A 144,179-nucleotide genomic window follows, 5' to 3' on the forward strand; every position below is an offset into this window, starting at 1 on the left:
CCACAAGTTTAACATCTGCTTTACAAATGGAGAATGCATACCATATGATACTATAGCTTCTTTAAATCTCCTCAAATCTAACATTTCCACTGGAGTCCAGTTGGCTCATACACACCCTTGAGCATTTGGCAGTTCCTGTAAGGTTGCCTGGCAGATTAATGTTTGCTGTCTGGTAACCTGAGGCTGTTTCTCTGTAACCATATAATTCAATGCTGAGATAGATTCACCTTTAGATTCTTCTGTCTGGGTCTGAATTTCTCCATAATTCATTTTAACAGGTTTTTCTAAAGCTTTTATGTTGGCACTCAAATTGACCAACCTTTTTAATCCTAAAATAAAAAATGATCAAACAAATAATATTCATAATTGATGCTAAGTATATCCCATCAATATTAATTATCCTCTCATTTAATTGTTCCATTTTGAGACTGCCTATGTGTTATCAAACAGAGACCAGATTTCTCCCATTGTAAAAATGTTTCTCATTTTTTAATGTGGGGAAAAAATTCCCCCTTTAATTCCTCCCTTTAAGATATCTTAACTGACTCACCAAGTCCACTGAATGTGTAGAAGAGTAGAAGTCTGAGGGAATTTTAATGTAGCTACCTAGTGTGGTAGCAGTCCAAGATGGCAATCAAGAGAGAGCCCACCACCCACCAGGAGAGGAAAAGCCAAAGAGACTCTGGCCCACATGGGGTGGAGATCCAGCTGCATGCAGCTCTGACCTGAGCTGTGGGCCTGTAAGGTCACAAGCAGATTTTTTTAGTGAATTCTTGCCACAAACATCAGGCACTAATTGTAAAACAAAGTGCTAAATGGTCTTATTAATAAAAAAAACCTGGAGCCAGATATTGGGGTAAAAACCTGAGAGATCAGAAAAACAGAAAGAAGCCAGCCACTTTCTTACCACTTGGAGATCCTCCTCTAAATAGACCCACTTCCTGTATACCCATACCTATATGCCTTTCTGTTCTGCATCTCATTTCCTCTCTCCACCCAGCTACATTACTTCTTCTTCCTGCCCAGCACTGTCACTTCCTGTCTGTCTGTACAGACCTACAGACCTTTATAGTTAACTAGTATTGGAATTTAAGGCATGTGCCACTACGCCTGGCTCTGTTCCCAGTGTGGCCTTGAGCTCACAGAGATCCAGACAGATCCCTGCCTCCCGAGTGATAGGATTAAAAGTATGTGTTACCATTGCCTGATATCTATGTTTAATATAGTAGCTGTTTTTTCCTCTGATCCTCATTTAAACTTTACTAGGGTGTACAATATTTTGGAGGACACAATACATCACCACACATCTGAAACTTTTACCTTTTTTTGTCAACTTAAAAAAAATATATCTATATAAACTTTAGTGAGCTAGGACTTGGATCCATCTGCCACAGGTCAAAAGGACTTCAGATCCCTTGTTTAGTAACCACTCTTTCCAGTCAACTGCTTTTCTTCCACTTACAGCCTATCCCTGAGGATGGGCTTTTCCTGCCCTTCTGTTGGGTGATCAAGTATATGCCCAAGATAAAGATCATACTAAGCTCCCTAACTTTACTTTTTGTTCTCGGTCCCTAGTCTGTATCTGTCTCAGGAGATTTCCATTTAGCTGACAGAAACTGTGCTGGATAGTTTTGTCAACTTGACATAAGCTAAAGTCATCTTCAGAGAAGGATACCTCTGAGGCTTTAAGAAAATGCCTCCATAAGATTGAGCTGTGCACATTTTTTTTAATTAGTACTTGATGGGGGAGGGTCCATTCCATTGTCTATAGTGTCATCCCTGGGCTGTGGTCTGTAAGAAAAGCAGACTGAACAAGCCATAAGGAGCAAGCCAGTAAACAGCACCCCTCCATAGCCTCTGCATCAGCTCCTGCCTCCAAGTTCCTGCCCTGTTTGAGTTCCTGTCCTGACTTCCTTCTGTAATGGACTACAATGTGGAAATGTCATAAATGTCACCATATGAACTAGTCTGGATATTATCAAAAGATGAAAATACATTTGCCTGTGTGTGAATTGGAGACCCTTGCACATTGTTGGCAGAGCACACATTGATACAATCATCATGAGACACAGTGTGGAGATTTCTCAAAATGTGAAACATCTGCCCTGTGATCCAGTCATCCCAACGTTCTGGACATAACAAAGGAAAGGAGGTCAGGATGCCAAAGAGACCTCTGTACTGCCCCATGTATCTGAGACCTATTCCTGACAACCAGGCTATGGAGTTAACCAGCATGCATCAAGGGGTGAACTGATACAGCACAGTACAGGACCCCTCACAAAACCAAAACCAGACCTGCCAGATGACCCATGCTGGCTGTGTCTCCACAGGAAGAGAAATGAGCTGCATTTTTAGTTTCTTCCAATGGTGATTTGGTTGCAGGGGGCCAGGAGTTTCGTCATTTTGGAAGCCTCTCAGTCCCTAGTTCACATGACAGCACAGAGCATCCCTTGCTCCTTGAAGGAAACTCTACCCCCTCAACATGATATGAATGGCAGGGCAGAAATACAAATTGAGAAGGGAACCAGGTTACAGGCTACACAAAGGCAATGCCTTGTGATTAGGAGTCAGGGCCATTGTGAGAATTTCCACACCCAAATATAAGGATCTTTTTGATGATGCTGAGATAGGACAACTGCAGAGAAAGTTGGGAGTATTTCAAAATGAATCAAAACCTAATCCTTTAACAATGTGTCTACCCTCTCTCCACATGTCTGTTGAAGAAGAATGTAGTTAGGTCTTATAATTCAGGAGGTACAAACCTGTCACCCCAGTACCCAGGATTCTGAGCAGGAGTATCAGGAGTTGTAGGTCAACCTAGGTTACACAGCAAGACCCTGACTAAGAAAAAGAAAGGAGAGAGAGATACTGAGACTTGTGGTCAACTTGAGTCAATATGAAGGACATTATGCCAAGAAAAATTACCCTTAAAAGAGAGAAATACTTCATATGTGGAGCCAAAAACAAAATTCTCCATTAGTGATAATAGCAGGATGGAGAGATGTTTCTAGGTTGTAGACTAGGCAGTATGTAGGAGGAAGAGGGCAGAGATCTAATGCACAGAATGAAGACCAAAGTACATCATGGAGAATTAGTGCTGCTCTCACCACAGAGAGAAATGGTACATTCAGAAGACAGACATGCTGACCAATTCCACCATCAAAATATCCATATAGATATAAATCAGGACATCAGAGCATGTGCTTCAAATGTACAAAGGAATTTATTGTAGCAAGAAAAGTCTCTTTATTCAGAGATATTTGTGCCATATATCTTTTTGTCCAGTGCCTGTCTTTCTTGGTAACACTTCTGCAGAGCAATCTTATGCCCAGCTCTCTGTGCATATCCTTGACGGCTGATCTTCACCTGGATACACAATGCATAAAGTCATCAGTCACTCAGCTCTCACTATCTAGGACCTTTCCTTAGAGACTGTCTTCATGGTTCAGTTCTCTAGGTATTGGTTGATGTCACTCTCTAAAAGGGGCCCCACTATAAAAAGCCCTCAAATTACTGTCATTATTCTCTAGGTCTGTCCCTTGCAGCAGGCAGTATTTCTGATGGAGAAGTGGTGTCCCTACCTAGGTCATCAAGGGAACAGCTGACTCCATGCAGCAGATGGAGGGGATTGAGCAGCACCTCACTCTCACATGGCTTCTGCCAGGACAGAGAGGCATTGCCCTCAGTGAGGTAAGTCTCTGAGCTGCCTCAGACACTGTTTCCCCTAAACCAGGGGTTAGTACAGGAGCCTGGGTGCTACCTGGATCAGCAGACATTTCCCCTTGTTCCTCTTTAGTCCATCTGCTTGTGAGTCTCTGACCCAACTTCTCTGTCAATCAGAAGAAGCCTCTTCCATCAAGGAGACCTGAAAACACGGCATTTTGGTAAGATCACAAAATGTTTAGTTGAACATCACCCTGTAATCAAACACAACTTCCCCATGGCCTGAGCAGAGGAGCGTCACCTGTGTGTCCCCCTTCCATCCAGTGTGTTAGGGCTTGAGTGGCATCTCCTGCTCTAAGCACCATCCAGGTGAAAATGTCCCTTGCTGGGTGTAGTCCCAGGAGTCTCCTTGGTAGCCCCAGCATAGGGACACACAGGCAGCAAAGATCTTTCCCAGCCTGCTGCCTGGGGACAGGAAGCTTCAGCAACAGCAATGTCCCTACAGGATGTCAGAAAGAAAACAGCTGGGATCTTTGTGTGAGATACTGTTGAAAATAGGGGTGTAGTAGAGTGTGGTCTTGGGGTGTACTAGAGTGTGGGCCTAAGGAGGGGTGTGAATCTGACCCCTTAAATCTCTTTAGGTGTCTCTGAGTTATCTTAGGAGGTAGGAATATGGCAGGAGACCATGAGCCACCCAGAGGAACACCCTCACTGTCAGGCCAGGGGTTGCCATTGTTTTTCCATCAACAGGTTCTATTCACGATCATGCTTGGAACCAGCTCCATCTCTGAATCCAACTGTCAAACACTCCAGACTTCACCTTGCTTCCACTCAAAGCACAGCTGGTGGGCCTTACCTTGCATACAACTGGATGCCCTGGGGCAAATTGTGCACCATGGCATGTGCTGGCTTCACATGGCTCCTGCGAAGCAGTAGAGCAGGGTGGTAAGTGATTGCATTGGGGGTGGAGATAGGAACAAGCTGAGTTAGAGGAAATTGAGGCATTTCCAGGAGGGAAATCACATGGAATATGAAATTACCTTGCTTGGAATGGGAGTCCTCTCCCGTTCAAGCAAACTTCACTAGTGTCAACTGTGCATGAGGTACATTGGAAGAAGTGTGTGTGTGTGTGTGTGTGTGTGTGTGTGTGTGTGTGTGTGTGTGTCTGTCTGTCTGTCTGTCTGTCTGTCTGTCTGTCCCTGTCTGTCCAGATGCAGAGTACAGAAGAATACATCCATATGACTCAGGTTGCAAAGCAACAAGCATGTTCACCCATAATAGTGTTGGGGTGAGTTGTGACAGTGTCTGGATCTGGTGGGGACAGGAAGCAAGCTGTCTAGGAGTTCAGGATGGTGCTGAGAGCTGCACCATAACTAATGGACTCACCTGTTCCCACACACTCTACCTTCCCAAATGAGCACAAGATGGACACTCCCTGCAAAATCATCCCTCTGTTTCTGGCTCCAACCTGGTCAGCAATCTTCATCTTTAACACATACAAACTGGTCAGGACCCCTGTGGTCCTCCATTGCTTCCAGTGCCGCTGTCTCTTCTAATGGCTCACAGGTACACCTGGAGATAGGTAGCTGGACTGACGATCTTACTGTTCACCGAAGGTCCTCTGAGGCCTGTTTTCCTAATGACCACAGCACTCCGTGGATCCTTGTTTAAAGGACTTCTGGTCCCACAGAGTGCTTCACTTTACTGGCACAATTGTGGCACCACCAGCCATCATGAACCTACCTGCAAGGGAGAGTCAGGAGGATCATGAGTCTGTGAGAACTGCCTCCCAGAATCCCTTCTCAGTCCTCAGGTTCCAGGTGATCTGAGAAGGGTGTGGCATGCCCCCTCCTCCCCAGTCTTCATCTACAGACACAGGAACCCTTTGTCCCTAGTTTCAGCCTGTGATATGAACACAGCTTCCCATGGCACACAGCCATCTGAACTTCCTACCTGGCTCTCTCCTGCACCATGTGCATCTTCAGCACGCTGCTCTCCACTCTGTGGTTTCAGCTTCCAGGGAGCACAGTGCCTCCAACAGCACTTGAAACAGACACAAGAGAGGGGCCTCTTAGGAGAATATGCAGGTCTTCTGCTTGGCTGTACCGGCCCTGTGCAGTGCTGGCCCCTCAGTCTGATTCCTCCTGAGCGCCTGTCCCATTGCTCTCTTCACCCACTCTTCTCCTCATCCATGCCCAGCCTCGGGCCACTATCCTCTGCTGCCTATCTACATCTAGGTCAAGTTTCTCAGGAAGGATACTGTGGGATTTGCTTTCTGGTGTGATAATATAGTATCACCTATTCCTATAATCTGTTTATTTAAAAGCATATCATTTAGTCCAGGAAACAGCATAGTGAGTAAAGGTACTTGACCCCAAGCCTGGGGACCTTAATTCATTCCCTAGGACCCACATGGTATAAAGACAGAACTGACTCCTGCATGTTAACTTCCACACACATATAGTAAATAAATATTTTTTCTTTAAAGAAAAGAACATCTTTTTCTTTTTCTTTTTTTAAGAGGCCTAGATACGTAAGTGCATTGGAGCCTCTCCACCTACCTGTTACCTTGGCTGCCTCTGTGGTCCTTTAAGCTCATAGGCAGGATTTTGTTGCAGCCTAGGTGCTCCCTCTTTTCCATTGGTAGGCAGCAACACAAACTTCTCAGGCCTTTTATAATTCTGCTCTGTAGGCTCTTCCAAACCCGCTTTCTAAAGGGAGCTCTGGGTGCAGTCTGGCTCCGGCCACTGAGGTGTCCCTTGGGTGTTTCTGGGGAGGATGGGCTGAGGTCTTTTTCTCGTACAATGGGACCCTCATCCTGGGCCTCCTTGCTGGAGAATGGGGGTGATCTATCTTGTGAGGTCATTTTGTTCTTTGAACCAGCTGTAGCCACACTGTGGGGCTGTCCCGTGAGGTCCTCCTGAGGTGCAGTTTGTGAGAGAGATGAACTGGTCTTTTCACCTCTCTGACTAGCTGTAGCTACGCTGTGGGGCTGTCCTCTGAGGTCCTCCTGAGGTGAGGTTTGTGGGAGAGATGAGGCGATATTTTCACCTGGTATGTTGATGTCTTTGCACTGAACTGCCTCCATTGGGGTGTGATGAGATAAAGCCTCCTGTGAGGATGCCTTGCTCTTTGATTTGTTAGGGCCAGCTTTGGACACATTCAGGGATAACTTGTTGGAGTAAGTTTCCAGTGCTGAAGACACTCTGGTACATATTTCATTGGAGGTGTTAATAGTGCTCCCTGTATCCCCCCAAGTGCTATTCATGAAGTTAGCCTCGTGTACACAATGGGGGCAGATTCTTTCAACTGGGGCTATTTTCTTGTTAGGGCAGTTCACGGTGGGAGGCATACTGTACCTCGTTCTCCCCTTTTTGTCGTTCTCAGGACTCTCAGGTAGAGTGGGCAAAATGGAAGAAGTGGGAAGGATAGGGGCACTAGATCCCCTCTTTATAGCCACTTTAGGTATTGTGGGAAGGCCTGTAACATTCAAGGTTCCGGAAGACTGCTTGGGCTGAAGATCTTTTATAATGTCGTCTTCCCAGGGTGACTGCTGCCTAAGAATCAAGTAGGTGGCCATCACCTGATCATACTTCTTCTCCTGTAAAGCTTCCATTATCTCTCCTTGCTTATAACCCATGACGCCCATGATGACCATCACAGTGGGGTCTGGGTAGCTGTCCTCATCGTTCTCTCTAAAGGGACTGGGAGAACCTTCATTGCCATGCTTTAGCCATTGAAAGCCCACAACGTCACCTATTTTTGGTCTTTGTCCAGGATTTACAGTTAACAACTTAGCAATAACATCCCAAAGTTCTGGCGACAACTTGAATTCAAGAGAGTACTTCCCTGACAAGATTTTGTCCTTTAGTATTCCAAAGGTAGTTCCCTTGAAAGGGAGGCACCCTGTTGACATAAAGTAGAGTACAACCCCCAAACTCCAGATGTCGATTGCTCGGCCATCGTAGCCTCCACCTTCAAAGAGTTCTGGGGCGCAATAAGGAAGGGTCCCACAGAAATATGCTAGCTTCTGCCCCATGGTAAGCTTGGTGCCCAGCCCAAAATCACTGAGTTTTATATTGCCTTTGCCATCCACTAAAATATTTTCAGGCTTTAGATCCCTGTGAGCAATCCCTTTCCTGTGACAATACTGGAGGGCACACACCATCTGTTTAAATACCTTACGGGATTCCTCTTCCTGTAGGTAGCCAAACTCCACAATCCTGCCCATCAGCTCTCCCCCTGTGGCATGTTCCATAACCATGTAAATGTTTTTTGTGGTGTCAATTATGTGTAAAAGTTTAATGATATTGGGATGGTCTAGAGATTTCATTATTTCAATTTCTGATTTGATGAAGCTATTCTTTGTGCCTTTTGGAAGAACTTTTACTGCTACCCTTGTCTGGGTGAGTAGATGGCTAGCCAATTTTACTTCTCCGAATGCTCCTCGGCCAAGGGTCTTTAGGATTTTATAGTGCTGTGTTAAAGCCTCTTCATCAAAGGAGTTGTACTGTAGGACTTTGCCTTGAGCCATTTCCCACTTCCTCATCTTTGTTGATATAAATGCTTGTACCAACACCAACTAGTGATGCAAGATAAAAATTAATCAAAAGTGGGTCTAGGAGAAACATTTATAGCTATAAATTCTTGCAGTTAAAAATATGACGGATGTCCAAAATAACCTAATGATGCATGTCAAGGTCATAGGAAAACAAGAACAAGCCAAAACCCAAAGAAATAGAAGAAATGCTCAAGTCCAAAGCAGAAATTGGTGAAATGGAAACTAAAATAATATGAAGACCAATGTAACAAAGACTTGATTATTTTAAGAATAAATATAACTGATAAAATCTTAACCAAAATAACGAATAGGAAAATTTAAGATACAAATTAATAATATTAGAGATAAAATAAGAAACTAATAGAAAAATTTAAGATACAAGTTAATACTATGGGAGACAAAATAACATGGTGTTACCAGAGATACAACTGAAATCCAGACATCTAGACAATCACTAGGGAATGTTTTTTTTTTTTTTTGGTTTTTCGAGACAGGGTTTCTCTGTGTAGCTTTGCGCCTTTCCTGGAACTCACTTGGTAGCCCAGGCTGGCCTCGAACTCACAAAGATCCGCCTGCCTCTGCCTCCCGAGTGCTGGGATTAAAGGCGTGCGCCACCAACGCCCGGCGGGAATGTTTTTTAAATGTTCCAGCGAATTGGAAAAATCTAGAATAAACGTCTACACTCACATTAGCTACCAAAACTCAACTAAGAAGATATAAAACACCTAAATTGAAAGACTGTCAGAGTCAGAGGCAGTGAATGACAATACAAACTGTTTTCTGGACAAAGCAGGGCAGTTGCTTATCTGAGTTTACAGCATTGTGACCTGCTTAAGCAGCTCACTCCAGACAAAAATCTCTCCATGAAGAGGGTAGGTAGGACAAGAAGTCACATTCCTGATGAGCTATTGACAAATGATAGATTCCAGGAGAGGAAGAACACATTTTAAGGGTGTGGCCTCTGGTAGGTGGGACCAGCCTACCAGACTTCCAACTCTCTAGTGGAAGGCCATATATCCAAGAGTATAAGGACAACAGAAACTGTACTTGATGGTGAAAAACAAAACAAAAAGACACAAATATGGGTGGTAGGAAAGGGAGTATAGAAGATCTAGGAGGAATTGGAGGAAGAGATAAACATGACCAAAATATATTGTATGAAATTCTCAAAGAACTAATTTAAAACAGAAAGAAAAGCAACAAAATTGAAATAGTAATTTAAAATAATCTCTTAACAAACAAAAAAGTCCAGGGACAGACAAACTCATTGGTGATTTCTATCAGACCTTTAAAGAAGAATTCACACCTGTGGTGATGTTTTGTTTGTGATCTAACAAATAAAGCTTGCCTGAAGATCAGAGTGTGGAGCTAAGCCACTAGTTACCCACAGAGGCCAGGTGTTGAAGGCTCACACATTTAATCCCAGTACTCGGGAGGCAGAGGCAGATGGATTTCTTTGAGTTCAAGGCCATTCTGAGCTATATGAGATTGATCCCTTTTAAAAGAAAGACAGAGCCAAGGGGTGATGACTCACACCTTTAATCCCACTACTAGAAAGGTGGAGACAGGAAGGGAAATGGCTGGGCAGAGAGAGGTGGGAGGAGACAGGAGCTCACTGCATTCAGTCTGAGGATTCCTGGAGACAGGATATTGCACACTTTCAGTCTGAGGATGGCTAGAGTTAAGAAGTCTCTCTAGTGGCTGGCTTTTTTTGTCTTAATGATCTTCAGGAAAGCTTTGTTAGACAAAATATCACCAAGATACCAATGCTTCTCAGATGATTGTATGAAATGAAAAGGGAAGGATGCTTCCAGATTCATCCTAGGAGCCTGTATTACTCAAGTACTAAAACCAGGTGGATACAGTAACAAGAGAAAGGTATAATTAATGTCCTTGGTGAACCACAGATGCAACAGTCCTTAGAGTACTTAATATTTTACACAAACTTCAACAGCCCTTAAAAGGACCATACTTCATGATGAAGATGGGTTCACCCAGTCATGTAAGGGCTGCAACATATGCCAACTGATTAGCAATGTGCAGAAACAGAAGGGCAAGAATCATATACTTAGCCGAAAAGAGTGAAATTGTCATTTTTCAGGGGAAAAATGCATGGACCTGGAAACCATAGTGTTAACAAGTGTATAACAAGCCCGTCCCACAATGACATTTGTTTTCAAGTCTTGGATCTCAAGTTGAGGAGGGGACCGGATAGTAAAAGGGAATATTAGAGATGTGAAGGAGAAAGAGGAGGTAAGTATATAGAGTAGGTGAATATTATCAAAGTACATTATGTGCAGATACAGAAATGTTACAGTGAATATTTTTTACTTTTTATGCTTGTTTTTACTAACAAAATCTTTAAAAATTAAAAAGAGAAAGAAAATGAGTAGTTAGAAAAAGAAAAATGGAAGATTGTTAACAAAGAAAATTTAAAATATGTAAAAATTAACTTCTAAAACCAGAAACATAAATTACAAAAAATAAAATGAAAAACTAAAACCAATACCCCCAAAGCACAACCAGCAAAGTGAGAGAAAAACTCACTCTGTCAAGTACAACAAGTCACCAGTATCCGAGTCCAAAACTTCACCAATATCCAGGTCCAAAACTTTCATCCACGTCCAAGTCCCACAGATCACCACCCAACAGCTCTCTGTACTAGAAGGACAAAACCCAGCCCTAGGCAGTGTGTTATATGCACAGGTGTCAGTCATTCCTCACAGTGGCTCCTTGTGAGGTCAGAGCAAGACATGGACCAATGAGGGATGGGCACACTCCTGTCAAAGGACTGTGTTAGCTACTCTGCAGTCACTGCTACCAAGTGCCCCACAGAAAGTAACATAAGGAAGGGTTCCTTTCTGCTCACACTTTGTGAGAACAGGGAAAGCATGGTGGCAGGAATAGTTGGTGTTAGCACGTGGCTGCTTACACTGTACTTGTGGTCACCCCACCTCCAACACCAGGCTAACAAACTACTTCCTGGAGCTAGACCCCCTCCCTAAAGCTAGGCCCCAACTTCCCAAGACAATCACCTGCTGGAGAGCACAAGTTCAAACACAAAAATGTCTACATGGGACATTTCACAAGAAAAACCTAGGCAGAACTGGCTCCACTTTAACAGTAGTAACAGCAGAAATGGTAACAATGAAAACATGGCCCCCTAAAGCTCTGTGTTTTATTGGGTGTAGACTCTGATATCTATCAGTAAGAAAGTGAACCCAGCGGATGTTCCAGTGACCTTTGCAAGTAAGATCAAACATGCTGTGATAACAGCTGGCTGTTACAGACCTCAACATATTTACATTCATAGTAGATAAGTTAAGATTCAGATATTTGGGGTACATGAGGTGTATTTTGGGGTATATGAGGGCTGCTCTCTTGTTCTGACCTGGCAGTTTGTATGTTCTCACATGGTCCTGGGAAGGACTGTACTCTCTTTCAGGCCCTGTTCTATAGGCAACACATCCTTCATGATGGTGAACCTCCTGGGTTGATGCCTCCAAAGGCCCCAGTATCAATATTATCATTGCTTTAGGAATGAAGATCCAACATGGATTTGGAGGGACACATGTTCCAACATGATACCCCACAAACTAGAGCTGGTCACCACTAGACGTGATGTGCCTGAGGTGAGTCATTGCAGTTCTCCTGACAGACATCAAGCAGGATCTCAAAGACAAGGTAGAAATTCCTCATGTAAGGTCTGAGGACCTGCCTGTTATTAAAGTTGTCATGTTGAGATGAAAGAGCCTGAAGAGCAGGGTTAAATATTGGTCTGGCCAGATTGATATGAAAGTTTTAATAAATAATAGGCACTTTAGGCAGACACATAGCAGGTGAATTCTGAGAAAGTCCCTTGCATTACAGTGAATGGGGTCCATTTTTCCCGCCATTAAGAAATATTATCTGGCCTTGTCTCTTGGGCCATTTGTGTGGCCTCTTATTTGAATAGATAAGAGGACAGATCACTATGTTTTATAAAACCATTCACTTCCTTTTCTGAAACTGACCATTCAGGGTGAGGCACCAGGGGCTGTTGAGTTAGATTCTAACTGCCTGTTAAGGTATCACAAACAGTATCAGATCCTTCCATTTATGTCAATGTGGGTAAAATGCTGAGCAAAGGAAGCCACAAAAGGGGGAAAATATTGCATAGAGGGACCTAAAGCAAGGCTGCCCACTCTCTCCATACCTATTCAATACAGCACTTCAAGTTCTAGCTAGAGCAATAAGACAACAAAAGGAGATCGAGGGGATACAATTTGGAAAGAAGAAATCAAACTCTCGTTTTTGCAGATGATATGATAGTCTACATAAATGACCCCAAATATTCCACCAGGGAACTCCTACAGCTGATAAACACCTTCAGTAATGTGGCAGGATATAAGATTAACTAAAAAAATCAATAGCCCTCCTATATACAAATGATAAATGGGCTGAGAAAGAAATCAGTGAAACATCACCCTTTACAATAGCCACAAATAGCATAAAATATCTTGGGGTAACTCTAAGCAAACAAGTGAAAGACCTGTATGAAAAGAACTTTAAATCTTTGAAAAAAGAAATTGAAGAAGATATCAAAAAAAAATGGACAGATTTCCCATGTTCATGGATATGTGGGATCAACATAGTAAAAATGGCAATCTTACCAAAAGCAATCTACAGATTTAGTGCAATCCCCATCAAAATCCCAATGCAATTCTTCACAGACCTTGAAAGAACAATACTCAACTTCATATGGAAAAACAAAAATCCCAGGATAGCCAAAACAATCTTATACAATAAAGGAACTTTCGGAGGCATCACCATTCCTGACTTCAAGCTCTACTATAGATTTATAATAATAAAAACAGCTTGGTATTGGCATAAAAAAGACACATTGATCAATGGAATCCAATTGAAGACATTGACATTAACCCACACACCTACAAACACCTGATTTTTGACAAAGAAGCCAAAGTTATACAATAGAAAAAAGAAAGCATCTTCAACAAATGGTGCTGGCATAACTGGATATCTACTTGTAGAAGAATGCAAATAGATCCATATCTATCACCATGCACAAAACTCAAGTCCAAATGGATCAAAGACCTCAACATAAATCCAGTTACACTTGAATCTCATGGAAGAGAAAGTGGGAAGTAGCCTTGAATGCATTGGCACAGGAGACTACTTTCTAAATATAACATCAGTATAGCACAGACGCTGAGAGCAACAATTAATAAATGGGACCTCTTGGAACTGACAAGCTTCTGTAAGGTGAAGGACACTGTCAACAAGATAAAAAGGCAGCCTACAGAATGGGAAAAGATCTTTACCAACCCCATGTCAAATAGAGGGCTGATTTCTAAAATATATAAAGAACTCAAGAAACTAGACAGCAAAATATCAAATAATCCAATTAAAAAATGAGCTACAGAGCTGAAGAGAATTCTCAGCAGAAGAATCTCAAATGGCTAAAAGACATTTAAGGAAATGTTCAACATCCTTATCCATCAGGGAAATGCAATTTAAAACGACTCTGAGATACCATCTTATGCCTGTCAGAATGGCTAAGATAAAAAATACAGAGGACAGCTTATGTTGGAGAAGATGTGGATAAAGGGGAACACTCCTCCACTGCTGGTGGGAATGCAATCTTGTACAGCCACTCTGGAAATCAGTATGGCGGTATCTCAGAAAACTCGGAATCCACCTACCTCAAGACCCAAAAATAACACTCCTGGGCACATACACAAAAGTTGCTCAACTATGCCACAAGGACATTTGCTCAACTATGTTCATTGCAGCATTATTTGTAATAGCCAGAACCCGGAAGCAACCTGGATATCCTTTCACAGGAGAATGGATAGAGAAAATGTGGTACACTTATTCAATGGAGTATTATGCAGTGGAAAAAAGCAATGTCATCATGAAATTTGTAGGCAAATAGATAGAACTAGAAAAAATCATCCTGAGTGAGGTAACCCAGACCTAGAAAGATAAACACAGTATGTACTCACTCATAAGTGAATGTTAGAAGCAAAGGAAATGATAACGGGGCTACAATCCACAAATGCAGAGAAGCTAGGTAAAGAGGAGGATAATAAGAGGGACATATGTGAATCACCCCAGGAAGGGGTAAGTGTTAAGATCTGCTGGGCAAACTGAGAGGAAGGAAATAGAGGGGAGGGGATTAGAGGGGATGGGAGGTGGGAACATGGGGGAGAGACAGGGAGGGAGAGCAATGAAAGAGATATCTAGACAGAGTGTACCATTAAGGGGATGGGGAGAAATCTGCAGCTGGGGAAAAGTCTAGGGACTCACAAGATCGTCCCCAGCTAAGACTCATAGCAGTGTTGGAGAGGGTTCTTGAACTAGCCTTCCCCTACACTCAGATTAGTGTCTACCCTAATTGTCATCATAGAACCTATATCCAATTCTTGCGGGCCGCAGAAATATATCATAAGAACTCAGCTGGTTATGGCAAAGTCACTACCTGGAGGGATTAGGGAATTCCTCCAGAGGAAGCCAAATCTCAAGGAGTTTTTGGTGTTACTTGGCTTGTTATATATCAGCTGTATTCTGTTATGAAAATCATGTGTGCCTTCATAGTTTTCCCAATTGACTTTCCCCTAAGAAGGACTAACAGTGTAGACTGATCACTCTCTGGACATACACATTCCAGGTATTTGGAGAACAGCCTCAGGAAAGGCTTTCTCTGGAACCAGTTATCTCCCTTAGCCACTTTCAAGGACTACAGGAAACACCACCCAGGTGGACGCCCAACTGCCAAAGACTAACAATGATAACAGCCCACCTGAAAGTCTCCTGACTTAAATTCCACAAGGAGACACCACCCAGGGGGGCGCCCAACTTCCAAGGACTAACAAGTGATAGCAGCCCACGTACAAGTCTCCTGACTTACAGTAAATTCACTAGAGGACGCCGCCTAGGCCAGGTGGACACTAAGTAATAGTTTTACACAATTTAGCTTAGGCCCTCCTTTCTTACAGCCCTACTAACTTTATAGACCTCTAACTACTTACCTAACCACTTCTAGGAATATTTAGATAAACTTCTGTGCTAACAGCTATGCTCAGCCAGAACTCCCAGTTCAAACCTCCCTGTATCACCAGAGGCATCTAGCTGTACACAGGTTGCCTAGAGACTGAGCACACTTTCCCCCACCCTGCAGAAAAACGGCAGACAGCTTGGACAGATAGGAGCCACAGGAAAAAAGAAGACAGTTTTATTTTCTCCCATTGACCTAGCAACTTATAGATTTTTAACATCGTTTACCAAACACATTTAAGGTTATAGTTGTGCACGTAAGATCCCTCTTCTTAGGTGTTAACCATATTTAGCCTTTAGTTAATTCATTAGTCACTTCCCCTTTGGGTCACAAATGGTAATTAACAACTAGTGCCCTTCTTTGTAATTCTTATCAACCCTCCATTTGATCCTGATAGTGGACAATCACTGCCTGAGGAAGTTCAGGCTGAGTGTCCTGGGTGGAGGGGAGGATTGTGCTTTTGGGGAGATATATAACTGTAAAGCAGAGGACAGGCCGGGGAAGAGAGAAGAGAATGGAAGAACGAGATGGGTAAGAACTTGAGAGGAACAAGCTGAGATGGGGAAGAACTAGATTGAAGAGCTAAAAGAGAGGACTAGAGTAACGAGATGGAAGATGAGGAAGAGCCAGATGGGGAAGAACAAGATGAGGAAGAGCCAGATGAGAGAGAAGGAGACAGGAGAGGAGCTGATAGGGGAAAGAACTAGATAGATGAGAACCTAGAAGGGACAGAACTAGATGAAGGAATTAAGATAGAACATAGAGGGGACAGTAGATAAATATAGAGAGAAATCAGGCAAGAAAGGAGCTAGACATGAGAACAGAACTGAAGCTGTGTATAAAGGATGTTATGCCAGAGGAATTAAAGCGAATGGATCAAAGAACTCTGAGTGCGTAGACTGATTTACCGACCCTAAAGATTCTCTGCTGGTTGATAGAGCCTTCCGCGGACCCTGGGAGGGGACTATCGAGGGGCTGGACCCCCATAGTCCTCGTTATCCAATGACTGATGGAAACAGATACAGAGACCCACAGCCAATTACTTGGCCAAGATCCTGGAGTTCAGTTGAAGAGAAAGAGGAAAGATCATAAGATCAGAATCATGATGGGAAAAAAACCACAGAAATAGCTGAACCAAGCTAATGGGAGCTCATGGACTCTGGACTGAGAGCTTGGGAGCCTGCATGGGAGTGAACTAGGCCCTTTGAATGTGGGTGAAAGTTGCATGGCTTGATGTGGATTTGTTTGTTTGTCCCCGGCAATGAGATCAAGACTTACCCCAGGTATACAAGCTGGCTTTTTAGACCTCATTTCCTATGGTACACTGCTTTACTCAGCCTTGATGAAGGAGGGAGGGGCTAGGTCTAGCCCCAACATGGTGTAACAGCCTGTGTTGACTACCCAAGGGAGGCCTTACTCTCTATGAGGAGGGGATGGGGGTGGGATGGAGGTAGGTTGGGGGAGGGGGGGAATAGGAAGGAAGGGAATGAGTTGGTATGTAAAAGGAAAGGAAATCTTTTTTTAAATAAAAAAATTATAAAAATAAAAAATAAAAATAAAAATAAAAGAATCTCCAAACAACCAAGGCTGTTGCCAAGACTACAGGTTGCTCTCCACAAATTTATGGCAAGACCACATTGCTGAAGATACCACCTACACAACTCACTGACCATGGAGGAGTCAACATACATAGAACCTCAACCCCTATGTGAAGGAGTCTTGGGTAGAGAAAGATACTCTCCACGGTACTAAGGAGAAATGAAACAACTAACACAACCACAAAACCTTTGACTTACTAATGTCCTACCTGCAAGATATGCTAGGGTGATTGTGGGGCAAAGCTTGTCAAGTAACCAACCAATATCTGATTTGACTTAAGGCCTCCTCCACTAGATGGAAACTGTATCCAACACTGCTTAGATGGCCGAGAACCAAAGACAAGATTGCCCAAGAACCTAGGGTAAAACCAAATACTACTTCTCTAAATAATAAAAACGTAGCTATAAATTGATTCCTAATGACATTCTGCTATACTTATATATCAGTGCCTTGCTCAGTCATCATTAGGGAAGCTTCCTTCTGTAGCTGATGAGAACAAATACAGAGACCCACACCCAAGCATTATGTAGAGAAAGGAGATCTTGAAACCCTCATCCCTAAAAGGGAAGCCTTCATCAGATCCTTCTCATCAGATTTCAGGGAACTCCTCTGAAGAAGAGGCAGAAAGAGTATAAAATTCATTGGGTGCAGAGGGCATCCTAAAAACAAAATAATTAAAGTAAATATGAACTCATGGAGATCGAGACAGCATCCACAGTCCCAAATAGATCTGTATCAGATGGGGTTCTAGAGTTGAAAGGAGAAATGGACACAAGTCCCCATTCCTAACTCAGAGGGTATCTCCAAATGATAAACTCTTTCAAATGAAAATTTAGTTTTCTCCAAGGGAGTTTCACTGGAGAAACAAAGTACTCTTAAGGGTAGGCTGCATCCCCAGAAATAGATGGCCAACAGAAAACAAACTCAATGGCATCTTTGGAAGTTCCTTGTGTCATTATGTCATGTCATGGATTTTCTTTGTTCTTTTTTGTAATTATCTTATTATTTTTTTAATTTTAATGAATTTATGTATTTTTCTTCTCTCTTTTTATGCCACAGGTCTTTTGTGTATATATTATGGCTTCCTGCTTATTGTTTTTATGAGGTTCCTGAATATGCCATACATAATGGGTCTCTGATTCTTATGCATTCCCTTAAGCACTTTTCTTTCTGTTTGTTTTATCCTACCCTCATGTGTTACATTTTATCTTATTTTATTTTGTTATTTAAAAAGAAATCAAATTCCACACAGGACTGAGGATATATAGTTCAGTAGTAGAGTATTTACCGACTGTGTGGCCCTGGGTTTAATCCCTAGTAGCACACCCATAATTATACTTTAAGTTAATTAATTAACCAATTAATTAAAATAAAACTCCATGGAAACTTAAAAAATAAATTTGTTTCATTGATTGTATTGCAATATTAGGAACAAACTAAAGAGGGTATAAAAGTTTCCAAAGATTATAGTAGCAGTGTTTGAGAAGGAGAGCACCAGCAGAGTCCTTTGTATTGGTCATAATGATGCTCAGGAGGATAATCCTTCTGCAGAGTGTCCACTGCATCATGGCAGCAAGTCAAGCCTGGCTCAAAAGAAATTTCTTAAACCTCTTCAAATTAGAGAAACTTTTCCACTAAATTGTACTTTAGATAACTTTTCAGTAAATTCTTGGAAAATTTACACTCATACAAAGTGAATAAATTTAATCTAATTCTACAAGAACACAATGTTTCTATTTTAAGTTGCTATAAATAAAGAGATCCTTGTTAGGTAGTGAAGTAATATGATTTATTAAGAAAATTAATTTTCGAAACATGTGATCAATATTTAAATTATATCTCAAGGTTCCTCATATATAAGACCACTTCCCATTTTCATGAAGTGCTCATTTTGTTGTTATTGTTTCTGTTGGGGCTGTCTTTCTCTTCCCTGTCCTTCTTACTTCTTCAATCAGAGATCATTAATACTATTGCTTTCCTAGACATCTCTGCCTTGCTTTTAACAGCTCTTTAGAAAATGCTAACTCAAAAAATGTATTTTTGTTAATTTTATTTTTTTCTTTTTCTGATGTAGATCAAAGTTAGGACTTTGTACATACAAGACAAATGCTGTGCTACTGATATATGACCCAGCCTTGTATTTTATTTCTTAAGCAGAAATGCCTTGAATTGTCTTACTTTGAAGAAAGGGACAGTAATCAACAATTTAGTATTTTACAGTAACTCACACTGAACATTAATTGCATCTCTCATGCATCTCAAAGTCTATCATTAATACATTTATTTTCTTTCTTCTAAGGGATGAAGAGAAAGTGAAGATAAAAGACATGAATGTTTCACCTCAGAAAATAACACGTGAGTCCCAAGAATTAATAATACACTTAATAATTAAAAATAATATTGTGAGAAATCAGGGCTAGCCTCTACTGAGCTGAATTTAAGGTCATAGCCTACTACTTTTATATCTGCAAGGACACTGAGACAGTCTATGTGTGCAGCCATTAGAGCTATGTTTCAAAGAGACAGGAATCATGTCTAAAAATATTTCTGTTTCAAAGTATAGTTATCTTATTTCATTTACTTCAAATATATAACCAAAATAGATATGACAAATATGGAGTGGGGATAATTGCATTCCAGCATCTGAATTATCCAAGGCTTAGTATCTTCTTATTTCATTATTGTTGTTGGCATCTTCAGAAATTTCTCTGTAAATCCCCATTATCTGTCTGATACTTGTAGAACTTTTCCATTCTATAGAGGGGAAGTGTGTAATTCATAAGCCTCATGTACTTATAGGCAGCCAAATGCAAGGGCTACAGTGTTCAGTCCCATTGGTCTGGTTAGCTGGACTCAGGGTTTCCAATGCTGATTGGATTAGAGTGTCCAAGAGGATTGGAGGTGTGGGCAGCTTTGAAGATGAGGAAAGCAGGAAGAAAAAACCAACTCAAGCCCTAACTGTCCCACCTCTGACTTTTGTCTTTTATTTTGGATGAGTGGCAGTATCATAACAATAAGTAAAGAGCAGAATCAAGGGGACTTGGTGAAGGCTCACATGTAACTGTGTTAATCTGTGTATTTTTCCATGGAAGAGCTGTGAAACAGTAAAGCGGACCCAATGGAGTTTAACAGTTATGTGAAATCATTATTTTTCTGGAGAGTACTAAACTATAGTCAGTTTTTATTAGAATAATTGGTGACAGGAAATTGCAAATAATTTGCAGACATTTTGACACTATTTAATGTGTGTTTTTAAAGCTGACTACTTGGTTGAAAATTAAATGGGATATTGTTTTCATATTATGCAATAGTTTATTACGGTCTGTGTGTCCTCTTTTTCTTTTCTTTTATTTATTTATTTATTTATTTATTTATTTATTTATTTATTTATTTATTTATTTATTTTTGAGACAGAGTTTCTCTGTGGAACTCACTTTGTAGACCAGGCTTGCCTCAAACTCACAGAGATCCACCTTCCTCTGCCTGCAGAGTGCTGGGATTAAGGCATGCACCATCACCACAGGGCTCCTCCTCTTTTTATGGAAGAAAATTCTATGCTTTTTTTGTATTGAGGAAAACTTAGCTCCTAGTTCATGTAAATATACTCATGTTCAGCTGACCAGTGAGCTAGTCTATCCCTGTGACCCAGCTTCCATCTTTCATTAGATGTTTTACTTCAGCACATGTAGAAATTTTTGCATGATCCTTCACTCTGATATATAATTCACTGGTATCTAAATCCTTTTCTACAAAGTAGTGACCTGCATTTGTTATTTCACAGCAATAAAATACAATTATTACATCATTCTCCTTCAAATTCGCTAAAGGGGAACAATGATTTTACAATGGTGAGAACAGGGCAAACACATGACATATCAAATTTGCTTTCTTCTCAGGTCTTTGATGATAGTATCACCATGGAGACACAATCTGAATGATGCTTACATGGCTGACTTCTACCCCAGCCAAGCAATGCTTAGAGAAACTGACTCATAAATATTACAGATTTGCACAGACAAAATTTCATTTTAACTTTGATCTGATTTTATCTCCTCAATTAATTTAAGGATTACATTATACATTCTTCAGAACATGAAAAGTGAATATGATCTGACCTGATAATAATTGTTGTTAAGCTATTGCCAACACAGAGAGAAATTAGAATAAATTAATAGTTTTTTGTTTGCTGTCCACTTGCTCTGAAATTCTTTAACAAAAGTCTTATACTTATCATCTAATCAGGTCACAATGTCACAGGAATTTCAAATTACACCTTAGCTTCATTTATATGATAGTAAAAATGCTAAGCTTGTTAAAATTTAAAACCAATGTCCTGAATTTAACACCAAAGCAACACTGTATATCTTTTTTTTTTTTTTTTTTTTTTTTTTTTTTTTTTTTTTTAGAATAGCATGCCTCTTGTTGGGACCAGTTCTGTCTTTCTTATGTTAGTGTCTAGAATTCTTTTCAAAAAGCCTCCCCTATTTCTACATAATTTTCTGAATTTGATATTACTAACGGTATGTGTACCTCCAAAAGTAATTTAAATATATGAGCACTGGTGAGCAGAGTGTTGTGGTGTAAAAACATCATGTTTTCTTCAAAGTATTGAATTCATTTTGAGTAAAGTTAAAAAAATTGTCAGTAGAAAATTTCAAATAAACACAAAATAAACAAACAACACAAGGGAAAGCTATAAAAAAGAGACTACTAATTTTTATTTAGTATTTGGTTTTATTACTTTATTAAGAATCTCCTGAAATAAATAGGTCGATCCCATGACCCAGTGAGCCAATAACATAAATGAAATTTGTCCAACCTGTAAGAGAAGTCAATGTCTGTCTTCTTGTGCTTTCTTCCTTAAAGAGAATTTATATAAGTAAATTTCACAGACCTTAAATTCTGTTCTGTAAATATTAAAATATGGGTGCTCTCCTATCAACATACAGTGATATTTCACAGAAATAATGTATTACTTTCTAGACAATTGCCTATGGACAGAACTTACAGTTTTTACACAGTACAAGTCAGTATTAAGAGCTTTAAACTTTCATGTAAATTAACGCTAGTATATGAAGTTTCTGATGCCTTTTTGATGGAGGAATGTTTGTGATTGGACTGTGGTCTTGCACAATTTAGTGCTTTATTTACATAACTACTAAATAGTATCTATTCATTATTCTTCAACAATTTATTGCCCAGTCTTCTATTTCTGCATATTTGGTCATTTTTAATTTTGACTCCTGGGACTAAAGATACAAAAAACCCTGCTCTACATGCTTTGAGTGAGGAGTGCTTTGGGTGAGGAGTGCTTTGTTATGGCAACTTTTCTCCCATTTGCTGTTACTGTTTCTTTTTTTTTATTATGCCTCACTCTTTCTCCACTTTCTTTGGCTTTAACGTCATATTTGATTCTATTTTCCATCATCTTTTAGAATATATATCATATTTTAAAATAGTTATCTGTTGCACTTTTTCTGTTGTTTGAATATTGTCAGCTATATAAATGAACACCAAAAAATGAAAATATGTCATTTTACTTACTATATCAAAACATTCTTTTCTTAAAAAATACAAATCCATTTTGACATATTTAATTTTATTTCTTTCAAAATAACTTATTTTACTATTTCTTGCAAGGCACTCACTGAGAAAAATTCTTCAGTTTCGTTTATCTGGCTGTCTTATGGTTTCTATTGCTGCAATGAAACACCATGACCAAATGCAAATTATAAAGGAAAGGGTTTCTTTGGCTTACACTTCCATAGTGTAGTCCACAATTGAAGAAAGCCAGGGCAGGAACTCAAACAGGGCAGGGACCTAGAGGCAGGATGGGATATAGACTCTGTGGAGGGGTGCTGCTTACTGGCTTGCTCATTATTGCTATACTCAACCGGCTTTCTTATAGAACCTAGCACCAACAGCCTAGGGATGGCACCTCCCAAGATGGACTGGGCCCTCTCCCAACAATCACTAATTAAGAAAGTATCCTCTATTATTAGGAGACCTCATGAGGCTTGTCTTCATAAAGTTATGAAGTTTTTATTTCACTGGGTTTCTATATCATTACCTCAGAGTAAAGGGTTGGGAAAAGGTTTCCCAATCAAACGGACTTAAGAATTAAGCTGGTATAGCTATCCTAATATCCAGCGAAATAGATTTCAAACTAAAATTAATCAAGAGATGGAGAAAGACATTCCATATTCATCAAAGGAAAAGTCCATCAAGATGAATTCTCAGTTCTGAGTATCTGTGCCCCAAATACAAGGACACCCACAATTATAAAAGAAACATTACTAAAGCTTAAATCAGGTGTTAAACCCCACACATTAATAGTGGGAGACTTCAACATCCCACTCTCACCAATGGACAGGTCATCCAGACACAACCTACACAGAGAAATAAGGGAACTAACAGATGTTGTGACTCAAATGGATTTAACAGACATCTATAGAACATTTCGCCCAAACACAAAAGAATATATCTCTTGAGAACTTCATGGGATATTCTCTAAAACTGACCACATACTCGGTCACAAAACAAATCTCAGCAGATTAAAAAAAAGTTGGAATAACCACAGGTATCCTATCAGACCACCATGGGTAAAAGTTAGAGTTCAACAACACACAAACTTCAGAAAGACTACAAACTCATGGAAACAAAACATCTCTCAATTGAATCACCACTGGGTCAAGGAAGAAATAAAAAAAAAAGAAATTAAAGACTTCTTAGAATTCAATGGAAGTTAATCCACATCATACCCAAACTTATGGGATACTATGAAAGCAGCGCTAAGAGGAAAGTTCATAGCACCAAGTGCCTACATAGAGAATTTGGAAAATCTTCACACTAGCAACTTAACTGCACACTTGAAACACTAGAACAAAAAGAAGCAAACTCACCCAGGAGGAGTAGATGGCAGGAAATAATCAAACTCAGGGATGAAATTAATAAAATAGGAACAATACCAAAAAATCAAACAAAGAGTTGGTTCTTTGAGAAAATCAACAAGATAGACAAACCCTTATTAAAAGTAACTAAAAGGCAGAGAGAGAACATCCAAATTAACAAAGTCAGAAATGAAAAGGAGGACATAATAACAGGCACCAAGGAAATCCAGAGAATCATTAGGTCATACTTCAAAAACCTGTACTCCACAAAATTGGAAAATCTAAAAGAAATGGACAATTTTTTGATAGGTACGACATACCAAAATTAAATCAAGACAAAATAGACAATTTAAGTAGACCTATAACCCCTAAGGATATAGAAGCAGTCATTTAAAATCTCCCAACCAAAAAATCCCAGGACCAGATGTTTTCAGTGTAGAATTCCACCAGACTTTCAAAGAAGAACTAATTCCAATACTTCTAAAATTGTTCCACACAATAGAAACATTGCCAAATTCTTTTTATGAGTTTATAATTGCCCTGATACCCAAGCCATACAAAGACTCAACAAATAAAGAGAATTATAGGCCAATTTCCCTTATGAACATTGGTGCAAAAATGCTCAATAAGACACTGACAAACAGAATCCAAGAACACACAGAAAAGTTGACCCCGCAATGATCAGGCAGGCTTCATCCCAGAGATGCAGGGATGGTTCAACATACAAAATCTGTCAATATAATCCACCATATAAACAAACTGAAGGAAAAAAAAACACCACATGATCATCTCATTAGATGATGAAAAAGCCTTTGACAAAATCTAACACCCCTTCATGATAAAGGTTTCAGAGAGATCAGTGATACAAGAAACATACCTAAACACAACAGAAGCAATATACAGCAACTTGACTTCCAATATCAAATTAAATAGAGGAAAACTCAAAGCAATTATACTAAAATTAAGAAAAGGCTGTCCATTCTCTTCATATCTATTCAGTATAGTATTTGAAGTTCTAGCTAGGGCAGTAGGACAAAAGTAGAACAAGGGATATGAATTGGAAAGGAAGAAATCAGACTTTTGCTATTTCCAGATGATATGATAGTATACAAAAGTGACCCCCAGAAATCCTACCAGGGAGCTTCTACAGCTGTTACACACCTTCAGTGATGTGATTGGATACAATATTAACTAAAAAAAAAAAAAAGCAAAACAGTACAGTATCCCTCCTATATACAAATGATAAACAGGCTGAGAAAGAAATCAGGGAAACAACACCCTGTTCAATAGACACAAACAATAAAAAATATCTTTGGGAACTCTAACCACACTAGTGGAATACATGTATGACAATAACTTAAGTCTTTGAAGAAAGAAATTGGAGAAGATATCAGAAGATGGAAAGATCTCTCATGCTCATGGATCTGTAGGTTTAACATAGTAAAAATGGCAATCTACAGATTCAATGCAATCCCCATCAAAATTCCAACACAATTCTTCACAGACTGGAGAAAAATAATACTCAACTTCATATGAAAAAACAAAACACAGCATAGGTAAAACAATCCTGCACAATAAAGAAACTTCCAGAAGTATCGCCATCCCTGATTTCAAGTTCTACTATAGAGCTATAGTAATAAAAACAGTATGGTATTGGCATAAAAACAGACAGGTGGATCAATGTAATTGAATCAAAGACTGTGACATAAATCCACACACCTATAACGGATTTTTTTGACAAAGAAACCAAAATTATATAATGGATAAAAGAAAGCATCTTCAACAAATGATGCTGGCATAACTGGATATCTACATGTAGAAGAATGTAAATAGATCCATATCTATCATCATGTACAAAACTCAAGTTCAAGTGGATCAAAGACTTCAACATCAATCCAGTTACACTGAACCTGACAGAAGAGAAAGTGGGAAGTAGCCTTGGATACACTGGCACAGGAGACAGCTTCCTGAATAGGAGACAAGTAGCACAGACACTGAGATCAACAATTAATACACGGGGCCCTATTAAACTGAAGAGCTTCTGTAAGGCAAAGGATACTGTCAAGAGAACAAACAGCAGTCTACATAATGGAAAAAGATCTTAGCAACCAGACATTTCACAGAGGGCTGATCTCCAAAATATATAAAGAACTCATGAAACTAAATGTCAAAATACCTAATAATCCAATTTAAAAATAGGGTTCTCATCTAAACAGAGAATTCTCAACAAAAGAATCTCAAATGACCAAGATACACTTACAATATCCTTAACCATCAGGGACATGCAAATTAAAATGACTCTGAGATACTATCTTATACCAGTCAGAATGGATAAGATCAAAAGCACTAATGATAGCTTATGTTGGAGAGGGTCTGGAATAAGGGGAACACTCCTCCACTGCTGGTGGGTGTGCAAACTTGTACAGCCAGTCACTTTTGAAATCAATATGGGGATTTCTCAGAAAATTGGGAATCAATCTACCTCAAGACCCAGCTATACCAATCTTGGACATATACCCAAAAGATACTCAGTCATACCACAAGGACACTCACTCAGCTATGTTCATAACAGTGTTAATCACAGTAGTCAGAACCTGGAAGTAACCTAGATGCCCCTCAACTAAAGAATGGATAAAGAAAATATGGTACATTTATACAATGGAGTACTACTCAGATATAAAAAGGAATGATATCATGAAATCTGCAAGCAAATGAATGGAACTAGGAAAAAATCATCCTTAGTGAGGTAACCCAGACCCAGAAAGACAAACTTGGTATATATTCACTCATAAGTGGATATTGGTTATAAAATAAAGAATGATGATAAGCTCTCCACAGCCCCCAGAGAGTTTATGTAAGGAGAAATTCATGTAAGGGGAAATAGAAGAGATCTCCTAGGTAATCTGGAAGCATAGGTGTGGAAAATGAGGGGATGGGAACATGATGGATTGTGCTGGATGGGTTGAGGGCAGGATGGAGGTGAGATGTAATGAAAGAGATGTCTTGATGGGGGGGCGGTGTGCATTTTTGGCTTAGGGAGAAACCTGGTGCTAGAGAAACTCCCATAAATCTACAAGGATGACCCCAGCTAAGACTCCTAGCAATAGTGAAGAGGGTGCCTAAACTGGCCATCTCCTATAATCAGATTGGTGACTACCCTAATTGTCATCAGAGAGCATTCATCCAGTTACTGATGGAAACAAATGCGGAGATCCACAGCCAAGCACTGAGCCAAGATTGTATGAGCCAGGGCAGTCAAAGTCATCATAAGAGAACCTACAGAAACAACTAATCTGGGTTCGTAGGAGCACACTGACTTTGGACAGAAAGCTAGGGAGCTGGCATGGGACCAACCTAGGACCTCTACATATGTGTGACAGTTTTGTAGCCTGGTCTATTTGTGGGACTCTAACAGTGGGATCAGGGTCTGTCCCTAATGCTTGAGATGGCTTTTTGGAACCTGTTCCCCATGCTGGGTTGCCTAGCAAAGCCTTAATACAAAAGGAGGAGCTTAGTCCTACCTCACCTTGATGTGCCATGCTTTGTTGACACCCATGGGAGACCTGCCCCTTTCTGAACAGAAACAGAGGAGGAGTGAATTGGGGCTGCAGAGGGGACATGGGGGTGAGGGATAGCAGAAGATGAGGGAGGGGAAATTGTGGTAGGAATGTAAAATAAATGAAAAAAATAATTAATAAAAAAGCAGTTAAATGTTTTAAGTGGCATTTACTAGGCCTTTCTACTAAGCATGGATATTGTATTGTCCTAACTACAGATGACAGGGCCTTTTTTAATGACATCGAGGTCCATGAAAAGGTGGGTTTTGTGGTCTTCGACCCTGCAAAAGACCCACACCCCCAATTATAAGGGCCATCGCCCCCATGAGATCCACCACAATTGAGCCCCACAGACCCATTCCACAGATGTGGCTCTTGAATCAAGAAGTATGGGTGGAACAGTGGTCTATAATTGAACCCAAGCTGTCAATTCTAAAGGAATTAGTTGCAGAATAGCTAAAGATGGGATGCATAGAACCATCCACAAGTAAATATAATACCCCCATATTTGTTATCCTCAAGAGATTGGGATACTACTGCCTCCTGCAGGATCTTCATGTAGTTAATGGTCAAATGGAAAAAATGAGGTCCACACAGCCAGGCCTCCCCTACCCTAGCGCTATTCCTCCATCTTATTACATTTTAGTTTTAGATGTTAAGAACTGCTTTTTTCAAATTCCCCTGGTGCCACAGGATCGAGATGATCTTGCCTTTACTGTATGGGAGATCTAATATGCATAAACTAGCTAAGAGATATCAGTGGACTGTTTTGCCCCCAGGAATGGAGAATAGCCCCACTATTTGCCAGTTATGTTTCTCAAGCTTTGGTCAATGTCTCCAGGGTTGTTCTTTTGATCCATTATATGGATGATCTTCTCCTGCCACACCCAGATGCAACCTACCTGAAAAAGACTGCCAAGGGAGTATTAGAAGATCTCAAACCATTACATCTGATGGTAGCTCCAGATAAGGATCAAGTGGTACCCCACTTTGCCTTTTTAGGCTTTTCCCTTGCTAAGTAGGTTTGTGGAATATTGCTACAACAGACCTGATTTTGTTGCTTTCATGAGGCTTGTGAGAGGAGTTTGGAACTTCGGATTAGACAAGCCAATGTGTTTTCAAAAGCTTAATGAACTATTGTGGGAGCTTAGAAGACAAGAATATTGAGGGCAATGCAAATCATGAAAGTCTGGCTTATGAAATTTCAGGGGGAGTCCCTAAAAGACTGGGCTATTTGAGTGTGAATAAAACCTCCTGGAAAGAAGCTGGGTCTGCAGAGACTGATTGGTCGATTAGAATTTCAGTATTGTAGACAGTTTGGATTGTTACAGGTCCAAAAGGCTAGTTACCTTATTTTGGGCTAGATCTAGCTCTCCATAACAGCAATTCTTTGCTCACCTCTGTGTCAGAACTAGCATCTTATGACTTATTAAACAAAAAACTTTTTAGAATCTCTATCCTTAGCAGACCACTAGCTTCTACCAACCCAAAAGCTAAGAATGGAATATCATCAGATAACATCTGGGACCTTCAGAAATGTTTCTTGCATCTCACTGTACCCTCCTTTCAGATGTACCCACCAATGCATTTTAAATTTGCTTTGATTTGTGAATATCTTTTTTTATTAAAGAAATTTTTTATTCATTTTACATACCAATCACAGATCTACTCTTCCCTCCTGCCCCTCTAGCCTCCCCTCTCCCAACCCACCTCCCATTCCCTCCTACAAGAAAGTAAAGCCTCCCACAGGGAGTCAGCAGAGCCTGGTACATTCAATAGAGGCAGGTCCAAGCCCTTCCCCCTGCCTCAAGCCTATGCTAGGTGTTCCACCATAAGTAGTGGGCTCCAAAGAGCCAGCTCATGCACAAGGGATGGATCCTGATCCTATTGCTAGGGGCCCCTTAAGCAGATCAAGCTACAAAACTGTCTTGCTTATTTTGCAGAGGGCCTAGTTCAGTCTCATTCAGGCTCCACAGGTGTTGGTCTAAATTTCATGAGTTCCCACTAGTTTGGTTTGGTTGTCTCTGTACGTTTTCCCCATTATGATCTTGATGCCCCTTGCTCATAGAATCCTTCTTCTCTCTCTTTGACTGGACTCCTGGAGTTTGCCCTGGTGTTTGGCTGTGGATCTCTGCATCTGCTTCCATCAGTTACTAGATGAAGGCTCTATGATGACAGGGTATTCACCAATCTGATTACTAGGGTAAGCCAGTTCAGGCACCTTCTCCACTATTGCTAGCAGTCTAAGGTGGGATCATCCTTGTGAATTTCTGGGAACTTCCCTAGCACTCAGATGTCTCCCTCTGTCATGGTATCTCTTTCATTGCTCTCCCACTCTGTCTCTGTTCCAGCTTGACCATCCTGTTCTATTGTTATGTTCTCATGAAACTGCTTCCATGTTGGAACATGGAATTTGAGGTAACTTAAAATTTGAGCCACTCAAAATGTCTTCAGAATTAAATATCTCTTATTCCCTTTAATTTGAGAGCTATGGTTCTTGTGTTGACAAGTGAGATATTTTGTATTAAGGATCAGTGGCTTCTGATGAACTGCGGCTGAAGAATCAGTTTTGATAAACTAGAAACAAGTACTACTGAAGTGAAATGTTTGCTTTACTGGGATAATTGATGCTTCTTAGCTGGAGATATCAGCTGTGATGAAGATAAGATAAGCATCCTTGAGGTATAGCTTACTGGAGGTGTTTTCTCAGGGTTAGCACACAGAGGTGTGTTTTAGAGGAAGCCAAGGCTGTGTCTCAAGTTGGCAATTGACTAGGTAATGTGTTAGAATCCCTTACGTGGTACTAGTTTTAGTGCCACAGAAACTGCAGGATTAAAAGGGTCATGGAGAGCAGCTAAAGTTTAGCACTGTGAGAGACATGGAGCCATTGCCCGAGGTGCACATTCAGCTATAGTGGAAACTTCAGGAATAAAGGGGTCATTGAGAGAATCTGAGCCTCAGCACCACATGACTAGCACCACATGACTAGCCTAGAGTAGCTGAAGAGATGCCAGGAGAGGTTATCAGAGAAAGTACAGTTTCCGTCATGGTGGAGAACCTCCAATTCTGGAGATGCCAGCACAGTGGGATCACTGCCAAAGACAACAGGTGCTGCAGCATGGCTGGCCGGAGCCACACTCTGTATGTTTCAGATGGCTGAGTCAGAGAAGGGTGGCTGCTCAGACAGCTCTTGATGTCCAGAGGACCGTGAGCTCCAGATGCTGGTGCTGAGCTAATGCATTCAATTAATATTTCTGGATGTTGGTTTGGCTTTGTATTTGTCATTGTGTCCTTTTTTTTCCTCTTGGAAGAAGTATTTTGCTTGTTTTTAGTCTCACAGTTGTGAGATTGTAGACTCCTAAAGAGATATTGGATATTTTAAAGAGATTGAGCTTTTCAAACTGTGTGAAATTTTAAAGGACTGGGACCTTTAAAGTCATACTCTGTTTTATATTGTGATAGTAACATGATCTCTTAGAGATGAATGAGAAAGAAATGGTTTAGTAGTGATGTGTGTGCCAAGTTAACGTATGGTTGATTGTGCTGATTAGTTTGTCAACTTGACAAAAACTAGAGCCACCTAGAGGAGGAACCTCAGATGAGAAAATGCTGTTAGACCAGACTGTGTATAAGCCTGTGGCACATTCTCTTGATTAATGAGTGATAAGAAAGGGGTCAGCCCACCATGGGCAGTATCATTCTTTGGGTTGGTGGTCTTGGGTTTTATATATAAAAAATAGGCTCATTATTGGTGACTCAGAGTTAATTACTAATGCATTTAATCCTTGAAAATGAGGAACATTTCATCTAAACAATGAACTAATTCTTGGTTCCAGCTATAACACATTGAATTTTTTTTAAAGAAAAGTTTTGCCTAAAGTGGGTGAGTTGACATTATTCAATGTGGGCAAATCCAATCACCTCCCAGGACATAGATCCAATCTCTGGCTCCCAGTATAAGAGCCATGAAGAAAGTTGTCTATGATGCTATACATACAGAGTTTGGTAATAAAGCCAGTGTTTACAACTGGCCAAAAAGTCGGGGCTATGCCTAAGTTGTTGCTGGAGGGCTTCTCTCCAGGTTCCCCAAGCCCCGCAGTCCCACAATCCACTTATAAAATAATCACTCAGACGCTTATTTCACTTATAAACTGTATGGCCATGGCAGGCTTCTTGCCAACTGTTCTTTTATCTTAAATTAACCCATTTTTATAAATCTATACCTTGCCACGTGGCTGGTGGTTTACCAGAGTTTTTACATGTTGCTTGTCCTGGCGGTGGCTGCAGTGTCTCTCCCCCTTCTTTCTGTTTCCCCAATTCTCCTCTCTCTTTGTCCTGCCTATACTTCCTGTCTGGTCACTGGCCATCAGTATTTTATTTATATAGAATGATATCCACAGCACTTCCCCTTTTCTTCTTTTTTTTTAAAAGGAAGGTTTTAACTTTAACATGGTAAAATTACATATAACAAAACAATTATCGAGCAAGAATTATAGTTACAATATTAAAGATGTCCTATCTATCTTATATTTGTGAGTTTAAGGTTTTATATCTAACTTATCTTTTATCATAACTGAGGAAATTACAACTATCTAGTCTTCAACCACATCAAAGACCTCAGAAGGATATAATGGTACCCGAGAAATGGTAGATGGATGCAAGCAACTTTTGGGAATCTTGCAAGAGTAGACCAAGACAGCTGGCAGCCTGGACAGTCACCTAATGTTTCTCAGCATTGTTGGTGCATTCAAAGTGGCTACAGGCCTAGAGTATCTGACAGACCATTTTCAGAAGCAGGAATTCTGAAAGACCATCTTACCCTGTCTTGGCAGAGAACAGTGGTTGCTTTCCTTGTGATATTGCTCTATATAAATAAAACACTGATGGCCAGTGACCAGGCAGGAAGTAGGTTGCCAGGCAGGAAGTAGGTGGGACAAGGAGAGAGGAGAATTCTGGAAAGCGGAAGGCTGAGGGGGGAGACACTGCAGCCATCGCCAGAACAAGCAGCATGTAAAGACGCCGGTAAGCCACCAGCCATGTGGCAAGGTATAGATTTATAAAAATGGGTTAATTTAAGATAAAAGAACAGTTAGCAAGAAGCCTGCCACGGCCATACAGTTTATAAGTGAAATAAGCGTCTGAGTGATTATTTTATAAGTGGATTGTGGGACTGCGGGGCTTAATGGAACCTGGAGAGAAGCCCTCCAGCAACACTAAGTATTTACCTTTACAAGTTGGAGTAAAGGATAGGAAAGAAGGTTGCTGTTCCACTCTGACCCTCCCCTGCTCACATGTCGTTTTCCATAAAAGGTCATCCCAGAAGATGGATATCACAGGAAAATGACTATGAGCAGTAGAAGAATGGAAAAATAACCTCAGTACAAACTTGCCAAAACTCTTAATCTAAATACCTCCTTCCATTTTCACCTAGCATAAGCCTGATGTTGTCTAAATTAAACTCAATACAAAAATCACATTTTCATTAGGAAGAATTAAAACAATAATAAGTGAATCAATCAATTAATCAATGCATTGTTCTTTTATTCTGATCAAGAAAATAGAAAAACAAAGTAGGCCGTCCATGGACCCGCTCCAGTCTCTCTGTTCCCCCAGACCCAATCCCCGAGGCTCACCTCTAGTGCTGCAGCTGAATACCACCTGTAGCTTTTCTTCCCCCTACCCACATCTGTGGATCTCACAGACTGACCTCTCCTGCCCTTCCTTCCCTTACCTCTCCTTGCATCCCAGTCTCTAATACCAGTAGATATTCCTATGAACACACCAGCTGAGCAGGCCAGGAAAACAGGCGACACACACCCATCATATCATCTTAAAATTCAGAAATTAGCACCTAGAACTATAATCACCCCAAATCCAGATGTCTAGATGCCAGTGTGAGAATATAATAATAGCCAGGGCAGTATGTCACCCCTAGAACCCAGCTATCCTACCACAGCAGGTCCTGAACATTCCAACAGTTGATCACAAGAGAAAGGCCTTAAAACCAACTATATGAAGATGATAGAGGTTCTTAAAGAGGAAATGAATAAACAGTGTAAAGAAAGCCAGGAAAACATTAAATAAATAATTAGGAGGAAATGAATAAAACTGTTCAAGCCTGAAAACGGAAATAGAAGCAATAAAGAGAACAGAAAGTCCCAGAAAATAGAAAGACCAGACAAGAAAATCCCCCTACCACATAGTAATGAAAACACTAAACATACAGAACAAAGAAAGAATTAAAAGCTGAAAGAAGAAATGACCAATTAACATATAAAAGCAGACCTATTAGAATAACACCTGACTTCTCAACAAAGACTCTGAAAGCCAGAAGGGCCTGGACAGACTCTAAGAGACCACACACACCTGCCTAGACTATTATATATAGCAAAATTTTCAATCAATGTAGATGGAGAAAATAAGATATTCCATGATAAAGTCAAATTTAAACAATATCTATCTATAAATCCAGCTCTACAGAGGTGCTAGAAAGGAACATTTTTAAGAGGTTAACTACACCCATTAAAACACAGGAAATAATAATCTCATACCAGCAAATCCAAAAGAAGGGAAACACACACACACATACCACCACCACCACCACCACCACCACCACCACCACCACCACCAGAACAGGAATCAATAATTATTGGTCATTGGTAACTGATATCTCTCATTATCAGTGGTCTCAATTCCCTAGCAAAAAGACAGACTAATAGAATGGATTTGAAAACAGGATCCATCCTTCTGCTTCATCCAAAAACACATCTTAACACCAAGGATAGACATTACCTTAGGGTGAAAGGTTGGAAAAACATATTCCAAGTGAATGGATGTAAGAACCAAGCTGATGTAGCCGTTTTAATATTTAGCAAAATAGGGTTCAACCCAAAACTTACTAGAACATAGAGGGAAGGAGACTTTATACTCATTAAAAAAACCCCCACAAAGATGACATTGCAAGGCTTAACATCTATGCCCCAAACACAAGGACACCTATCAAAGAAACACTATTACAACATAAATCACATATTGACCTTCAATAGCTTATTCTTATCAATGGTCAGGTCATCCAGACAAAAATCTAAACAGAGAAATACTGGAGCTAACATATGTTATAAACCAAATGGACCTAACAGATACTTATAAAACATTCACTTAACACTAAAGAATATGCCTTATCAGCACCTCATGGAACTTTCTCCAAAATTGAACGCATACTTGGACACAAAACAAGTCTCAACAGATTCAATAAAATTAGAATACCTCCTTGCATCCTATCAGACTACCATGGATTAAAGCTGGATATCAACAACAAAACCAGAAACCTTACAAACCCATGTAAACTGAACAACTCACTACTGAATGAAAAATGGGTCAAGACAGAAAAAAGAAATTAAAGATTTTTTAGAATTCAAAGAAAATGGATATATAGCATACCCAAAATACAATCAAAATGATGTTAAAAGTTCATATTACTAAGTGCCTACATTAAAAAAAAAATGGGGGCTGGAGAGATGGCTTAGAGGTTAAGAGCACTGGCTGTTCTTCCAGAGGTCATGAGTTCAATTCCCAGCAACCACGTGGTGGCTTACAACCATCCATAATGAGATTTGGTGCCCTCTTCTGACCTGCAGGTGTATATGCAGATAGAACACTGTATACATAATAAATAAATAAATCTTAAAAAAAAAAATGGAACACTCTCATACTAAAAACATCACACCTGAAAGCTCTAGAACAAAAAGAAGTAAGCTCACCCAAGAGGAGTAGATGGCAAAAACAATCAATCTGAGGGCAGAAATTGATAAAATAGAAACAAAGAAAACAGTAAGAAGAATCAATGAAACAAAGAGTTGGTTCTTAGAGAAAATCCCACAAGATAGACAAGCCCTTATCCAAACCAACTAAAAAGACACAGAAAAAAATATTCAAATTAACAAAATAAGAAACCAAATGGAGAAATAACAGACTCCAAGGAAATCTAGAGTCATTAGATCATACTTCAAAAACCCATACTCCACAAAATTAGAAAGTCTAAAAGAAATGAACAAATTTCTTGATAGATACAACTTACCAAAGTTAAGTTAAGACTAGATAAACAATTTACATGGACTAATAACCTCTAAGGAAATAGAAACAGTCATTATAAGTCTCCCAATCAAAAAAAGCCCAGAGTCAGATGCTTTCAATGCAGAATTCTACCAGACTTTGAAAGAAGACCTAATACCAATACCCCTCAAATTATTCCACAAAATAGAAGCAGAAAAAAATCCATTGCTTTTATGAGGACATAGGTACCCTGATACCCAAACCACATAAAGATTCAGCAAAGAAAGCGAATTACAGACCAATTTCCTTTATGAGTATACATGCAAAAATTCTCAATAAAATTCTTGCAAACCAAATCCAAGAACAGATCGAAAAGATCAGTCACCATGACCAAGTAGGCTTTATCCCAGAGATACAGGGATGGTTTAACATCAATCAATGTAATCCACCATATAAACAAACTGAAAGAAAAAACAACACATGATCATCTTTTTAAATGCAGAAAAGGCTTTTTGCAAAATTCAACACCCCTTCATGATAAAAGTCCTGGAGAGACTAGAGATACAAAGGACATACCTAAACATAATAAAGGCAACATACAGCAAGCCTATAACTTATGTCAAATTAAATTAAATTAAATCCCATTAAATTTAGGACTAAGACAAGGCTGTCCAATCTCTCCACATCTATTCAACATAGTACTTGAAGTCTTAGCTAGAGCAAAAAGACAACTGAAGGAAATAAAGGTGATAAACACTGGAAAGGAAGAAGTCATAGTATCTTTACTTGCAGATGATATGATAGTATATATAACTGACTCCAAGAATTCCACTGGGATACTCCTATGGCCGATAAATACTTTCAGCAAAGTAGCTGAATACAAAGATTAATTCAAGAAAATCAGTAGCCCTTCTATATACAAATGACAAACAAACTGAGAAAGAAATCAGGAAAGTAACACCTTTCCCATTAGCCTCAAATATCTTAGGGTAACTCTAACCTAGCAAGCAAAGACTTGTATGATAAAAGCTACAGGTCTTTGAAGAAGCTGAAGAAGATGTCAGAAGACAGAAAGATTGCCCATGTTCATGGATTGATCGGATTAACATAGTAAAAATGGCCATCCTATCAAAAACAATCTACAGATTCAATGCAATCCTATCAAAATTCCAACACAGTTCTTTATAGACCTTGAAAAGTCAATTCTAAACTTCATATGGAAAAATGAAAGACCCAGGAGAGTTTATTGTATAATACTGCACAATAAAAGATAGTCTGGAGGTATCACCATCCCTGATTTCAAGCTATACTACAGAGCTGTAGTAATAAAAATCTTATGGTATTGGCATAGAAACTGACCTGTTGAGCAATGGAATTGAATTTAAGACCCAGACACAAATCCGCACACTTATGGACACTTGAATTTGATAAAGAAGCTAGAAATACATACTTAAAAAAAGAGTATCTTCAACAAATGGTGCCAATCAAATTGGATGGCTGTATGTAGCGAATGCAAATAGACCCATACTTATTATCTTGCACAAAACTCAAGTCCAAATAAATCAAAGACCTTTATATAATACCAGACACACTGAAACTGATAGAAGAGAAAGTGGAAAAAGGCCTTGAATGCATTGGCACAGGAAATGACTTTCGAAATAGAACACCAATAGCACAGGCCCTAAGATAGACAATTAATAAATGGGATCTCAAGAAACTGAAAAACTTCTGTAAATCAGAGGATGCCATCAATAAGACAAAGCAGCAGCCACAGAATGGGAAAAGTTTTTTTTTTTTAACCAACTCCACATTCAATAAAGAACTAATATCCAAAATATATGAAGAACTCAAGAAAGTAGTTATCAAAAAACAAATAATCTAATTAAAATGGGGTACATGTCTAAACAGAAAATTCTCAATGGAGAAATCTCAGATGGCAAAAAAAAACACTAAGTGTTTAACATCCTTAGCCATCAGGGAAATGCAAATCAAAACCTCTTTGAGGTTCCATCTTATTCCTGTTAGAATGGCTAAGATAAAAAACACAAGTGACAGCTTACGCTGACGAGGATGTGGAGCAAGGGAAACACTCCTCCTCCATTGCTGTTGGGAGTACAAACTTGTAATAGGCACTATGGAAATCAATATGGCAAGTCCTCAGAAAGTTGGGAGTCAATCTACCTAAAGATCCACCTATGCCGGTCTTGCGTGCATATACCCAAAGGATGCTCCATCCTACCACAAGGACACTTGCTCAATTATGTTCATAGCAGCTTTATTCATAATAGCTAGAAATTGGAAATAACCTAGATGTTCCTCAACTGAAAAGGGGTTAAACAAAATGTGGTACATTTACACTATGGAGTATTACTCAGTTGTTAAAAAACAATGACATCATGAAATTTGTGGGCAAATGAATGGAACTAGGAAAAAAAATCATCTTGAGTGAGGTAACTCAGACCCAGAAAGACAAATATGGTATGTATTTACTTATAAGTAGATATTAACTGTTAAGTAAATAATAACCAAGCTACAATTCCTGGACCCAGAGAGACTAAGTAAAGAGCAGGTGTTGAGCGGTGATGTATGGATCTCCCTGGGAAGGGGAAATAGAATAGTTTTTTTGGGTAGACTGGGATGGGGTGACAGGAAAGATCAGGTAGGGGACAGATTGGACAAAGTGAGAGAATGCAGAGAAAGATGCCTGGATTTGAGAGGTGTTTGGGGGTGTGTGTGGAAACCTAGTGCAGTGGAAACTTCCTGGAATCTATGAGGGTGATCTTAGTGAGGACTTTTAGTAATTGGGGAATATGGAATTTCAATTAGCCATCTCTTACAGTCAGGCATGGCTTCCAGTTGCATTCAGTTGAGTTGTAGGATGAGGGGGTCCCATGGAGACCCTCAAACAACCCAGGCTGATGTCAGGATAGAAGGCTGCACTCTGCAAACTGACAGTCAAGTCCCGTTGCTGAGGGATCCACACAGATCACTGAACATGGAGAGACAGAGCTTGTGCTTGAATGGAGCCTTCACCCCTGTGTTCTTTCTAGTCTCTTTGCCATGGGAAAATCCTTTGTAGGCTACCAAAAGAGAAATGTGGACACCAACACTGTCACCAAACTTTCGACCAACACTCTATGCTGCCTGCAAGATGTGCTAGGGCAATGATAGGGCAGAACCTGTGGGAGTGGCCGACCAATGACTGGTTTAATTTGAGTCTCATGCCATGAGAGGGAGCCCATGCTCTACACTGCCTAGATGGCCAGGTACTGGGGATTTGATTCCTCAGAGACCTAGTGTAGACCTAAACATAACTGGCAGTGGGGAGAGGGGAATCTATGAAATGATTCCTAATGACATTCTGCTCTACTTGTAGATCCATAGATCAGTGCCTTATTCAGTAGTTGTCAGAGAGACTTACTCTGGCAGCAGATGGGAGCAGATACAGGGACCCACACCCAGACATTAGGAGAAGAGAAAGTATAAGTTGGAGGTCTCCATTGCATCCCTCCTCTCAGAGCTTTCAGAATCCTGTGGAAGAGGGGGAAGAAAAATTTTAAGAGTCAGAGGGGATAGAAGGCACCTGGAGAATATTGCCCACTGAGTAAACTAAGAAGGGTGTATATGGCAGTTCACAGAACTCACAGAGATTACAATGGTAAGTGGGGGACTGCATGGGTCTGCATCAGATTTTCTGTATATGTGCTGTGGCTGTTAGCTTGATGTTTTTGTGGGACTCCTAACTGTGGGAATGAGGGGATCTCTGGCTCTTTTGCCTACTCTTGGGACTTTTTTCCTCCTGTTGTGTTGCCTTGTCCAGCTTTATTGAGAGGGCTTTTGCCTTGTCTTATTGTATTTTGTTTTGCCATCTTTGGTTGTTGTCTCTTGAAGGACTGCTCTTTTCTAATGGGAGACAGAGAGGGTGGGTCTGGGGGAGAGGGGAGGTTGGTGTGAGCTGGGAGGAGTAGAGAGGGAGGGGAAACTGGTCAGGATGTATTGTATGAGAGAAGAATCTATTTTCAATTAAAAATAAAAAATAAGATTTTTTGAACTATTTCATTAAAAATAATTTAATAGTGTTGGAATTATTTAGAAATTGGATATATAATTAAGGATAAGAAGCCATAGGAGTAAGAACACTGTTCCTCATATTAAAAGTCAGAGTTAATGTAGATAAAGAGAAGAACGTTGTTTACAACAAATGGATGTTCTAGATTTTCCTCTTGCTTTTTTTCTGACTTTCATTTGCTTGCTTTTTAGGCATAGCATACATTGGAAGAAGGATTTGTTTTGTGTTTCTTTTTATTTTTTTATGTGTAGCAGAGATGGTATCCCAGGAATAAACATAGGAGGAATACAGGACTGCTCCATTACTTAATGCTCTTTAAGGAAAATAATAATATAATCTTCATATTGAAATGGTGCAGATTGGTAAGTAGAATGGAGTAATCTAAGAAAAATCATAACCCTTGTATCAAACATTGACTTATTCTCTTAAGTGTCGTGATATTTTATAACTTAGGCGATCTGAATCCTGCCTACTAATATCAATAACTCCATACTCAGGAGGTTAGGATATTAAATGAAATAATGAATATAACATACTTTGATATGATATGAACTTAATAAATGGTAGCTCATGGAATGAAAACCCCAGTTTGGTTAGACAATAAATAAGAATCTTAACTTCATTTGAAAATTCTTAGAATTATATCCTCATGTGCTGAAAAGACTTTTAAAGGCAATAATGATTTTATTACCATTGAAAAGCTACTGCAGTGATAGATGTTGTAGTGTATGGTTTAATATTCCAAAGGGAGGGAAAAGAGGATTCTCCAGAGTTGGCCATTCCAACCAGACAGCTTGATGTTTCAATCCCCAGGAAAATTCCAGATGACTTATAGATTGGGAAAATTTTTATATAAAGTGTTAAAAGGAAGTTGTGATTGCTGAAACCAGTACTTAATAAAATGCAAGTCATGCTGAAAGCAACAAGATTTCCTCTTTTAAAAGAGAATTTTGTATGCAAAACTCATCAGAAAAATGCCAGAGATGTAAAGTAAATATTTCAAGAGAGTATGTGAAAATGGTTATATAAAATTTTGATATGCTAATATATATTTTGAATATCCAAATAAGTATCTTAAAATATTACTTTATAAATTATTTGATAGCATAATCTATATTCTGTAGAGTATTTAATGAAATCTTGAAGATCTTGCAGTAAGCAGAACATTGTGAAATAATACTCTAGTCCCAGCGATAGTGTCCATGAATAGACAGCCTTTGTCATACTGTACTTATTTATAAGTGCCTTTTTTTGTGTGTGGTTTTCTGAGACAGGGTTTCTCTGTGTAGCTCTGTCTGTTCTAAAACTCATGCTGTAGACCAGGCTGGCCTCAAACTCACAGAGGTTCACCTGTGCCTCCTGAATCCTGGGATTACTGCTCAGCACAAGTGCCATTTTATTTTTAAAGGAACACAGAGTCTTTCCAACCAAGGAGAATCAAGGAACATATTATATAAAAATATACTTATGGAATGAGTGATATTGTCCTAAGTATTGATTTCAAATTTTTTAATGACTGGTTTTTTTTAAGGTAAATGTTATATTAAGAAAAATGCTTGTTAAAATTAACATATTTAATTTATAAAGAGCACATACACATAAAGAAAAGCATCAGGATCCAATTGAAAAAGAGTGAAGGGAGTGACTAGAAACACCACAGAGTGGGAAGTACAAATAGCTAACAGAATGAACATTATTTATTCTCACTTACCATCAATGAAATGGAATGAAAATTAATATTCACAATTACCATGCAACAAATTAGCACAGTCCTAGACAAGCATGATATTTTCTGTGCATTAAAGAGGCCCTGAACAAGCAGTTTCCTGCATTGTCAGTGGGAGTGAACGAATAATTTGGGGATCAAATTAATGATTTGGATTAAGAATCCTGACAATGTTTAAAACTAGCAATTCAATTTCTAAGGAGTAGAAGTTCTCCATGAGTTTTAGGTGTGAAAGTATTTCACCTTATGTTTTGTGTGTGTGTGTGTGTGTGTGTGTGTGTGTGTGTGTGTGTGTGTGCGAGAGAGAGAGAGAGAGAGAGAGAGAGAGAGAGAGACAGAGAGAGACAGAGAGAGACAGAGACAGAGACAGAGAGAGACAGAGAGACAGAGACACAGAGAGATTGAATTTAGCATTTTTTTTCATTTCTTTTTTGAGATTATTTGAAGTTCGTTTAGTTTAGTTTAATGGAGTGCTATCTAGGAAGTCCAAGGTGATAGGTTTGGATTGACTATAAAGACTTTCAGGAGAGCACGGGTGCTATGACTTAACACCCTTAACATAGTCCCTCCCAGCTCTTCCCCATTTCGCTGCCATGCTTTGAGCGAAGTACTCAAGCCCTTAGAATCTCGGACATGTCATCAGTCCTGGGAGGAAGCTCCTGGAGGCATAGCAAAAAGTAATCCTTAAAGTAAGTTTTGAAAGAGTTACACAATTTCCGACTTTAAGAACTCAGTGGAATTATGTCTGCTGTTAGTAACACTTGGATCTAGGTGATACTGAAAGAGACGGAGAACACGTACAGAACACCTCACTAGTGGAAGGAATGAACATTGTTAATGCTAGTGTAAATGCATAAGCACATTTTAAATCATTTAAGGAAACAGAAGCCTATGTGTAACTTGTTTGGGAGAGCAAGTATGCCTCTGTACTTGTCTTTACTAGCTAACAACCACGTAGAGATCAAAGTGGGACTTAAGGTGAGCGCTAAATAACCGTGGGTGAAAATTTCAGCTTCAAGAGGCTCAGAAATTAGGAGTATGTGTGCTAATCCTTTTATGGGAATGTGGAAAGCTTCGTGCTACTTTAAATTTAGCTTAAAGCTCTCTTGCTCCTCCTTGGCTTAAAAAAAAAATTACAGATTTGATTCCTACAAATCGGCAGCTGAGCTTGAGAGTCAAAAGTTAAGACACAGGAAGCCAGTGAACTTCTGGACAACAAACACAGGGCCAGCTGTTGGTTGTCCTAGATTTTAGCACCTGCAGGTTTCTGAAAGTGCTGTGTGGTCTTGTTGCAATCCTGGTCAGTCTAGTGTTTTGCCTTAAAAACAAACAAACAGAATAAACCAGCTCTTTTTCCTATTTGGAACTTACTTGTGACAGCTGCTGAAAAAACAGGAAGTGATTGGAATGCTTTTACAGCTTCGCTGGACTGCGGGCTGCTTTACAGCCTCTCTCTCCCAAAAACAGCTGTGCAGGGGGTAAAGCACCCACGGAAAGTCTTCTACCTCACTGAGCTCTGCTCGCTAGTTTTGGGTGCATGTCAAATGCAAAGCAGGTTTAGGTGCTGGGGTTTATTTCTTATTCATGTATTTTTTTCCCCCTTATTCGGCGGGGTTTGAGGGACCGCTGCGTTATAGAAACTGGTGGGGGAGGGGAGGGAAAGAGGGAAAAGAAGGAACTAGGGAGAGAGGAAGTTAAACGTAGCTCCCCTCTCTGCCTTTATTAGGGAACCCAATATGGCATCTTGCATGAGGAGCTTGTTTTCTGACCACAGCAGATACGTTGAATCTTTCCGGAGGTTTCTAAATAATTCCACGGAACACCAGTGCATGCAGGAATTCATGGACAAGAAGCTGCCAGGCATAATAGCAAGGTAACAAAAAGGCGTTTCTGCCAATGGTCTAACCTGTGGGCAAAGACAGACAGGTGGAACCCAGCCCAAGGGGTAGGCAGAGGTGGAGGAAACCCTGGGATTAGAGTCAGAGCCGATCACAGCTGCCTGCCCGGCCTTGCCTAGACCGGCCGGCCTGGCTTATGCAGCTGTGTTTGCTTTAAATACCAAGACAGATTTGTGCCGCATAGCTGGCAGTGCAGGGTAAGTGTTAACCATTTGAAGGCTTTAAAGGCACAAGCCCAACCCTATTTGGGAAAAGACAAGATTTTTTTCTAGCCTCCTTTCAAATTTTATGTTTAAAAAAAAAAAATCCCAAATGGATTCTGGTATTCATTCCTTAGAATCAAATATAAGTAAATTGCAGAATACTCTTTACTCCAGGGCATAGAATTAGTGCTTCTCAATTCTAATAATATTGATTTAAATTCATTTCCTTTATCTGTTGTTATAATTATTCTCCCAAAAGCTGTCTTTTCCTTTCAATTTAATATTATCAATATGATCCTGAAAAAAAGGATCATTTTACCATTATCAGTGAAACTGGTTTCTGTCCTTCTCACAGACTCCCTTATTTATCATTTATTTTTGATTAATGTGTTCAATTTGCCCCAAAGCTGATAAGCATTATTGAGGTAACAGATTCTGCAGGCTAAAGATAATCAAGTCACCTATCTGGGGATAAATTGTTTCGACTCCTTCAGTTTCAAGAAGTAACTATGGAAAACTAGTAAGAAATGACTGACTGTGGACCTAATTTACAAACAACAAAGCAATCTGGTATTTTATCTTTTGCATTCTGAATTTCTCTGTGGAGTTAGTTTCCTGTGGTGGTTCCTCTGCCTACCCAGAGCAGACTTGTTGGACAAATGCAGAATCGTGTGCTTCTTCTTCTCCTCTTCCTTCTCTTGTCAAGCACTTTTCCAACTGAGTCATTTCCCCAGCCTTGTGTTTTCTGTCTTAACAAGGTTAATGAATTGACGTGGAATAGGACAAAGGGTATAAAAACGAAATCATGGGCTCTACCCCCCACCCTGTGCATACATGGGTTCCACTAAGTGTAAGTGGATTTAGGATTTACAATCAACAGCACAAGAAGTTGGGAGGGACACATGGTGGCAGGAGCAGATCTATTGGAGGGGAAGGTGAAGGAGATCACCCTCTGAGACCCTGGATTAAGCACAAAGCACACCTAAACACCTGTTTTCTCAGAGAGATCCTTTATTAAGCTGGGAAGAAAAGTTACAGTGGCTGCTTTCTGACTCAGGCAGAGAAACAGCAGCAAATGACCTTGCAGGTATAATTTTTAAGGGGAGAAAAAGGGGAGGTCTGTGTTAGAATGGACTAGGATGCGGTGGTATGTTTTGATTGGGCATGTTAATTAGGTGAACCAAAGAGGGCTTTTGATTGCTGGACTTTAATACTTCAATAGCTGGACCTTGGTAGTCAGCCTCAGGAGGAGGAAGTGGCCAAGCAAAGGAATAGACCTTGGTGGCTAGCTACAGGAATGTAATCTGGCAGTTTTTAGCAAGGCAGAGAGAACTGGGGAAGGAGGGCAGCAAGGCCTGGCAGAGCACCATGCTGGAGTGGGCTAGAGTCCCTTCAGAGGGAACACTGGGTGAACTTGACCAAAACCTATTACGTACATGTATGACTTTTCAAACTAAAAAATATGAAAATATTAAAGCTTTTATCTGAAATTATAATTTATTTCTTTGGACCTTTCTACTCATGGGCTCCTTCTTCAGTACTTTTTCAGTTTGGATGATACACATTCATCCCTTAGCTTAACCAGATCCTTGATTTTCCTCAGCCTCACAGCTTAGTCTGATGAAGGATGGTTTTAACACAATAGTGACCCTCCTGTCTGCTGAGTGTGTCCAGTCTAGACGAAATGTTGATGGTAGAATATGTGAAAGACTCGTGAAATTTTGGTTGTAACTAAATTCATGTTACAATAGTAATATATAAAGTTATGAATAAGGAAGCAATTTTGCTAGACATGGGGGCCCATGCTGTAATCCCAGCATTTAGGAGGCAAAGGCAAGATTCCCATGAGTTCCAGGCCAGGATGGGTTACAATGTGAGACTCTGTTCAAAAAAGAAAACAAAGAAAAAAGAAAAAGAAAGGAAGGAAGACAGAGAGAAGAAAAAAGAATGTGTTCCCCCATGAAATTAGATTTAGCTACAGGAGCTCTAAACATCTTTGCTTGAAGTAGTTTAAAAGTTGTAGCTACAAAATGCTTCCAAACCCCCTGTGTCTCTAAAGGGAAGAATTTGGGAGGTCGGGTATGGCACTTGCATAGTTAATGTAATATTTTTTTTAATAAAATGCATTTGTCATTTAAAAATCCAAATGATTTTAAAAAGCAGACAAAAACAGCCAACAGTGGTCCTTTGTCCCAAATACTTTGTGAATTCCATGCTCCAAAGGCAACTATTTTTAACCTAAATTTTTTGTCCATAACAAAATCTTTAGTTTCTCATAATTTCTTTCTGTAGTTTTGAATAACATGTTTTTTTCTATTTCTACATTCTTGAGATGCATTTTTTGTTTTCTGTTTGGCTTTGTTTACTCAATTTTGACAGTTTTAAAGTATTGAACTTACTATGATAACTCAGGAATCCATCATTGATCCTGATGTTTCTTCTTAGATTCTTCACTTTCAAATATCTGCTGAATTAAAGTTTCTTTAAAGAACCTTGATAAATTAAATGAAAACTTTTGTCAGTCTGTTTTGCGGCCTGTCTTTAGAACCCTCTCTTTGCTCTGTCATCCAGAGCAGCCATTGTGTACTCAGACTTTTTCCTGACCCTTAAATCTACATCTGAAAGAAGTCCTGAGAATTTCCTCCCCTTGCAATGGGGAGAATGCACTCTGATTTTTAAGTTGAAAGCACTGTCTTTATCCTTTTTAAAATTAATCCCTAGGATAGGCATACAATAAACACATGACACATATTTTCTATTGAAAGGAAAACTGGAAGAAGGAAGAGGAAAGAGACATATAGAGGTAGCATGGACCACCAAGTCCTTTCCCAGGCCCAGGTTTATATTGTCAGTGTAAAAGGTCCACAGAACTATGTGGCCTTGTGTTCTAGTCTCCAAAGAACATGTGAGATGTTCGGAGTGGTGGTTCTGTCTCCAAGTTCAAGAAAGGAACGGAGCCTGTGTTTTCAGGTACTCTAGTAGAGCAATAGAAATAAAGAGCCACAGATGTGACACTTTCATGTCGGCTTCTTGTCTATTCATTGATTAGTCTTTGCTTTCCAATGGACTTGATAGGAAGACCTGGCAGAGCACCTTTCATGTTTTTCTTAAATTCTGTAATTTTGTTTGTTTGCTTGCTTTTCAGGATTGGAAAAACCAAAGCAGAAATTAAGATTCTGAGCATAGGTGGAGGAGCAGGTATGACTAATACATGTAAAATTTATATTCTGTTATAGGCATCGTGGTATTTGATAGCCACATTGTTCATGTTCTAGAAAGCCACTTTCTTTTGCTTTCATCAAAGATCAACTTATAAATGCTAGCAGCATCATTCAACTCAAATTAATTGCCTTCAATAGATTTAGACATTAGCCTTCATTATAATTTGTAGGATGGATAAGAGATGAGATTTTCTTATTATTTTTGTAAGTAGAAAACCAGGATAACTTTGAAAATTATTTCTTATCCAAAATTATTTATATACTTATAGAAAAGGGAAGTTTCTGAAGTTTTTGAAGCTTGAGCCTTTTAAGGAGTAGTCTTTGCTTACTGTTACTGGTCCGTGTGAGGACTGAAAAATTTCACCAGAATGGAAATTGATGCACAGCTCTTCATTAAAAACATCTCGGGGGCTGGAGAGGTGGCTCAGAGGTTAAGAGCACTGACTGCTCTTCCAGAGGTCCTGAGTTCAATTCCCAGCATCCACATGGTGGCTCACAACCATCTGTAATGAGATCTGGTGCCCTCTTCTGGCCTGCAGTCATACATGCTGTATACATAATAAATAAATGAACCTTTGCCGGGCGGTGGTGGCGCACGCCTTTAATCCCAGCACTCGGGAGGCAGAGCCAGGCGGATCTCTGTGAGTTCGAGGCCAGCCTGGGCTACCAAGTGAGTTCCAGGAAAGGAGCAAAGCTATACAGAGAAACCCTGTCTCGAAAAACCAAAAAAAAAAAATAATAAATAAAAAAAAAAAATAAAATAAAATAAAAACATCTCAATATGGGCAAAAATATACTTAATATCTAGTTGGTTTACATTATTGTATCCTCATCTCTAAAATGAATTGGCCTCACTACTCCCTTCTGAATTAATTCTAAGAGTATTTTTTTAATCATTCAAAACACTTTCTTATCTAGTTTTATTAGCATCACTTGGTCTTCTTTTTCTTAAGAGTTTTTATTCTAGAAGAAAAATACTAACTCTGGAAAAGCAGATTGATGTATGTATCATTTGTAAATACCCCTAACGCACTGTGTAACTTTGATACATAAGCTGAGAGTTTTCTAATCAGTAAAATGGAAACACTGATTCTTAGCTACAGGATTGTAATAAGAAAGCGTTTATAAAGTGCTGAGCATAGGCTATTCATCCTGTAAGGCAAAGGCTGTGTCTCTCCGAAAAGCTAAAACAAGTTTCTTTTCAAGGGTTAGTATTTGTTTCATTTTAAGGTATTAGTTATCTTTGACATAATATGTTAATATAAAACATGCTGACATAGTTCTGATCACAGCCTACTAATTGGGAACTACACTGCCACTTGTTACTTAGTCCTTGAGCCTGTAAAATGCAAGTGTACAGTGCCATATGAATGAGATGGATTGTGGCCCATATGAACACAAAGGGAATCAAGAGCCCTTCAGTGAAAAGAACAGCTAGTTTATGGGGACATTATTTGTTCAGTTTTCATAAAATACAGTGTGTTATAATGTAATTAGGACTAATCCTAAAAATCCATTTGCTCTGTTATCTTTAACCACACAGGCAGAGAGCCCAGCAAAGACAAATCAAGAAGGTTACTGTTGTTAATCATGCTGTAGCCAATGTTTAAGCTATGATACTGTGTTGTTACTTACTGATACTAAAAGCACAAGGATTGAAATAGTGATGAATTACCCGAAGGATGTCCTGTTAATGCACTTAAAGAAGAGAATAATTTCCAGTGTGTTTGCATACGAGTTTCAGATAGCCTCCAAGCAGCAGGACTCTAACTTCATAGTGTCACGTGTGCTCAGAGAGTGTGAAAAGCCCTACGAGCAACAATAATTAAAAATAATCTCTATCATTATTTAGTTAATTGTCTTTTAATATAAAGTTATTTGAACTAATACAAATGTATTCACATACTTTCTTTTTTTGTTGTTATTTGTTTTGTTTTTGATTTTTTTTTCTTGAGACAGGGTTTCTCTCTATATCCCTGGCTGTCCTGGAATTCGTTCTGTAGACCGGGCTAGCCTGAAACTCAGATCTGTCTGCCTCTGCCTCCCAAGTGAGTGCTAGGGTTAAAGGCATGCACTACTATGCCCAGCTATGTATTCACATTTTATGAGCTATTTTATAAAGAATGTTCAGCCTGCACACTGATTCTTTACATCAACCTAGGTGCTAATAGGATTCATCAAAATAAAGGGAAGAATACTTTGAGTCCTTTTGTCAGAGGCTGAACATTGTATTGATACCAGGCTCCATCTTGGAGAGAATATGAGATCTCCTTAGGGTCATTCTTCCTAAGAAACTGATCAGAAACATGAGAACTTGAAGAAAAATTCAAATTTTATACTTAGCTTTCATTATCCAAATGAAATAAATAAGCAGTACATTTAATAGTTGCTTGGACAAAGGTATCCTTGTTATGAGTGAATGGTATTTCATATTTTATGTCGTTTGAATCTTCATAGTGCAGCTACTGATGCTGATCTGACAACCTAAAGACAAGCACCGTCTTTTACCATCTCCAGTTAAGAAGTTTATATCATCCTTGAACTTGATTGTACTTCTGAATCAGTCTCTGCACTAATCTCTTGCAAGTACAGCCATTGGGCTTGTTCTGTACTTTGTGCTCAGTTCCCAAGGTACGCTTCGCAGAATCTTACCACAGTCGTAGCTCACCGGACTCTGGTTTCACTGTCTACATGTTCTATTCTCAGACGCATAGGCAACTTCAGCTCATTTCCTGCATCCCTCTGGTGAAAATGTTCTTTCCATTCAAAGCAGTGATACCATTTCTCCTAGTACAATTGAGCAACACATACCCAAAGCAAACAAACTAAAAACTCATTAAGTGAAATTGCTACTGATCATGGGTGATTGTCGTCAGAGCTCAGTAACTGCCACCTGGGAGCATTCAGCTCTGCCCCCTTGCAAAAGGTCATCTTAGCTGGGCTTGTTAACAGTTTATACCTGCCCCCAAGTATCCAGCTGCTTCTTACAAACTGGCAACTGTACATGGCCTGGAGGAGGGATTTGAATGTGTATATATTTTACATATTCACATGTATAATCTATGTATTTGTATATATGCCAAGGGGAAGAATAGAGAAGGGACTCCATCTGGGTGGCTATGGGAAAGCTCTCATTCTGACTGGCTGAAGCTTTCCAGGTGGTGGCCAGTGGGGAGGGAATACCCATGTCCCTGTAGGTAATCCCTCACCTGTGCTCTGTAAGGAAGCTTACTATCTCCATGGAGAGGGGATAGACCTTAGATTCATCTCCCCCGGGAAGGTATTTTAGCAACGCTGCTTTATACCACCGCTCATGTTCTTTGGTTAGTTTTTATTTTCAGAAATATGAGCAGGAGAGTATGTATCGGGGACTATTGGGGTCCAGCCCCTAATAGTCTGCTTTCCAGGGTCCTCGGAAGAATCTATCAACCAGTTGAGACTCTATTCTTTAAGGTCGGCAAATCAATCTACGCACGCAGAGTTCTTTGGTCCGTTCGCTTTAATCCTTTTCTCGTCCCTTGCTTTACAGTTATATATCTCTCCAAAATCACAATTGTCCCCTCCATCCAGGACACTCAGCCTGAACTTCCTCAGGCAGTGATTGTCCGTTATCAGGATCAAATGGAGGGTTGATAAGAATTATAAAGAGGGGCACTAGTTGTTAATTACCATTTGCAACCCAAAGGGGAAGTGACTAATGAATTAACTAAAGGCTAAATACTGGTAATATCTAAGAAGAGGGATCTTATGTGCACAACTATAATCTTAAATGTGTTTGGTAAAAGATGTTAAAAATCTATAAGTTGCTAGGTCAATAGGAAAAAATAAAACTGTTTTCTTTTTTCCTGTGGCTCCTATCTGTCCAAGCTGTCTGCCGTTTTTCTGCAGGGTGGGGGAAAGTGTGCTCAGTCTCTAGGCAATCTGTGTACAGGTAGATGCCTTTGGTGATAGTTAAAGGGAGATCTGGAACTGGAGGTAAAATTTGGGAAAGGAGGAAGTTAAGCTAATAGGCACATCTGCCAGGCCTTCTCAAACAGGTAGCCTGGATGCTTAAGTCTGTTCTTAGAGAGTACAGAGGTATCTCTGATAAGGTACTTTCCTCCAACCGGTGATGGACCTGGCCGAATGCTACCAATAATGATAATTACAGGGAGGCTTGAACTGGGAGTTCTGGCTGAGCATAGTTGTTAGTGCAGAATGTTATCTAAATATTCCTAGAAGTGGTTAGGTAAGGAGTTAGAGGTCTATAAAATTAGTAAGGCTGTAAGAAAGGAGGGGTCTGAGCTAAATTATATAAAGCTGTTACTTAATGTCTACCTGACCTAGGCGGTGTCCCCTTGTGGAATTTACCTTAAGTCAGGAGACTCGCCTGGGGGTTATTATCACTGTTAGTCCTCGGAAATTGGGTGACCACCTGGGTGATGTCTCCTTTAGTCCTTGAAAGTGGCTAGGGGAGATATCTGATTCCAGAGAAAGCCTTTCCTGAGGCTGTTCTCCAAATGCCTGGAATGTGTATGTCTAGAGAGTGATCAGTCCACATTGTTAGCCCTTCTTAGGGAAAAATCAATTGGGAAAACTATGAAGGCACACACGATTTTCATAACAGAATACAGCTGATATATAACAAGCCAAGTAACACCAAAAACTCCTTGGGATTTGGCTTCCTCTGGAGGAATTCCCTGATCCCTCCAGGTAGTGACTTTGCCATAACCAGCTGAGTTCTTATGATATATTCCTGCGGCCTGCAGCAAGTATGCCTATGTACTCTTTTCGTTTTAGAAACTGCTGTTTATGACAATAGACCTTTTATACCTTATGAAAAAAATGTAAGATTTGAAAAAATCTTATGACACTTTTATTCATAATCCAAGCAATTATTAGGGTTCTGTACAGTTCAAAGGAAAGGAAATGGATGGAAAACTTTAGGTAGTCTTTAAGTAATTTCACATATCCCTAGCACTATTCTCTACAAATTGTCTGTTCTAGTGATGGAGAAATGTGTGAAACAAATATTTTATGATTAAGACAGAAAAGAAATCACAAAGAAGACAAATCATGGGCAAAACCCAGACCATGGAACCTTCACAGAGTCCAAACTGAGCAGTTGTTTATGTATATGTGCTGGAGTTTATATGCTTTAATCAAAAGTAATAAGCAGCAGGAATTTTTGTTGTTGTTTTTTCAGGGTTTCTGTAGTCATATCACATTGACTTCAGCAATTGCTTTGTTTTTTTTTTTTTTTTTTTTTTTTGGTTTTTTCGAGACAGGGTTTCTCTGTGTAGCTTTGCGCCTTTCCTGGAACTCACTTGGTAGCCCAGGCTGGCCTCAAACTCACAAAGATCCGCCTGCCTCTGCCTCCCGAGTGCTGGGATTAAAGGCGTGCGCCACCACCGCCCGGCGCTTTGTTTTTTTTTTTTGAGCAATAACATTATTTTTATTCTAAGTCTGATAGAATTTGCTTTTTGCTTCATTTTCAACATTGACGTTTCCTTAAATTAAAATTAAGCCTGGTAGGGCTTTACTATCATTTAATTTGTATGTTTTATGATGTTAGGTGGTACATGGAAAACAAAACATCTGTAGTCTTTTTGATAAGGGGAAATGCTACCAATTTAACACTTATGCCTGAAAAATGTTCCAGAAAGGAGTTAATGTTCTCCTTGCTATGGACTTTGCATATATGAGATTTATTTTTTCCAGTTATTATATTCAAGTATCATAAAGTATTACAAGAGTTAGACAGAACTAAATTCAATAATCTAACTCTATTTCGCTTTTTATTTTTATCCCCACTAACCTATTATAGTACATACAGGTGGTATGAACCCTCTCATAAGTTTTTGGTAATAATTTTACTGTTATCAGTTGAGAGCACTTGGGTTAGGTGAATTATTTTATGCAACACATAAAATAATAGATACCAGCAGTCCTATAGAGGATAAAAAATAGGAAAAAATTAATTCACTCTCACTTTGCAAATAAATAATGAGCATTATTAGATAGAATAAATCCCAGAGTCCAACAAATTGTACAAAATGGATGTAAAAATTATTAACTTGATTAAAAGAATGAATAGTTTAGATATGACCAAATATTTGAAAATATAGTCCTTGGGGCTGGAGAGATGGCTCAGTGGTTAAAAGCACTGGCTGCTCTTCCAAAGGACCTGGGTTCAATTCCCAGCACCCACATGGCAGATCATAACTGTCTGTAACTCCAGTTCTAGGGGATCTGACACCTTCACACAGACATGCATGCAGGCAAAACACCAATGCATGTGAAATAAATATAAATACATTTCTTAAAAAGTTGAAAAGGAGAAAATATGATCCCAGCAAGTTCTTAATTTCAACTTCCTTCCCAAATAAATCGTTAAGAGAACACAGAAGTTTATTGGTTCCAGCTGTTAGGTAAGCAAGTGGGCCAGTGTGTCTGTTAAGTTAGGATAGGATTAGAACAAATATAATTAGAGTGGGGGCTAAAAGGACTGATGTGTCTGCTGGACTTAGAAAGCAGTGTAATGGTGGGATTATGCCTGTGACCTGTTCTGACTAATGCAACAAAAGGGGATCAGCCCTGAGCAGAAAAACCACTTAGTTCACAGTGATGTTATCCTTTGGGCAATTGGTTTACAGAAACAGAAACTTCAAAGTTTGTTTGTGTGAATAAATGGGTAGATTTGCAATGTAATAATACTGGTATAGTTATCTTTAGACAGACCATGGCTGCTTTTCCTGAGTGACTGTTACCAGGGTCATCATGCCTGGTGTAATTATTTTTTTTCTGATAAGAGAGGCACAGGACCTAATTACTGGGCTGTCAGACAAGATTGTGACCTCTTAAACTGTCTGGTGGAGGCATGCTCTTTTTAGCTAAATTTTACTTTTGTCTAACTTAATTTTTTAAGCAAGTTTATTTATAAATCCTTTATGATGTCAATTTATTACTTCCATTTCTTCCTTTGCTAGGAGACGGCAAAAAACAAAGGTTAATGTTTAATTATCAGGATCAATAAATTGAGAGTGATGGAAAACAGAGAATTTGGGGATAAGAGAGCAAGAAAAATTAAGTCAAATGTACTTATTGCTGTCTTCAGATAGTTCTGATTGAAAAACCTGCAAAGTATTTGTTCTCAGAAATTGAAAGCCCTGAGATGGATCAGGGGTTGAAAGATCCAAGGAGTACCCTGTTCTTGCAAAGGACTGGCATTTGGTTCCATGTAACCATGTCAGGGGGCTTATAACATTGTGTAACTCCAGCTCCAAGGGATCCAGTGTGCTCTTCTGGCCTCTGTGGGCACTTGCATACACATGGTGCACACAGACACATATATAAATGTGTGTCCACATAGATAAAAGTAAACAAATATATCTTGAAAATGTTAAATTATTGAATATATAATAGCTTCAATTTATTCAATACCTATTACATATCATTAACTATGAAAACTTATCTCCATATATTGTAATATTTATAGTAATTCTTCAGCATAGACTGTATTAGACTATATTAGGAGATATGAAACATAAGGACAGAAGATGAGCAAATAGGCATATGAACTTGTTACTGCCAGGCAGCTTTCCAAATTGGTCAATATAAGTTGTCTTGGTTTTTTGTTTGTTTGTTTTTGTTTTAGATGAGGTGTCACTGTGTATTTCAGTCTGGACTTGAACTCATGTGCCAGCATCCTTAGTGTAGCCAGAAGGTTTCTCTGGTCCTGCCCGGCCCTGTGATTCCATCCAGCCCTGCTGTCTGCAGCCACATATAAAATAATCACTCAGAGGCTTAATATTGTTTACAAACTGTGTGGCCTATGGCAGGTTTCTTGCTATCTAGCTCTTTCATCTTAAATTAACCCATTTCTATTAATCTATGTTTTGCCATGTGGCTGTGGCATTACCGGTCTGCTAACGTGTTGCTTCTCCTTCCAATCTGCAGCGACAGCTGGTGCCTCTCTCTCCTCTCCTTTCTTCTCTCTGTATATCTGCTTGGATTTCCCACCTGCCTCTGTGCTATCTTGCCATAGCCCAATTCAGCTTAATTTATCAACCAATGAGAGCAATACATATTCACAGCATACAGAAAGACATCTCATAGCATCCTTAGTGCTCAGGTTACAAATATACACCATTACACCTGACTAGTAACCAAGACATTTTTAAATGTTTCCTCATTCTTTATATGCTATAGTAGTTATCTATACACTTTACTTTTAGGAGAGCTATTATAGGTTTGTTATTTTGTGAGAACATTACTTGACACTTTCTAGGTGTTACTATGTTTTATTTTCCTAGAATCTCTTGGGGGCTTCATTTAAAACTGAAGAAGCTCATGTTCAGATGCCTGCGATCTTAAAGGGTTTAAGATATTTATCAACTGGTAGAAGGTAGCAGAGTTGAGAGCTGAAACACAAACTCAGATCTAATTTTCATTACAGTCTTAATTGCCTTCAGTAATTCTATTTATTAAAGGGAATCTCAGCCATAAACATTATGCAGACACCTACCAGTTATTCCAAATAATGTTAAAATTCTAGGGTAATGATTTAAAAACCATCAGAGAGCTAACATTAAGCACATAGACTGTGCCAAGGGTTATCTCTTCCATAGTGCTCCCTGCACACCCCTCTGCATGTACTCTTGCTTCCTTATTAGTTATGGTTTAACCTTTGTACTTTCATCGTTTGCCCTGGAGAATTCCATAAGGTGTTGTAATAATTTATTGCACTTATGTGTTAGAAGTGCCCCATTGGCAATCCTTACATTTTTCAAAACCCTGTTGTGTATTTTATGTGATAGTGCACTGTAGGGGATGTAAATATTGCCCTCCCTTACCTCCCCTGAGTTCTTAGCTGTATGGACCCTCGTACGGAAAGACAGATTAGTAAGAGAAATACATGTCAGTATTTATTGATTCAGTGTCTGTCATGTAAGAGAAACTTCCCTGAGAAGTACCTCAAAGCAGCAGCTTGATACTCCTGTGTATAAAGAAATTTCTTTTTTTAAATGTTTTTTTTGTTTTTATTTTTTCAAGACAGGTTTTCTCTGTGTAGTTTTTGGTGCTGTCCTGGATTTCACCACTGCCTAGCCAGAACAATTGATTTGTAAAGAAATTTGAGAGAAACAAGGAAGAAAGTAGTTTTGAGCTTCCAAGGCTGGGAACAATAATGTTGTTGTATGGCAAGTATATAGGCAGAAACTAACTGCAAGCTTTGTGTGTAGATTCCTAGAACTGTTTCTAACAGAAAATAATTTATAAACTACCATTATGTCCCATAAATTTTGTTGTGTTGTGCTTTCACTTCATTTATTACCAGGAATTTTTTGTTTCCTTCTTGATTTTTACTTGACCCTTTCATCATTCAGTAGTATATTATTTAATCTCCATGAATTTTGTAATTTCTAGAAATTCTTTTGCTGTTGATTTCAAGCCTTACTGTACTGAGGTGAGACAGGAGACACAGAATTACTTCAGTTTCACTGTATTTGTTGAGACTTGTTTTGTGTTCTAGAATGTAGTCTATTTTAGTTCCAGAGCTGCTGCATGAAAATATTCTCTGACATTTGGATGGAATAGTCAGTCTACTGATATCTGTTAGATTGATTGGATGTAGATATCATTTAGTTCTGATGTTCCACTGTTTACTTTTTCTTCAGATGACCTGTCTATTGTAACAAGTTATCTGTGTCTTCAAGTCAGTAGTAGCTTCTTATGATATGGGATGAACCAGAGTTTGATGCATATATGATTAGGATTGTAATGTCTCCTTATTTTAATTGTTCCCTTGGTCAAAATAATTATTTTTTTTTTTATCTCTTCTGGTTAATTTTGTTTGAAGTCTATTTTTGTCAGCTACTAAAATAGTGATACCTGCTTGTTTCTTGGTTCCATTTCCTTGGAATACATTTTGTTCTATTCTTTCACTCTAAGGCGATGCCTTGAGTTATATGAATTTCTTGTAGACAATAAATAGCTGGATTTTTCTTAATCTGTCCAACTAATCTGTATTTTGTGATTGGGGGATTGAAGCCACTAATATTTAAAGTTATTATCGAAAGGTATGTATTAAATGTTATTTCATTGTACTTCTTTGCTTTTTGTATTAATCCCATTTTGTGTTTCAGTAATTATAGCTTCATTCATGTTTTCTATGGTTTCTTGGCTTTGCTTATTTGTCTCTGCAGCCTAAAGCATCGCTTACACTGTTCTGTTGGGCTGGTTTGGTGAACATGAATTCCTTTAGCCTGTTTTAACACAACATGGAAAGTTTTTCATTTTCCTTCAAATATCATAGCTTCGCTTGATAAAATTCTCTGGTTGGCATCTAAGGCCTTTTAGAACTTTAAGTACAATGCTCCAGGCTCATCTGGCTTTTAGAGTTTCCATTGAAGAGTCAGCTGTTATTCTGATGGGTTTTCCTTTACATGTGACTCCTGATTTTTCTCTGGCAGCTTTTGATATCATTTCTTTACATGTTTAGTGCTTTACTATAATACAATATTGGGAGACTTTTTTCTGTATGTGTGTCTACTTAGTGTTTTATGTGCTTCCTGCATCTCCAGGGCTCTGTCTTTCCTTAATTTAAGGAAGTTTTCCCCGTTTGTGGTGATGAAAATCTGGTCTATTCCACTGACCTGGCATTCTTTTCATTCTCTGCCTGTAGTGAATACACTTTCACTTTGTATGATGTCCTGAATATTCCTTTCCTGTATTTTAAAAAATTTATCATTTTCTTTTATTAACTGCTTCAATCTGTCTACCTTATCATCCAGTTCTGCTATTGTGTGTTCTACTTGGTCCGTTCCACAGTAAGGGCTCACCCTTAAGTTTTCTAATTGGATCTTTGAATTTTTCAATTCTGTCTTCATTTCAGCTTGAATTTTCTTCAATATTTCTGCCTTTTTATTGTATTCCACTTTCAAATCCTATATTGTCTTTGTAATTTCATCCAGCAAATTGTATTTTCTAGAACTTCAATTAAAGTTTATTTCTGTCCTCCTTATGTTCACCCACATGTTTGCTTGTGTCTTATTCTTGAATTCTTTAATGATGTTTATGATTGTTCTTTTAAATTTTGTGTTCAGAAATTCTTCTAGGTCATTCCTGTTGGGGAATATTTCTACACAACCATTGGTCTTTAAGGGGACTGTATTTTATTGATCTTTCCTGTTGTTTGTGTTTTTGTGTGGAACTGGGGCATGTGGATTTATTTCATTGGTTGCAGGTCTGATAGGAGATTTTGACCTGCTTGTTTTGGCTAGAGATACTTGGTTGATTTCGGTTCGGGTGGGAGGAGTGATCAGGTCAGTCCTTCAGCTGCTCAGTGTTGATTATTGATTGGAGATCCTGGGGGTGATTCCAGTTAACTAGCAATTAATGTTATACAGGAGTCTTAAGGTAAGATTGCTTGGTTGAAGTCTAGCAAAGTCCCCTAGGGTAGTTCCTATCTCACAGAAAGGGGCCAGGGCTCCCTGGAAAAGCATGGAAGAACATGGCTTCTGGCTGGACATGGGGCTTGCAGGGCAGCACTCAGGGTTTAAAGAGCAGCTGGACCTGGGTCAGAATCAACAGGATATCATTTTGATATGGATCCTGCCTGGGCCTGGCCAGGAGACCTTACAGAAATAGCTTCTACATTGGCCTTGAGAGGCAGAATAGAGGCGGCAGCAGTGCTATGAAATAAGGGTCCTGGGTTGGCCTCAGCAAGAGTACTCACAGATGCTGTTCCTGCATGAGCTTGAGCATTGGGGAGGGGGAAGAAACTGAGTCATACCAACAGAGCCCCCAGATTGGCTTCCACTTGAGCCTACAATGGTGGCATAGAGTGAGAGTCCTTTCCTTTAGATGTTATTGCTCTGTTCTTGGAACTGGATGGTTTCAGTCAGAACAGGGGCAGTGCTAGTTGAACTGAAAAGAGAAAGCAAAGATTTGTTTATTACGAAAACATTTGATAAGCCAGGGAAGGTGAATAAGGAAGTTGTAAAGCATAGTGACTAGAGGTAATGAACAGCTTAGGTGAAGGCTCCATGATAATGCTCATGATGAAACACTGGTTTTTGTGTGTTTGAGTGTTTTGTATGAATGTATGTGTACCACATGCATGGCTGGTGCCTTTGAGGCCAGAAGAGGGAAAAGGTAAATCTGAAACTGGAGTTACAGATGGTCATGAGCCATTGTGGATATTGACAACCAAATTCTGGTCCTCTGCAATGGCTGTAAAGGATCTTAATGGCTGCACCATCTCTCTAGCCCCACAAAACACTTCAGACTAAGCTACAGGACAAGGGAAGATTTGAACTTCTCTTTTCATTTTGCTGAAAAAGGAGCACATGAAGAGAAATTGCTGAGATATTTTTGTATTCTCTAAATACATCACTTAGCTTTCTACTTTAAATCTTTTTTTAAGTGTTCTTTTGAACTAGATTAGTTATCAGTTCTAAGTTGTGTTTTCCTCATATTTTAATAACTTTGGCTTAAATATGTCTTTCAACTGACAGATATTTAAAATTATACTTGACTACTACAAAACTTATTGATTGTCTCCTATGGTCCGTGACAACTTTGTAACTCAAAGCATAGTAATAGATATATGAATGAAGATTATGTGAATGAAATAATTAATAAATGAATTTTATTCCTACCCCCTCCTCATATCAAATTATTATTTCTAATTGAAATATAGTGTTTGTACATTGTAGATATTTAGGCAATACAACAGTTGAATGTTTATCTTTTTGCAAATCTTTTTAAATATAAGTCAGAAAGTAAATCAGTCCAAGTTGTTCTTAATTACTACATTCAGTATAACCTGCTCTATTTATTTACCTTCTAGGTGAAATTGACCTTCAGATTCTTTCCAAAGTCCAGGCTCAATACCCAGGAATCTGTATCAACAATGAAGTTGTTGAGCCAAGTGCTGAGCAAATTGTCAAGTACAAAGGTGTGTGCTAAATTCTATCTCCAGAGACTTATCTTCTCATTTTGTTTGTGAGTTTCTTTTGTGTGCCTCAAATAGTTAATAGCACACTGACAACTATGTATTTGGTAAGTTTATTTGGAGAAAAACCTAGTTAATTCTTGGCAGGCAGTAATGAACATCTGAAACTACTAACAGTGAATACTTGAATTCCTTTATTGACTTCATTCATTAATCTGTTTTATATAAATTTCTATTCATAAAATTCTTTTCTTTTTTTTTAAGATTTGTTTATATGTATACAACGTTCTGCCTGCATGTGTGCCTGCGTGCCAGAAGAGGGTACCAGCTCTCACTAAAGATGGTTATGAGCCACCATGTGGTTGCTGAGAATTGAACTCAGGACATCTAGAAGAGCAGCCAGTGCGCTTAACCTCTGAGCCATCTTTCCAGCCCCTATTCATAAAATTCTGCAGTTGATTTAATATTTATACTGAGAATATAACCTATATATTCTCAAATTTACTTCTTAGTTTTTTCCTTTCTCCTCCAATTTTGTCACGTACAAAAAAAAATGTCTAGACAAACCTGATTTCCTGAGCCACATAGTAAAGAAAAATATGTGCCTTTTATTTTTTAAGTCCGTGTATTAGGGTTGTGTAGTAGAACAGAACTGATAGGCCTATTCTATAGCTATTAAAATGGGGTGTAGAAGAGCGCCTTAGAGGCTGTGGTCTTGCTAGTTCAACAAGCAAAAGTCTGTGTTGGAATCCCAAAGAAATGCTTTATACTACTTATAAAGTTATAAAAGTAAAGAAATGCCTTGGCAGCAGGATAGATGTACTACTTGCCAGCGGGAGTGAAGGCAGGCAGGCAAAAAGTGAAAAGCTTCCTTTTTCACATCCATTTACATGGACTGCCACTAGAATGTATGGCCCAGACTTAAGGCATGTCTTCTGACCTCAAATGTTTTGGATTTAGGGCTAATTTTCAAAACCCTCCACAGTTTATTGGGTGTTAGTTGATTCCAGACATAGTCAAGTTGACAACCAAGATGAGCCATCACGGTCCTATAACATTTATTGCATTAACATCCTATATGAAAATGGGTTCCATATATAATTAAATTAAAATTGATTATAGGCCATCTTTTCTGGGTATTTTAGAGCTTGTAGCCAAGACATCCAACCTGGAGAACATAAAGTTTGCTTGGCACAAGGAGACATCATCTGAATATCAGAAACGAGTGCTGGAAGAAGAACCTCAAAAGTGGGACTTTATTCACATGATTCAGGTAAGAATAGCCCTATAACATGCTGCCAAAGAGGTGTTTTCCACAAGTTTGTATGAAGAATGTATATTATTTTAATGAAATCTTTTGGTTTCTAGTTTTATAAGTAAACACTTTCTGCCTTGAAAAGGTGTTGATTAATACAGAAACTCTCTTTGACATATAAAAGGACAGTTGTTTAGACCTGCAGAATGATTATATATTCTAGCAAGTTTCCAATGGCTCTATTGGTTTAGATGCCCAGTATATATATAAATGTTCCAGACTTTTTCTGAATCCTCTTGGTTTTTCTGTTAGTAGGCATCTTCGATGGTATGTATATAATGGAAGGAATGTGTTTTATAATATTAGATCAATAGTATGTTACTTATATTAGCCAGTCATTTAGGAGGACTTTATTTCCATGATTCAGCAGCAATGGACTAATAAGCAAAAATTATGGAGTACATGGCATGAGGTATCAATCCTAGGCATTACTGAACTTTCTGGATAGTAAAGAGTATATCAGTATTGGAAGCTGGTTAGTATGTGGCAATGGTTTTATTTTGTGTAGAGCACTTAATTAACAACAAAACTCTTTCTTCTTGTAGTCCATAATCACAGTTACTTCAAAGGAATACCATGATAAGAAGCCAAAGAAAAAGTTGAGTCTAAAATCAACATATTTAAGCAGCCTGAACCTCTACTTCCTTAGAAAACAAATATTTTATCTGTCAGGAGACATTTAGCATGTTCAGAATTGTATGCTTTTTCTCTCTAGATGTGTTTTCCATCCATCTGTTTCCTAGCGTTCCTCTCCTTATTCCTCCTATGACCTGCCTCTGACCAGTCACTCCTAATTGATCACTTTACTTCATACTTGTTAAGGAAAAAGGCCACTGAAAATTAATATTTTACCCTCTGTTTTAGCCAGTGTTTTATTGCTGTGAAAAGACCATGACCATTGCAACTCTTATAAAGGGAAGTGTTCAAATATATGAGTCTATGGGGACCATTCTTATTCAAACCAACACATTCCACTCCCTGGCCCTCATAGGCCAGTAGCCATATCATAATGCAGAATGTATCCACTTCAACTTCAATAATCCCCATAGTCTATAACAGTCCCAATAAAGTCCAAAGTTCAAAAACCTCTTCTGAGACTTGAAGAAATCTCTTAAATGTAACACCCTGTAAAATCAAAATATAAGAGCAGATCTTCTAACATACAATGGCATAGAATATACATTATGACCCCAAAAAGAAGTAAAGGGGCATAGTGAAGAAATAATGGACCAAAGCAAGATAAAAAACCAGCAGGGAAAACTCCAAACTCTGCCTCTTCATGTCTGATGTCAAAGTACTCTTCAGATCTCCAACTCCTCTCAGCTTTGTTGACTACAACATACTTCTCTCTCTCTTGGCCTGATTCCATACCCATTTATCAGCTCTACTCAGCAGGAATAGAATGCCTCTGGCATCTCGATTATCGAGGGGTCTTCAAGGCAATCCAGGATTCTTAACCATCACAGCTTCACGCAATGGCCTCTTTGAGCCTCCATGTCGAGACACCCCTGACACATGCCTGCCCTCAGTGGCTTCCCTTAGTCATTAAGAGAGATTCCATAACCTCTTTCTTGTATCCTTGACTCTAAAGCCAGAACCATATGGCCAAAGCTGCCAAGTTCTGCTGCTTACAGGGGCTGGAACATGGCTCCCTTGTGTAAATATAAATATAAATATAAATATAAATATAAATATAAATATAAATATAAATATAAATAAATATAGTTTGTGTACACACACACACACACACACACACACACACACACACACACGATTTCTGTTTTGAATGGTTCCCTTCACTGCCTAAACTTTTATCTAATTCCTTTTCACAAGTTGGAAGCCAAGGTGGGTGAGGTCATGCCCTGAGGTCATCACTCCCTTTATTTATTAGAATCAGGCTTTTCTTTAAACTTTTTAATCTCCTTGACCACTGGCCTTACCTTCCTTATATTTTGAGGTGCTTCTTTTCTCTTAAAACTCTACATTTTGTATTTTTCCTTGCTTAACTTGCTCCTTTTCATTATAGATCTGCCTAGTAGTGGCCATTTATAACCAAGCAACACAATCGATACCAGGTTGTCTTGAAATTGCCTCTGCCAATGCTGTTAATCCAAAACTCTTCAATTTAGCCTTGGACAGATTTTTTTGGACACGTGCAGGAAACAGTCACATTCTTCATCAAAATATCACAAGAATAGTCTCTTGGCCATTTATTATTATTATTCTCCTCTGAAGCCTCTTGAGCTGGCTGTCATAATATACATATTACTCTCAGTACCACTGTCTTCCATGCTTCTGCTAGTTTGGCCCATTAAGCCATGCCAAAGCATTCAACTTCATTCCTAACCCAAAGTCCCCAAATCCACATTCTTCCAACAAACAACATGACCAGGCCTGTCACAGCAATACCCCATTCCCTGGTACCTTAGTCAGTGTTCTATTGCTATGAACAGACACCATGACCATCACAACTATAAAGGGAAGCATTTAATTGGGACTAGCTTACAATTTCAGAGGTTTAGTCCATTATCATCATGGAGGGAAGCATGGTGGCATGCAAGCAGACATGGTGGTGGAGGAATAGCTTGACATTTCTACATCTGAATCCTCAGGAAGCAGAAAAAGAGAGACACTTGGACTGGCATGGGCTTTTGAAACCTCAAAGCCCACACCCCAGTGACATATTTCCATCAACAAGAGCACATCTACTGGAACAAATAGTGTCACTCCCTAAGCATTCAAACACATCAGTCTGTGGGGGCCATTCTTATCTAAACCACTATATCCTCTAAATTACAACCCCAGCACCTATGTACCTTGTACCTGTGTCCCCTTCTTAATGCTTATCAAAAACCATTTTCTCTTCTTCTGCCTTCTAACCTACTCTTTTCCTAGTATACAATGCTATGGCATGAGAGGTTTATATATTTCTCTTAGAACTTCTGCTAGAGTTTTCCTGCCTGGCCCACGGTCAGGACAAATCTCTCTCACCTGCCTGTCCCACAGCCACTCAGACCCAACCAAGTAAACACAGAGACTTATATTGCTTACAAACTGTATGGCTGTGGCAGGCTTCTTGCTAACTGTTCTTATATCTTAAATTAACCCATTTGTATTAATCTATAAGTTGCCATGTGGCTCGTGGCTTACCGGTATCTTAACATGTTGCTTCTCATCATGGCAGCTGGCAGCGTCTGTCTGACTCAGCCTTCCTGTTCCCAGAATTCTCTTCTTTCCTTGTCCCGCCTATACTTCCTGCCTGGCTACTGGCCAATCAGCATTTTATTTATACAGAGCAATATCCACAGCAGAATTCCATTATGGAAAATTGAATTCTTGTCCAAGAGAGATAAGTGTGAGATATAAAAAGTATCTGTTGGGTAGATTCTGTAGTGGCTAAAGGATACACATCATTAAGCTTTGTATTAGCTAAAACAGCCTGCACTTGACTAGGAATTGGCTTAGAATTATTAAAACTGGGTTGGAAAATTTCTGATACTCTGTGACAAAAGATATAACTTTATATTTCCACTGTCCTAGAGAATCTGTCCATTTAATAGCCTGCCACTTGTGTGTGTGTGTATGTGTGTGTGTGTGTGTGTGTGTGTATGTGTGTGTGTGTATGTGTGTGTGTGTGTGTGTGTGTGTATGTGTGTGTGTGTGTGTGTGTGATTAAAAAAAAAAGAAAGTGTATATGTGAGATTGTGGAGAATCTTGTCAAAAGGCTGGATTTTAAAGTAATATTCCGGGAAATGGAGTTTGCTTTTATTTTGCTAACACCATTTTCTCTTGTAAGTGCTAAAACTCACAAAATGAGACTGGGCCCAGTTCTTTTCCACTTACAGAACAAAATTTAAACATACAGATGTATATGGTCTATGTTATGTAAAGAGGAAAGTAACTTTAAAGGTATTTTGCTCTAGGCCTGAGGGTGAAGCTCAGTGGTAAAGCAGATGCCTAACAGATGCAAGGCCCTGGGTTCCACCCCCAGGACTGGGGGGAGAAAGGCAACAAAAGCTGTTTACCTGTGGGTGGGCAGATGGCATATTTGCCCTTCCCCAAGTGTCTTCTTCTTCCAACTCTCCAACATCTTTAACCTTTAAACATTTAAATGTTTTTCCTGATAATGTGAAAAACCAAAACTTCCACACATGTAAACATACAAACAATGTAGTCCAAAACAACATAGAGAAGCATCTCATTTCTTTTTTCCCTCCCACCTAGATGCTGTATTACGTAAAGGATATTCCAGCTACCCTGAGATTCTTCCATGGTCTCTTAGGTGCCAATGCTAAGATTCTCATTATTCTTGTGTCAGGTAAGTGACTTCAGTCAGCTGGGTTTTAAAACAGCAACTGTGAATATACATGGATTCATCTGTTTAGATAAAGTTATTATATTTTGTGTTTGTTATGAAGCTCATTTAAAATTAATTTTTAGACCAGTAGAAATGTCATTCACAACAGTGCTCAATTTAGAGAACCTAGTGGAACCAAAATCATTTTGCTTCCATCTATTCAGAAAAATGTCCTTACAGGGGTTAGAGAGAAGGCTCATGATTAAGAGGACTGGAATTTGGTTTCTAGCACCTACTTCAGGCAGCTCACAGTTATCTGTAACTCTAACTTAATGCTTGTGCATATGCACACTCACACACACACAATTGAAAATAAACTGTAATAGAGCCTTAATAAAAAGAAAGAAATTCTTTGCCTTGCATCTTCATTGGTTACTTTTCTTTGACTGTGATATAACACTGAATCTTTAAACCACCTTGGGGAGAAAAAGGATTATTTGGTTCACAGTTTACAGTCCATCATGGATCCATGGAAGTCAAAGCAAGAACTCAAAGCAGGAACCTGGAGGTGGGAATTGCAGCAGGATGATGGAGGAGTGTGCTGGCTGGCATGTTTCTAAGCCCACCTGCCTACCGATGGCTCCATCCACGCTGGGCCCTCCTACATTAATTCACAATTTAAAAAAAATATGTCATTCAGATATGCCCACAGGCTCATCTGATGGAGGAAATTCCTCAATTGGGAATCCTCCTTCCAAGGTGTGTCTAGACTTGTGTCAAGTTATTAAAAACCAAGCAGCACCATCTGTTTTACAGGACAGAAAGTTCAAAGGACAGTCTATTTAACATGAGAACAAACAATGACATTGATTGTGTTTACCTGTTTTATGTCACTTGAATGTCTTTCCCCTATCCTTGACTTTACTAGTAAGGAATAAAATTTTAAATATTTTGGATGCTATTAATTTGCATTTTTTGGTTTTTTTTTTCAAGACAGGGTTTCTCTGTGTAGTTTTGGTGCCTGTCCTGGATCTCGCTCTGTAGCCCAGGCTGGCCTCGAACTCACAGAAATCCGCCTGGCTCTGCCTCCCAAGTGCTGGGATTAAAAGTGTGTGCCACTACTGCTTGGCTAAATTTGCATTTCTGAAGCCAGTAGCAACACAGTTTAATATATATATATATATATATATATATTTTTTTTAAACATACCTATAAAATGATCTATTTGTTTTGCTTTTCAGAGAGGACGTTTAATTAGTTTGTTGTTTCCAGGGTCTTGACACATAGTTTAAAGTTAGAAAATGAAACATTGACATTAAGGTCATGCCTAAGACTTCACTGTGCAGTGTAGGTTGGATTCACAATTGCCAGTCTTAGGGGCCCCTGCAGCCATGCCATATCTCCGCAGTTGTTCCTCGATGGATTCCATGGATTGTCCACTTGTTGCCTGATGGCTTGTTTCTAAATACACCACAGTCAGTACCACCATCACCAGACAACAGCACCATGCACTGAAACTGTGTGCGGCAGAATTTTTCTTCACATACAAGGATTCATTTTCAAAATGGCAGATGAGTTTTTGCTTATAATTTTGGGCGTTACTTGATGTGAGGGTTTAGAGCCAGGAACTCTTGCATACAACTGACTCCCCAAAGCGGATATTCTGATGTACTATTTTTACCTCTAGTTAGTTGAAATTATTCATTTATGTGGGAAAGGTCTCGTTTTCCATTTTGAAGGGATTACGTAAAGTGAATCTTTTCTGCTAACCTGTGTCTAAATCAGGACACTTGGTATAAAGCACTTTGTATTATAACAGTAAACTTGGTTTTCAATGTTGTGGGAAACTACCTGTATGATCTGCATCAACAAAACAGAAACACTATTCTGAACAGAAATTTATCCTGAATTGACATACTTCATATTAATAACAGTTTACTAGTGGATCTGACATTTTGAGCAGTTACATATTTGAATTCTAGGTATTTGACAATAAGAATAAAGCATTATATGGTTTAAAATATGGTCTAATTATTCATGTGCATTTTAGAATTGACCAAGCACCTTGATAGACACAGTGGTTTCCTGGCTGCAGCATAAAGAATTACTGTAACCCATAGGTTGTTGGCATCAAAAAATCCAAAAACAAAACAGGCCCAGGAAAAGGTGTGAGGACACATGGGGTATGAATCCTAGTGTACTTCCTACATGTATGAACTTTGTTTCCAAGCCTTAGCTAACTTTAGGCTATTTGTCAACCTGGACCCATGCTACTTGTATTTATCCATACAAAGGATCCAGATGAGCACTGTATGCTTTTATATGGAACCAAAAAGACAGTAAAGACAATGAATGTTTTTTAAAAAGAATTTTGAGTAAGAAATTATTTAGTCAGAGTACTTCAGATGGTAGAAATAATTTCCACTTTTTTATAAGTAGCTCACAAGCTCTTACTACTAGCTGAAGAATAGGATATTGTTGTCTGAAAGAGGTAAGCATTTTTAATCAATATAGTTTTAGAAACGAGAATGAACACCTAAGAGTGTTTAGTTCATTAATCTTTGATTCAGATGTGGTCTTCCTATTATCATTATCACTGATTCTTGGAAGAGGGTTTTACCATGGAGAAGAAATGTCACATTAATTTCTTTTTAAAGGAACCACTGAATAAAACAAGAAAAAAATCTTTCAGAAATTTGCTTATATTTGTCAGAAATAGTAAATAGATTAATTAAATATACATTAAAATATTTTTGAAAAATTACCTTTTCTAATAGTTTGCTTTCCAGTTAAAGAAGATATTCAATCTGAGGAGAGAAATAGTCCTGCCAAATATGTTGGTTATTTTTCACCAGTTCAGTTAGTCAACTAGGCTGTTTCTGGTCCCCCAGCCATACTCTCTCACACCTAATAATTAAAAAAACACAGAGTAAATGGCTTTAGCTTTATCCCAAGTATCTTGAGTAACCCCCTCCCCCATCGCTGCCCTGGGGCTTCCCTGCTGCTTGTGGTGATATATTATGTACCTCAATAAAGCTTGTGTAGGGATCAGAGAAGCAGAACAGCCAGCCACTAGCTTACCTCTACGAAATCCTCAGCCTCAAGAGAGTGAGTTCCTGTTTTCTCACACCTTATGTACCTTTCTGTGTCCTGCCATATTACTTCCTGGGATTAAAGGTGTGTGTCACCACTGCTTTGGTCTGTTTCTCTCATGTATCTCGGTGAGGCCTTGAACTCACAGAGATCTAGATGGATCTCTGCCTCCCGAGTGATAGATTAAAGGTGTGTGCCACCACTGCCTGACGTCTATGTCTAATTTAGTGGCTGGCTCTGTCCTCTGGTCCCCAGGTAAGCTTTATTGGGCTATACAGTATATCACCACATTCCCCCTCCCTTTTTTTTTGTCTAAAATAATAAACCCAGACAAGCGTTATTGTTGGGTATACGATATATCACCACAGCTGCTTCACATCAGAGGCTGTCATGAACTCAGGAGAGTAAAGGTCAGTGCCTTTGTCTCTCAGTCTATTACTATACCTTTGTGAAGCCATGGGTGCACAGAAAATGCTCAACACATGATTGGATTCAACTGAATAGTTGTTTATTTGTGTTTTGTGATACCAGAACTACAAGGTTCTAAAAGTCCACCCAAAAGAGGGGACTATGATTCATCTAAGAATGACTACATACAGAACTACATACAGAAACTGTACATTTGTACGTGTTTACACTGAAATCAAAGCCTCGGTGAAATACAAACATACATTCTCACAGGCATATATACTGGATATGGGGATAGTCAGCCAAAACCATGTGGGATAAACAAGTAGAACTATTAGGAAAGAAAGACAGGTTGAAATCAGAATAAAACTGGGTCACTTAGTGGTCAGTGTCCTATAATTGACCTTACATTTTCTTCTGTGTTGTTATGCTTCTGTTATAGAGCAGTTCCATCTCAGTAAATATTCACTTAGTGGTAACTAGCAAAATTTTTTAATCATTAGTATGAAAAATGAAATGAAAAAGAAGAGAAATAAGTACAAAATACTTGAATTTTGTTTTAAATGAAGTGTTGTAGACTAAAATATTTCACTGATGTGTTTTCACTTTCCCCCTTGTTCATTCATCTCCAATTTTCTTGGCTTCCTGGTCAGTTCTTAACTGTACCAGCCTTGCTTTGCTTCAAATCCTTTGTAGCTGTTGTTTCCATCTGGAGTAACCTTCCCTGTGATGTCTACATGGTTGCTGACTGATTTGTGCTCAAATGTCATCATATTAAATGGACTCTGTGATCACCATGGGTAAAACAGTGGTGCTTAAATGTCTTTGATTGTTTTTCATTTACACGTTATATCATGTGATATATATTTAGTTACTTATTTAATTTCCTCCCTGCTTTTGTTATGCTACTTAAGTTAAGCTCCACAAAGGATATGAATATTATTTTGTTGGCTGTTCCATTCTAAATGTCTAGTGTAATGACTGTAGAAGCTAAATGAAAGAAAAAAAATAAAACATAAACTTTGTTCTTTTGCATAGGAAGTAGTGGCTGGGACAAGCTATGGAAAAAGTATGGATCCCGCCTACCCAGAGATGACCTCTGCCAGTATGTCACATCCTCTGATCTTACTCAGATACTGGACAACCTGGGGATTAAGTATGAGTGTTCTGACCTTTTGTCCACCATGGACATAACAGACTGTTTTATTGATGGTAATGAAAATGGAGAGCTGCTTTGGGATTTTTTGACAGAAACCTGCAACTTTAACAAAACAGCACCACCGGATCTCAAAGCAGAAATTATGAAAGATCTTCAAGAACCTGAATTTAGTGTTAAGAAAGAGGGGAAAATACTTTTTAACAATAATCTGAGTTTTATAGTAGTTGAGGCATAAATATAAATCATAAGAGTGTTCAAAACGAACAATTGTGATTGTTCAGAACACCATTATTTTGAACAATTGTTTATTTACGTATTGAATTTACATATCAAACACATTTACATATTAAAGTTAAAATTAATCTTAGAATAAGGATATAATCTTTTCTCTTATAAACAAAATCTACAAATTCCCAAGACATTCTTGAGTTTCCACCAGAATCATGTGGGCTACTTCCAGTTATCGATTGTCCTTGAAACATAGCATTCAGGCTAAGCACTACCTAACTGGAAACATGGCTTGAATATCATTGGCTTACTGATAATAAACTACTTTCCATTATCTTATTGTACTGGAAATTCTTAGAATAGTAATAAAATATGTGCTATCTATATTTTGAATAATAGCAAAATAACATTTATTGATTCTTTCATTATAAAAGGTAAATATATCTCCACTTTTAAAGAAGTGTTTGTCTTCCTATTTTTTCCTATGGTAATTTTTATCATACCTTTTATTAATATCATCAGAAAATTAGAGGCTGGTGGGATGGTTGTTCCAGAAGCCCTGGGTTCAGTTTTCAGCATGCGTATCCTACACCTCACAACCCACTGTGACACCGGCCCTAGAGAATCTGATGCCATATTCTGGCCTTGCAGGCATCAACACTTCTGTGCACATACCCCTCCCACACACATAATTAAGAATAAAATAAATCTTTAAAAAGATTACAAAATTGGCTCTTTGTCATGTGAATTTTCTATGTTATCTAAGCTATAACCATCTTTTCTCTTTTTGATACACTGAAACTACATCTTGTGTGAATCAATTTAGTTCACATTTTCCTTTTCTCAGTTTTAGTTTCTGATACATTTTAAAGGGTCTTATAAAGTTTAAAATACAAATAGTTTTATAATAATTTCATAACTTCATTCCAAAGTTAACTTTGGACGGTAGGATTTCAGAGAATTTGGGGAGACTTATTTGATATTCTTGTTTTATTTTAAATAATCCTCTGTTATTCTTATAAGAATAATATATTTTAAGTCAGAAAATGAGTAATAATTCATAAATGTAGTGGTATTTGCTCTGTCCATGACCTTGGGCTATATGGCCCAAAGGAGACGGTGCTTCATGACCTCTTATAAGGAGTTCCCTGCTCCTGCCTGCAAGGTGGATTTGCTCCAGGTCAGATCAGAGGACAACTTCTATTGTCTGCTCTGTTCTGTAATTGTGAGTGTATTTCCTCAATTAATATCTTAATAAATTATGTTATCCATTTAATAGACTGATGTGGATTGATACATAAATAATTTCTATAATAAGAAAATGGTACTTCCCATCAAAACAGTAAAAAAAAGATTTTTTTTTTTTTTTTTGGTTTTTCGAGACAGGGTTTCTCTGTGTAGCTTTGCGCCTTTCCTGGAGCTCACTTGGTAGCCCAGGCTGGCCTCGAACTCACAGAGATGCGCCTGGCTCTGCCTCCCGAGTGCTGGGATTAAAGGCGTGCGCCACCAATGCCCGGTTAAAATTTTATTTTACTTTACAATACAATTCAGTTCTACATATCAGCCATGGATTCCCTTGTTCTCCCCCTCCCATCCCCCCTCCCCTTCCCCCCAGCCCAACCCCCATTCCCACCTCCTCCAGGGCAAGGCCTCCCCGGAGGACTGAGATCAACCTGGTAGACTCAGTCCAGGCAGGTCCAGTCCCCTCCTCCCAGGCTGAGCCAAGTGTCCCTGCATAAGCCCCAGGTTTCAAACAGCCAACTCATGTAATGAACACAGGACCCAGTCCCACTGCCTGGATGCCTCCCAAACAGATCAATAATCAACTGTCTCACTCATTCAGAGGGCCTGATCCAGTTGGGGGCCCCTCAGCCATTGGTTTATAGTTCATGCGTTTCCATTCGTTTGGCTATTTGTCTCTATGCTTTATCCAACCTTGGTTTCAACAATTCTCGCTCATACAAACCCTCCTCTTTCTGGCTAATTAGACTCCCGGAGCTCCACCCAGGGCCTAGCTGTGGATCTCTGCATCCAGATCCCTGAGTCCTTGGATGGGGTTTCTAGCACAACAATTAGGGTGTTTGGCCATCTCATCACCAGAGTAGGTCAGTTCCGGCTGTCTCTTGACCATTGCCTGCAGTCTATTGTGGGGGTATCTTTGTGGATTTCTGGGCCTCTCTAGCACTTTGCTTCTTCCTATTTTCATGTGGTCTTCATTTACCATGGTCTCCTATTCCTTGTTCTCCCTCTCTGTTCTTGATCCAGATGGGATCTCCCGCCCCCAACCCCCAAGCTCTCTTTCCCTCGAACCTCGCCCTTCATTACCCCATGATTCATGGGGATGGAGCAACTTCAACACAAAGAGAGAATTCAAGACTCTAGAGCAATTATGGCCTTTTGTAAAAAAAAAGAATGGACATGCTATTTAATGATGGAAATAGATATACTCACAGATTGTTATTTACAAATCTGGCCTTTTTCTCATCCCTATCGGCCTTTTCTAGAAAAAGTAAGGATAAATAAATTCTCATCTACTTTAGTTTAATATAATGGAAATAGCCGGGCGTTGGTGGCGCACGCCTTTAATCCCAGCACTCGGGAGGCAGAGCCAGGCAGATCTCTGTGAGTTCGAGGCCAGCCTGGACTACCAAGTGAGTCCCAGGAAAGGCACAAAGCTACACAGAGAAACCCTGTCTCGAAAAACCAATAATAATAATAATAATAATAATAATAATAATAATAATGGAAATATACAATTTTCGCTTAAGAAAGGTCAGATTGCCCTGACTGTACCTCCTCCCTTTGGGAGCCCCATTTGCTTGTAAATAAATGGCTTTTCACTCATCTGGTAAGTGTTTTACAACACCAAAAAGGCCCTCATTCCCTGATGAGGAAAGGTTCTGATTTATAAAAACAATTTGATTCCTCTGGAGGACTGGCCTTTTGATGTTTCACAAGTCAAATGTTATATTTGTAAGACACCCTGGCCTGCACCAGGTGTGATGTTTTTCCACAGGCACAAACCTGCTTTTGGTCAGCTGGCTAGAGGACTCAATATACTTTAAAAAAAAAATATATATATATATATATATATATATATATATATATATATATATATACCCTTAATTTGCTTAATAAAGCATGGTGAGGGCGTGGAGAGATGTCTCAGAGGTTAAGAACACTGGCTGCTCTTCCAGAGGACCTGGGTTCAATTCCTAGCACCCATATGGCAACTCATAACTGTCTGTAAAATTCCAATTCCAGAGGATCAGACTGCCCTCACACAGACATACACACATAAGCCAAACACTAATGTACATAAAATAAAAATAAAAAAATAAAGTATGGTGATTCGTAACTTTCTCACATGGATTATTTCATACAAGCCTTCTTTGTTTTTCTTAAAAAAAAATTTTTTTGTCTTATTTTGTATTTGTAAGACAGACTCTGATTTTGTAGACCAGACTGTCTTTAACTGTGTAAACTAGGCTGGCCTCCACCTCATGGCAAGCCTGCTGAGTGTTGAGATTTACAAGGGTAAGCCACTGTGTCCGGTTTATTAGATACTGTTTTAAACAGAAAACCATCTCCACACATGCCTAAAGCTCAGTGATAGTGTTACAGTGAGCCCACCAGAGATGACCACTCAAACTTTATGGCCCACTGAAAGTCTTTTTTTCTAACTGGCTGGGGCCACACCCTGGTATTTGGGTGACCTAGGTGTGGCTCTGAGTATCCTGAGCACAGGGTTTTTAAAGGCAAAACCCACATCCTAACACCTCAGTCGGCAGCTACAATGGGTTAGAGGGTCGGACTTTGTAGAAGCAAGCAGTTTAACAGAAGCAGCTAAATTAAGTCATTAGCTGTAGGGGGTTCTGCACAAACAGGCTTAAAACAAATTAGCTAGGACATCCTGACCTTGGGCTCCTAGAATAGAGTTAGGAAATTTACTATAAGATACTCCATCAAGGAGATCAAATTCTAGTTAAACCTGAAATGGCCTCAGCAAGAATACAAAATGAAACAACCTTTGCATTGTGGTGCCCAGTCACAATTGAAGGCCATTTAGTTTCAGAGGATGTAACTATTGACTTCTTCCTGTATTACCTGATATTACAAAAGATATGGGGTAGTCATATATTGACTTTCCAAGTTTGCTTTTATGATTAAGATTAAAAAACAGCACATTAGAGTGCTGTTTTGTATGTCGTTATGAATCTCACTGTAGCATGGTGCCTTGCATATGGTAGGTGATAGACACGATGGCTGATGAGTCCTTTTCTTTGGAACCATCTGCCTTATACTTAGTGTGTTCAGTTCAGTGTTGTAAATATGGCCCAAGAAATTAAACAGGTGCTAGAGCAATGGAAAGGCATACTTGAGGCCCTGAGTTTGATCCCCAGCACAAACAAACAAAAAGCAAACCAAAAAAGAAATAAGAAAAATAGAAACATTTTAAAAAGAAATAATACCCTTTATCCAAATTGAATTGTTTCCCCTAGGTTAATATAGATTTGAACTTACCTAGGACTCTTTATGGCACTTGCCCTTAGAAGTTATTGCAAATTCCAAAGAGAAAATATACTGTGGTTCACAGTATTTTAAGGTCTGATATTTTCTTGAAAAATTTGCAGTCTATAATTGGCTCTTCTACCAGGAGATAAGAAAAATTAAGTGGTCTCTACATTCATAAAATGAAATGAAAAATTCATAAAGAATTAATGTTCATGGTCTATAAAACTATGTAAAACCTGTGAGAGCCAAAGTTATATTTTAAGTTGTAATTACTGTGCCTAAGAATATGAAACATGAAACAAAAATGCCTCTAACCTGTAATCCCCTCTGCCCAAGGACAGATACTTCCTGAAATGCTGGAGGCTGTTGTTTATGGGAGATAACAAACCACATGTTTTCACTCCCCTAAACAAGTTTGTTTGACCCAACAATACCAGATGTTCTTGATCACATGTGGGCAGGAGGTTCACAGACAGGAAACACACTTGCTCCTAATTGGATCTCATGGGAAATGCTGTGAATTATGGGTTTGGCCTTTTTTAGTCCCTGCAAACTGAAATGACTCAGGGCCATTTCCCTGGGAACCCAGGTATGATCTGGCCAGAGCAAGTCAACCTGGTCAGTATTTAATAAAGACTTGATTCAAATTTGGTTTTAAATTGTGGTAGTGGTCTTCTCCTTGACCAGTGGGATTAACTATCAAAGTGTATATTTAGTGTTTTTCAAATATTTATTTAATAAGAATACTTACTATATTTTGTCATATAAACAATTTTATATATAGTTCTGTTAGTAGAGTGCTTGCCTTGTATAAGTATGAGCTTGATCTTCAGTATCACAAACAAAAATGTAATAAAAGTGAAATTATATATGTTTACCTCATCAGAATGGTTTCTAAGAAAAATAAAGACTACTTTTTAAAAACATAATTTTTACATAATTTTTATTGATTCTTTGGAAATTTCACATCATGCACCCCAATCCCACTTATTTCCCAGTCCTGCTGTATCTGTTCTTCACCTTTGTAATGCCCCCCCAAGGAAAACTTAAAAAGAAATAATAAAAAAAATAGAAATTAAAAAATACAAATAAGAATATTAATTAACAAACAAAATAAACAAACGAAAAGCAAACAATAAAACAATTCTCTCCTCCATTTTTTTTCTCCTGTCGCCTCTTCATTCTTCCTAGTGGTATCAGGAGCTGCTGTGTATCATGCAGTAGACCCTTTTGTCCAAAAAGCTTTCCTTGCAAATGTTCATTGTGTAATGTGCTGTTGGTCAGGTTCAAGGCCCCTGGCTTCTGGTGCACCATCAATACTGAACCTCACCGAAACTCCTCTCAGATATCCTGCTTTTGCCCAGAGTCATGGAGATCCTGTGACTTGGTTCTGCTGGACCAAGTCCCTTCACGCTCTTCAGCAGGTCACAGATGGGGAAGATGTTGGAGAGTACCAATGCAAAGTCAAAAAAGGCCCTGGATGTGTGCCTGAGTGGTAGCTGAATTGGTCAGTCCAGGCTGCTGGGACCACCCCACTCAGGTGAGGGGCAGAGCCAGCTCTCCCATGCCCATGGTGAGGGCAGGGCCAGCTTTCCCTTGTGCAGGGGCTTGCTCTTCCATGTCGGGGCCATTAGGGTCTGTTAGCCCAGGGCTGGTGAGATTCAGGATCATCTCTCCAGTGAGAGGCGGGTCAGCTCAGCATAGTCTTGTACTTCAATACATAAAGGTTCAACACATGGATCGCATGGGCCCCTGTGTTAACATGGGCAACGGATATCAACACAGACACCATCTGCACTAGGACCACAGACTTAGACTTGGCCAGTAGCAGCAGCTTGGGTCATGACCCCGGGTGGCTGCGCAGGCCTCTCAGATTGGCATGGGCCCAGCAGCAGCATGGTTCTCCGACTCTCACATGGCCCCAGGTGGTGGCCCAGACCCCAGCAGTCACATGGTTTTCGATGGTAACAGGATCCATGGACCTCAAGACAGATCCTGGCTGCGGTAGTGCCACAGACTCAGACATGGCTCCTGACCACAGCTTGAGCCTGGGATGTCACCATGGCCCCCGGGTGGCAGCACAGGCCACCTCAATATGTATGGCCCTGGTAGCAGCATGACCCTTGGATACAAACATGTCCTCAGGAGTCAGCCCAGACCCCAGCATCGGCACAGATGGTAACCAGAGCCAAAGACTGCTTTTTGATGAATGGATAATGTAGCCCAGTAAGATGGAGCCATGGCAATTGACTTCTTAGGTTCAAACCCTAGTTGTGTTGATTACCATCTATGTGGTTTGAGATCACATTTATTCTTTATCACCTCATATTTAGTCATATGAAAAATGAAGACACCCATTGTAACTGCCTCAGATAAAACTTCAGAAATTAAAGAAATACACTTATAAAGTGGCAGGCTGACAAGGATTACTCAAAAATAATAACCACAAGTATAGTTAGTTACTTATAGAAATATAAAATATAGAGAAAATTTAAAGAAATCAAAATTAAGGACAAAAGGTTATTATTTAGAGGAGCCAACTTAGTTTCTAAAATTGGGATTCTCAGCCAGGGCTTTCTCTGTGATCTCAGTTTGTACTTCAGGAAGTCCAACCTGCCACCAGAGAAAAGCCATTAAGGTTCATGGTCCCTGGTGTCCTAAGTGTCTATGCTTTGTGCCATGTGGAGTGGTTCCATCTCATCCCTGCCTAAATGACCCAGGGTTGGTCAGCCATCTTAGGGTTTCTATTGCTTTGATGAAAGACCATGATCCAAAACAACTTGAATAGGAAGGGTTTATTTCACCTAACACCTTGTAGTCCATCATCCAGGGAGGCAGGAATCTGAAGGCAGAAACTGATGCAGAAGCCTTTGATGAACTCTGCTTCCTGTCTTGCTCCTGGCGGCTGGTTCGGCCTAGTTTTCTTGCAGCACCCATAACCACCAGCCCAGGGCTGGTACCACCTATAGTGAGCTAGGTCCTCCCACATCAATCATAAATCAAGAAAATATAATGCAGGCTTGTGTACAGGCTAATCTGGTGAGGACACTGTTTTTAATTGAGGTTCCATCTTACAAAATGACTCTAGTCTGTGTCCACTTTACATAAACTAGCCAGCATATTAGCAGACAGATGGATGACAATTCACAGGTCATCCGGAAATCGATTAGAGCAGTTCCTCTGGGAAACTATGAAATCAATTTGTTAAATTTTTTGATAAGTAATTTTGTATAATTAATCTGAAACAGTTGGTCATTTATTTACTCATTCATAAAACAGTAACACATTCTCCAATATTTGCTAAGGGTTTCATGTGTAATTTATTTTAAGTAAGACAAATATTGTAGTTAAAAATGCCTATAGGCCTATGAGATGGTCTTGCACTTAAAGATGCTTGCTACTAAATCTGATGACCTGAGCTTATTCTCCAGGATAAAATAGTGGGAGGAGAGACCCAGTTGATACCCACAAGCTGTACTCTGTCCTTGACATGTGTGTGCACCCTTCACACATGCATATAGACATTTTAAAAATGATTAAAAGAAAAATTCCTGCCCTCATGCAATAATTAGCTTCAGCAGTAAACTTGACACAAACCCAAAGTCCTTTGGGAAGCAGAAGCCTCAAGTGATGAAGGACTTCATCAGATCAGCCGGTGGGCCTGACTCTAGGACATTTTAAAAAATTGCTAAGTGATTTGAGAAGGTCCCACTCACTCTGGTCTTGGGTTGGATAAAAAAAGCTGACTGATTCCGGATGTAGATGCAAGCAGATCTTGGTGAGTTCCAGGCCAGCCTGGTTTAAAAGCAAGTTCCAGGACAACCAAAGGTGTTGCTGTTACACAGAGAAATCCTGTCTCAAAGAACCAAAATAATAATAATAATAATAATAATAATAATAATAATAATAATAATAATAAACAATAAAAAGAAAGGAAGACAGAAATCCAACAGATCACGGGAGGAGGATAGGGTAAGCCACTAAGCAATGTCGTTCCTCTTTGCTTTCTGCTTCAAGTTCCTGCTTTGAGTTCTCTCACTGATGGACTTTAACCTAGAAGATGAAATAAAGCCTTTCCTCCTCAAGTTGTTTTTGTTCATGGTGTTTCTCACAGCAAAGAAAGCAAACTAGGACACCTCACAAACCTGATTGTTAGTAAAGAAAACGGACTTATGTAAATAAAATTAATAAGAAAAGGAGTACTAAGAATATCAAACTATGTGGAGTGGTCAGGGAAAAGATGACTTCAAAAAGATCAAATGAGAACTGGAGAGATGGCTCAGCCATTAACAGCTCTGTCTGTCTTTCCAGAGGACCTGAGTTCGATCCCTGGCACCCACACGGCAGCTCACAACCATCTATAGCTACAGTTTCAGGGCTGCAACACCCTCTTTGGGGCTCTGAGGGCATCAGGCATAAATGTGGTACACAGATATACATGCAGGCAAAATACTTAATATATATAAGAAAATTTAAAAAAAAGGTCAATGTGAATAGAGATTTATTTAAGTGCAGTATAAAGATTTGTGAGAAAAGCATTTGGAGAAATAAATGCAAGTACAAAATTCTTGATGTAGAAAAGGGCCTCGTTTATTTGAAGAACTGTAATTGTGGTTTGGTGGCTTCCTATGGTAGATAAACAGAAAGATTATCATATAAATCAGACCAAAAGTGGCTACCAAGGACTTCCTAGGGTATAACAGTTCAAAAGAAATGAATGGACTAGACTTGTGGAGCAAGTGAAAGACACCGAGAATGTAAGATACCTGTAGCATGAATCTTAAAAGGTTTTATTAATAAACACAAACCCGGAGCCAGGTATTGGGGTGAAGCCTGAAAGATCAGAGAAACAGAACAAGCCACATCCAACCTCCACTTGCCAATTTCTCAGCTGATTTTTCTTCAAACTGGAAGCCTCTGAGTCCTCACCCAAATGGATCTCAGCTGAACTGCTGCTATAAGCCTAAAAGCTTAAAGGGGCTCTAGTTCCTGGTCCTCACGCCTGCTTCCTGACATCACTTTCTGGGGTTAAAGGCATGTGTCACCATGCTTGGCTGTTTGCAGTGTGGCTTTGAACTCACAGAGATCCAGATGGATCTCTGCCTCCCAAGTGATAGGATTAAAGGCATGTGTGCCACCATTTTCTGGCCTCTATGTCTCTCTAGTGGCTGTTCTATTCTCTGACCCCAGATAAGTTTATTTGGGTGCACAATATATTGGGGGACACAATATCACCACAGATGCCAAGAACTCGGAATGGGAAATGAGCTTAAGCTTTCTTAAGGAATACTCCAAACTATTTCTAATCATCCTTGTCTACATCTATCTTGAACACAAATACCCTTTTGCTGGCAGCATCTTTGTTCATACCTACCACTAACTCACAAAGCATCAGTGATCCCCATATTTGTTCTTAAAAGTGAATTTGACAGTCTAGACTTCCACATGCCTTTGGGTCATGGAAGGACAACTCCAGTGAACTGATCTATTATTTTTACCTTGTGAAAATATATAGTTAATTTTTGAATATCTATAATAAGAACATTTTGGTTGTCTTTATGTCTTTTCAATAGATTCTTACTAGTGTAGTTCATACTAATGATGAATTTACTATTCTTGTGCCCCAGCCTCTCAAGAACTGAAATTACTGTCATGTGCCACAGTGCCTGGTAATGAGATATTTTCACAATAAATAAGATGTGTCTATTATTATACCTGTCAACTGATGTGAGGCACAATGGCAGACACCACTACAGTTCCTTTCAGCTACTCTCCTGTGGCAATGGAATGTTTGCTTGTTTAAGCAGTGTATTATTTACTTTTCAATTGTTGTGATGAAGCACCATGACCAAGACAACTTAGAGAAGTAAGGGTTTATGTGGGATTTAGATTTCAGAGGTAGGAGAGTCCATGGTGGCCAGGTGGAGGCATGGCAGCAACCAGCAAGGAGCTGAGGGCTCAAGTTCACATCATCAACCACAAGTATGAAGCAGACAAAGCAAACTGGCCGAATCATGTTGCCTTAAACTCTGCCTTCAGTAGCCTATTTCCTCCAGCAAGGATACACTTTCTAAGTGTATCCCCCGAAAAAGCACCACCAACTGAGGTTCAGGTATCCAAAACTATGAACCTATGGGGGACATTCTCATTCAAACCACCATATTCTAATCCTTGACCCCATGGCGTCATGACCATATTACAATGTAAAATGCATTTGGTCCAAATTTAGAAGTCTTCATAGTCTCCTACAGTGTCAATTCTGTTTAAAAGTCCAAGTCCAAAGTCTCTTGGCAATCTCTTAATTATAACCTTTTTTACCGGGAGTCTAATTAGCGAGAAAGAGGAGGGTTTATATGAGCGAGAATTGTTGAAACCAAGGTTGGATAAAGCACAGGGACAAATAGCCAAATGAATGGAAACACATGAACTATGAACCAAAGGCTGAGGGGTCCCCAACTGGATCAGGGCCTCTGAATAGGTGAGACAGTTGATTGGCTTGATCTGTTTGGGAGGCATCTAGGCAGTGATACCAGGTCCTGGGCTCATTGCATAAGTTAGCTGTTTGAAACCTGGGATTTATGTAGGTCGCTTGGCTCAATCTGGGAGGAGGGGACTGGACCTGCCTGGACTGAGTCTACCAGGTTGATCTCAGTCCTCGGGGGAGGCCTTGCTCTGGAGGAGGTGGGAATGTGGGGTGGGCTGGGGAGAAGGGGAGGGGGGCAGGAAGGGGGAGAACAAGGGAATCTGTGGCTGTTATGTAGAACTGAATAGTATTGTAAAATAAAATAAAATAAAATAAAAAAGCAAATTACGTATTTCCAATGTATAACTCCATAAAGGAGGTATGGATCTCTTAGGCACAGTAATTAAAACTTAAAAGGTAACTTTTTTTTTTACCTCATCAGAGAAATTCCTTTTTGTAATACTTGGCAATAAATATAGAGACCACCATTGATTAATGTGCAAATAATAAGAGACTCTGAACTGTTCAGCCCTACACAGGACATCTGTATTATAACCCCTCCTAGAAACATTCAGGGATTATCATGGAAGTGGGGTGTAAGGTTTGTAAGAGCCAGAGTAGTGAATGTTTGTAGCAAAACATATTTGGGCTGGACATGACAGGGCCTTGGCATAATGTGAACTCACAGAGGCTAGGACTGCATGCTTTAGACCTCCACATGATCAAGCCAGGCAAAATTCCATCATGGATAAGTGAGGAACTCATCTAGCTAAGAAGTTGTTGGCAGTTCATGGCTGCTAGGGGAAGAAAAAGTTTTCTTCAGGCCTGTAGCCTGAAAACTCTAGTAGATAGTTCTACATCCACACAGATACAGGTGGTACTAAGTAGACTCAGTGTTTTATTTTATTTTACTTTTAAAGGCAGTACATGAAGTTTGGAGAGAAACATTACTTAAAAAGATATAGCACGAATCTTAAAGGTCTTATTACTAAAAACAAACCCAGAGCCAGGTATTGGGGTGAAGCCTGAAAGATCAGAGAAACAGAACCAGCCACAGCTAACCTCACCTTGCCAGCTTCTCAGCTGATTCTGTTTCCTCAAACTGGAAGCCTCTGAGTCCTCACCCGAATGGATCTCAGCTGAACTGCTGCTAAAAGCCTAAAAGCTTAACAGACTCTAGTTCCTGGTCCTCACACCTTATATGCCTTTCTGTTTCCTGTCATCACTTCCGGGGATTAAAGGCGTGAGTCACCATGCCTGGCTGTTTGCAGTGTGGCATTGAACTCACAGAGATCCAGATGGATCTCTGCCTCCCAAGTGATAGGATTAAAGGCATGTGTACCGCCATTTTTGGCCTCTATCTCTGTCTGGTGGCTGTTCTGTTCACTGACCCCAGATAAGTTTATTAGGGTGCATAATATATTGGGGAATACAATATTACCACAATTTTTTCTTGAGTAGAAGTTATTTTTTTTGTTAAAGTAGAGCCACAAGTTTTTGGTAAGAAGTACAATCATTTTATCACTCACCTGAAGTCTATATGCTTAATTTGCACAATGGTGAATAGTCACTGAACAGAAGACATAGCTATTCATTATGATCTTTAGTTCCATTTCAAAGTAGAGGGACATTACCATTGAGAGATTCTGTAACATTACCCATATAGTGCTTTTGAAGTATTGAGTAACTACTCTTAACATAAACCATATGGAAGACATACAGATTTTATAGTTCCATCTGAAATTTAAAGTATGTATACATTTCAGGAACTTATTTTTACAAATAGATCAGAAGTTTTTTTCTGGATAAAATCCAAAAGATGTTGAGTATTGTAAGTAAAATTTTAATAATAATAAATATTAACTGAAGTTCAGTAGCTTGGACCTGTAATCTGAGTACTTAGGAGACTGAGGCTGGAGAATCCCCATGAGTTTGCAGCCTGGGCTACATAGTGAGTTCCAGATAAACTTGAACTACAGAGTGAGAGTCTGCCTTTGAAAAATTCAGAAAACAAATAAACAAAATAAATACTAATGATTATAAAAATAATAAATAATTTTCTGACTATCCTGGGCAGGGTTCCTTAAAGGAACCAGAATAATAGAATGTATACTATTAGAAAAATGATTTATTAAATTGGCTTGAACTAGAGGGCCTGGCCATCTATACCCTGCTCTATGTACAAAACTGAATGCCTCAGAAGTGCTGAGGTGGAGCTGTGGGCTTTCAAGCAGCACAGGAATTCAGAAAGCTAGAGTCTGATGACAGTAGAGTATGGCAGCAGCAACAATAGATGCACACACTCAAGAGAGCAAGAGCAAGTGACTGCTTTATCCTCAGACACCCGTTTGGAAGCACTGACTGCTTTAAAGACTTGTCTTAATTCATTCAGTTGATTTTAGCTGGAAATGTCCTCACAGAAACACACAAAATAATGTCTCCCATTGACATTGACTCCCGTTGACTCTAAATTCTGTCAGGTTGACCAAGCATCATGCTGACCTATACAGACTAGTATCTCTAAGTTATTGAAAATGAATTGAGTGTCTATTATGTGTCAGACTGTATAAAATTATTTTGTTATTTCATTTAATTTTTACAATAAAAAATCAGTCATTATTATTTTTATTTTACTGATAAAACCCTGGGATTTGATAGATTTAGACTGATTTGGACAAAGTACAAGCTAAGAAGTAGGAGAACCTGGCATTTTTAGAATTGCCTCAGAGACCAAGATTAGTGCTTACCAGGGCTTTTATGATTCTTAAAGGCATTATCATTCAGAGAAAATGGGTTCACTGACTATTCAAATAAGAATAGCAGTGAGTGCATAGATGTTTATGTCTGAACCAAAATTTTCTCTTTCAAGATATCATATGGCACCTATAAAAAATGTATCCAGGCACTAGAAAGGGAAAAGGCAAAACTATGTTTTATCAATTTAGAATTCAAACTTCGTAAGTGTGAGTAATGTATGTATGTGTTGCATGTATATGTATTCATGTAGGTACAGGTTCATATGCAAATGCATGCATGTAGAGACAAGAGGATGATATCAAGTGTCTTCTTTTTTGAGACAAGGTCTCTAACTGAACCTGGAACTAATCAATTTAGTTATGCTAGTTACTCAGGGAGTTCCAAAGTCCCACTGTCTTTTTTTCTGGCACTGATATTACAGATATGCTTGTACACAGCACACTTTACCAAATGAACCATGTTTGCAGCCTTAAAGACCAGATATTTTATAAGTCATCCTATAGATAACCTAGAGATGAACACTGTGATTAAAATGTGGAAATGCATACCTAAACGATTTGTGTGTATGTGTGTTGTACAACAGTTTAATCAAAGATTGAAACATTTTATCCTTCAGTCATACCCATTAGGACAAAAAGTGAAATAGTCAAAATAGTTTTAGGAAGTTCCTGAAACTGATCAGATTCACTAGGCCCTTCCTCCCTTAGAAAAAACAGTAAAAACTTCTGAGAGTCACTCTCCAACAAGCCAAGTTGCAAAGAAGAGTCTCAGAGACAAGCCCAGCCACCTAAAATAAGCAAAATCCAGCCTAGCTGCCTGGAGGAGGTCTAAATCAACTGGATCACCTTGAAAGGTCTCTCTTCAAGCTGTTGAGCTGCCTGAAGTCTGTCCAATATGCTCTAGGTTTACAGCTTTTGTAAGGTGTTACCATGTTGGTGTGGGCTTTGGTGATGTAGCTGTTTTTTAATCATTTCTGCACCTGTAAGTAATCTTTCACCCATATTCCTGTAAGTAATAACCTTGTTTTTTAGCTTCTGTAGTTCTGCTTCTGGTTAACTGTTCTTGGCAACTGAAAAATGTCAACCCAGAACATGGTTTTTGTGCCTAAAAGCTCACCCTGAGAAAGGCTTAGAGCTACACTGGGATCCCAAACACTCAGTGTAGTCGCTGGCTGGCTATTAAAGACTTCCTATTGGCTTAAACCCATGTCTGAGCACTCTTCTCTAGTGAATACCCCACAACAGTACTGAAGCAGAGACCACAGATCAAATCTTACTGACTTGCTACCTTTCTTATACAGCTCTGGCTCACTTTCCCAGGGATAGTATCATCAACAGTGGGATATGGCCTTCCACATCAATCAGTAATCAAGAAAACTCCCCATAGACACTCAGAGGCAGGCAATTCTTCAATAAAGGTTCCAGGTTATTCTAGTTTCTATCAAATTAATAAAAATCAACCATCACAATATGACTAAATCTACATGTCTGAGTGTATGACACATACACACAGGTCACTCAGGTATTTATAATACAGCCTCTGATCTTTATAGCACAAGGTTGTGGATTATAAATTCATCTTAATGTAGCATATATGCCTATGTATTTTCTTAACTTATAATAACACTTGAAAGCAAACAAGACATCAATATATAGCAAATGTTAATGGGGTTCTTAATTACAGAATGGAGTTAAACAAACAAACGAACACAAAAGATTTTAGATTCAATTTAAAGACATTATCTCTTATGCTACTGTTTGTGGTAAAAAATTTTAACTAAGAGTACTATTGTGTTCAATAAAAATAGAAAACTATAAATAAATGGATTAATATCTAATGCTGTATATTTATTTATATTGTATACAAAGTTTTCTTAAATACATATTATAAATGAAGTGGGTTTCTACCAAACCATGCCATTTTCATGCTGAAAAATGTTAATATAAATCACTGACTCATAGAATACCAGAAGGCACATATAAAAACCCATATCTTTACTGCACATATTTCCCATTAACTATAATGTATTAGTAATTGAGGTTCACTGTGAATTCTTGTAGACTTTATTCCTATAATGCTGCGTGGCATGCTAAACCTGACTTGCATAACAAGAAGTCCTCTCCAGGAAATATTCTATTAACAATGACAGTGCATTTGTCATCATGATAATGAACTCCAGGGCTGCTTGTAGACTATAAATTACCAGGGCACCCTTTATGCTGTTCTGGCTTGATTTGTTGGAGCTTCCATCTTAAATTCCTGGTTGGTTTTTTTTTTTTAAAGTTATAAGTCAACAATTTTGAGCTCCATCTTTGTTCCCAAGGACTGAGCTTTAGACAACAAACAAATAAACAAAAACAAACCTTCTATGTATGGTTTACATTTAAAAAACCAGGAAGAACAAAAGTTTGGTAGCTTATGTCATATTGGAGGGATCTGTGAGATCCAATCAGTGCCCACTTTAAAAAAAAATATGTTTAGATATAGACCAGAGCAACCATGTAAAACCACGGTTTGCAGCTTTCTTATTTTTATGCCTTAAAATGTAATGTTCAGAAAGAGAACTAGATATAAATGTCAGGCATTAAAGGTAAAGTGTTCCCCCTACCCCATTTTAAATAAGGGACACCATGACAATCCCCTTTAGGCTAATAATATTACAGTGAAAGAAAAAGAACATTTGAGAAGCCATGTAAATTAGAAATAGAAATAGCCTCAACTGGGTACATAGATGGGTCTTTGGCTTGGAGGAAAATTAAGCAATCTGTGGCTTTTTTTTTGTTGGCCAAAGAATTAAAATGTTCTTTGAGCCTTTTGTGACAAACTAATTCCATATTCTTTAGTCTTACTTGTATATCCCTAAATAGAATTGTAAATAATAAGTTACAAATAGTGTCCCCAATTGTCACATTGAGGATGCACATTTATATACAGATATTAAAGATGATGAGAACCCTCAGGTTTCTGTCAAGGGAATTCGATGATAAGAGGCTAACTTTCTTTGGACATGGGTTAGAAAGAACACCAGATACCAAGTTCAGGGAGCTTAAGAGTAAGGATAAGAATGGTTCTAATGCTCAGAGTGGTCACATTCTAAGTTTAGTAGTTAAGATTCTTTTGAGAAACACAGCTCTCAAGTCCATGTGTAGCCTCCATCTCTGTCACCGTAGTAATTTTGTTCATGAGCTCACTAGAGGAATGGTGGAGATGGCTGGGGAAAGAAGCTGGCTGTCTACAAAATAGGTCACCTTATCTCCTTGATAAATGAACTCCTCCTCTGCTGAAGTTATCTTTGGCTGAACATTTACATAGAACACAAGTATCTTCATATCATTTGCCTATTTGGAGAGATCTATCCACACATTTCTTCCCCAAATGTCTTTCAAACTAATTTCCAATCATGTCCTTTCCAAGTCTCTGATAATCCAGCCAGTCCATAAGCTACAGCCTATTAGTCAGTAAACAATCTCATATCTGGCCATTTCTCCTTCCGAGCAAAATATACATAATACACACACACACACACACACACACACACACACACACACACACACGTATACACACAAATATATATATATATATATACTGACCAAGATCTACCATATGGGAAGAATTGCTGTCACCCCTGTCTTTCTGGATTGCTGTAACTGTCCACTTCTGGGTGGTACCTGTATAGCATACACAACCATTAGTAAACCACGTCCAAGTTGTCTCTTCCTAAGTCAGCAAGTCATAGGACACTCACTGTGCGGCATAGTTTTATGTCAACTGAATACAAGCTTGAGTCATCAGAGATGAGGGAGCCTCAACTAAGAAAAAGCCTCCATGACATCAGACTGTAGGTAAGCCGGCAGAGCATTTTCTTAATTAGTGATTTGTGTGGGAGGGCCCAGTCCATTGTATGTGGGGCCACCCCTGAGCTGGTCGTGTTGAGTGCTATCACAAAGCCGGCTTTGCAAGCCATGAGGAGCTAGCCAGTAAACATGACTCCTCCATGGCCTCTGCATCAGCTCCTGCCTCCAGGTTTCCTCCCTGTTTGACTTCCTTCAAAGACGAAGAATAATTTGAAAGCATAAGTCAAGCAAACCCATTCTCCAACTCTCTTTGGCCACAGTGTTTCATCGCAGCTATGACAGCTTTAACGACGAGGCATCAAGAGGCTATAGGTGCATGCTTGGGATGATAGGAATTGTCCAGGAGTAGAAGCCATAGACATTTGGGTAATTTACTTCTTTAAGTAACTTGCTGGTGCACTCAGAACCACCACCCCTGCATCTTTCAAGTCTTTGATGGTGAAACTAATTTCTGCAATCATCTAGGGGTATGATACTGGCTTTAGTTCACTATTTTCCACGATAGAGATAATTCTAAAAGCTTCCAATATTCCTCACTCCACAGGTTAGAGAAACAATGTGGGAATTATGCCAATTTCTAAGTATATTTATTCTGGTTATGCATTCTGGAACTGGATAAATAATGACAGGATGAGTTCACAGACCCACTGGAGCCACTGTGAGTCAGACTTCCGCCAGAACCCCTTTAAACACCTCATCTCCAAAAGCCCCTACTTTAACTAGAGGCCCTGATACTTCTTGGGGTTTCCCAGACTCAGTGTCAGTTCAGAACCAGCATCCAGTAGACCCTGAAAGTCTTACTGTTTCCTTTACCTCAGTGTATGATCACCCTTGTAAAGAACAGTAGGTTCCTCTGGGGGAAAATGTAAGAAAGATTAACACAAAAACCATTTGGTCCTTTGTCAGGAGGACCTGGTCATTTCTCCATTCAAAAGGTTCTCTGTCTGAAAGCTGGGTCAAGTCTGAAAATTGGTTCATGGGCTGAGATCCCTCCGAGGTAGTATTTCTCTTTTGTTCAAGATTTGTTTTCTGCTTATACAAATTGAACAAAAATGAAGTAGGTTTGTCCATTTCATTCCTGGAAACACTATGACTGACTAGCCAGTAGCAAAGATCTGTAGGAATCATCTCACCATAAAACTCACTTTACCTGTGCTCCCCATCATGGGTCAGGCCGTTATGGACATTTCTTTGCCCAAGCTACCCACTATGATAGCTATGGCAAGCTTGCTGATTCATTGCTGCTGCCTGCCCCTGCTACTCTAGGGCCCAATTTAACCCATCACATTTGATTCATCCAATTAAGCAGCTGTGTTTCCAACCCTAAGGAAGGTCTGGCTCAAGGAAAAGAGAAACGAATGACAAAATTCTTCCGATGTGCTGGTGACTTAGATTTCTGAGGTAGTCTAGAGAGACAAGAGGCAGAAAGAGACCAGTCTCACCTCAGCAGAAGAGACTGTTTATTTCAAACAGCAGGAGCAGACACTCTTTGGTGGGACAAGGGGTGGATCTGAGGATGGATATTTAAAGTTTATACCAGGAGGTTAGGAGATGTTAAATGCAGCTGTAGGGGGCTACATGGCAGTCTGCAGTATCTACTAGTTCTTGGAGTTTTTTGACCAGACAAGGCCATTTTATCTTTAGAAACTGCCTTGCCCCAACTGTCAGGATGCCAGTCATAGTGGGTGACTGAATTAGGCAGTGTGAGTGAGGGAAAGGGCCTAGAGTTTCAACACAGGAGAGAGGATTTCAGCAAGCCACAGGGGAACAGAAACTCCCCATTCTGGCCGAGTTTGCTCTGGGTTGTGTGACATTTTCCCCACTTTCTATCTTATAGGATTAGTGAAGGGCATGTCTTCTGAGCATTCCCATTGTGGAAGATTAGGTTTTACCCTGCATATCCACTCTAGCATTGCACTTTCCATGAGCCTTAAAATTCCTTCAACAGGTACCTCCAGTTCCTTTTTGCAGGCTGTCTTTTGACAAACGCTTTATCCAACCAACCAAACTTTGATATCGTTTCTAACTGTGTGAGCTTCCATATAAACTTAGGATCTCCACTCAATGAGCTCATAATGCTAAACTCAGCCCGATCCAGTTTTATGATCTTTCCACCATTATCATACACCCTTAAAATTCATTTTTACACTTATCTCCCAGAGTTCTGCTTGAATGAATTAGTGAATTCCTTAAGCTCTTTAGTGATGTAGTATGCCTCCTCATGACCTACACTTTCTGTCTCCCCACTAGGAACCTGCTTAGTTTCAGCTTGGTAATAGATCTAGTGGCAGCTATTGGTGGGCCCTGAGGGACAGCACTAGTATCTTGCCTGGCATTTCCTTCTTAGTAAAGTCACTGCCAGTTTGTCAGACAATGAGTGGCAAACATGCAAAGAGAGAGAGAGGGCAATATTGCAAGAGAAAAAGATGAGTATGCATCCTGTGCTTCTGCTGGAGAGACTGTTTCCTCAAGTGAGATAAGCTCTTCAGGATCTGAGGGCTCAAAGGGTCTTATTGGGTCCTCCCACACATCACCACTTCAAGTTACAGGATCTCATTGCTTACCAACCAGTGCCCATACTGTCACTTGTTTTTGAGACTGTATTTCAATTACAACCTTGATCTCTTTCCTTTTAGACCTCCAAACCATTGCATATAAAGGTCCCCATTTTCCTTCAAACTTATGGCCTTTTTTCATCAATTTTTGTTGCATAACAGTGTCCTTTTTTAAATAGTTGGTGTCCTCTGAGGCTGAGACTTCGACTTTCATTGTAATTCAGTCAAAATTATAAGGAAGGCTTGGTTTGATTTTCCTCAGTTTGAGCTCTGTAGCTGCGGAAGAGAAGATTCTCTACTGAGAGCACTCTTAGAAACATTTAGACTATGCATCTGGAGCCAGTTGATTGTATCAACAAGTCCATTTTTTCCCTTTTGTTCTGTGTTACATGAATCCTAAATGGTTTTAATAAAAACTTGGAGCCAGATATTAGGGTGAAAGCTGAAAGATCAGAGAAGCAAAGCAATCCACAGCCACCACTTCTTTCTTCACCAACTCCTCAGCCTGAAAGAGTGCCTTATATTCCTTTCTCTGCCCAGCCATATCACTTCCTGTCTCAACCTTCCTAGTGCTGGGATTAAACGTATGTTATCCCAAGTGGTGGAATTAAAGGTGTGTACCACCACTGCCTGGTTCTCTCTCTCTCTCTCTCTCTCTCTCTCTCTCTCTCTCTCTCTCTCTCTCTCTCTCTCTCTCTCTCCCTCTCTTGGACTTTCAAGACAGGGTTTCTCTGTGTAGCTTTTCATCTTTCCTGGAACTCACCTGGTAGCCCAGGCTGGCCTCAAACTCACAGAGATCTGCCTGGCTCTGCCTCCTGAGTGCTGGGATTAAAGGCATGCACCACCACTGCCTGGCAATTTCTCTTTTAAACTGGATTAATCTCATATAGCCCAGTGTGGCCTTGAACTCACAGAAATCCGGACAGATCTCTGCCTCTGCATTCTGAGTGCTAGGATTAAAGGTGTGGCTTGTTCTGTCCTCCAATCTTCAGGCAAATTTTATTTGTTCAAAATATCACGACAGTTCTGTATCCTCGAGGTGCTAGAAGTTGCTACATTTTATCACAGATATCAGTTTTTCCTTTGTCAATTTATCCAGAAATGCTGGAAGCAACCAGACATTATTGCTATTTTCCTTATTTCTCACAAATTGTCAAAAGTTTTATGTATACAGTCACCAAATCCCTTGTTCTCCACAAGAGGAGGAATTAGATAATCAAATGTACTTACTTTAATAAGTTCTGAAGTAGTTCACATCATGACATTTTAGTTTTCTCCATGCTTACAGAAGAACCTTTAGTAACTGTGTCTTCAGCAATAGGGACTTACCTTCAACTTCTGGGAGGCAACCTGAAGCAAGAACAATAAATTCTATTGTTTTGGGAGGGACTTGGACTGCCCTGACTAACAGCTCAAAGGAGCTGTTTCCTAGGTTGGGGCTACTATTTAGATGTTTTATCATAACTGAGGCTCTCCTGGTTATCAGCCCAAGTGGAATAACTGCATTTGACTCTCTCTCTCTCTCTCTCTCTCTCTCTCTCTCTCTCTCTCTCTCTCTCTCTCTCTCTCACACACACACACACACACACACACACACACACACACACATACACACATACATATGCATACATATTTATATGTATTATTGTAGTTTTAGGTAAATATAAATAATACAATTCTGTAAGGATTTAAAAAATATCATCAGTATTCTTTATCTCTCACCCCTCCCTCACTTCTTTGTTGGCCTTCCTTCTTGTCCCCCGTTAAAGCCCTCTTCCTCATTTTCCCCTTCATATAACTTGTACTCTGCCATTCCCCTCTCTAGAGCTCCTCCCCATTGCCGTTTTTCACTTTTACTGTTTCTGGGGTTACGACAGTCACATCTGCAGATTTGGAGACAGCAACCACAGATGACAGAGAACATAGTGTTTGTCTTTCTAGGTCTGGGTGGCCCCATTCAATACAACATTTTCTAGTTCCATCTGTTTATCTGTGAATTTCATTTTTCTTTACAGCTGACTAGTATTGCACAGGGAATATGAACCATATTTTTGTTATTTATTCATTTGTTGAAGCACATTTAGTTTCTTTCCATTTCTTGGCTTTTGTGAATTTAACAGAAATGGACACAGTTGAGCCAGTACATGTGGAGTAGGACAGCAGTCTTCTGGTCATAGGCCAATGAGTGGTATAAATGGAGCCACAGGGTAGATTTATTTTTAGCTTTTTGAGAATTTTCCACACTAATTTATCAGAATGGCTGCATAAGTTTGCAATTCAACCAACAGTGGAAAGATTTCTTTCGTGTGTGTGTGTGTGTGTGTGTGTGTGTGTGTGTGTGTGTGTGTGCACCTATGTGAGTTTATGTGTACTATATGAAGGCAGGTGCCTATGGAGACCAGATTACTTAAAATCTTCTGGAATTGGAATTACATGTGGTTATGAGGATTCATATAGGTGCTGGGAGCTGAACCTGGGTCCTTTGCAAGGGTAGTTTATGCTCCTAGCTGCTGAGCCATCTCTCTAGCCCCAAGTAATTTCTCTCTTGAGACAGAGTCTTGCTATGTTATACATGCTGACCTCAATCTGCTGGACTGGAATGATCCTTTTGCTTCAATTCCATTGCATTGGAACTAAAGGCATATGATGTCTGTGTCCAAGTAATTTCATTGATAAATTTTAGAAATGAATCATTGTTCTTCAATTTTATTCTTAAAAGCTACTCCAAAATACAATGTTACCATGCTCAATGAAAAGTAAAAATAAGAAAGGTAAATGTTACTTTTTTCATAATGTCTGTTGGTTTTTATCAAAAGGAGAAAACTTTCATCTCTTTGCTTCTGGACTGTGACAAAATGTGACAGCGTACCTGGTTTTTCCTGTTGCTGCAGCTTGAGACACTCTTACCAGCATGGCTTTCTCTGCCATGATGGAATGTATCTGAAACTGTGAGCCAGAATATGCCTCCTCCTCCTCCTCCTCCTCTCCTTCGTGTATTTTGTCACAGGAATGAGAACACTGACAAATATGACTGCCTTTGAGTGACTTAGTGGTGGCTATTCACACCAACTTGAGTGGCAGGGATGATTTCTTTCCCTGATGTAGACAGAGACTCCTTGTAAGCCCAGTCCCTGAAGACCTCGGGCTGCCAGGCTCCTAGACTGCTCTGGTGGCTAGGCCTGACCCCTTGAAGCATACAAGTAGCTAACCCCCAACCTGAGGAGCTCTACCAGCTAGGCCCTGCCCCTGAGGAGCTCCAATGGTCAGGTCCTGATGCCCAGACTTCCCTAACAGCCCTAACAGCCATTCCCAGGCCCCAGGGTGGAAAAGTATCTAGGCCCTGCCCTGGAAAATAAAATCTCACCAATCCCTGAGCTTGCCCCAAGATCGGGCCACATAATCCCTCCAATCCCAGGCTACCCTGGAAAGCTTCATATCCCACCCCCCCCAAACCCTATATAAACCCTGTCTTCTGATCAGTTCACTGCTGCTTCTTCCCCAGGAGAGGCAGCCACCTTCCTGGGTTTTTCTTTCCCAATAAATATCTTGCATGAGGTTTGTTGTGTGATAAGATTTTGTGGTATTCTTCAGCTCTGGCTGCCAGGATACTTTTCCATCTGAGCTGTGACACTTACACTTAGAATAATGATTTAAGATCTGTTTTTCATGGGAATAACTCTGATTCTGAAACAAACAAGCGTATACATGTTTGACCAATGTTGGCTAGAAGTGCTTCCTGCCTTTAATTCAAACACTGCAATGAGCTTGGAGGTTTTTCTGCTTCTGACATCATCTTTGCCTTTGTGATCTCTTCTTTTGCTTGCTTTTGTTTCCTTCATTTCACACTTTCATACTCCAGTAAAGCACATGGTTTCTCCTCTTGAGTTATATATATATATATATTTCATTTAATTTGCAGAGTACACAGAGTACTGAAATATTCTCAAAAAGCAATATAGGGCTGTTTTGATATCAGATATTTTCCCAGGCAAGAATTTGCCTTTGGAACCAACTTAAGAGTCAATAAAAGCAGGTTAATCCATCTGCTCATTCTCTGTTTGCCATTCTCAGCAATTTAAAGCATTTATTCCTATTCATATCACACCAGCATCATTTATTTCTGAAGCATTTCCCAATTGATAATTATGTCATTTCATCTATCAACATAGCATTTTTAAAAACTAAAAATAGCTCAAGAGAAAGCACAAACTTGTCATTTAGTATTTTCAAAATTTCTCCTTATGAGAAACCAAGAGCTTAAAGTACTTTACCCTAGAGTTAAAGCATATAGCTATAGCATATGAATCATGGTTTGCTCTCCATATTCTGTCAAATTTATGTATTCTCGTGTGTTAAAGATGGTTTTGAACTCACAGCAGCAAGACTAAAGAGAGTTATTATAAAATCAAGAATGTTATATGCAAGAGACAGCTCATATTTCTGATTGAAGATTGGAAAATAAATGCATATGGAAAACTCCATATCAAATATGTGAGACAACACAAATTCTGGGTGAGCTCTAGAGAGACAGAAAACTCCCTGGAGAATTCTTTGTGCTGCTACCATGGTAAACTGGGTCCTCTAACAGCACAGCCAGATCTGCAAAGACAGGGCAGCAGTGGTATCACATCTGGACGCTTCTACGAGTCATTTTACTGTTGTTATCCAAATAAACATTCTCCAAGGACAGAAGTATGATCTCTGACCTTTGCCAAATCTTATGCTTATGGTGAATTACATCTGTGGACATCTGCGTGCAAAGGAAACAAGAAGCCACTAAGAGTGCAATGTGTGCCCGTGATTACCTCGCATGTCTGACAGAGATCAACAGACGGTTTGATAGCACACTTGGTGTGGTGGTTAAACACAGGCAGAAGTTTTCCCTGAGCAATAAAACTGCTTCTCTTCCTACCTCAAACTATACGATTAATACTAGAGATTACAGGGAGACACATTTGTTCTGAATTTGAGAACGTATTTGAAATAAGTGAACAATCTCTTACTTCTATCTGGTAGCTATTATAGGTATAATTATATACCATATTATATTAATTATAAAATTGTATAATATACTATATTAGTTATAATAATGATAACTTACTTTTGAAGATCTGAAAATATGTATTCATCACTCATACAAAGACTCAAAGTTTATATGTTAGGTTTTTCCTTCCTCTACCTTGAAATCTATACCACTAAACCCAGTGTGTGACATCTTTAGAACAATAGTGGAAGAAACATGTCTCATAGAAATGAGACATATTCATATATGCCTGTAATAACAATTAATGAAAAAGGAGGCCATGAATTGGAAAGAGAGCCAAGGAGGTATATGTGGGAATGTTTTGAAGGATGAAAGGGAAGGAGACATGAGGTAATTATATTATAAATCAAAAATAATATTTTTCTATATAAAACATATCACCATTTAAAAATGTATGTCAGAGATGGAGAGACAGCTCAAAGTTAAAGAGCACGCAGAGGACCCAAGGTTGATTCTTAGCACCCGTGTTGTGCAAGTTATAACAACATGCAACTCCAACTCCAGGACATCTAACACCGTCTTCTGTACTCTACACAAGGTGTCTGCATTCTTGGGCTTATACACACATAAAGAGAGACACATATGTATATACTGTTTTTCAAATTAAAAATGGAAGACTAGGGTTCTGATGTAGTAAATCCTTGCATATGAAATTTCCCAAACCATTACCTGGCAAACATTAACCTCTTTCCCTCTAGCAATTTAGCATTTTAAGGGCCAATAATGTTGTATGGATCTAAATTGTTTTTCATAGCATATTCATTTTTCATAGCCTATTTTTTTTTGTATTGCATATTCATGAGTTATCTTACCTCACTGCTAACATCTTTTCTAAAATCAGTTATAATGCTAAGGTCCAAATAAGGAAACAGAAACAAGTGCATGTAAAACAAACACAGAGAACAACCCCAAATTACAAAAGATAATCAAGTACAGAGGCCAGAACCCAGAAGTAAGCAACAGCACCGCCTAGTGTCTGAAGGAACAAGAAAAGACTATTGTTGGAAGTCGGAGCAAAGGTGGGTCGATTGAAGCTTTCGATGAGAACACAGAAGAGCAGCAACTGCTGTAGAAAGTGCAAGCTTCTCCCTGGTTTCCATTAACTTCTAGTCTTCCATCAATGATGTCCTTGGCCAAAAACAATCAGAGTGTGCTTGTGGATCCTGGAAAACAGAGCCGTAAGAATCAGTCAGTTTTCTCCCTCCACTGTTTCCCCATTCTTTGTGATACAGGGTAGAATGGGGAGATCAGGCCAATAGCTGAGGCCAAACAGTTTCATGAGTAGGCCTACTGAAATGAGTTGAATCACTGCTAAAAGTCAGAAGTTAGCAGCCCCAGAAGAGCCGAAGATGTCTACAAAACATTCAGGCCCCAAAGTACATTTCAGCTTGTTCTTAAAAGTGTATAGTAAAGTGATTGGGTTTTGTTGGGGGACATAGTGGGCTGGGATGTAGGGTAATGGGAAGGAAATGTTGTAAAATCTCCCTCCATTCTTTGAGGATTATTTGGCTCTTATGGACAACTGCCTGTCCCTTGAGGAGTTTATCAGGGCAAGGTCTGAACTAGACATTGAATGCTAATTCTGGATTCCCTACCTCAGTCAGTGTCACAGTGATTTGAAGACATCCTTGATGGTGCTCCATAGTTCACAACACCTTAAGCACAGTTCTAAAGTGCCATATTACAAAGGCTATCAGTGTTTACAGTAAGTCTCAAATAGCACCCCCTTTACAAGAAATCATATACCAGACAAAACTGAGCTTAGCAGGAAAGTATGGTTTTTCTAGAGGGACAATCTGTATCTTTTATTGCCTAAAGATAGAACATGTACTGTGATAATAATATACCTCCTATCAAATATCAAATTAATTTATAGCTGTTTTCTACTTAGTTAAAACAATGCTGATGGACCAAAGATTTTCATATTTGTCCACTGATCACATCTTCCACATGATAGTTGTTAAGAAGTAGGGGAACAGGTAAGAGGCAAGACCTAGAGAGTGTCCCAGGGAAAGCTGCTTTATCAAATTCTATCTCTTCATTAGTAATGATTTTTATATGATTTACCAAATGTTTCCTACTTGAAAGATTCACATAATCCTTTCAACTATTGGCTTCATTTTTCCAGAAGCTAAGAGATGTAAAATACTTGCATTAGTTCCTAGAGCTAACATGTTAAAGGCAGAGGTGCATGTTACCACATTATCTCAGTCTTGTATTTATGAAGTTGGGCCAACAGTCATATGTGTTCACAAATAGTCTTCATTTCACTGTGCATAGTGGCATACTATAAGAGGTAGAAGGCAGAAAATAATATAAATCAAGGTTGAGAAATTTTCTCACCAGTGAGAGAGAGTTCCATATTAACCACAACCTCTGAAGATGCCCTGCCAATGCCATGTGAATTTTTAGGGAAGAGTCTTCTTCTGTGCTTAGTTCCAGAACTGAAAGTTATCCTCAACCTCTAAACACCTTACTAGGACTGACAAAATTTTATTTTAATATCTTCTGCTCTTTTACAGTTATTCTGATTCAAATATGACTTTATGTTATTTGGTCTAGATAATAAGCTTGGTGGTCTCATAGATGCCCTTTGAAGTAATTCTCTACTTATTTCTTGTCCTTTCCAGATTTTAGAGGAAATTGGGACAAAAAATTTTCAGAAGTAGGATTTGTCTTTTTTACCTTTTCCATGGTTCTGTGAATCCAATCATAGCATTTTCACCAGCAATGACTGGAAATTTTTTCTCTGTTGTAAGAGACTCTCAGTTATAAAAATGCATGTATTTTTTTTTTAGGTGAGAGAACTTTCAGAAGACCCCCCTTTCCTTTTTAATTTTTCCAGGTGCTGGGCCTTCCTTCCTTCCTTCCTTCCTTCCTTCCTTCCTTCCTTCCTTCCTTCCTTCCTTCCCCCTCTCTCTTTTTTTTTCTGTTGTTATTGTTTTTAACTTTTCTTCTGTTTTCCCAAACCCTATTGCTTATTCTGATCAAGAAAATACACACTAGTTGGATTATTACTTTCTCTGTACAAAAGATTAGCTGAGAAGTTTGTTAAAACATAATAATAATTAAGATAGTGATACTCAGGCATTGATCATATGTGATAGAGAATTATTTTTCAGAAAACTTTTAGTTTTCTGCTTAATGAACAGACTGGTCTATTGACAGCTGGTCTTAAAAATGGCCTCTTCTGGCCCCTTGGAGACCTACATACCATGTCATGTAGATCTATTTATGAGAAATAGAGGGTGAAGACAAATGAGTTGAGATGAGTTTGCCATGAACTGGAATGACATAAAATAACTAAACAGTTTACTAGATTTTAAACAAAAATTCCATGAGTCATCAATATGAGTGGTTGGGGGCTGTAAATCTCTCATACTGACTAGATTCTAAGATTTTTCTAATCCTACATAAAGGTTACTACATAAATATGAGCCCCCTATTCCTTTCTCTGCATGCTGAATATTTTCTCTTATCTTATTGATCCAAAGTAGCTAAATTTATGAGTACAAGATTATACAAAACATGAAAGTAGTTACATAAATATTACCAATAATTTATTCAGTAAATAGTTATTGAGCTCATTCTTTTTGCCAGGAACTAGTCTTAGTACTCTAGATTCCTGTGACAACCAGTTGGACAAGATTGGAGCTTTCATTGATTGGAGTTTGTGTTTTAGTAAACCACAAATGAAAAAGGAATAAATAACAAGGTGCTACATCAGGCTTTTATTATTTCCTTGTCTTTGAGTTCTAACAGAGACCCTAAAGATGAGAATAGTTGATATGAAGTGACTCCAAATTTGTGGGTGTAAGATCTATACTGATTGGGGAAGAAAACTGGATAGAATTATTCTTGATATTTATTGTCAAAATACTCCCTGGTTATAAAGTGTGCAAATCAAGCCAGGTGTGGGGCTAAAGAATGATGGACAGAATTTTGTCAGTGAGTATCCCATTGCCATGGAACAAGTTGTTTCATCCTTAGAAACTTGTTCTTTGGAAAGCAGAAGTCTGGGAGACACAAGAACTGAAATCTTTCTCATACCTGACAGCTTCCAAAAACTCTATCACAACAGCAGATCTTGTGTGCTCTAGGGTACTAGTGCAAAGCTGGATGTTTTTCTCTGTTCTAGATGCAGTCTCTGGAATACAAACAAGTGCTTGGATGATGTGATCTCCAAAAACACATAGGGGAGAAAAGAGTGCAAAGTACCAGGAACTCAAGAACATGTAATCATCTTGCATATAATGCATTGCTGTGTGAGAAAACAGCACATATTCTATCCCCTAGCTTGAAAGAGAATAAGTAGTTTGGGTTATAAGCCTATCAAGGATTATAAGGCACCAGAAAGTTTACAGTCACCCAGTTCTGGCCTTGTTTCAAACTAAGGAACATGAAGTGAGTCTATGCATTTGAGTGTGGCCAGGAGAGCAACTGAAGCTAAGCAGAATGATAAAGATCATGCCCTCAATGTATAATATATCCTTCTAGCCCAAAGAATTACCATGCTGGGGGAACTAAAAATGCTTCAAAGAATGTAAATAAAAGAAATGTAAAAAGTGTAAGAGCTTTTATTGAATTAGAATTTAAATACTTGAGAGGAACTAGAGAAGCTACAGGATTATTCATTGTAGAAGGAAATGATTCAAGATATCAAGGCTAATGGAATGTTGATATTCTGCTTTCATGCATCAAATTGGGAGGATTTGGTAGCTTTCAGAGGGGAAAAAATAACCTTCAGTTGTAGATAGAACTAGCTGAATAGAATGAGCTAAACTGGTGAGAAGAGACTGCTCTCAGGAAGTATCCTTGAACCACAGATGTGAGTGATGAGAAAGAGCCAAGCATACAGAGATCTGGCAAGAATAGTCTCATGAAAAGAAATAAGGCCCAGAAAGCAGAGCTTTTCACTGCTTTGGAACAGACAAAAGGGCAGCCTCACAAGGTCAGCTTTCCAGAGAGATTTCTAGTAAGTTTGATGTGGGGACAGAGGCCTGATTCTGTAGCACCTTTTCAGATATTGGTCTTTACTTTTAAATTAATTATAAAGGCAATAGGAAGCTACTAAGTGATCTGAAAAGGAATATATATATATATATATATATATATATATATATATATATATATTAAATTGGGTTTCCTGGGGATAATATATTGCTGATGAGTAAAGGTGGACATAGAAACACTTGTTAGAAGCACTAAATTGTACAAGACATGACAGGTTTTCCCCAAATCTTCCCCCAGCCCTTGATCATCTGTAAACCTCCAAGCCTCTTTCCAAATATCCAGCCCATAAACCTGCTTCGTTGTGATCCATATTAGCCTGGTAAGTTAAATCTTCCCTTTCTCAAATTGAGCCCACCCCCACTATCTCAACACCCACAAGCCTAGTCCCAGACCTATGGGCCACTTGTTTAAGGAGCCAGCTTTCCTGGGAAAGTCTCCCTTTTTCTTTCCCCATGTGGATGGAAATTTCTCTGGTCCTGCCTGGCCCTGTGGTCCAGACAATCTCTCCCACCCGCAATCCCATAGCTGCTTATAAAATAATTACTCAGAGGCTTAATGTTAATTGCAAACTCTTTGGTCTATGGCTCTTATGGTCTATGCTAGTTAGCTCTTATAACTTAACTCAACCCATTCCTATTAATCTATGCTTTGCCACATGGCCTGTGACTGTGCCAATATCGGTTTGTTGACATCTTGTTGCTCCTTGGGCAGACGGCTCAAGTCTCTCCTAACTCCACCGTTCTTCATCTCCATCTTCAGTTTGAATGTACTGCCTAACCTTATTCTGCCTTCCATTGGCCAAACAGCTTTATTTAACAACTAATGAGAACAGCATACAGAAAGACATCCCACAGCACCTGTCCTCCCTTAACTCATCTCCATCTATAGCCCCCCAAACCTAGTGTCAAGTCAACTGTCCAATAACTCTCTTATTTGTAAGTCACCTTTGGAAGCTGCAATCTGCCCCTTCTCTTCCCCTCTCAATTTCTCTCACGCTCCCTCCCGCCTGCTGCCTCTACACCTGCAGGTTGAGGTCTATATTGGTGGCTTTTGAACCTGCTTTATTCAAGACTAAACATTTGACTGATGAGACATTCCATCCCTTTATCATCCACCTCATTATGCACTGGTACCTATGTACTTACTTACAGGCCTATCTCCAGACCTCCGGTTTGGGAGCCATCTTTGTGTGATCCAGTTAAACAGCTGATCTACTAATTTTACCAGGCTTACCTTAGGTCACCTATCTCATGTAGTTGTTCAGTATAAGAAAGACCAGACGTCTGCCCATCTCCTTGTTCTTGGTCTTATCAGGGCTCTTGGTCCAGTCAGAGCTGAGAGATTCAGTGTTTCAGGAAGTCTCTCTTGGTCACGGCCAGGCCCCAGGTGGAGTTCTGGGAGTCCAGTTGGTGAGAAAGAGGAGGGACTGTATGAGCGAGAGGTGTTGAGACCATGAATGGAAAAAGCACAGGGACAAATAGCCAACTAGTGGAAACACATGAACTATGAACCAATAGTTGAGGAGGCCCCAACTGGATCAGGCCCTCTGGATAAGTGAGACAGTCAATTAGCTTGAACTGTTTGGGAGGCCCCCAGGCAGTGGGACCAGGACCTGTCCTTAGTGCATGAGCTGGCTTTTTGGAGCCTGGGGCCTATGCTAGGACACTTTGCTCAGCCTAGGTGAAGGGAGGAGGGGACTGGACTTGCCTCGACTGAATCTACCAGGCTGAGTTGACTCCACAGGGCAGTCCTTGCCCTGGAGAAGATGGGAATGGGGGGTGGGAGGACAGGGGAATTCATGGCTGATATGTAAAATTAAATTAAATTATAAATAAAAAAATAAAAAAAAGAAATACCAGATATCAGATTAGATACCAAACTAAAGAAAGAAATTAATATGCCCAAGTCAAATCATAAAACATTAAATAAAACAAAATGTGTATGAATGACCAAGACAGTATGTCTCCCATTAAACCCATTAGTACTATAGAAGTGGTGCCGAAGGAGAACCACCTAAGTGGATCCCAGGACACAGAATTTAAAAGACATACTAAGCTTTATCAAAGAATTCAAGGAATTAAAAAAATAATAATTTAACTTCAAGAGATAAACATATGACTGAGGTCTCCCCCCAAAAAACCCCAAACAAACAAACAAAAAACAGACATAAACAACTGACTGAAAAGAGAAAGGTAATTTAGGCTTTGAAGATGGAATTTGATGTAGATGGAAACACTGATGATAACAGAACACAAATAAGATGAAAATGGAGTTGAAAAAGTCAATATTTAGATAAGAAAATTCAGGAAAAGCCTTAAAAGTAGAATGAACCAAGGAGAAAAGAGAATGTCAGAATTTGAAGGGAAAGTAGATGATCTAGATGAAATGAACAAAGAATATGAAAAATTTAAAAACACAGGCAAGGACACTCAGGAAATGTGGGATAACACCAAAGACAAAGTATTCAAATAATAAGCATAGGAAGGAGAGAAAAATTCTAGGTTAATGTATAGACCAGATCTTTAACAAGAGCTTAGAAATAACTTCCCCATGCTAAGGAATAACATAACCATAAGAGATACAAGAAGTATATAGGACCCCATCTAGACAAGACGAGGTAGGAAAACCCCATACACATCATAGTCAAAATACTAAATATACAGAAAAAAACTATTTTCTTTAAAAAAAACATTGAAAACCGCAAGAGAAGAAAAACACAAGTCACATACAAGGGAAATCCTGTCACAATAAACTCAATTTCTCAATGGAAACTGAAAACAAGAACACGGAATAATACATTTAAATATAACATCACAGCTGCCAACCTAGACTACTGTACTCATCACAAATATCTGCTATAGTTGGAAAAGAAAGAATATTAATATTCTGAAACAGAATATTAGAGGCAAAGCTTCAAGCTGAAAAGAAGAACAGGCAAGTCAAGAGACTCCAGAAAGAAAGCCAACAATACAATAATTTAATGAAAAACAAAGCATAAGAAAGAACACAGATCAATTGTAATCTACACACATCTTTCAATAATAATTCCAAATATTAATGATTTCAATTATTCAATCAAAAAAGGCTGACTTATGGATAAAAATAAAATCCATCTACCTGTTTTCTACATTAAACATATTTTATCTTAAAGACAGACATAACCTTAAAGTGAAAGGATGGAAAAAAAAATGATTCCAAGCAAATAAGTATCACCATCCTATTATCTGACAAAATAGACTTCAAACTAAAACTAATCAGAAAAAAACAATGAAGGGCACTTCATACTAATCAAAAATCAATTAATCAAGGAAATATCACAATAACAAACATATATGCAACAAGCTCTGGTGTATCCAGTTACACACACACACACACACACACACACACACACACACACACACCAATAGAAGCAAAGACACAGATGAAAATAAATTCAGGAATAGGTTATTCTAAAACCTCACTTTTTCAAAGAGATCATTTAGACAAAAATAATTAGAAAAACCTAAGAGGTAAATAATATATCAACTGGACTTAACAGATAGCTATGTAGTGCAACCAAAAAACACAGAATATGCATTCTACTCAGCAGAATATGGAAACTTCCTTAAAATAGAAAACATTCTGGGACATAAAGCAAACCTTAACAAATACAGAAAAGTTTAATTTATCCTATGTATCACATCTGATTGCTTTGTAATAAAACTGAATATTAAGGACAAACAAAACTCTAGTACATGCATAAACTCTTGAGATGAAACAACTCATTACTGAATGATGAATGGGTCAAAGAAGTTAAGAAATGAATAAAAATATTCCTATAACTAAATGAAAATAACAACAACAACAACAAGACACACACACACACACACACACACACACACAAAAAAAACCATCTGGAGTACAGTTAAAGCAGTTTGAGGAGGGACATTTATAGCCGTAAGTGCCTACATTAAAAGATCAGAAAGAACACAAATTAATGACAATAATTCAACTCAAGAAATTGGAAAAACAAGAACAAACCAAACCCAAACCCACTTGATGACAAGAAATAATAAAACCAAAACATAGTGGTCAGATCTGAAACCATATAGTAGAAACAAACTCAGCAGGTTTTATTTATATATTGTGCAAAGAAGAAGAGTTTATCAATTTGAGAGGGGGGAAGTGGAAGGAGTTTAAGGGAGAGGGTCTTGTGAAGGACTGGTGGGAGGAAAGAAGGGGGTAAGTGACATAATTATATTTTAACTAAAATGTATAAAAAAGAAAAAAAAGCTTTGATTTCATTACGGGGAATGGAGATCGAGGGATACAGGTGAATTTGATATATAATTAGTAGGTATCGTGGAGTATTAATTGGGAATCTACAGCTGTCAAGAAGTCCCAGAGTGTTAAGAGCATTTTCTGTTAAGCCTGGTGACCTCAGTTTTACCTTTGGGATTCACTGATTGAAAGAGAACCAATTTTTGCAAGTTGTCCTCTAAACTCCATGGTCATACCTTATCACTCATGCTTCCTCCATGCCCTACCCTCAAAATAAGTACACATGTGCTTATATAATAATTTTTTTCTTTTAGATATTCTATGATCGATTTTATTGCTGCCTTTTCCTCTCTGTCAGCTGGTCTAGCCATTTCATGTCCCCAAAGCTATGAATATAAATGATAATTGCTCATTAGAGTCATCTTTTGTGGAGAATTTTACCAATAGGGCAATAGTTTGCAGGGCCCAAGAAGTATGTCTTCAAGCTTTTTGTTCCTGGGAAAGAGAAGCTTGATGTGGAAACACGATGCCAACCACCTGTCCTCAAGGTGGGAACAACTTGGTATACAATTTGTATTTCATGATTTCCAGTGTAGCTTTGTTGACTGTAGACACACAGGTCTCTCCCCCAAATCTCTCTTTCATTTACTTTCGTTCTTCTGAGAAAGCAAACACGGAAGTGGTGATGGTAAGTGGGCAGGCTGATAGGACTATGAGGTGGAGAATTTGGATATCAGTAGCACAAGAATGCTATCAACAGTCAGAGGAACAGATGGAATGTCCAAGTAGGTATGCAATTGGATAGGAAGATTAGTAGGAACCTTGGGGTCTTTCATCTTTCAAGTTATAAAGTAATAATTCAGTGAAAATAGATGAGTAACTATTGAAAGACGGTGATAAAAGGACAGATTGCAATTTGAAGAAGTCCCACCTTTATGTCTAGTATTGGAGATTATAGTAGGATTCTATTAAATGTGGTTATATAAAGTATTAGATCTGACTGTACCTACCTATCTATCTATCTATCTATCTATCTATCTATCTATCTATCTATCTATCTATCTATCTATCTAAGCTGGAGAAAATACAAGAAATGTGTTTTTCTGTTAAAGAGTCTTTTAATCATTGATACCTGCAAAAGGATGTTTTAAGAGTCTTTGCAATTCTAGGTAAGGTTATTTCATGTTAACTGCATAATTAACTCATGTCATCAATGGAGCTTTTTTCATTTGAATTAGTCCCAAGTCCCTATAAAATGAGAATTTTCCTCATTTGCTGAAGTCTTCCAATTACTTTCTAAGTTGAATTAGTAATCCACTAAACTTTTATTTCCAGAGAAATGAGTTCAAGTAGAGGTCATCCATGAAAATGAGTTTAATGATCTCAAGCTAGCTTAAACGCTAGATGCTAGAAGGTGCCATCTATATTGGTTTATTTCTAAGGGGAAAATGAAAGGTTTGGATTTTACATATTTATTTAAAAACAGATTTCAGAAAATGATTGTGCTTTAATTTAAATATTCGTAACCATCAAGTAACTTATAAGAGATTAAAGTTTATGGAAGAACTGAGAATCCCAAGGTAAAGAAGAAACAAGCCACAAAGTTAAAGACAGATACCAAAAGTTCTCTGAATGGTAGGTACCAGGAACAATAAGTCTACAAGGAGGTGGGCCCGTAGCAGGATAAAGTTTTACATATTCAATGATAATTTCATCACCTCTTCAATACTTTGAGTTAGGTGGTATTCTTTATTTCAATTTAGTAATGGTACAAATGATAAAACAGCCAACTGTCCTGCTTGAGATGACAAGGAGAGTAAACTTTACACTAAATGCTAGTTTAATTTCCTCATTCTCAGACTCACATTCTAAAGTTCACTGTAACGGTACACAAATCTCTTCAGCATGGGAGGAAAAACTCCCCAAAGAAAATACAAAGTTATGGTTTCAAGCTGTTAGTCACTATCACCAGCAGTCTATTTCATTTATCAAACTGTAGTAAGCAGAAAAAAAAGCTGAAGTTATTTTTAAGAGAGATATTTCTGTACCATAGGCTGTCTGTCTCAATAAGCATTGGCCTACATGGTAGTTCTTTAGGAAAAATACTACTGATTTCAGTAATTGTGTATTGGAAAATTCTGGGATTGACCCTTGGAACTTACATTTTAGCATTTTAAAAATTGTCCTTTTATGATGAAAATATAAAGACACTGTATATTAATAAAGACTGAGATTGACATATCACACAAACTATTCATAATTTTGACTCTCTACAACATAATCAAGCTCCCAATGGTTGTAACATTCTGGACATCTATTAGGGCAGATGTTAGCAATGAGGTTCTAGTACAATTTTCCAGACTCACTAGTGGCCTTTAGCAGCTTAAACTTTGGTATTAAGCTTCATGCAAATGTCTAATCTTTGTATTCTCAAGAATACATTGTCTTCTGCAAATGTCATCTTCCTTCAGGTGCAGTTCCTATCCCTTAGACAATCTATTTTGTCTCTTGGTATCCACCTCTTGTGGCCAGAATTGCATTAATGGTTTCCTTAATTACCACAAGTCTTACACAAAATGAAGTCACAAATAGACAGAGAAGACTTAAGTGTTGACATCTACCCACCAGTATAATCCAAACTATAGACAAGGCCTAGCCAAAGTATCCCATTATATTAATATCTTATGTTGACTTTTGGAATTGTGGGTATTTATATTTTCATTATAAACTTCTACCTTTTTGTAAATTCCCTAAAAAAATCAATTTCTGGAGTATGCTTGAAGGCAAAGAAAAGTGCCATTTCCACATTTTAGGGACAAAGACAAGTTCAGGATGGATTAATGAGGACTCTCCGAGGAGAGAGTCCTTGGCTACATAATGTGACTTCGTTTCAAAAATGCTAAACAAAATAAAAATGAGCAAACCACTGTTGTTAACCAAAGCACAATCCTGTCTTTCATCTTATATAGGATTTAAGGAAATATTTGAGTCAGAAATATTCTGGGAAGACCGACCTTACATGTAAGTAACACAGACTAGGCAGAGCTGACTAGACTTGTTTGTTAATGGGAAAGCCATCACAATTATATTCATAGACTGGAACATTTTACATGCCTACTGTTATCAAAGTCCTTCCTAGGAAAGTATAGCACCAAGTGACTGAGGCCTCTATACACTTGGAAGATGTAGTTCTAAAGCTCAGTGATTCAGGTCAAGTTCACCAGGGATGACAGGTTAGTACAAACCAGGAAAAAAAAAGCCAGGTTTTGTAGCATTGTCCCGATTAAACATTTGTTAAAAGTCAATACTGGATCTAATCTCAGTTATTCAGACACTGAGGCAGGTAAATTACAAGTTCAAGGCCTGGGCTATACAGTGAGTTCCAGGCTAGCCTGAGCAACTTCATGAGACCCTGTCTCAAAACAAATAAAATAAAATAAAATAAAAAAGGAAAAAAGGGGTAAAAGGGGATAGCAGATAATTTCTAGCTTAGTGGAGGAGCATATGTCTATCATGCACAAGGCTTTTGGTCCAAGCGCCAATCCGACTAAAACCCTTCTCCCCAAAAGAGTCCTACCAAATTTGCAAGGTGTAGGGAAATCCTATTTAGGGTTCTGTAAACACCCTACTCTATTTCCAGACACCATGAGTTTGGGTTTTGAGCTCCCTTAAGGGCTGCCACCTCAGCACTTCTAGTATCTCTGTTTGGATTTGGAGGGGAGGTACAGGACCAGAATATTTCAAGGGAGCCCTGTTACTGTACACTCACTAATTCCACTTTCCATTTTAGAGTCTACAAAGATCTAATAGGACTTTTAAGTGTAGAATGAATGAATGTTTTCCCATGAAACACAACTTCAGTAATTACACAAAAGTTGAACACAGCTAGAGTAGAAAGTGTATCAATGTAATGAGTATTGGGGGATGCCCATTCACACATCTTAAAGTTCTTTATCCAAGTAATGTCTCATGGTGTTTTGGAAGTTCTTTGAAAAATGTTCTCAGGTTCTACCAAAGGCCTTTATTCGTAACCATCTCCATTTCTATTAACATAATTCACATTTAGCTCATTCTATTATCAGATTCCCATGTAATCTTTTTTTTTGAAGAAAAATGTTTCTACCATTACAAGAATTTGAAAACATTGGTCTAGAGTAGGTTATTATACATTTAGCAGGCATTAGTTATCCTGCAGGACTTAAAACAGATTAATAACCTTAATTCTGAATTTCTTATTCAGCAAGACAAAGGTGGATTTAGTAATTACCAGGGTATAGGTGGTATAACCCTATAGTCTTGGCACTTGGGAGGCCTAGATAGGAGGATTCTGAGTTATAGAGCAGCAGCACGGCCATGAATCTAGACCTAAGATGTTATTAATTATTGATAAACTTCTTTTTTGTGTAAATTCAGCTATTTATTGATGCTATAGTTACGCTTATATGAAAATATGCTCACTAAATAATAATCCATTTATGTTTGAATTATATCAGAGCTAAAAATTAAACAATATATCATAAAGAAATGCTAATAATAAATGAACATTATTAATATTGTTATTTTATTATTATGACACTATAGAATGGTATAAATACCTTATTTTAGCAATGCAAATAATGTGTGAGAAGAAAACTTTCAAAATATGCATGTGTTGTTAATGATGGTAGTTCCTTGAATTGTGCATGACTTTTCATGTTCTTACATTTAAAATTTTTTGACACTATAAAATAATGACAATTTCTCTATTCCCCTTTCTCTCTCCAAATCATGATATATTTTATTCACATAATCTTGTTCTCTTTCAAAATAATATCCCCTTTTTACACTAATTGTTATTACATATATATATATATATATATATATATATATATATTCGGAAATATACTGTCATTTGTATATACATGTTTTCAGGGCTGACTTCATATTGGATATCCAATTGATACTCTCTTTCCTTAGAGAAGACTACCCCTCCTGCTCTCAGCCTATAGTTTTTTGTGTAGGATTGAGACCTCTTGAGCTTTTCCCTATTTACTTTGGCATGTCTGTTGCTGTTGTCCTTGTTCAGAACATGTTTGAGCCATCCAGATAGTGAGACTTTATAGATGTAGCTTTGGAAATTAGTAAGAGACATAAACAGCAAAATCCTGGATCTTCTGGTGATACAACTCTTTTGTTGGCTCTTCCAAAATGTTCTGTGAGCCTTATATGCTGGAACATATCCATTGGGACTGGGTTCCACATCCCTGCATTTTGATTGGCTGTAATTTTCTATAGCGGTCTCTGCTGTGGCAAAGAGAAGTTTTCTTGTCTGCGGGTATAAGCAGAAATGTTTATTGGATTATTGTTAGGGATAAAGTTGCCTTAGTAAAGTAGTGGTGTTGTAGGTTCCTCTACAATATCCATGACTTCACTAGCACTGAGTAGTTAGCTGGATTGCCAGTACCGGGCATGATTCCCTTCTCTTATTGAGTGGGTCTGAAGTCCAATTAGAGAGCCGTTAGTTACTGCCAAGGTATGCTTATTGCCACAGCACCTGTAGCATTATTGAGCCATGCTGATTGCTGATGTGATTCAGAAGCATCATAGTTGAGTAGGACTGTTGGTTACTTCCCTCCCTTCAAAACTTCCATGGTGATGGTGTCTTCTTGTATCATCAAAGCTAGTCCTCAGGGAAAAGGAATCCAGGTCAGTTCTATCTCAGAGGTCCCTGGGCACTGTTTTTGAAATGCATGGTATCTTTAGCAATAGGGACTTGCCTTATACATCTGAGGGGAAACCAACTGATATATAGGTATAGGCTGTATGCTTTGGAAGTGTCTTTGACATACCTGACCCAAAAGAGGGTTTCTCCTATCTGGTGCTGGTCTTTGGCTCTTGGAGGAAGTATTGTCAGCCCAGATGAGAAAGGTTTATTAAAACTATCTATGTATATTTATACACAGAATTACTTCTATGTTAGAGGTTTTTTAGTTAAACAATTAGAGTTGGATTCCTTAAGCTGTTTTCAGACATTTTTGTTGTTATTTTGCCATCTTCCCCTTCTGTAAAGAACAGTCCTTTCCCCCAATTCCCCTCTCCAGTCACTGGTATCCTGATATTACACATTACCTTCCTCCCTGCTTCTGTAATTATCTCCATCCCACTAACTAAAAAGATCCTTCCCCCTTTCCATTTCTCTCATCAGATCACTTGTTTCTTGCTATTCCCCTCTCTATCACTCCCTAAAACCCCTATCCTGGAAATGGTCCCATGTTACTTTCATTATGTATGCAGTTACTCCAGGCTAGTGCTTACATCTGAAGATTTGGAGCTAGGAGCCTCCAATGAGAGAGATTATACAGTCTTTCTTGGAATGGGTTACCTGACTCAATATAGTATTTTCTAGTTCCACCCATTTGCCAGCAAAGTTCATGATTTCATTTTCTCTATAGCTGAATAGTATTCACAGGGTATATGTCCCAAATTTCATTATCCATTTTGTGGTTGTGGACATTTAGATTGTTTCCATTTCCTAGCTATTGTGAATAGAGCAGCAATGAATATGCCTGAGCAAATATCTGTGTAGGATAGGTTGTGGAGTCCTTTGGTCATAGACAAAGGAGTATGGTATACCTGGATCAAACAGTAAATTTACTTTTAGTTTTTGTAAATTATCCACACTGCTTTCCATATTGGCTGCACCAGTTTGCAGCCCCAGCACCAGTGAATGAGGGTCCTTTTTCCCTGCATGACCTCCACTAATTGTTCATTGTCATGTTGATCTTTACAGTTAAGAAAGAGGTAAGAAGAAATCTCAGAGTTGTTTTGATTGTCATGTTCTCTAATTGCTAAGGACACCGAACAGTTTTTGAGATATTTCTTAGACATATTTTTCTTCTTTTTTTTTTCTTATTTTTTTCATCAGGTTCTTGGCCCATTTTACAAATGAGTTATTTATTGTTTTGATTCTTTGTATTTTAGTTCTTTATATTCTGGATATCAATTCTCTGTCAGATGTATAGCTGGCCAAGATTCTCTCCCATTCTGTGGCTTCCTCTTCTCCAGTCTGATTGTTTCTTTAGCTGTGCAGAAACTTTTTAGTTTTATAAAGTTCCACGTGTCAATTGTTGGCTATCATTCTTGGGCAAATGAAGTCTTATTCAGAAAGTATTTCCTATATCTATATATGTAGGGTGCTGTTTGTGTTTTCTTCTAGAAGTTTCAGTCTATCAGGTTTCGCAATTAGGTATTCAATTCATGTGGAGTTAGTTGTTTTGCAAGGCAGTAGAGATGATTTTACTTTAATATTTCATGTGGACATCTTATAATATCTTGAATTTCTTTGATATCTGCTTTGATGTTTTCCTGTTCATTTCTGATTCTGTTAATTTGGTAATTTGGATCTCTCTCTCTCTCTCTCTCTCTCTCTCTCTCTCTCTCTCTCTCTCTCTCTCTCTCTCTCTTTCTTACAGTTAGCTCGGTCAAGTGTCTATCCATCCTGCTTATCAGCTCCATTGATTCTTTGTATTGCTTTCTTGGTTTCTCTTTGAGTAATTACTGCTCTGATTTTAAATATTTCTTGTTGATTGGGTTTGTACTGGGCTTGTTCTTGTGCTTTTAAAGCTTTGAATTGTATCATCAAGGAATTTTTTTGAACTATTTCTGTTTTTTTTTTTAATGTAGGCCCTAAAGGGTGTAAATTTTCTCATAAGAATGCTTTCAATTTCTCCAAGTGGTTTTGTTGTATTGTGCTTTCATTTTTTATTTAATTCCAGAAAGGCTTTTTAAAAAAGTCTTTCTTGATTTCCTCTTTTATTGACTCAGTTATATCAGTTGTTCAATTTCCATGAATTTCAATTTTAAGGGTTTTTTTTTTTGGCATTGTAGTCAGATAGCAATATTTTTTAATTTGTACAGATTTTGTTCATGTCCCAGGATGTGTTCTATTTTGGCAAAGATTCCCATGTACTGCTGAATAGAATGTGTATTCTCTTGTGTTTGAATGTAATATTCTGTAGATATCTGTTAAGTCCGTTTGCTGCATGATGTCAATTAATTCTCACATTTTGCTCAGATGACCCATCTTTTGGACAAAGTGGGTTATTGAAATCACCTACTATGAATGGCTTGGTATTAATCTGTGTCTTTAAATCCAGTAGTAGATTTTTTTTATTTTATGAAATTGGATGCCCCAGAGTTTATGCATATGCTTTTAGCACAGTGATGTCTTCTTGGTTAACTGTTCCTTGATTAGAATATAATCTTTTATGTCTGCTAATTAGACTTAGTTTGAACTCTATATTGTCACCTATTGGGATAATGATGTCTGATTATTTTCTGGTCCCATTTGATTAGAATACTTTTGTTTATCCTTTTATTATAAGGTGGCACTTGTCTTTAAATCTACAATGCAGCTCTTGTAGACAAAAGAGAGATGGATTTTCTCTCTTGATCCATTCAGTCAGCCTGTGTCTTTTGATTGGAGAATTGAGGTCATGACTATTAACATTATTATTGAAATGTCTGTATTAATTGTGGTGTGGTTGTTTGGTTTTCAGTGGTTTTTTTGTGCTTCAATAATTATGGCTTTGTATTTCTTCCCATGGTCTCTCTGCTATGCTTATTCTTATATTTAGCCTGAAAATTGCTTTGTACACTTTTCTTAGGTTATGTTTGCTGGTTATAAATTTTTTTAGGCTGTTTATGTCATGGAATGTTTTTCTTTCTCCTTTAACAATATCAGATAGTTTGGATGTTCTATTAGTCTAGTCTCGCCATCATAGCTTTTTTGGCACTAGAATGCATTGCTCTAGGCTTTCCTGTCTTTCAACATTTCTGTTGAGAAATCAGCTATTATTCGGATGGATTTCTCATTATATGTGATTTGAATTTTTTCTCTCTTGCAGCTTTCAATACACCTTCTTTTCTTGTATAAACAATATTTTAACCACCTGGTCTTGTCTATTTGGTGTTCTGTGTGCTTATTGCATGTGTATGTGTATGTTTTCCCTTAGTCTGGGAAAGTTTTCTTCTATAATCTTGCTGAAGACCTGGTCTATGCTATTAATTTGGTATTCTCCATCACCTATGCCTATAATTTGAAGGTGTGTTTTTTGTTTTTCCTAGTGTCCCTCATTTCCTATATAACCTTTCCTGCTTTTTTCTACTTTTTTTTTTTTTTTTTTACTGTTTTTTCCTATATTTTCTACTTTGCCTGAGTCCTTTGGGTCCTTTCTTCTTCTTGATTCACTCTACTTGTAAGGCTCTCCTTTGAGTTTTCTAGTTACATTTTTGGATTTTTCAATTCTGTTTTCATTTCAGCTTGATTCTTCTTCAGTGTTTCTATCTCCTTATTGGATTCTGCTCCAAATTCTTGGGTTTTCCTCATCATTTCCATAAGCTTTATGTGTGTGTTTTCTTGGACATCACTTAGGCATTTATTCTTCTTAAGTTCTTTCTCCTTAATTTTGTCGAGCTGTTTCTTGGTGACTTATTTAAACTCCTTGGATTCTTTGATGGAGTTTATTATTGTTCTTTTAAATTCTGTGTTCTGGAGTTCATCTAGGTAAATCTTATTGGCCAACATTTCTATATGATTGATTGGTTTTGTAGAGACAATACTGTTTTGGACTTTCATATTGTTGGGATATTTGCAACAACATCTGGGCATGTGGACTTCCTTTGTTAATTCTGAATCTATATTGAAAGATCCAGTTGGAGTAGAAGAGAGGGTGTGTGGACAGGTTGAGTCTTGAGGATGGAAATGGCTTGTGTGATGTGAAGTCAGGTAGATAGAGGGAATTGGACTTGGTACACAGGATGTCTTTTCTGTTCCAATCCTAGACTGTAGGAGTAGATTTGGTTGGATGAAATGTTAGAGGGTCCCGTGGGTTGGTGGTATTGTTAGGGAGAGTTCTGGCCAGAGACTAGAGCTCCTTTCAGATGTAACCAGGTAGAAACCAGACCAGGTATTCTACTGTTGTGGGACCCAAGCTACATCTTGTAATAGTTTGTGGAAAGGGTGTGGTTGAGGATGCGGTGGAGACTTACCAAGATAGACCCTGTAGGAGGACCTGCAGAGTTTAAGTACTGAGTGGGGTATTTGGAAAATGCACAGAAAGAACATCTGGATATTTGCAGATAGGATGATTCATTGTGGAACTCCAGAGGTTGGCTGCAGTGCAGGCAGCAGGGTCAGGCCAAGCAAGGGTGCTTGTTGTGGAGCCTGGGCTAGATATGGATGGAGAGATCAGGGGACTCAATAAACTAGATCCTTGAGGAGGTGTGGAAATTTAGGTAGATAATGAGGTAGCTGAAATTAATGGAAAAGGGATCTGTGGGTCTCAGTTTCTTTTTTAAAGAATATAATTTTCTCCAGCTAGGTAATTTGGCTTCTTTAAGGTAAAGTCAGTGAGATATGTGGTTTCTGTGGAACAGTGCTAACATATATGCTCTAAGAGTTTAGAACTCTTATAGAGTATCTCATTCACCATAGCTTCATCCAAAATTACCAGGTTTGATACACTTTTCCTGGAATCAGTTTTTAAACTAATAAATAAGTAAATAAATTTGGAACCTAGTGACCAAATTGTTGACATGTAGAAATTCATGGAACCAAAATGTAAATATAGCTTGGGCCAAAATGCCTGAAAGGAAAGAGGTGATGACATAATATTATACCAAGGTGCTATTATCAGAATTAAGAGGAATAGAAAAGCCATGAGAAATTGTAGCTCAAAATAAATCATATCAATGATTCTGAATATTTTTAAAGATATGCATCTGCCAAGGTTTTATTAAAAATTTCCAGATAGGTTTATATGGTGAATGGCATTGGCTCTTTTCCTCTTTTGCAATATAAAACTCTGTGAGCGACTGACATGCTTTTCAAACACCACTTTTCTATGAAGTCTAACCCTATAGATGGGTTAAAAGTAGTTGAGGGAATGTGGGTGTTTATGTCTGTCATACACGACTATGAATCACAGCATATCACTATTTGTATGATGCTGATCAAGTCGCTTTGTCATTCCGGCTTCTGTGGTAAAAGGATATCAAATCCTACCTTCCAAAAAGTAGATAGTTACTAATTAGGAGATAACAATATAGCAGCTGCCTGAAAATAGAAACACAACATATAGGAATTACTTTTATTATTATCACCACACTCAGTAGGGGTCTATTTGTCAAATAGTCTCAGTACCAGTCTATGGACACTCAGGCCCAGACAGACAATGTAAAGACACAGACAGATAAAGCCACCAATTTGACAGAATCTATGTTTTTTTTTTATATTTCCCTATAACTTGTATGTAATACTAATTGCTAAATGGTCTTATTAATAAAAAAAAAAACCCAGAGGCAGATGTTGGGGTTAAAACCTGAGAGATCAGAGAAATAGAAAAAGCCATGCCAACCTCACATTACCAGCCCTCAGTCTCCAAAGAGACCTACTTCCTGTATAACCACACCTATATGCCTTTCTGTTCTGCCATCTCATTTCTTCTCTCCACCCAGTTACATCACTTCCTCTTCCTGTCTGTCTGTACAGACCTCCCAGACCTCTAGGGTTAGTGTGTCACCATGCCTGGCTCTGTTCCCTAGTGTGGCCTTGAACTCACAGAAATCCGAATGGATCTCTGCCTCCTGAATGCTAGGATTAAAGGCATATGCTACCATTGCCTGACTTCTATGTTTAATATAGTGGCTGGCTTTTTCCTCTGATCCTCAAATAAGCTTTATTAGAGTGCACAATATTTTGGGGGACACAATATATCACCACACTTGAAGTCAATTTAATGTGCTTTTAATAAGAAATCTGGAACATTTGTATAAGTGATTAAAAAATATACAATGTAGCCTAAATGAATGAATGAATGAATGAAAAGGTGAATGAAAAGCAGAACCAGGGTAAAATGGGAACATTCAGAAGGGAGGTTTAAATGGGGAAGTAGATAGGAGGGTACATTGGAGGAGAGGGTAGGAGAAGGAAAATTAATAATAAGGATGTTTGAAAAAGCTATAGAAAAATCCTTTATTTTATAACCTTCATATGTACATGAATGTATATTTACACACTTGCACACATATATGATATTAATTGGAACTATCTTACATATTGGATAATGCTTTTCCTGGAAGCCATAGGTTGCTAAGTAAAAACAAAACAAACAAACAAAGAATCAAGTATGCAGGTCGGGATATCTCCCTTTGAGTTGTTGGTCATGAGTATCTTGGGGACCCCTCCCCAAACAATAATCCAGATTATTGTCATTGTTCTTGGTTGCCCACTAACTTGGAGGTAAGACCCTCTTGCCTAGGACACAAATACTTTAGTCAGAGGCCCTGGAAATATCAAGTTAGTACTGACTTCAATCTCCCTCCCTTCTGGCTAACATCCACAATGCTAGAAGGTGCTATGCAGACTGCTTGGTGAGGAGTCTCAGCTCTGAACTCTGTGAACTGCAATGATGACTGGTGTGCCAAACATGGCCATGGGAGTAATAGTAGAAAGAATGGTATGGGGGTAACCAAAAGCCTTCTGATTGGATTTAGAGCCTGCTCTGCTCTATAGTAGATAACACATGTCTGGTATGCTAAATATGTCCAATAACCCATATGTTTTAATTATTTCCAAATGCAGAGACCCCAGGGGCACACCTACTATTATTATTTTGCCAAGTAGACATAGCATCAAACTGCCTTGTACGTTTATTTCCCTCTACCCATAGATTAGTGCAGCTTTCAGGCCTCTCTAGAGAATAATCTTTATGCAGTGCATGATGGTTAACACAGAAACTCACAACTGGTTAGAGAGCAGAGAAAAAATGATCATGAAGTGCTCAGCCACAAATGAGACATATATATCATATCCCCACCCCTCAAGACTACAGAATCATCATGGAATTAGAGGAAGACTGTGTTAGAGGTGGAGGAGGACCTGAGAGAAACATGACAGGGTCACCGCCCTGATGAACTCAAAGCAACGTTGCCTGCCTATGTAAAATGAGCACAAAATCAAGCCAGTTAACGTCCTACCCTAGATAGCGGGAATCTCATGAACCCATATTCCTAGCTGGGGAGATATTGAGAGCTGATGGCTTCTAGGGGAGGAAAAACAGTTTTTAGTGTGTATAGATGTACTGTGCTCATGGCCCATGAGTATATGGACAACACAAATTACATAACAAAAAAGAAAAAAGACATGAAATTTGGGGAGTAGGGTGGACTTGAATGGAGTTAGGAGGAGGAGGAGTGAGCGCAAATGATCAAAATACATTGTTTGTATGAATGAAAGTATTGGTGAATCAATAAAATATATTAAAAACATAGAAGTAAGAACAAATAGAACTTAGAATGAGTAGGAGCATCTTTTTCTTTAATTAGCATATTCAAGTGAGGCTTAGAAGTTGTTCCTTCCCTAAGACATTGCATTTTATTAAAGCTTTTTAGAGCTCATAAACATTCTGCTGATTTCCTCAAAACATGTTCTCCTTATAGACTGTGCTAAACTGTGCATATGAAATGAGCCCAGCTTAATGATGTGTTCAAAGAATTTGGTCTCCAGAACTGTCTCTTTTCTTAATAATGTGTAATCATTATCTATTTAGTTTTCTTTTAACTTGTCCCATGCAAGCAATGAATCCAGTTTAATTGAATATGCTTATACATAGTTGAAGGCACTCATTTCCACCTAGCAAGTCTCCATTTAATCCTATTGAACACCCTCCAGATTAAAAAACAAATAAAGAAGCAATATAAGATATGAGTCTGATAGTGCAAATGAAGTCTGACATTCAATCCACATTTCAGTAAGATCTGCATTAGCATTAAGTACATTGTCACAGCCAAATGGAGCCAGTTTTGGGACTCATGGCTTCTGGATCAGCCTTCACAAAAAGCCCATTTGGAGATGATCTAATAATCTTTGGGTTGGAGCCAGTAATGCCAAAAGTAAGGCCCATTGAGACATCATCAGATGTCTATTAAAGCTATACTTCTGTTCACATTAACTTAGGCGTATTGGGGAACGTGGCTCTAGTTTTCCCTAGAACAAAATTTGATGGAGGACAGGGAGTGAGAGAGCAGTCCTGAAGGTCAAAAGCAAAGGTAGGTGATATTTTTCTACTAGGACGGAGAATAATAGCAAAAGATGTTTTATAATGGTCTTTGTAAATCACTGAGCCTCTGGGTTAAGGCACGGACTCCATTTGATTTAGTAGTTCATTACCCAAGTATCCTGTACATTTGTTTCTTAGTGTCTGAATCTAATCCCTTTTACAACCAGGTGGTACAGCAAATGAAACAAACAAAGTCCTTATTCTCCTGAGGCTCATATTCTGGTTAGGGGAGACCCTATATAAACAACAATAAGCAGATGATTAGCAAATAAATATACTATACTGGGCAAGAAGATTTATGAGGTAAGAAACTCAAGGAATAGAAGACATAATGTCAGAGAGTATTTCTTTTGTTAGATACTATGAGGATCAAATTCGACACTGTTGTTAAATGCTCTGAGATAACTTCATTTATATATATTGAAATATCCATATTGATACAGGAGACATTGACATTGTTTGTTCCTTATATTGACTTAGTTGATTAAATAAATTGGGTAGGGCTTTTTTGTTAGATTTTACTTATCATTTAAAAATTATTTTCAGTCATAATATAATTGCATTTCTTCCTTTCTCTCTTTTCCCTTGTTCTCTTTCAAATCATGGCCTCTTTCTTAAATAATTGTTATTACATACATATATGCATATATACATTCTTTCATAAATATAACTTACTTAGTTTGTATACTGCTATTATATGTACATTTTCAAGGCTGACCATTTGATATTGGATATTCAATTGGGGAGGTATTCCCTGGAGAAGACTATTTCTCTCACTCTCAGCATTTCCCCACCAACTGAAAATAATTTTTTTCCTCTTAAAATGTATCATGATCATGGTCTTCCTTTTGTCTACTTCTCCCAATTCTTTCCCATCTCCCATGTCATCCAGATCTACCCTCTTTCTGTCTCTTATTAGAAGATAAACAGTCTTCTATGGAATAATAATAACAACATATAATAAGACAAAAATAAAACTAACAGATCAGAATAGGACAAAACAAAGGTACAAAATACTCTAACACTGAAGACTAGTCTGGGTCACTAGTTGTATGACCTGGGCTGCGCTGGTGGGTTGCATAAAGAGTGTTGATAGTGAGATTAGGTGGATTCCCTAAGCTAGACCTGGAGGAGGAGGAGGCTGAAAGTCTGGGTATTGAGTGTGATAGTTGGAGGAGGCACAGAGTGGCCATCATTTAAAAGTTATTTTTATACACTTTTAAAGTACTGATACAAAAGAAGATATCCTCAATTATTTTTCTAAGGACACATAAGTTACAGCTGCTGTGGGATGGTCTGTATGTCAAATTGCTCTGATTGGTCAATAAATAAAACACTGATTGGCCAATGGCTAGGCAACAAGTACAGGCGGGACTAACAAAGAGGAGAAAAGAAAGAACAGGAAGGCAGAAGGAGTCAGTGCCAGCCACCACCATGACAAGCAGCATGTGAAGAAGATGCCGGTAAGCTATGAGCCACATGGCAAAGTACAGATTTATAGAAATGGATTAATTTAAGCTATAAGAACAGTTAGCAAGAAGCCTGCCATGGCCATACAGTTTGTAAGCAATATAAGTCTCTGTGTTTACTTGGTTGGGTCTGAACAGCTGTGGGACTGGTGAGTGACAGAGATTTGTCCTGATTGTGGGCAAGGCAGGAAAACTCTAGCTACATACAGCATTGTTTTTCTCCATGTTTTCTGGTAAATGTATCTTTGTATGAATGATAAGAAAACACACTCTCTGATGGTGGGACATAGACTTCTAGTTATTTACTACTCAGTACAAATGCCTATGTGTGCAAACCAACACAAATCTACAAAATATAATATTTTTAATATTTATATTTTGAGAACCTTCTTTGTTCATGAGCCATGTTTTCAGCATAAGTTGTTTCTTCCCCATTCCACCATCTTTGTCTTCCACTCCTTTCATCTCCACACCCACCAACTTAGTACTAGACCTCTACTGTGAAATCTTTTTGTTCCTGAGCCAAGTGTTCAGGGTAATTTATTTCATTCATTTCTAACCCCTTCTACCATTTTTACACTTACAAACTCCCCCAACCCCCCACCTTTCTCTCTGCATCCACAGACCCACTTTAGAGAAGCAGCCCACGAATCAGGTCATTCTCATGCCGCCTTTACAGGATAAGTCACTTCTTACCTTTCCCATCCTTCACTCCACCTGTTGCCATCTCCTCTTCCATATTCCAGATCTATGCCTTCCAATATGCTTTTTGCACAAGGTAACTTTGATTGATAAGATATTCCTTTTTTTCTCTCATACTTCTTTCACCCACTGTCATTTCCATAACCACAGAGCTAGCTCTACTCATCTTTCCCTGGTACAACTAAGCAGCTCATCCATCAGCTTGACCCAACCAAGCCCTCTTCATGCAGTTCAGGAAATAGCCAAATCTAAGGAAGGACAAATTCTAAATCCCAACATACAACCAAAGAAGGACATCCACATACTCATCTCAAATCATAAAAACTCATTACTGAATGATGAATGGGTCAAAGAAGAAATCAAGGAAGAAATTTAAATGAAAATGAAAAGACAGTTCAACAAAATCTATGGAAAACATTAAAAGCAATTCTAAAAAGGAAATTTATATCCCTAAGTGCTTACATTAAAGAATCAGAAAGAGCACACAAGTAAATGATTTAATGGTGCAACTCAATAATTTGGAAATATAAGAACAAATCAAACCCAAGCCCAGTGAATGGCAAGAAAAAATAAAAAATTGGAGTAGAAATTAATGAAATAAAAACAAAGAAAACAGTAAAGAGAATCAATGAATTTAAGAGCTGATTATGTGAGAAGATAAACAAAGTTGACAGGTCCTAGTTCTAATTAGCCAATAGGAAGAAAGATATAACATAATTTAACAGAATTAGAAATAAACAGGGAAATATTACAACGGGCACCAAAGAAATACACAATATTAAATAGAATACTTTAAAATCCTGAAATTCATTAAGCTAGAAAATCTAAAATGGATGAGTTTCTTGACTCATAAACCTACTAAAGCCAAATCAAGAAGAGATCAATAACCTAACTTGATCTATAATAAATAAAAAGATTGAAACAGCAATAAAAATCCTATGACAAAGTGGGGGTGGGGGTGCTCAGGCCAAGGTAGATTCACAGCAGAATTCTAGAATTCTCCCATTTTTTCAAAGAAGTACTACAACCATTACTGAAATTAATTTAAAAATAGAAATGAAAAGATTACTTCAAAACTACTTCTATGAGGCCAGTATTAATCTAATATCCAAATCAGATAAACACACATCCAAAACACCAAAACTACAGATGAACATAGATGTGAAAATCCTGAAAAAAATACCAGCAAACCAAATAGAGATATATATCTACCATGATAAAAGTTGGTTTTATCCTGGAAATGCAGAAACGTTTCAACTTACATAAGTAATTAAATATAATAAATACTGTAAGTGGACTTAAAGACAAAAAGATCACATGATCATCTCAAAAGATGCAGAGAAAAACAAACAAACAACAAGAAACCTTTGAAAAAATCCAACATGCTTTTCTGGAAAAAGTCCTAGAGAGAGTAGGATGGGGGAAATATTCCTCAACATAATAAAGGGTATATATAACAAATCCACAGCTAATATTACCCTACATGTACTCACGCTGGATGAAATTTTATCAAAATCAGCAATGAGATAGGGATGTCCATTCTTGCCATTTCTTTTCAATATAGTTCTCAAAATACTAGCTATAAAAATAGACTAAGAAAGCAAATTAAAGGGATACAAATAGGAAAAGAAGTCAAATAATCCCTAATTTCAGGTGGTATGATGTTTACATAAGAGATCCCAACATCTCCAGTAGAAAACTTCTAGAAACAATCAACAATTTCAGCAATGTATCAGGGAACATATCAATTTGTAAAACTGTAGCCTTTCTGAACATCAATGACAAATATGGTGAGAAAGAGATTGCAGACATACTACCATTACAGTATCATCAAAGACAATAAAGAACTTTGGGGGTAAAAACATAGCCAAGGAGGCAGAAGACCTCTACAACAAAAATGTCAAATCCTTGAGGAAAAAGAATGAGAAAGACACTAGAAAACTGTGAGGTCTCTCTTTATCTCATGGTCTATTGTTCACCAGTCCACGAGGACAAGGGAGCAGAGGTGATGTGCAGGGCTTTGAACAGACCCAGAAAGGCAAGTGTTGCACATTTTCTCTATAAGAGGTTTCTAGATCCAAGTCTTCAAATATACATATATAACATGGAGTAAATATAGAAACCAGAAAAGGACAAAGGGACTGTGCGGAGTGGCTTGGGAGATGAACAGCGGGACACAGGTGATATGAAGGGGTAAATTGAAAAGAATCATGGACTAATAAAACCCCTGATATGAGGCACTAAAAATCTAAAACAATATAGGCTGTTACTACAGACACCATAGACTTAGGACACAGTAATATGAATATTCCAACTAGATTCAACCTGAGAGCCTCTTTCTTACAATCTAGCTTCCATAGTACCAGAAAAGACTTTGCAAGCTACCTTGGGAAGGAAACAGTTAATAGTAGTACCTATCTCTGACACCCTTAAACCACAAAAATGGCAAGCATGGCAAGATATCCATAAATACCCAATAGTGACACTTACATGTTGGCGGTAACCAACAGATGTCTAAGTGAACTTCAGTCTACTCCTCAATAAGAGAAATAATGGCTGATACTAGAAACTAGCCAGCTTTCTGGGGCTAGTGAAGTCATGGATCTTAGAATAAAATTTACTACCATCACTTTATAAGATCCACTTAATTCCTTAACTATATTATAAATCTTATATTTGTATTCAGATAAGTGTAACAATCACCCCTCATTTAAAAAGCATCTCTTTACACAAATGGAGAACACTACAGAAATCCACAACTAGACACAATGCAAGAGGGTTCCAGCCTCAATGGATACCTGTGTAGCACAGCTACAGCATCTATGGCACAAAGAACACTGTGAAAAAGTTAATGGGAAAGATCGTAAAAACCAGAATATGAAATCTGCTCTACAGTGGTCTGTCTTAGAAGTGTGTGTATAATCAAACCACGAACAATGATAATATCAGTGGGCATGCTATTGTGGAAGGGAGTGAACCTCAGGGGAATACACCCCTAGATAAAGAACTACAAGCAACTAATGATTGCTGAGAGAGGAAGAATTAGAGTCTCCAGGAATTTAATTTCTTTTCCAATACAAAATGGTCAGCACTGTAACTATATTGTCTTAATGTTCTGTTGCTATGAAGAGACACCATGACCATAGCACCTCTTATAAAATAAAGCATTTAATTGGAGCTTGCTTACAGTTTCAGAGGTTTAGTTCATTATTATCACGGTGGAACCATGGCAGCATGCAGGTAGACATGGCATGGGAGAAGTAGCTGAGAGTTCTACCTCCAGATCCACATGTAGCAGAAGGAGAGAGACTCTGGTTTTGAATGTGCTTTTTGAAACCTCAAAGCCCACCCTCAGTGACACATTTGCTCCAACAAAGCCATACCTCCTAATTCTTTCAATCTAGTGCCATCCCTAGTGACCAAGTATTCAAATCTATGAGCCTGTTGGAGGGTCATTCTCATTCAAACCATGACACATATACACAGTAACCATTACAATGGCTTCAGCAAGTTGCATTTATAGATTTATGCATGTGTGTGTCATCAATAATCAAAGAAAAAGAGGGTATCAGTTTGAAAGGGAAAGATCAATGTGGGAGATATTGAAGCAACAGGACCGGGAAGGGGCTACAGGAATTAAAGGGAAGGTAGGAGTATTATAATTATATTTTAATTAAAATGTAACAAATTACATTTTAGCCACTTGCATTTTTTTCTTAAACTTTGACACGTATATCACTTCACCAGCTTTATGTAGTGAAGATCTACATCAGCTATGTAGGCTTGAATGTGTTTATTCATTTTATTAAGAATTTTAATGCCAATATTAATTTTGCTTTTAATTTTATATATATTTACAGAGGATGGAACCTAGAACTCTACACACCTAGGCAAACACTGAACCACTTTTTTATTTTTATTTTCTATTTTGAGATATGATCTCACTAAATTTTCCTAGCTGATCTTGAACTGTGTATGTAACTCACCAAGCCTTGGACTTATGATCATCCTCTAGGAGCTGAAATTTCAAGTTTGTTCCATCATACTTGGCTTCTCATTTAAACGTTAAATACATTAATGAAAAATATGAAAATAATATGGTAGATTTGTATGAGTAACTAACACAATCCACATAGTAATTGCTCCAACGAAAGTATTATTTATAGGTAAAATCAAATACAGGGAGAAATACGAAATGTCCTGTATAATATGAAGGACTGTAAACCTAACTTTGTAATCTCTTGTTGACCTTTCAGCTAAGGTCAAGTGTGAACCTAGTGCTATGGCTTCCAATATATTTTAGATTAGGAACTGACATGTTCAGGTAGCCATATTGGAGGCCGGATAGAGGAGACAGGATGGGAGCATGAGCAGCAAGACCATTAAGAATACTGCTACAGAGAAAAACAATGACATCATGAGGTTTGCAGACAAATGGATGGATCTAGAAAAAAATCATTCTGAGTGAGGTAACCCAGACTCAGAAAGACAAATATGGTATGTACTCACTCATAGGAAGATGCTAGATGTGGAACAAGGATGACTGGACTGCTACTCACATCACCAGTGAGGCTGCCTGGAAAACTGGACCCCAAGAAAGACATGGAGAAATGGAAGAGATCTATATGAACAGCCTGGACATGAGTGGGAGCAATGAAGGGCGAGGGTCGAGGGAAAGAGAGTGGGAGATCCTAGCTGGATCAAGAAAAGAGAGGGAGAACAAGGAATAGGAGACCATGGTAAATGAAGACCACATGAGAAAAGGAAGAAACAAAGAGCTAAAGAGGCCCACAGAAATCCACAAAGATACCCCCATAAAAGACTGCTGGCAATGGTCGAGAGACAGCAGGGATTGATCTACTCTGGTGATGGGATGGCCAAACACCCTAATAGTTGTGCCATAAACCCCATCCAAGGACTGAGGAATCTGGATGCAGAGATCCACGGCTAGGCCCCTGGTGGAGCGCTGGGAGTCTAATTAGTGAGAAAGAGGAGGGTTTATATAAGCGAGAATTGTTGAAACCAAGGTTGGATAAAGCACAGGGACAAATAACCAAATGAATGGAAATACATGAACAATGAACCAAAGGCTGAGGGGCCCCCAACTGGATCAGGCAGGCCCTCTGAATAGGTGAGACAGTCGATTGGCTTGATCTGTTTGGGAGGCATCTAGGCAGTGGTACCAGGTCCTGGGCTCGTTGCATGAGTTAGCTGTTTGAAACCTGGGACTTATGCAGGGACAGTTGGCTCAATCTGGGAGGAGGGGACTGGACCTGCCTGGACTGAGTCTATCAGGTTGATCCCAGTCCTCGGGGGAGACCTTGATCTGGAGGAGGTGGGAATCGGGGGTGGGCTGGGGGGAAGGGGAGGAGGGCAGGAAGGGAGAGAACAAGGGAATCTGTGGCTATTATGTAGAACTGAATAGTATTGTAAAATAAATAAAAATAATAATAATAAAAAAATACTGCTACAATGGCCCAAGCAGGGAATATCAGTAATTAACTTGCAGCAATAGAGGTAAAAAGCAAACAGCAGATACAAGGTGTGCTTTCACAGTACTTGGTAATGCCTTGGATATAGAAAGTAATGTAAAAGGCAGTCTCTTACCTTTCAAGTTAAGTAATGAGACTGGTTTCTAAAGAGTATTCAAGGACAGGCATGTGTGCATTCTATTTCCATTTACCACACTGAGAATCTTAATGAAACATCTCCTAAAGCTGGATAGTAAGTTTAACATCTTTAGTAATGGGTGGTATTGAAAACAATGGAAATCAAAGCAGACTAGGCTATGTGGTAAGATCTGTTCTCGAAATAAATGAATAAATAAAGATGACTTATGTGAAAACTTTACATGACCCACGGAAAAAGTGAAGCATGAGAATTGGTGAGAGCTTGTGGAAGCCTTGAGGTGGAAAGAAATAGTCTGAATGGAGTAGTGATACAGATGGAACTCCCAGGAGCAACAAAGCAGAGTGAAAGAAGGAGAAAGTGGTTGCCCGTTTTATAAAAACAAAACCAGTTGTGAAATAAAGTAAAGATTTAGCTAAACGTTATTAAAGGCATTGTCTTAGTTAGGGTTTTTATTGCTGTGATGAAACATCATCACCAAAAAGCATGTTGGGGACGAAAAGGTTTATTTGGCTTACACTTCAGCATTGCTGTTCATTACTGAAGGAAGTCAGGACAGGAACTCAAACAGGGCAGGAACCTGAAGGCAGGAGCTGATGCAGAGGCCATGGAGGGGAGCTGCTTACTGGCTTGCTTCCCATGGCTTGCTCAGCTCACCTTATAGAACCCAGCACCAAGAGCCCAGAGATGATACCACCCACCATGGATTGGGCCTCCCACATTGATCACTAATTAAGAAAATACCTTCCAGCTGGATCTCATGGAGACATTCCCTCAACTGAGGCTCCTTCCTCTCTGATGACTCTAGTTTGTATCAAGTTGACACACAAAACCAGTCAGTACAGCCATTAAAAAAAGTCAGTATATATAGAATTACTATATAATAGGGCAAGAGTGACCCTTCTAGATACCACAAGTCAACAAACAAACAGCCCAATGCCAGGAATACGTTATATAAAATGAGTTCCTGGCCAGTGAGATCCCTTAGATCCTACCCTCCCCAAATTTTGAAAGCTATTGCTTTTGCTATTGGCTACTCTCCAGAACTTGACAGTGAGACCCCATTGCTAAAGACATTACATAAAAGAGTCATAGGATGTAGAGAAATCAAACTGGTACTAGCTTGGAAGCTTCAATCCTAGTTAATTGTTTTCATAATGCTGAAAAGTGCTGTACATGCTACCTGAGAAGCAAAGTAATTGTCAGTCTTATCCAGCTATGAACCCTGAAAGTTATGATAATGAACTGCTTGGAAACACACCCATTGATACATAAATATCTTAGGAGTGACCAACTATTTTCTAATTTGATTTGAGGTCCAATCCACAAGATGAAACCCATAACTTGTACAGTTCTGAGGGCTAAAAACCTGTGGCTAAATAGGTCATATGCTCTTGAGGGGGGAACCTACTAGTAGTACTTTGTTAATGGGTATATAGTTGAGAACAAAGAACTGTGAAGATCCCATCCCTAAATGGGACATTAATATCACACCCACTTCTTTCAAGGCTCAAGATAATTGCAGAAAGGGGAGGGGAGCAGAAAAATCTATAAGATCCAGAAGGTGTAAATGACTACAAAGAAATAATGTTTTATTTTTTTTCCGGTCACAACAGGGCAGTTGCACATATAAACTGATAGAGGTTGTGACACCATGCACAAGAACTGTGAAAGCTCAAGCCAGAGAAAATCCCATTATGGAAGAGGGAGATGAGCACAATTTCCACACCTAGCCGAAGAGCCATTGGTAATCGGTAGTTGCCTGGAAAGGGAAAGTTAGGTTTTTTTTTTTAAAGGCACAGTCCCTGAGAAGTCTACTATGCTCCAGTGGATGTCCACATACCTAAGAGTATATAGGTCACATGTGTTGGATTTAATTGGTTCAAATAAAGGATACAAATTTGGATGCATTGTGGTGATATTGTGTTCCCCAAAATATTGTGCACCCTAATAAACTTATCTGGGGTCAGAGAACAGAACAGCCACTAGACATAGAGGCCAGAAAATGTTGGCACACACACCTTTAATCCTATCACTTGGGAGGCAGAGATCCATCTGGATCTCTGTGAGTTTAAAGTCACACTGGAAACAGTCAGGCATGGTGACTCACGCCTTTAATCCCAGGAAGTGAGCCTTTAATCCCAGTAAGTGATGGCAGGAAGCAGAAAGGTATTTAAAGTGTGAGGATGAGGAGCTAGAGGCTGGTTAAGCTTTTAGGCTTCTAGCAGCAGTTCAGCTGAGATCCATTCTGGATGAGGACTCAGAGGCCTCCAGTCCGAGGAAACAGGATCAGCTGAGGAATTGGCAAGGTGAGGTGGCTGTGGCTTGTTCTGCTTCTCTGATCTTCCAGCATTCACCCCAATACCTGGCTCTGGGTTTGTTTTTATTAATAAGACTCTTTAAGATTCATGCTATAGTGCATATGAAACTGGAAATTTGAAGTGGAGGGCATATATGATCAAAGTATAATATTTTAAATTCTAAAAGATATAATAATATGTTAAAAAAGAAGACAAGTGAGTAAATCAGGTTTAACTATAGATGAGAATGAATGTGAAATAATAAGGTATAAATTGTTATTGAATCCCACTATCTGACAGGCGCTGCTCTAAATGCTGGAGATGAGGAGCAAATTCTAGAAGATACTGCTCTCTCCCTGGAAATCTGCTGGCCAAGCTGACCAGGGAATCAGGTAGACACTCCTCACTCTTCTTCTTGTCCTCCAATTCCAGTTCTATAGTATTATCCCCGGCCATGTAGCAGATGACCTGTAGGGGCCTGTCTAGGGGCCTCTGGAGATGAGAGGACTCCCAACCTTCTAACCTCACCCCATGCCTTTATCTCAGCTACAAACACCCTGAGGCATTCTGTAACTGGAATCCAGTTGGCCATTGCAGCCTGGGAATCATGTAGGTGCTTTTCACCCTTTTTCCTGTCCTGTATTTCTAATTCATAGACTTCATCTCCAGCCCTGCAGCAGACCACCTGCAGGGGTCTTCCTTCTCTTTCTCTTCCTCCATTCCCTGGGAACTTTGAAGATACTGGGGGGACCTATTTTTCCTCCATCCTTTGTGCCCTTTTACCCCTCCCTCCTCTAGCCTATCCCCATTCCTTCTTGTCAGCTACCAATTCCTAGAAACCAGTGCTACCCAGAAACCCCATTGGGCAAACTGGGTCGAACGCAGAAGTACTCCCTGCCAGGCAAACCATAGCCACCACACACTCCTAAGATCCAGAGAGGACAACATAATCCAGCCAAGAAATGGAACACTCACCCAACAAAGAGAAGACTAGCTGCCAACACCTAGAATTACAATCATCCAAAGCCAGATGCCTAGAAGCCAGAATAAAAACACAGTAACAGCCAGGACAATAAGTCTCCACTAGAGTCCACAACCCTACTAAAGGAGGCCCTGAGAAATGCAATATAGCTGAAACACAAGAAGAGGACTTCAAAATATCTACCATGAATATACTCAAGGACCTTAAAGAGGATGTGAATAAACCCATTAATGACATCTATAAAAACCACAAACTAACAGTGGAATGAAATCAAGAAAATGGTTCAAGACATGAAAATTGAGGGAAAATTGGAAATAAAAAATTTAGGAACTTGGACAAAAATCTCAGAGGCAACCTCACCAACAGAATACAAGAGATGGAAGAGAAGATATGGAAGAGAGAATCTCAGACATTGAAGTCAATCAAAGAAGATGTTAAATAATAATAAAAAAAAACTCCAGGCACTAAATACTCAGAAAATCTTAGACACCATGAAAACATCAAATATACAAATAACAGGACTAGAAGAAGGAGACAAGATCCAGCTTAAAGGCACAGAAAATATGTCCAACAAAATAATTGGAGAAAATGCCCCTTATCTAAAGAAGGAGGTACCTATCAAGGTAAAAGTAGCATACAGAATACTAAATAGACTGGGTCAGAAGAGAAATTCCTTTAACATATAATAATCAAAACACTAAATGAACTGAAGAAAGAAAGCATATTAAAGTTGCAAGGGAAAAAGTAAGATATAAAGGCAGATCTATTGAAATAACACCTGACTTTTCAGTGGCATCTCTAAAAGCCTTATGAGCCTAGACAAATGTTCTACAAACTCAAAGAGACCACAGATGCCAACCAAGACTATACTTGACAAAATTTTCAGACACAACAGATGGAGAGACAATCTATGATAAAACCAACTTAAAAGCATTTATCTAGAAATTCACTAGAAAGGAACCTTCAACCTGAAAAGGTTAATCACACCCAAGAAAACACAAGGAATTAATAATATCAGACTAGAAAATCAAAAATGGGGGAAAATTCATACCACCAAAAAAAAAAAAATAACCTGAGTCATAAACTCTCAATATCAGTGATCTCAATTCCCCAGTTAAACAACAACAACAACAGCAACAACAGAGACTAACAGATTGGGTCTGAAAACAGGATCAAACCTTCTGCCTTCACCTAAGAAACATAGGTTAACGTTAAGGACAGACATAACCTAAGAGTACAGGGATGGAAAAAGATATTCCAAACAAATAGATTTAAGAAGCAAGCTGGTATAGCCATTTTATGTCTGACAAACTAGACTTCAAACCAAAAACTAATCAGAAGAGATAGGGAAGGACACCACACACTCATCAAAGGAAAAATCCACCAAGAGGACAAAGCAATTCTCTTTTGATTGTTCGCTCAACAGTTTTTTAATCTTTGTTTTCATTTAAATTTTTTTACTCCCTTTTTTAAAATTTATTTTATTTTACAATACTATTCAGTTCTACATAACAACCACAGATTTCCTTGTTCTCCCCCTTCCTGCCCCCCTCCCCTTCCCCCCAGCCCACCCCCCTTTCCCATCACCTCCAGAGCAAGGCCTCCCCCGAGGACTGAGATCGACCTGATAGACTCAGTCCAGGCAGGTCCACTCCCCTCCTCCCAGATTGAGCCAAGCATCCCCAGGTTTCAAACAGCCAACTCATGCAGCAGCCCAGGACCTGGTACCACTGCCTAGATGCCTCCCAAACAGATCAAGTCAATCAACTGTCTCACCTATTCAGAGGGCCTGATCCAGTTGGGGGCCCCTCAGCCTTTGGTTCATAGTTCATGTGTTTCCATTCGTTTGGCTATTTGTCCCTGTGCTTTATCCAACCTTGGTTTCAACAATTCTCGCTCATATAAACCCTCCTCTTTCTTGCTAATTAGACTCCCAGCGCTCCACCCGGGGCCTAGCCATGGATGTCTGCATCCAGATTCCTCAGTCCTTGGATGGGGTTTATGGCACAACTATTAGGGTGTTTGGCCATCCCATCACCAGAGTAGGTCAGTCCCGGCTGTCTCTCGACCATTGCCAGCAGTCTTTTGTGGGGGTATCTTTGTGGATTTCTGTGGGCCTCTCTAGCACTTTGTTTCTTCCTTTTTTCATGTGGTCTTCATTTACCATGGTCTCCTATTCCTTGTTCTCCCTCTCTGTTCTTGATCCAAGTGGGATCTCCTGCTCTCTTTCCCTCGACCCTCGACGTTCATTGCTCCCACTCATGTCCAGGCTGTTCATGTAGATCTCATCCATTTCTACGTCATTGGGTGATCCCCGTGTCTTTCTTGGGGTCCTGTTTTCCAGGTAGCATCACTGGTGATGTGAGTAGCAGTCCAGTCATCCTTGTTCCACATCTAGTATCCTCTTATGAGTGAGTACATACCATATTTGTCTTTCTGAGTCTGGGTTACCTCCCTTTTTTAATTAAGATTTTTTTATTCATTTTACATGTCAATCAAAATTTCTCTCTTTCCTCCTTTTGCCCCTCCAGCCTCTCCCCAACTGACCTCCCCATTTCCTCCTACAAGAAGGTAAGGCTTCCATGGGGAGTCAGCAGAGCCTGGTACATTTAGTAGAGGCAGGTCCGAGCACCTCCCTCTACGTCATGGCTGTGTAAGGTGTCCCATGATAGGTAGTGGGCTCATGCACCAGGGATGGATTCTGATCCTACTGCCAGGGTGCCCCTTAAGCAGATCAAGCTACACAACTGTCTCGCTATGCAGAGGGCCTAGTCCAGTCCCATTCAGGCTCTATAGCTGTTGATCTAAATTTTATGAGTTCCCACTAGTTTGGTTTGGTTGTCTCTGTAGGTTTCCACATTATGATCGTGAGGCCCCTTGCTCACAGAATCCCTCTTCTCTCTTCTGGACTGGACTCCTGGAGCTCAGGCTGGTGTCTGGCTATGGATCTCTGCATCTGCTTCCATCAGTTACTGAATGAGGACTCTATGATGACAGTTAGGATATTCACTGATCTGATTACTGGAGTAAGATTTTAATCTTTGTTTTCATTTAAAATTTTTTTTTATTTTCCTCCTTTTATTAAGATTATATTTTTCTCATACAACATATCTTGTTAACAGTTTCCATTCCCTCTACTTCTCATAGTTCCTCTCTATTTCCTTTCCCACCTGGATCCTCTCCCATTCTGTCTCTTAGAACAGGCAGGCTTCTAAGAGGTAAAACATACCCAAATAAAATATAATAAGCCAAAGCAAAACTCTTCACATTGAAGTTGGATAAGGAAAATCAACAAAAGGAAAAGAACAAGAGAAGGCCCAAGAATCAGAGATCCACTTGTTCCTTCACATACTCCGAAGTCCCACAAAAATACAAAACTGAAAGTTATAATATATACACAGAAGGCATGGTGCAGAACTGTATTGTGTGCTTAATACTTCAGTCTCTGTGAGTTCATATGTGCTTTGTTCTGTTGGTTTAGAGGGCTTATTCTCCTTCATCTCCTCTGGCTCTTACACTATTTCTGCCTTTTCTTCTGTGGGTTCTCTGAGCTCTGATGGGTGAGATTTGATGGAGACATCCCATTTAGAGCTGTTGGTTACAAGGTCTCTTACTCTCTACATAATGCCTGGCTGTGGATCTCTATATTTGTTCCCATCTGCTGCAGGAGGTAGCTTCTCTGATGATGGCTGAACAAGACACTGACCTATGAGTATAGCAGAAAATCAGTAGGAGACATTTTATCACCCCCACCCTTTTTTTTTTTTTTTTTTTTTGCCAGTTGTATTTGGTTTTACCATATGTCTCTGGGCTGTCTAGTTTCTGGTTGTTGGTCACCCAAGCAGTGCCAGGTAGGGGTTACACCTCATGGAGTGAGCCTTAAGCCAAATTAGACATTGGTTGACTCCCACAAGGTTTGTGCCACCATTACCCTAGCGTACTTTGTAAGCAGGACAGATCGTAGATCGAAAGATTTATGGCTGCCTTGTTGTTTACATTTCTTTTTGGTAGGCCTACACTAGAACATAGGAGCGATGATTCTTTGTAGGCCCCTGATAGACCTCTCCATGTCAAATGAGCTGTGTGAGTGTTCCTTTCAGCTATGGGACCTAGCTGTCAGTTTGTGGAGAGCAACCTACTCCCTTGTCAACAGTCTGGATTGTTTGGGGACTCCTTTGGTCACCGACTCAATTGTATGTAACCCAGTTTGTTAGTGGAAATTTCGTTTGGTGAGAAGACATGGCTGGATGGGACTTTGTCTGTCTTATTACTTGGGGACTTCACTAGGATTGCCTTAATATATTTTAGGAAGTATCTGACACACTAGGTTTTAATACCACCCCTCAAATGCTCCTCAATTCTAGGTGTTTCACCTTGAATTTTCCTCTAAATCCTATCTCCCATACTCCCCACCTGATCTTCCTATTCCTACCCCCTCCAGTCCAGCCATAAAATCTACTCTATTTCCTCCTCCCAGGGAAATCCGTGTCCTTCCTAGTCTCTTCCTCTATACATAACCACCTTTATTCTTTAGATTGTAGCTTGGTTATTACTGATTTAATGGTTAATATTTGCATATAAGTGAATACATACATATTTATCTATCTGGGTCTGGGTTACCTCACTCTGAATGATTTTTTCCTAGTTCCATCTATTTTCCTGCAAATTTAGTGATGTTATTTTTTAAGCTGTTGAGTAATACTCTATTGTGTAAATGCAGCACATTTTCTTCATCCATTCTTTGGTTAAAAACATTTAGGTTGTTTCCAGTTCCTGGTATTATGAATAGAGCGACAATGAACATGGTTGAGCAAATGTGTTTGTGGAAAGATGAAGCATCCTTTGGTTATATACCCGAGACTGGACCTTAATTTCTGTATTTCTGAGGAAATGTCATACTGATTCCATAGTGGCTATACAAATTCACACTCCCAACAACAGTGGAGTGTTCCTCTTATCCCACATCCTAAATATCATGAGTTATCACTTGGGTTATTGATCTTATCCATTCTGACCTGTGTAAGATAGAATCTAAAAGTAATTTTGATTTGCATTTCACTGATGGCTAAGGATGTTGAACATTTTTTTTTTTGCATTTTTCAGCTATTTGAGTTTTCTTTAATGAGAATTCTTTGTTTAGATCAGTATCCTATTTTTTGATTGGATTTTTTGTCTATGTCTAGTTGTTCAAGTTCTTTATGCATTTTGGATATTAGTCCTTTATCAGATGAGAAGTTGGTAAAAAACAAAAAACAAACAAACAAAAAACCCAAAAACCTTTTCTCATTCTGTAGGCTGAACTGTGGTTTCCTTTGCCTTATAGAAGCTTTTCAGTTTCATGAGGTCTTATTTATTAATTGTTGATCTTAGTGCCTGTGCTAATGGTGTTCTGTGCAGAAAGTCTTCTCTTGTGTCAATGAGTTCAAGGCTATTCCCCACTTTCTTTTCTATCAGGTTCAGTGTACCTGGTTTTGTGTTGATGTCATTGATCCATCTGATCTTGAGTTTTGTATAGGGTGATAGACCTATTTATCTATTTGGATTCTTTCACATGTAGTCATCCAGTTTGATAAGCTCCAAAAAGTCTTTTTCCCCAGTGTATGTTTCTGGCTTCTTTATGAAAAATCATGTCTACGTATGTGTGGGGATTTATGTCTGCAACTTCAATATGATTCCATTGATCAACATGCCTGTTTTTATGCCAATGGCATGCTGTTCTTAATCACTATAGCTCTGTACAACTTGAAATAGGGAATGGTGAGACTTCCACGAGTTCCTTTATTATTCAGGATTGCTTTAACTATCCTGGATATTTTCTTTTTCCATATGAAGCTGAGAATTGTCCTTTCAATATCTGTGAAAATAATATTGAAATTTTAATGGGGATTGTTGTAGATTGCTTTTGGTAGGATGGTCATATTTACTATGTTAATTCTACAGATCCATGAGAATGGGAGGTCTTTCCATTTTTTTGTCACACTGATTTTAATTTTTTAAAATGTTTTTATTTTATAATTAATTGAATTTTACATATCAGCCACAGATTCACCTGTCCTCCCTCCTCCCACCCCCCACCCCCTGTCTTCCCTCCCAATTCACCACCCTCTTCCCCCCTCCTACAAGGCAAGGTCTCCCCTGGGGAGTCAGCTCAGTCTGGTAGATTCAGTTGAGGCAGGTCCAGTCCCCTCTGCCCTGCACCAAGGCTGAGCAAAGTGTATCGCCATACATAGGCCCTAGGTTCCAAAAAGCCAGCTCATGCACCAAGGACAGGTCCTGGTCCCACTGCCTGAGGGCCTCCTAAACAGTTCAAGCTAATCAACTGTCTCACTTATCCAGAGGACCTCGTCCAGTTCCATGGGGACTCCTCAGCTCTTGGTTCACAGTTCATGTGTTTCCACCAGTTTGGCTAGTTGTCCCTGTGCTTTTTCCAATCATGGTTTTGACATCTCTTGCTCATATAATCCCTCCTCTCTCTCTCATCAATTGGACTACTGGAGCTCCACCTAGAGCTTGGCCGTGGATCTCTGCATTTGCCTCTATCAGTCACTGGATGAGAGTTCTATCATGACAGGGTGTTCAGCCATCCGATCACCAGAGTAAGTCAGCTCAGGCACTCTCTCAACCATTGCCAGTAGTCTACAGTGGAGGTATCTTTGTGGATTCCTGGGGACCTCTCTAGCACTCTGCTTCTTCCTATTCCCATGGAGTCTTCATCTATCATAGTATCTCTTTCCTTGTTCTCCCACTCTGTTCCTGATCCAATTGGGACCTCCGCTTCCTAAACTCTCTTTCCCCTGACCCTTGCCCTCCATTACCTCCACCCCCACCCCCAGTTTGCTCATGTAAATCTCATCCATTTCTCTGTTGCTGGGTGATCCCTGTGTCTTTCTTAGGGTCCTCTTTACTAGGTAGCCTCCATGGAGTTGTGAGTTGCAATCTGGTTATCCTTTGCTTTACATCTAGTATCCACTTATGAGTGAGTACATACCATATTTGTCTTTCTGAGTCTGGGTTACCTCATTCAGGATGACATTTTCTAGTTCCATCCATTTGCCTTCAAACCCTTATGATGTCATTGTTTTTCTCTGCTGAGCAGTACTCCATTGTGTATATGTACCACATTTTATTTATCCATTCTTCAGTTGAAGGGCATCTAGGTTGTTTCCAGGTTTTGGCTATTACAAATAATGCTGCTACGAACATAGTTGAGCATGTGCCCATGTGGTATGATTGAGCATTCCTTGGGTATATGTCCAAGAATGGTATAGCTGGGTCTTGAGGAAGGTTGATTGAGAATGGGAAGTCTTTCTATCCTGATATCTTCATCAGTTTCTCTCTTTAATAACTTTTAATCATATAAGTCTTTCACTTGCTTGGTTAGAGTTACCATAAGATATTCAATATTATTTGAGGTTATTATAAAAAGTGTGGTTTCCCTGATTTCTTTCTCAGTTTGTAATTTGTATATATTAAGGCTACTGTTTTTTGTGAGTTAATTTTGTATCTAGCTACTTTGATGAAAGTGTTTATCAGTGGTAGGATATCCCTGGTGGAATTTTTCAGGTCGCTTATGTGTCCTATTATATCATATGCACGTACTTTGAATTCTTTCTTTCCAATTTGTATACCCTTGATATACTTCTGTTGTCTTATTGCCCTAGCTAAGATTTCAAGTGCAAAGACAGAGAGTGGAGAGAGTTGTCTGCTTTTTGATAATATGTGATTGTTTTGAGTTTCTCTCCATTTAAGTTGATGTTGGCTATGGGCTTGCTGTAAACTGCCATTATAATATTTAGGTATGACCCTTATTCTCTCCAGGACTTTTATCATGAAGGGATGTTGGATTTGGTCAAAGGCCTTTTCTACATCTAATGAGATGATCAGGTGAATTTGTTTTTCAGTTTAATTATATGGTGGATTACATTTATTGATTTTTTTGTATATTGAACCATTCCTGAATCTTTGGGATGAAGCCTACTTAATTATGGTGGATGATCTTTTTGATGTGTTCTTAGATTCAGTTTACAAGTATTTTTGTATCTATGTTCATTGAGGAAATTGATCTGTAATTCTTTCTATATTGGATCTTTATGTCATTTAGTTATCATGGTAACTGTGGCTTCATAAAATGAATTGGAAAATGTTCCTTCTGTTTCCATCTTGTGGAATACTTTGAGAAGTCCTGGTGTTATATTCTTGAAAGTCTCTTAGAATGCTACAATAAAACCATCTGGCCCTGGGCTCTTTTTGGTTGGGAGGCTCTTAATTACTGCTTCTATTTCATTAGGGGTTATAGGTCTGTTTAAATTGCTTACTCAATCTTGATTTAACTTTGCTAAGGTGTATCTTTTGAGAAAATTATCCTTTTATTTCAGTTTTTCTAATTAGATGGTGTATAGGATTTTTTGTTTGTTTTTCAAGACAGTTTCTTGGTGTAGCCCTGGCTGTCCTGGGACTTGCTCTATAGGCCAGGCTGACCTCAAACTCACAGGGATCTACCTGCCTCTGCCTCCTGAGACCGGGATGAAAGTCGTGACTACCACTGTCTGGTGGTATACTGATTTTTAAAAATATGTCCTTATGGTTCCCTGTCTCTTTTTCTGACCCCCTTTTCATTTCTGATTTTGTTAATTTGGATATTCTCTCTATGTCTTTTAGTTGATTTGGATAAGGGTTTGCCTTATTAATTTTTTCAAAGAACCAACTCTTCATTTCGTTGATTCGATTGTATTGTTCTCTTTGTTTGTATTTTATTGACTCCATCTCTGAATTTGATTATTTTTTTCTATCTACTCCTTTTGGGTATAATTTCTTTCTCTTGTTTTAGAGCTTTCAAGGTGTTTTGTTAAATTGTCAGTATGAGATCTCTCCAGTTTGTTTATGTAGGCTCTTAGTGCTATGAACTTTCCTCTTAGAACTGCTTTCATTGTGTTCCCTAAGTTTAGGAATGTTGTGCTCTCATTTTCTTTTAATTCTAGAAAGTCTTTATGTCTTTATTTCTGTCTTGACCCACTTTCAATTAAGTAGAGAGTTGTTGAGTTTCTATAAGTTTGTATGATTTCTGTTGTTTCTGTTGTTGATATCCAGCTTTAATCCTTGGTGATCTCATAGGATGCAGGGAGTTATTTCAGTTTTCTTGTTTCTGTGGAGACTTGCTTTGTGTGAAAGTATGTGGTTAATTTTGAGAAAGTTCCATGAGGTACAGAGAGAAAGGAATATTCTTTTGTGTTTGGGTGAAATGTTCTGTAAAGAGCTGTTAGGTCCATTTGATTTATTATGTCTGTTATCTCCAGTTTATTTTTTTGCCTGGATGTCTTGTCTATTGATGAGAGTGGGGATTGAAGTCTCCCACTTTCAATGTGTGAGGGTTAATATGAATTTAATCTGTAGTAGTATAGCTATTATAATCTTGAGTGTCCTTGTGTTGGAGCATAGATATTTATTAAGAATTAAAATGTCATCTTGGTGAACTTTTCCCTTGATGAGTACCTAACATCCATCCATATCTCTTCTGATTAGTTTTTGTTTGAAGTTTATTTTGTTAGATATTAAAAAGGATACACCAACTTGGTTCTCAGGTCCATTTGCTTGAAATATCTTTTTCCAACCATTTACCCTGAGGTGATGTCTTTCCTTGATGTTGAGATGTGTTTCTTGAATGCAGCAGATGTTTGGAGCCTGTTTTCACATCCATTTCTGTGATTCTGTGCCTTTTTATTGGGGAATTGAGATCATTGATATTATAGATGTCAATGACCAATATTGTTGATTACTGTTATTTTGTTCTTGGTGGTGGTGTGAATGTGTATGTGTGTTTATTCTCTTTCTTTTGATTTTGTTGGTCTTAAATGAATTATTTTCTGTGTTTCATGGGTGTAGTGAACCTGTTGTTGGACTTTTTCTTCTTGCAACTTATGTATGTATAGGTTTGTGGATAAATATTGTGTAAATTTGGCTTTATCGAGGAATGTTTTATTTTCCCCATCCATGGTAATTGAAAGTGTTCTGGATATACTAAATCCCAGTGTGGGTATGAGAAATAGCCATAAAGTCCCACTGTTAGCCGAGGAGCTATTGGCATTTGGTAACTGCTTGGAAATGCAGTCAATTTTCTTTAATGGTATAATCTCTGGTGGACCATGCTCCAAGGTCAGTCAGTCCCAGACCCCAAAGTAGTTCAACAACACAACCTAGACATAATAAGGAGAGAGAGAGAGAGAGACAGAGACAGAGACAGAGACAGAGACAGAGGCAGAAAGGAGACAGACCGGATAGTTGGGAGAGTAGAAAGGCAGTTGGGGTGTGCATCTGGATTTGGGAGAGTTGATTGGAATATAATCTAAATAAATTGTATGAAATTCTCAAAGAAACAAACATATTTTTGAAAGGAAAAGACAATACTTTCAGTTTCTACAGGGTAAATGTTATTCATTTTTACAGAACATTCCTCAAGTCAAGGAGAGAACAGAACATAATCTATACTTTAAAATAACTGTTATCTATGAGTGGGTTAAAACATTATGCATATATCTTATGCTTTTCTATAGTACTCCCATCATGGTTTAGTCTTTTTTTCATGTCCTTTCCTGTAATGTGGGTGTAATTGCCATAACAGTAAAAAAAATATTTATAAACCTAGAAGTTCAGGATATGTTTTTGTTTCTCCAAATTATGTAAAAGCTAATCAAGCTACTTAGAGCAATTTAAAATAAAATAGTGGCCATCCTCTACCCTTGATTTCCATGTTTAAAGAGAGTTGGCTTTCTGATGGTCTGTTGTAGCATCTGCAACCAGTGTGATTCTAGTCTCAAGTAGCATCACTGTGTAACTGCCAAGTAATAACTAGAACAGCCAGTCATCAAACTAGACCCACATTCACTGGTGGGTTTTTTATGGGATAAAAGATTGAAATGGACTCTGCTTGTTATTGCTACATTCAAACTACTGTACTCTGGTTCTTGGATTCAGCTGATGATTCTCTGTGATTCTCTAATGAAGGCATAAGAAATAATAGTTATTTCACTTATCTTCTGAACTACAGGGTGTTATTTGACTACCAAAATGTCTCCAGAAACTCCTTATATAAATTAATTTACAGGAAAGCATAAACTGAAACTATATCAAAATCATGTAATCTCTCTCTCTTTAATTTATAAAGTGCAAGAGTATGAGATAATCTAAAAAATAATGTTTTAAACAAACAATGTTGGGTTAAATTCTGCTTCATACAAGAAACACATCTATGTGTGGGTAATGTAAATCTCTGACTTTGGTAAAGAAGCCACAGCAGCAATTATAGTACATATGTGACACTATCAACCTGTCCATGGAACTGTGATGAACCCATGCACTATCAACCTGTCCATGGAACTGTGATGAACCCATGCACTATCAACCTGTCCATATAACTATGATGAACCCATGCACTATCAGCCTGTCCATGGAACTGTGATGAACCCATGCACTATGAACCTGTCTATGGAACTGTGATGAACCCATGCACTATGAACCTGTCCATGGAACTGTGATGAACCCATGCACTATCAACCTGTCCATGGAACTGTGATAAACCCATGCACTATCAACCTGTCCATATAACTTTGATGAACCCATGCACTATCAACCTGTCCATATAACTATGATGAACCCATGCACTATCAGCCTGTCCATGGAACTGTGATGAACCCATGCACTATCAGCCTGTCCATGGAACTGTGATGAACCCATGCACTATCAACCTGTCCATGGAACTATGATGAACCCATGCACTATGAACCTGTCCATGGAACTGTGATGAAGCCATGCACTATCAACCTGTCCATGGAACTGTGATGAAGCCATGCACTATCAACCTGTCCATGGAACTGTGATGAACCCATGCACTATCAACCTGCCCATGGAACTGTGATGAACCCATGCACTATCAACCTGTCCATGGAACTGTTACGAGCCTATACTAGGAAAGCAAAGCACAGGTTTTGGAGGGTGATATCCTGGGACAGAGGAAGGCAATTCTTTGGGAGTATTTGGATTGCATTTTTACTTGAAATCATTAGATTATTATCAGTGAGAGAATTAAAGAACAAAATAATTCCAACTGATATTTTATACTATTGCTAGTTTTTCAACATAGAGAGGAAAGCTTGTCCAAAGTATCTTGTCAGTGACATTTCAGAAAAGTAGAACTGGACAACACAAAATGAACTCATTGTCATCAGAGAATTTTTCTCATAATGTTTTGTTGGGGCATATTTTTAAAAAAGTCTTGTAGGTCCTTTGTATATGTATTATGGCTTCTGGTTTAGTGTTTTTACATGATTCGTGTGTACAAACTTGTGTGCCTCTGTCTACATGTGTTTTGTGTGCTTTTTCTTTTTCTTTGGCTCTTTTTCTCCTGCTTGTTTTTTTTTTTTTTTTTTTTTGCTTTGTCCTAACCAGTTTGTTTATTTTTGTTTTATCTGATTTATTCTTTAGATACATGTTTGTTTTCTAAGGAGAAAGAGAAAGGGTATAGTTTTGAATGAAAGGGGAATTGAGGAGGCTTTCAGAGGAGATAGAGGGTAGAGACCATAATCAGAGTATATTGTATGAAAAAAAAAGTATTTTTAACAAAAGACAGAGGGAAAATTACAACTAAAAAAAAAAGAAAATTAGATTTGAATGAAAGTATCTTACATGAATGGATAATGTTACTATGAAAATCCAAGTGCCAGGTATGGGATAGCTGCCTATGAGTTCTCAGTCTGGGAGGCCCACAGAGATGCCTAAAATAATGCAAACTGTTGCCATTTATTTTGGTTGCCCACCACAGTCAGACCCTACTTCTGAAGATCTCTACACTTCAATTGTAGAACCCAGAGGAGTAAAACTGGAATTCAGCAGGGATCTTCTCTGCTGGATAGCTTTCTTAGTGACAGATGGTGCTATGCTGGCTTCTGGTGAGACATGCCATCGATGGTTTTACCCATCTGTGGGTCCTGCATTCTACAGTATCAACTTGCCAAGTAAGACAAGTCCAAGGGCTGACAAAACAGCTCAGTGGGTAAAAGCACTTGTTGCAGGAATCTTACAACTGAGCTTAATCCCTGAAACCCATAGTAGAAGAAGAGGAGGGTGTAGCAGGAATCTTAAAAGTTCTTATTAATAAAATCAAACCTGAGGCGAGTTATTGGGGTCCATGCTGGTAGATCAGAGAGACAGAACAAGCCACAGCTATCTCACCTCGCCGGATCCTCGGCTGGTCTTGTCTCCTCAGACTGGAGGCCTCTGAGTCCTCATCCCGAATGGGTCTCAGCTGAATTACTGCTCAAAAGCCTGAATGCTTAACCAGCCAAAATCTTAACCAACCAAAAGCTTCTAGTTTCTGGTCCTCACGCCTTATATATCTTTCTGCTTTCTACCACCACTCCCTGGGATTAAAGGCTGGCTTTCTGGGATTAAAGGTGTATGTCACCATGCTTGGCTATTTCCAATGTGGCCTTGAACTCACAGAAATCCAGAGGGATTTCTGTCTCTGGAATGCTAGGATTAAAGGCGTGTGCTATCACTGCCTAACTAGTGGCTTGTCTGTTCTCTGACCCCAGGTAAGTTTATTAAGGTACACAATATTTTGGGGAACACAATACCACCACAGGAGGGACTTTCCAAAGTCATTCCCTCACTTTGACACATGTACCATGTATGACTTACATAAGCTTGGACTCATACACCTCCCCCCTCACACATACATGCACCTACACACTAATGACAATAATAAATATAAATAAAATATAGGGTCACTAATGTAATAATAGCACGATTGTTATGCATGCATCAATCACATTTGAATAAGAGATCTGAGTCCTACTTTACTGGATGGAAATCATGCTTGGTGCCATAAACCTGATCAAAATGGCATGGCTGGGGAGTTGATATGTCCTATCGATGAAACTACTAACAACATTTTGATAAATGGATATTTGTTCCCAAGAGTAGTATTGATTTCATCCTTGGTTAGAGAATCTCCTTTTTGCAATGGATGTCAGTAAAGGCAGAAGTTCAGTGTTAAAAAGTGCTCAGAATAAGTCCCTGTTGAATTTAACCTTTAATGAAACATCTATATCAAGACTAAGATAACAGACGAAATAATGCAAGAGTCAGTTAATGGAGATAATTGCTATGAAATTTCTTCTTGACCTGACATGGTTGTTATACCTGCAAACTCACAGAAGTGCTGGTTATCTGAACAAGACCGGCTTTTATGATTGGGTCCATCAAATATTCTATCATTGGCAGAAGTGAAACTCATGAAGCCTTTCTCTCCCTGATGTGGTATAGTCAGCTAATAGTTGCTGGAAGAGAGGATATATATTGATTAGTAGTATGGCAACCAATACTTTGCCTACATTAATAACAATATATCACTTAAATTCCACCTCCTAACAACACATTGGTATTTCATGAGTGAATGTTAAGCTCTTACATAATATATCAAAGAGATTTCAATTTGATTTAGCTGACTACCCTACTACCTTTCTAACACTGAGGGAGGGAGCATTCAAACAAAGGAATAGTCTATCATTCCTTTTCCCTCCATAGATGTATTAGTTTTAAAAATCTATCTTTT

The 144,179-nt window shown here is 38.8% G+C and overlaps 2 protein-coding genes across 18 annotated transcripts; one reads left to right on the forward strand and one right to left on the reverse strand.

Annotated features, from left to right (window-relative positions):
- Nucleotides 1-3,204: 3,204 nt before the first annotated feature.
- LOC102903215 (sperm motility kinase X-like) lies at nt 3,205-10,930 on the reverse strand. 11 transcript variants are annotated; one of them, XM_076569325.1, is made up of 8 exons: nt 10,772-10,927; nt 6,225-8,245; nt 5,617-5,706; nt 5,050-5,235; nt 4,520-4,585; nt 3,965-4,162; nt 3,761-3,865; nt 3,205-3,366 (listed from the first exon to the last, which is right to left on the reverse strand). In XM_076569325.1, the coding sequence occupies exons 2-3, from the start codon at nt 8,210-8,212 to the stop codon at nt 5,673-5,675; spliced, it is 2,022 nt and encodes a 673-aa protein (XP_076425440.1). In that variant the 5' UTR covers nt 8,213-8,245; nt 10,772-10,927; the 3' UTR covers nt 3,205-3,366; nt 3,761-3,865; nt 3,965-4,162; nt 4,520-4,585; nt 5,050-5,235; nt 5,617-5,672. The 11 variants fall into 11 exon arrangements, with proteins under 11 accessions (XP_076425440.1, XP_076425443.1, XP_076425441.1 ...); XM_076569328.1 differs by having other exon boundaries at nt 5,050-5,299; XM_076569326.1 differs by having other exon boundaries at nt 5,050-5,406.
- Nucleotides 10,331-70,661, forward strand: Hnmt (histamine N-methyltransferase). 7 transcript variants are annotated; one of them, XM_076569335.1, is made up of 10 exons: nt 10,331-10,477; nt 11,763-11,856; nt 19,180-19,235; nt 39,640-39,810; nt 42,901-43,047; nt 46,421-46,473; nt 59,329-59,436; nt 60,579-60,706; nt 64,973-65,066; nt 69,585-70,661. In XM_076569335.1, exons 5-10 carry the CDS (start codon nt 42,911-42,913, stop codon nt 69,938-69,940), a joined length of 876 nt encoding a protein of 291 aa, XP_076425450.1. In that variant the 5' UTR covers nt 10,331-10,477; nt 11,763-11,856; nt 19,180-19,235; nt 39,640-39,810; nt 42,901-42,910; the 3' UTR covers nt 69,941-70,661. The 7 variants fall into 7 exon arrangements, with proteins under 7 accessions (XP_076425450.1, XP_076425449.1, XP_015855067.1 ...); XM_076569334.1 differs by having other exon boundaries at nt 10,433-11,856; XM_015999581.3 differs by lacking the exons at nt 10,331-10,477; nt 11,763-11,856; nt 19,180-19,235; nt 39,640-39,810 and adding an exon at nt 42,367-42,474.
- The last annotated feature ends 73,518 nt before the right edge of the window (nt 70,662-144,179 follow it).

Source organism: Peromyscus maniculatus, chromosome 4, assembly GCF_049852395.1.
Source record: "Peromyscus maniculatus bairdii isolate BWxNUB_F1_BW_parent chromosome 4, HU_Pman_BW_mat_3.1, whole genome shotgun sequence".
Taxonomy (NCBI): Eukaryota; Metazoa; Chordata; class Mammalia; order Rodentia; family Cricetidae; genus Peromyscus; species Peromyscus maniculatus.

Bases quoted from the DNA above. Each gene is read 5' to 3' on its own strand.
- LOC102903215 (XM_076569330.1), bottom strand. From the start codon at position 8,212: ATGAGGAAGTGGGAAATGGCTCAAGGCAAAGTCCTACAGTACAACTCC. The intron at 5,707-6,224 runs GTAGGTGGAGAG...GTCTGTTTCAAG, and splicing joins AGAGGCAGCCAAGGTAACAG to TGCTGTTGGAGGCACTGTGC.
- Hnmt (XM_042275206.2), top strand. From the start codon at position 42,582: ATGCTTTTACAGCTTCGCTGGACTGCGGGCTGCTTTACAGCCTCTCTC. The intron at 42,653-42,900 runs GTAAAGCACCCA...TGCCTTTATTAG, and splicing joins CAAAAACAGCTGTGCAGGGG to GGAACCCAATATGGCATCTT. The intron at 46,474-59,328 runs GTATGACTAATA...TTTACCTTCTAG, and splicing joins GAGCATAGGTGGAGGAGCAG to GTGAAATTGACCTTCAGATT.